Source organism: Mobula birostris, chromosome 4 (genome assembly GCF_030028105.1).
Source record: "Mobula birostris isolate sMobBir1 chromosome 4, sMobBir1.hap1, whole genome shotgun sequence".
Classification (NCBI taxonomy): domain Eukaryota; kingdom Metazoa; phylum Chordata; class Chondrichthyes; order Myliobatiformes; family Myliobatidae; genus Mobula; species Mobula birostris.
Genome location: NC_092373.1, coordinates 164,054,614 through 164,198,792, shown reverse-complemented (window position 1 = coordinate 164,198,792; position 144,179 = coordinate 164,054,614). Strand labels below are relative to the sequence as shown.

General features: G+C 41.8%; 1 protein-coding gene across 1 annotated transcript; it reads right to left on the bottom strand.

The window, feature by feature from the left end:
* Positions 1-35,837: 35,837 nt before the first annotated feature.
* On the bottom strand, positions 35,838-112,901 carry papss1 (3'-phosphoadenosine 5'-phosphosulfate synthase 1). The gene is made up of 12 exons (XM_072254771.1): positions 112,746-112,901; positions 97,721-97,835; positions 89,715-89,950; positions 86,716-86,854; positions 85,196-85,314; positions 70,777-70,890; positions 69,006-69,117; positions 65,234-65,439; positions 62,373-62,508; positions 50,493-50,761; positions 38,697-38,926; positions 35,838-36,962 (listed from the first exon to the last, which is right to left on the bottom strand). The coding sequence occupies exons 1-12, from the start codon at positions 112,794-112,796 to the stop codon at positions 36,824-36,826; spliced, it is 1,866 nt and encodes a 621-aa protein (XP_072110872.1). The 5' UTR covers positions 112,797-112,901; the 3' UTR covers positions 35,838-36,823.
* Between the last annotated feature and the right edge of the window lie 31,278 nt (positions 112,902-144,179).

Here is a 144,179-nt window from a genome sequence, read left to right as displayed (position 1 = left end):
TATTTGCAAACAAGCTTTGAAATAGATTGCAAAATCATGTTTTCACTTGGGTTCAATGCTACAAAAATCTTTGCTTTGTGACATATGAAATTCCCTGGCAAGGACAGCATTTATTTCCCAATTTTTATTGTTCTTGAGCTAGGGAGGTTATCAGTAACTCACACTTGTGCCAGACCAAGTAAAGATGGGAGACCTCCTTCTATGAAGAAATGTCATGACACAGACAGGAGTTTATGACTGTTAAGTTTTTTCAAGAGCATCAATATTTCATTTTAAGAGCTACTTAGTTAAGTGAATTTAAATTCTCCAGATGCCATGGTGGAATTCAAAAACATGTTTATGGATCATTTGGTCCAAGACTCTGGATTGTGTATCTGGAATATAAACACAAAGCTCCATAACCGTTTCAATTCAAAGTTCAAAGTTCAAAGTACATTTATAATCAAAGTATGCATACATTATACAACCTTAAGATTAGTCTCCTTGCAGATAGCCACAAGACGAAGAAACCCAAAAGAATCCATTGTAGTAAAGACCATCAAACACCCAATGTGCAGAGAGAAAAAAAAACAAATCATGCAAGCAATGAAAGTAAGCAAATAGCATTCAGAACGAAAGTGCATCTATGAATGACAAATCCCAGAGCAGCTGAAGCCAGCCACAACCTCAGCCTCAGTTCAACACAGAGCTGAGTAAATGTCATGGAGCAGCAAACACAACTGGCCCGACTTTTACCTCTTGTTCTGACACCCTACCTTTTCAATCCATCTTGCCTGGCGTTTAAATCATGCAAACATTGGATCGTTCCTCACACTCGGACTCAGGTCCTGAAACATCGATACACTCTGGGGTTGGACCCTGCCGCCACATTTCAGTCCATACCCAACCTTTCCAAATTGACTTGGCACTCAGGTTGATCCAACCTTGTTCTTAGTCTAGGTGGGCGGGCCTTGAATCTGCCTCTCCTCCACTCATCCTGACTTTGCCTCAAATATGCCTCAACCTCACTCCAACTTTGCCTTGAACATACTTCGACCTTGGCTCGACTTTATTTCGCACACACACGCTTTGACTCTTGACTCAGCCTTGTCTTTGCTTCCCTCTCCGTTGTTTGTAGTGGTCATTTACCATAAATTTTACAAGAAACAGTGTTATTAATAGAGTATTTAGTTGTACTCTTTGTTTTCTTTCCTGCCAGTAAGCCATTGCCGGGCTTCACCAGCGTCATCTTAAACCAGTTACAGTGGCTGATGAGAACAAAGTGAAAAAGCTTGCCTTCTCTTGGATCATTTGATAGACTTGACTGCCCTACACAAGATTTACTTTATTTTCTTTTATTTTATTTTATTTAGAAATTCAGCAAAGTAACAGGCTCATCTGGCCCAAGAAGACCCCACTGCCCAAATACACCCATTGTACCACTAACCAACTAGTACATCTTTGGAATGTGAAAGAAACCAAGCGTCCTCCTGGATTTGGTATGGATTTATGCTCTCGTAGTTGGTACCTGGATACCACCTTCTCACTTGGCCATCTATTGATCACAGATGAGTGTCACTATGAATTGTTCACCATACTGCTGGACGTGGCATTCAGACTGGGAGTATGTTTGATATCAGTGGCTAGGCCTTTTAGTGCCTCATTGTAAATGGCATCTCAGACAATTTATTTGTTTATAATAAGATTATAAGACATAGGAGCAGAATTAGACCACTCAGCCTGTCTATTCTGCTCCATCATTTCATGATGGCTGATTTCTTATGCCATTCAACCCTGTTCTCTTGCCTTCTCCCCATAACCTTTGACACCCTGACTAACCAAGAACCTATCAACATCTGCTTTCAATAGACTCAATGAATTGGTCTCCACAGCCACCCATGGCAATGAATTCCACAGATTCACCACCCTTTGGCTAAAGAAATTCCTTCTCATCTCTGTTCTAAATGGACATCCCTTTGTTCTGAGGCTGTGCCCTCTAGATCTGGACTCACCCACTATAGGAAGCATCCTCTTCACATCCACTTGTCTAGGCTTTTCAATGAGATCCAACACCCCCACCCCCCATTCTTCTAAACTCCAGTAAGTACAGGCCCAGAGCCATCAACTGCATCTCATACGTTAACCCTTTAATTCCTGGAGTCATTCTCGTGAACCTTCTCTGGACCCTCTCCAATGCCAGCACAACTTTTCTTAGATAAGGGACCTAAAACTGCTCATAATACTCCAAATACGATCTGACCAATCCCTTATAAACCCTCAGCATCACAACCTTGCTCTTTATTTCTAGTCCTCTCGAAATAAATGCTAACATTGCATTTACTTTCCTTACCACTGACTCAATTTGCAAGTTAACCTTTAGGGAATCCTTCACAAGGAATCTCAAGTCCCTTTGCACATCTGATTTTTGAACTTTCTCCCCAGTTAAAAAATAATGAATGCCTTTATTCCTTATACTAAAGTGCATGACTGTACATTTCCCTACCCTATGTTTCATGTGCTACTTCTTTGCCCATTCTGTCAATCCAAGTCCTTCTGCAGAATCCCTGCTGCCACTCTGCCTACCTTTGTATTGTCTGCAAATTTGGCCACAAAGCCATCAATTTCATCATCCAAATCATTGACATCATTGAAATCACTGAATGTGAAAAGAACCAGTCCCAACACCATCCCCCTGCGGAACACCACTTCTCATGGGCAGCCAACCAGAACAGGTCCCCTTTATTCCAACTCTTTACCTCCTGCCAATCAGTCAATCTTCCATCCGTGCTAGTACTTCTGCAATACCATTGACTCTAATCTTGTTAAGCAGCCTCATGTGTGGCACCTTGTCAAAGGTCTTATGAAAATCCAAGTTAGCAACATCCACTGACTCTCATTTGACTATCCTACCTGTTATTTTCTCAAAGAATTCTAACAGATTCTTGAAAGATCATTACTAATGCCTCCACAATCTCTTCAGCTACCTCGTCATAACACTGGGGGTAGTCCATCTGGTCTAGGTGACTTATCTATCTTCAGACCTTTCATCTTCCCAAGCACCTTCTCCTTAGTAATAGTAACTGCACTCACTTACGTCCCCTGACACTCTCAAATTTCTGGCTTTCTACTGGTGTCTTTCACTGTGAAGACTGACAAAGTGCTTATTAAGTTTATCTGCCATTTCTTTGTCCCCTGTTACACCCTCTCCATTGCCATTTTCCAGCCTCTCTTTTACTTTTTATATATCTGAAAATACATTTTCCTTTTACATTATCTTTGGCTTCCTTTGTTACCAACTGTTGCCTTATCATCCCTTTAGAATACTTCTTCATCTTTGGGATCTATCTATCCTGTGCCTTCCAAATTGCCCTCAAACACTCCAGCCATTGCTGTTTTGCCATCATCCCTGCTAGTGTCCCCCTTCCAATCAACTTTGGCCTGCTCCTCTCTCGTGCCTCTGTAATTCCCTTTAATCCACTTCAGAGTGCAGGGTGAATTCTATCATCTAATGATTTCTGCCTCCCAAGGGTTCCTTCACTTTTAGCTCGCTAATCAAATCTGATTCATTACACAAACACCCAATCCAGTATTGCCTCTCTCCCTGTGGTCTCAATCGCAAGCTGCTTTAAAAAGCCATCATGTTGGCATTCTACAAATTCCCTTTCTTGGGATCCACCACCAACCTGATTTTCTCAATCAATCTGCCTTTTGAAACACCCCATGACTATCGTAGCATTTCCCTTAACACATGCCTTTTCTATTTATATCCCTCATCCTGGCCACTGCTTGGGGTCTGCGAATAGCTCCCATCAGGGTCTTTTTCCCCTTGCAAGGATTCCACATCTTCTGACCCTGTCACCTCCTTCTAAGGATTTGATTTCATTTTCTTGCCAACAGAGCCACCCCACCCCCTCTGCCTACCTGCCTGACCTTTTGATGCAAGGTGTAGCATTGTATGTTAAACTTCCAACTATGATCTTCTTTCAGCCACATCTCACTGATACCCACAGCGTCATTCCTGCCAATTTCTAACTGTGCTTCAAGATCATCTATCTTATTCAGTATACTGCATACATTCAAATATAACACCTTCAGTTCTGTATTCATTACCTTTTTGATGTTGCCCCCATGTTACACTTCAACTCATCCCACTGACTGCAATTTTGCCGTGTCATCTGCTTGTCCTTCCTCAGTCTCACTCCAAAATGCATTGACTTGTATACCAACTGTCACATCCTCAGCCCTATCACTCTGATTCCCATCCTCCTGCCAACTTAGTTTAAACCCTCCCAGCAGCTGTAGCAAACCTGCCCGCAAGAGTATTGGTCCCCCTTGGGTTCAGTTGTAACACACCCTTTTTGCACAGATCAAATCTTCCCCAGAAGAGATCTCAGTGCTCCAGAAATCAGCAATCCTGCCCTTCGCACAAGTTCCACTTTACTTACAAGTAAGTTTATGGGCAGTAGTTGACTTTAGTGAAAAAAAGTGTAAATGAAAACAGAAATGCTGAAAGAACTCTTGTCAGTTGAACCTCATTGGAAAGTGAAACTAATTAAGGTTTTGATGAGGGGTCTTCAAAGTCAAAAAGTTCAAAGTAAATTTATGATCAAAAGTACATATATGCCACCATATACAACCCTGAGATTAATTTTCTTGAATCCATTGATAAGAAAATAAAGAATTACAATAGAATTCATGAAAAACTACATAAACAAAGTCTGCCAACCAACCAATGTGCAAAAGACAATGCATTGTGCGAATTAAAATGAAAAGAAAACTGAGGAAATGAATTTGTAGTGCCCTTGAAAGCGAGTCTGTAAGTTGAGGAATCTGTTCAGAGTTCAGGTGAGTGCAGTTATCCACGTTAGTTCAGGTGAGTGCAGTTACCCACGTTAGTTCAGGTGAGTGCAGTTATCCATGTTAGTTCAGGCTGAAGGGTAATAGCTATTCCTGAGCCTGGTGGTGTGTGATTTAAGGCTTCTACACCTCCTGGCTGATGGCAGCAGGAAGAAGAGCGCATGGCCTGGATAGGGGAGGTCCTTGATAACAGATGCTACTTTCTTTTGGCAGTGCTCCTTGTAAACGTGCTCAATAGTGGGAAGGGCTGTGCCTGTGATGGACTGGACTGCATTTTTATAGACTTTTCATTCCTGGCCATTGGTGTTTCCTTGCCTAGTCATGATGCATCCAGAAATGATACTCTTCACTGTGCATCTGTACAAGTTTGTCAAAGTTTTAGATGACATGCCAAAGCTACAAAAACTTATAAGAAAGTAGAGGTGGTGCTGTGCCTTCCTTGTGATGGTACATGCTGGTCCCAGAACAGATCTTCTGATTTGTTAACGTTAAGGAATTTGAAGTGACTGACCCTTTCCACCACTGATCGCTTAATGAGAACTGGCTTATGGACTTGCAGCTTTTTCCTCCTGGTCCTAGAGTGTTGACAGATTTCTCTTTCAAGTTCAAGTTTACTGTCATTCAACCGTACACATCTATACCGCTAAATGAAAGAATGTTTCTCTGGACTATAGTATACAACGCAGTGCAACTCACACACAACACACAAGTCATATTACCAACATAAGTTAATTATAAGGTGTATTAATGACACAAGCTAAAATGGAAACAGTAAATGTAAATGTAAACGCTGATACTGCTTCCTCTGTGATGAGGGCTGGGAGGTGGCAGAGAGTTCATTCGTCTCACAGCTTGGGAAATGAAGCTGCTCCCCATCCTAACAGTCCTTGCCCTAATGCTGTAGTACATCCAGGCTGATGGTAGGGGGTCAAAGAGATTGGTGAACAGATGCGAGGGATCACTGGCGATACTAATGGCCCTGCTCCTGATAAATACCTCTAATGGGTGGAAGAGAGACCACAAGTTCTCTTAGACAGCATTTGCATTTTTCGATCCAATCCAGCATCTGCAGTTTTATTTGTTTTCCATAGTCCCATCAGAGTCAGAAGCAGCTTTAATAGCACTAACATATGTCGCAAAATTTGTTTTGTGGCAGCAATACATTGCAATATATAACAACTTTAAAAATCTATTAATTACAATAAGAAGTACTGAATATATTTAAAAATTAAATTAAATAGGTAGTGCAAAAGAAGAGGAAGGGAAAAAAATAGTGAGGCAGTATTCACTGCTTCATTGTCATTTGGAAATCTGATGGCGGAGGGGAAGAACACCGAATATGTGTGTTTGGGCTCCTGTACTTCCTCCTTGATGGAACCAATGATAAGAGGACATGTCCTAGGTGATGGGGTCCTTAATGATGGATGCCTCCTTTTTGAGGCAATGCCTTTTGAAGAAGTTCCCTCTCATGTTCCCAATAAATATTTCACCTTTCACCCTTAACTCATGACCTCTTGTTCTAGTCTCATCCAACTACAGTGGATAAAGCTTGCTTTCATTTATCCTATCTATGCCCCTCATAAGTTTGTGCACCCTTATCAAATCTCCTCTCATTTTCCTACACTCTCTTGAAAGATGTTCTGAATTCTGTGTCTGAGATAGAGATCACAGGGTCAGCAGATGCTGCAGGGATTTGCACAGGTGTAGTTTTATTCTCCCTTTCAGACTGTGCATGAAAGGCATTGAGTTCATCTGGGAGAGAAGCATCACAGCCATTCATGGTGTTACTGTAAGTTTCGCTTTGTATGAAGTAATGGCCTACAAACCCTGACAGAGCTGATAGGCATCTGACTCCAGTTCTAACCTCAATTTAATTTTTGCTCTTAAAATAGCCTTCCATAAGTTGCACCTGGACTTTGGGTATAGTTCTGGATCACCGGTCTTAAATGCCCCAGATCTAGCCCTCAGCAGACAATGATTCTCCTGGTTCATCTATGGCTTTTGACTTAGGTGTGAATGGTCTGTTCTCAAAGGCACACACTTATCCATAAAGGTCTTGATGAAGTTGATGAACATTGTGGCGTATTCATTCAGATTCAAAGATGAATTCCTAAGTGCAGTCCAGTCATCTGATTCAAAGTTGTCCTGTAAGCGCTCTTCCACTTCCCTTGACCATACCTTCTTAGTTCTCATCACTGGTCTCTGCCTATATGCTGGGACTAGAAGTTCAGCCAGGTGATCGAACTTTCCAAAGTGTGGTCATGGGATGGCACAGTAAGCTTTCTTGATGGTGGTGTAGCAGTGGTTAAGTGTGTTGGGCTTCTTCACAGGTGGTAGTTGTTCAGAGACTTCTTCAAGCTGGCCTGGTGGAAATTCCTGCAATGATAGAGAAGGCATTAGGGTACACTCTTTAGTACCTGCTGATTACAGTGCTCATATCCTCCAGTGCCTGCTTGACATTGCCCTGAGAAGGAATGTACACCACTACCAGGATGATGGTGAAAAACTCCCTTGGCAGATAAAATGGACAACATTTGACCGCTACATGTTCCAAGTCAGGTGAACAGGACTGGGACAGAACCGCCACGTCTGTTCACCAGAATGAGTTAATGATAAAACATACTCTACCTCCTCTACCTTTAGAAGACTGAGCTGTCCTCTCTTTATCACTCAATATCAATGGGAGTAATTGTGTAAGTGCATCGATACAAATCACAAACTAGTCTTTTATATAACTGCAACATCTAGTAAGCCTCAAGTACTAATTCTAGTGCACTCATACAAACCATTTAATAGACCTGTTGACATCATTGATGTTAAAGCCAAGAGATTTCAATGTTTCAAGCTCCTGGCATGTACAGAATCAACATCCTCTCCTGGTCCACAGATAAAATGGCAGCAAAAGCAATACCATTGGCTCTACTTCCTCGGGAGGCTAAAGAAATTTGTCAAGCCCCCATTGACCTTCACCATTGATTCATTACAGCTTTTTTTCCCTCAGGATTAGGGAATCAAGGACTAGATGACATAGGTTTAGGGTGAGAATAGTGAGATTTCATAGGAACCTGAGGGGCAATATTTTAATCCAGAGGGTGATCCATATGTTTAGTTGAGGTAGGTGCATTACCAGCTACATGGATAGGGAAGGTTTAGAAGGATATGAGTTAAATGCAAGTTAACGGGACTACCTTAGGTGAGAATCTTGGTCAGCATGGACCATTTAGGCTGAAAAGTATATTTCTATGCTGTATGACTCTATAACTCTAAAATATTAAGCAATGTAACTAGCCATAACTACAGGTACTGAGTGTTGGTATTTTCCATTGATACTAAATTGTCAGGATAATGTCCCAGCTACATTAGGAGATGGGTAATCCTGACTCTCCGATGGCTGAAGCCCCATATGAGTATTTTAGTGATTTTGAAATAGATGCAATAAAAGTTACCAAGACTGCCAGATTGTTGTGTAAGGCCAACATACTCACCAATGTAGAACAAGGAACCCATCGTGACCTGTATGTGACTCCATCTAAACCAGCAAAATGATTTTCTAAAGACAAGAGGTTCTGCAGATGCTGGAAGTCTGCAGCAACACACATAAAATGCCGGAGGAACTCAGCAGGCCTATGGAGGAGAATATATATTGAGCTGAGACCCTTCATCAGGACTGGAAAGAAAGGGGCGGCAGCCAGAATAAGAAGGTGTGAGGAGAGGAAGGAGTATAAGCTGGCAAGTGATAAGTGAGGACTCGTGGGGGTGGGGGGGGGGGAAGGTGAGCGAATGGAAGAAGGGGGTCAAAGTAAGAAGCTGTAGGGATTAGGTGGAAGAGGTAAAGGAATGAAGGATCTAACAGAAGAAGGCAGTGAACCATAGAGGAAAGAGAAGGAGGAATGGAACCAGAGGAGGATGACGGGGAGGAGAGGAGAGGAGAAAAGGTGAGAGAATAACTGGAATGAAGAATGGAAAAAAGAGAGAAGGTGGGGGGGGGGGGGGAGAAAAAAATTAGAGAAATTGATGTTCATGCAATCACATTGGATCCTACCCAGACAGAATATGAGGTGTTGCTCCTCCAACAGTTTGGCTTTAGTTTGAGTTTGACTTGATCATGGCAGTAGAGGAGGCCATGGACAGACACGTCAGAATGGTGATGCAAAGTCAAAATGATATGGGTAACCATTGGAAGATACTGCCTTTTGTGGCAGACAGTGCTAAGGTACTTGGCAAAGTGATCTCTAATCTGCATTGGGCCTCACCAACGTAGAGGAGGCCATATCGAGGGCAATGGATACAATAGATGACTCTGACAGACTCAGGAGGGAAGTTTCTCCTCACCCGGAAGACCATCTTTCAAGGAACACCTGGGAAAAATATTTTCTTAATTGCCAACTGAAGATGTCTTGCTAACTATTCAATGCAGGCAGCCTTGTCATTATCAAGCAATGCTGAGGAGGGGAGAAGTGGCAAATGGTAAAATGAGTGAATTCCAGATCTGTGGTCTTACTAATGTTGTGATGAAGAGCATCCGGCTTTGACATGTGAGCTGTTAATCTTGAAGAAACACAGGTTTTCCTGAGGCATTTAGCGCTAGAGGCAGGAATGACAGGCAGTGAGACTATAGAATGATTTAATCATGAGGTGAAAGTTTTAGAACTGATTTATGAGTGGATTTGGGCCAATGTAAATCAAAGGTTTTAAGGGGTGGTTAGTGAATTAGATTCTGTGGGACATGATATATGCACAATCAATTTAACCCACAAGTCACATACCATCTAAACTTTGGAATATATCATTAATCAGGGGATTACTGACAGCAGTAATTTCAAAATTTCTTACTATCTGACTCCGGACATGATTAATCAACGTGCTACATCAGAACTTTTGCAGAAGGCATATTTCAGTACAAATGTCTGTGGTTTAAGTGGATCCTGCTACCCTGGGGAATAAGTGCTGAGGCCCAGTGAGAGTGTTAATTAATTGAAACCATGAGTAGTGAGGTTCTCAGCATAGTGGCCTTTGCAATGGAGCAATATCTGCGTATGCTCCTTGTGAGTGATTTAAACTGGGTACAGATTGACACCAGACAAGACATGAGAGGATTTGAGCAGGGATAATGGTGGATTCAGAACTGAATGTGCAGATAAGAAGTATACATTTTAGTGACGCTTTTTGGGGCAGGGATAGAGGGAGGGATGTTTCTTGCACAGACTTCAAGCGAATTGCAGCAGGGGCATGTATCTGTCACAGAAAGAAAGTAGGAGGAGATGCTGTAACACTGAGTCAAGGATAGAGTATGCAGACTTTGACACGTGGCTGGAGAAGATCTGCTTCCTTTCTGCCACACATTACTTATCTTACTGAAAGCAGCTTCTAACTATTTTTATAGGTTCTGAGAGCTTAGGAACACAGTGAAGGCAATTCTGCGCAATGGCAAACTCCCTCATGGCTAATTCAGCTGATTGTGTCAAGCCACTCTGTCTGCAAGCTGTAAGGTTTTATAGGGAGGTTTAATACAGAGTACAGGACTCCAAACTGTGACAATAAATTCAGCCCTGCTGACCTACTTATTGGAGCAAAGGTTTATTATACTGAGGGAAACCTTCTCAGGTCCAATTAGATTTGAGCCATAAATGCTGCCTTTTGCAAGTCATACAATCATCCCATAAAGTGAATGAGTAAAAGACAAAAGCAACAATCCAACCATAATTGCTGGCTGTTTTGGACGATAGACCATACAACTTGGGAAAATCTGATGGTGGAGGGGAAGAAGCTGTTCATAATACCTTGAATGTGGGTCTTCAGGCTCCTGTACCTCTTCCTTAATGGTAGCAATGAGATGAGGGCATGTACTGGATGGTGAGAGTCCTTAGTGATGAGGCCTACTGAAGATGTCCTCGATGACTGTAAGGCTTATGCACATGATTGAGCTGGCTGAATTTACAACCCTCTGCAGCTTTTTCTGATCCTGTGCATTGGCACCTTTATGCCAGATTGTGATGCAGCCATTCAGAATGCTTATAGCTGAGATAGAAGCTGTCCTTGGGCCTGAGGGTCCCTGCCTTTTTATTCCCTGGAAAGTATCTGAGAAATAACCCTATATATGTGCTTAAAACGTATATATGTGAGAGCAGAGCTCATGCAGATGGTCACAGTTTTTATCCCATGATAATGGAGTCTACATCTAAGGGGCATATATTTAAGGTGAGAAGAAATGGATTTAAAGTGGACCTGAGGGAGAAGTTTTTCCATATAGAGGATGATTGGCATAGGAACAAGCAGACAGAGAAGATGGTAAAGGCCCTTAACATTTAAGAGACATTTTGACAGGTACATGACTCAGAAAAAAATAGAATGTTATGTGCCAAAGTGCGATTAGCTCAGTAGATTTCTTGTTGGCATGGATGATTTGGGCTGAAAGGCCTGCACTGATACTATTTAACTCTATAAATCTATGACTCTATGAAATGCTCCTCTTTTGGTTGTGAACCTGTAGCTCATTAGCAAAGATCAAGAAAAGAAATTGGCAGCATACGTTTATCCCACAGATGTTGAATCATTCCAAGTCCCTTGGTGACATACCAAAGGGATAGGAAATTATGAGGATTTTCCAGGCAGAACATCCTGTTTTCAAGAGGATATGAAAAGCCTACAGCAGATTTGCTATGTCACGGGTCCACTGACCCATACTCATTCCCAAGCAAAGCTGCTGCCAATGTGAACTTCCCGCCGTCTCCCCAAGACAGCATGAGCTTCCTCTGGCTGCTTAGGGCTCCTCGCATTTCCCAAAGACGTAGGTTGTTGGTAGGAGAGCCAGGGCATGGGGTGAAGATGGGACAGAATTGATGGGCGGTGATGGAGAAAAGATTACACAGAAACAGGGGGGACTGGGATTGATAGAAAAATGTTCTGAGAAATGGTTTAGATTTAAGCGGGTGCTTGGCTTCCTTCAGTAGAATAAAATATGAAAGATAAATGCTTTGATCCCTGCATTTGTCCATTGAATTAGTTCTGGTTATCTACACTGATATGCTGGCACTTATCCTCCTGTAAGTGTCTGCAGATACGGAGCTGTCAAAGAAAAGCAGAAGCCCTGCAACTGATAGCTGAGCTCTGCTCTCAGTCCCTGTCAATCACTGCCCCACATTGGAGAGGAGAACCACGAGACTCTCCTGGCACTTAAGACCCAGAACCTGGTCCAGAATCACATAGCCAGTGAGACCCGTCACAACATCCATAAGCCATAATCCAGTGCAGATCTCACAGCTATAAAGAAGGGCAGTATAGAATAAGATATTATTTTTTATCAATTTTTATTTATCTGAGATTATTTCAATTGTTTTTAATTTCAATATAAGCAATGTTTAAGTGGTCGTGAACTTAACGGGCATTGAAAAGTATTGACAGCTTTGAAGGAAACTAAAATGGGGTTGAAGGCTTTACCTATCAACGAAGAGAAGTATTGTGAATGGGGCTTCTATGACCTACCCACATACTGCAGCCATGTCATACAAGAACATGCTGCCACCCTGCACGGTGTTCACCACTTCGATGAACTCACTCAATGAATATCCACTACCCTCTGAGTTTCCAACACAGTTCAAAAGATTTTAAATACTTGTCCATTTTAATATATGTAGTTGTTGACTGATAGATAAATTGCAATGACTTGACCAATCACAGTACTTTTCTTTTCAGTCTCTATTTTGGCTAACAGGATAAAACTGTTAGCCAAAATAAAATGAGGCTTACTGTGGCTAAGTGCTTACATGGCATTCGTTTCTTAACTGCCAGCAACTCATCGTAAGCAAACAGAACATATCAAAAGAAATTTATGTTTGTTGTCATGGATTCCAATCAAAATAACAATCACATCACATGAAGCCAAGTCTTTGTTGCAAACCTCCAGTTAAAGGATTAGAGAAAACAGATTGTTTGAATTGGAGAAGGCCCCACAGCCTAATGATATCTGAGTGGAAGATGCCAGCTTTGTCAGTAAGCATAATATATGTACCATTTTTCTTTGTCAGAGAAATCTGGTGAAGATTTAATACAAACATTATAGCAAATGCTTTAAATTCACAGTGAAGCACATCATTGGGACTAGATTTTAGCTTAGCACTATCCATTTATTTTAAAAACCCTTTACAGTAACTTGCAACATAGAAACCTGATGCCTTAATAGAGATATCATTTACAATATGCATTATAAATGTATACTGTATATTATTATTAGAGCCGATTCCAGGATTTGAAAACTTAGATCTAATATATTAAATCATTAATGTGCACAATTCCTATCAATGATTGTCATTCTAAATCTACGTCGACCAGTTGCATCAGCCATGCACATCAGAATCAGCTTCAAGCAAAAATGCTAATCACGTTACATGACTCTGGCGTTTGATGTCATGGCTTTGATCATAACAAACCATGTCTGTGGCCCTACTGCCTTTTGAGTTCTCTGCACTCCACCAAATCCGGCCACTATCACATTCCCAGTGGTCGGATTTCACCATTGACAATCCTGCCCACCTCCCTATCATTCCTGAACCTCCCTCCCTCCCTTCTTTCCTTGAGGTTCTTTGCAAAAATTGCATCTTGATCCCTCTATATGTAGGCTAGTGCCAAAGTTTGTGCCTGTGAAATGCCTTGAGGCATTTTATTACTATGAGCACCACATAGGTGTCTTGTATTGTATCAGTCACTATCCAGAAAATTCTAAGTATTTTCTTTGTCTTCAGTTCGTTGTTTCCTGCTCACTGGTGTGCGACTTCTTCAGAAAAGTGTTTGTATGTTAAATGCTCAGACTTATTTGCCCTTTTGCAATTTATTTATAAATTCATTTGAATCTACTTCCCTGGGGCTTAGACCAGGGAGTTATTCTTACATCCCCAGCCTACAGTGCTCTCACATATCCCAGCTCCAGGTGGTTCACTGTCAACCGATGTTGACAATTTAGAGTTGGACACCTTGGGATGCCCCCTTACCATTTTTTGTTTAGTCACACCAACAACCATGTAGAAAGTAGAGTAATCAAGGTAGAGTAGTGACCAGTGCCCTTGATTATAAACTCAGCCACACACTATTCAACATTGCTCTCCTGAAAACAACGCTCTCTCTCTCCTCTTTGCCTACTTTCAAAGACAATGTCTTCTTCTATCTCCCAGACCCATCTTACCCATTCTGTCTGCTCCTCATTCTTTATTCCAGCTTTTCTAATCTCAGGCCAGATTTTGCACATTCCCCTCACTAGCTCTCTCTTTGCCCTTCCACTCTGAGAAACAACAGGGCTCATTCATTCATTTTATGTTACAGATGAAAAAGAAATACAAGTTGTTGTGTGGCAAAAAATATAGTAAAGATAAAATTACACACTGCTACACACATCATGCAACCTCTTTTTGCCTTCGTCCTTCTAATTTCCTACACACCTCCAACTTCTCTGTTAACTAAAATGGGTTTGATTTCTAACAATTCCAGTGAAAGGTTGTCAACCTGAAATATTAACTCCATTTCTTTCTCCACAGGTGCTGCCTGGTCTGTTGAGTATTTCCAGCACTTCCTGTTTTTGATTTAGTCTGACTTTGTCAATATTTTATGGATGTTGCATCACTAAAGTCATGAGGAGAACTTTCAAATTCATCTTCATGGATAAGCTAAAATGCACCTTTTCTCTTTGCCTTGTAGAGTTGGTTAGCAGAGCAAATGAAAAACTCGAATGAAGAAATCAAAAACAAAGAGGGAGCAAATCAAGCTTCTTGTCAGTAGAATGGGTCTCTATGCTCTGGCATTCAGGAGACTCAGAGGTTAAGGGTTGCAGATTGAAGTCTGGTAAATGAAATTATTCATGGACCTGGTTTTGCTGGGATTGACAACAGTTCCACACATAACCGATGGCATTTCTCATTAGTAGTGGCAGCATTAGTCAATGCTCAAGTCTTGAACTTAATAGTCAGTCACTCTTTGGTTTACTTCCACTGTTGGACTCCCACAAGTGCCCTACTGAGATTTTTTTAATATTTATCCATTTATGCTTTAGAGTCAGCTCTCAGATCCCGAGTCCAGTTCAGATCATCACACCACTTGCAAGCCCATTGATTTGAATGGAGATTGTTGGGCAAAGAACAGAACCTGTAAAATCCGGGTAAATTCTACCTTTTAATTACTTGTGCTTGGTTTAATGTTTTTGAAGTATTTTGTAGTATTATTTTTTTTAAATTTTTTTTCTTATGTTACCGATTTCATGTTAAAAACTTATAGATAAGTCAGGAGCGTTCAGGAATGCAGATGAGCCTTGACAAAATTTGATAGATGACAAAGCTGAGAACAGGGAGCTGACATTTCACCACTAATCAAAGGTTTTACCTGATTAGTCTCAGTATCAGCTGCTACAGGATCAGGCTGCTTGTATTTGGGAACATATGGAGAAGATGTGTTTGATAGAACAGGGATTCATGAGTGGCAGGTGTGACAACAGGCTAAACTTTCACCACAACATTTTGACATGACCCTCAGTGACTTTACTACAAATAATGCTAAAGATGTAGCTAATCACATGGGGGGGTGGGGTGGAATTGATGCAATAGATTCAATAATCAACATTCCACACTAGTGATGGAATAATCAGGAAGAGGAACTAAATTACAAAAGGCAACTTTTTAATCCGCCCAGGAGGATGTAATTATGCAAGTGAATTAGAAACCAGATTTGGGATTTGGCCACCTCTGCAATAAGCAGGTTCCAATTGTAACAGAATAATATCCATGACAAGGATCCTCCAGAATTCATAAAGCAATGGGACTGATTATAGCAGCCCAGAAAGGACATGACCCACTTGAACAGCAGGAGAAGCTTGAATTCCTTAAAGATGCGTATGTTTTGCCATGTGTGTAATCCAGCAACATCAATGCCCTTAGTGAAACCAAATCAGTCCCTGAGTTCTGTTGCTGGTCTGTATAGTTGGCAGCCTGCCACCCTACTGAAGACATCTGCCACCTGCACTGAAAGAGATCTAGTGCAGAAAGCTGTCTAAGGCTTGCAGTGATGTGTTTTGGGGACTGGAAATGGCATTGAAACGTAATAGCTATCACCATCAATGGCATCAACAAGATCAGACTCGTGCAGAATCTGTTTCCAATTCAGGCCTTAACTCCTGACAAAGGTCATATATAATGTTTGTTGCAATGATGCAGGACTGCTGGTAATACTGGTTACTTGTCAAAGATAATCAGAGATGAGATGCCTTCACAGGAGAATATCTTTTCATATTTTGCCTGTCTTGTCTCATCATCTCATGGAAAAACTAACACCGGACATGCTGACTTTGTTAGCGCAGGAGTTCTTTATACTTGGCACAGGGCATCAATTTCAATAAGTTTTAACTACACATGGTTACCTTTGCAGTTTGGTCTAGTTCATGGGACTAAAACATTTATTTCAAAGTACTTTGTATCCAGTTTTGAAACGTATCCACCATGGGAAACACAGCACAAGCACCCACAAGCAGCTTTGAAAAAAATGATTGACTTTGGGTCAAAACGCCAGGGAGAAACGTCCTGCTTATCTTCAGATAATGAAGTACACCCATCTAAGTTTGACAGTCGACAGTGGAATACAGGGGGTAATCTATGATCAGATGTTTAAAATGGGAAAAGAACCAATTTTTGAGGAATAGATCTCACGATGGTCTGAACACATCAGCGATGTAACCTGGGATCATTGGGTGCTTTGGGTCTTTTGACATTAGACACTCTCACCCAGGCGACCAGCCATGGTTGATCAAGCCATGACTTGTGTTCAGGTAGCATGTACTGCAGATCCCCGTGGACTTGCTCTCTCCATCCAGAGCCATCTTGAGGCTTTCTCTGCTACCTCAGTGATGTTGCGGATGGCTCTCTGCCTCGTACCAGCAATGCCCAATGCACTGAGGGCTCTGTGTGGAGACTGCCCAGAGAAGCCCCGGCAGCCCCATTTCAACTGGCACTTTGCTTCCCATCTCTGCCTCCAACTATCGCTGACCAGTTCCTCGTATCTGGCAAGCCTCCCCTCATGGGCTTCCTCCAGAAGCTCCTCCCACAGCACTGTCAGCTCCAGCAGTTTTACTGCCTCTGAGACCAGGAGGTCTCAAGCTGGTCTTCATGATGTGCAGTGGGAACTTTAGCTGCTTTTCCTGGTCAGTCATGAGTCGCCACTCACCAGCGGGTACCAGAATCCCTGTGGGTGACTTTGCTCTTGCTTCTGGTTGCTCTCCAGCTCTCACAAAGGTGACGGTTCGATTGCGGGTTTGAGCTCGTTCACTGTTACTGATTCATAAGAAGATTGCTTCCGTGAGGGTGTTCAATACCTGGTCATGTCTCCAGCAGTATTGGACCTCTCCAAGTGCTTTTGGACAGCAGCTCAGGACGTGCTCCAAGGTTCCTCTCCTGGAACACAACAGACAGTCTGGGGCATCAACCTTCCCCTAGCAATACAGGCTGGATGGACTGGTCAAGATGTCATATACCGCCTGGACAAGGAACTTGATTTGGTGTGGCTCTGCCCATTAGAGATCAGTCCATGTCACTCTCCTTTCCATGGCCTGCTCCCACCTGGTCCAAGCTCCCTGCTGCTCCATGCCCACTGCTTTGGTGGGTCTCTCTTCATCCATGGCTGCTCTCACTTCCTCCTGGATAACCCTGCACTTCTCTCTCCCCTTAACCGTGTCATAACTTGGGTGTGGGAAGCTTCTCAGGCCAGCTCTTCCTTGGGAGACCACCCCCACCAGGATATTGTGGTACAGCCAAGATTCAACATGCTGCATGGTCTTTTCTGCTCTCTACTTCCTCCTGGTCTTCACGATGACCCAAGCCTGGGCCACCTTTCGGTTCCTATACTGTATCATCCATAGTTTTTCAATACTAAGTCAGAAGTATCAATAATTAAGTGCAAACTTAACTCCCAATGCTTGTTGCTACCTCTTGGGCGGACACAGATATAGAAGGATATTGCAATGCAGTTGACTGGCTGATAAATGAAATCATGAGGTGAAAATGAGCAACAACACATGGAGACAACAGATGGACAAAGATTGTCTTTGTAACTGTACTGTGTTTAGTCAGAATTCTATGTTTAAGAAGCGTTTAGGCAGCTACAGAAATATGCAAGAAATAGAAGGATATGAAAATGCAGGTACATGGGAATAGTGTAGATGAGCAAAAATTGTCAGCCTAGATCTTTTGGCTGGAGGACCCGTTTTTGTGCTGCACTTCTCTTTGACATGGTTATGTAAAAGACAGCTTTGTGTTTTCTTAAGTAATTCATTTTACAGAACGTAGGCATTAGTTACTGCGTATCCTTGATTTCCTAGTGTGGTGTAGGTGAGTGGCCTTCCTGAACCTGCCACTATCCTTCTGATGATTATAGATGGGGAGATCAAAAGTTCACCTGTGAGCATTATGAGAGATCTCTTCAAGAGTCTGATAACTGTGGGAATTAAACTGTTCTTGAGCCTGCTGGTGTGTTCTTTCAGTATCTTGAAAAGAGAGAATGGCCAGGATGGGAGGAGTCCTTGGAACTGTAAGTTTCAGGTAACTTAATTTTTCTGTCAGTTTGTGCCATTGGCTCAGCTTGCATGCCTGCGTTTTATTTTCCTTTCTTTCCTCTGGGAGTGGGGGATGTGTCCAGCCTAACCTGCTGGGCATATCTTCATGGTCTACATTTTACAACTTTCTTTTGTCTAATTTGTCACTCCCTAACTGCTCCCATTCACTCATTGACCAGATAACCTGTTTATAACATATTCCCAAGGTTTTGCTAGCTTGATCCTGTGAAAGCCTTATCCCACTTCCCCACCTCCCTGTAGTTTAGCAAGATTCTTTTCTCTCCTTCTCAGTTCTGACAAGGGTGTTTGGAAAGGTTGGCTGTTGGTGATTTTGATGGATGTGTACTTGACCTAGGTTGTTTTGGATTGAACTTAGAGTGATTTTTCATTATACAAGGAGGTTCATGGAGATTTGGAATAACAGTCCAACAAACCATTGAAGATGGAGATTAAAAAAACTGAGATTTTTGAGTTTTTGTTAGGTCAGAGGATTCTATCTCTTTCTATCTCCTTGCAGTACAGAATATTTATTATAAATTACTGTAATTGCACATTGCACATTTAGACGGAGATGTAATATAAAGATTTTTATTCCTCACTTGTATGAAAGATGCAAGTAATAAAGTCAATTCAGAATATTTCAGAATATTTACCAATTACCATGTCCACTTTGATATCCATATACATATACAATCAATTCCAGTTAATTCAGACATTGGGACACATTGGGACCCTACATTTCGGCCCAATTTAGTGGCTGCCCCAATTAGCCGAGGTTTTGTAGAAATTGTTAAAAAGATATAAACAAGACAAACTACCATTTAACTGAGTAATAAATTATGTAATTAAATGAAATACAGAACAAGTTAAAACAAGTATTATAAACCTATATAAGTTCTGGATAGTTATCGATGGATAAATTCAAAATGTGTACCTGCCATGTTCTTTTGATTAACTATAAATCAACAATATCTGCGCAGACACCTAGCGCAGATAATGGACTGCCTTCGTATAATCCTTTCTACGATTGCATCCTCCAAGTTTTCATTTTTATTATAACAGGAAAGATAATTGTTGATACCTTCAAATTCTTCATTGTTCCTAACTTGTTGAAGTAGTGAAATAGTTTCATTTTCACTCCTGGCTGTTTATGGCACCTCCAAGCCCAAATGTTGAGTTCTGGATTGTCCTACTGCTTATTTCTCGCCAACTATCAATGACAAAAATTGTTTCTTGAATACCAACATACGCAACTGGAACTATTTCAAAACTGTTCGCACTAAGCACAGTGTCGTATCCAACAGCCACACAAGTGCACACAACTGACACTAGTTAGAATGGTTGGCAGCAGCCTACAGTCCCAAGTAACCAAAGAAAGCACCAGCTATTGTCTCAATTTGTTTTTATACTTTCAGAGTTGTCCCAAATAAGCTGCTGTCTCGATTAACTGATGGCCCAATTAACTGGAATCCACTATATTTATATATATTAATATGTATATATAATCAAGTAGTTTAGTTCTCATTTCAGGGACATTTGACTGAGTCCAGATCTCTAATTTTCAGAGATGCCAAAAGCCTTGTTTTATGCTGCTACCATACAATTGGAGAACAAAGTTTTAAAATTAAGACCCCATCAAGTTTGGAACATCAATCTTGAATAGATTTGTTACAGACTCCAGCACAGTTCAATGACATCTTTATGCAGCTGGAAGGTGTTAATTGACACAGTATTAATTGCCTTCACATGTGCCCTGTCCCATAAATTCTCTGTTGTCTGGGAATTGTTTTCAAACTACAGGTAGAAATGGGAATAATGCCTTTGGAACTAAGAAGGATGCAACTGATGGCAAACTACTGGGCTAACTTGCAGGGGCACAATGATTCTCACCCTACTAAAGGAGTGTTGCAGGAGTGCTGGGAAAATGGGAGGTTTCAGAGGGATACCTTTAGTCGGGTAGGGAATGATATCACAAAAGTATGTGGAGTGTTTGATCTGAGGATAAGTCCTTCAGTAGTTTATCCGGTTGTAGCTCCATGGAAGCTTGTATGGCCTGATATAGACTGGCATTTGTTAGAGGTAAGAAGGAAAGAAAGATATAAAACAGATTTGGTAAATGCATTTAACTGTCATGTGATGGAAAAGTATAGTGATTATACTCACGTTTATACGGATGGTACGAAGGAACCTGAAACAAGAGTGACAGGGTTTGGGGTGGTAATACCAGCAAAAGAAATTGGAATCAGCAGAAGAACATCTAAGAAGTTAGGGGTGTTTACAGTGGAGATGCTGGCAGTGTTGGTTGCGTTGCAATGGGTGCAGAAAGCCAGACAAGCCAAAGCATTGATATGTTCAGATTCATCCTCAGTTCTAGCAAGTTTAAGGTCTTTTCACACAAACAGTCAGCAAGATGTACTTTATGAAGTCCTTCAGTTAGTTACAAGGATTGCAAATCAGGGAGGTCAGGTAAAATTTCTATGGGTTCCAGCACATGTAGGGGTGAAGGGGAATGAGAGGGTGGATGAGTTGGCAAAGAGGGCGTTAAAGAAAGAAAATGTGGAAATGCACATTAGTATCAGTAAAGCAGAGGTTAAGTGTGTAATCTGGGAAAATGTCAACTGAATGTGGCAAGAAAGATGGGACAGGGAGGGGAAAGGGAGGCATTTATATCAAATACAAAAGAGTGTTGCAGTTACTAGGGTAGGTAATGGAAACAGAAGAGAGGAAATTGTGTGGACTAGGTTAAGGCTGGGGCATTGTGCATTAAACAAAACATTGAAAATGATAGGGAAACACCAGACAGGATTGTGTGAGGAATGTCAGGAAGAGGAGTCAGTAGAACATGTAGTTCTGAGTTGCAGGAAGTATGGGATACAGAGAGAGATGATGAGAAATAAATTAAGGGAGTTGGGGATGCAGGAATTCACATTAAAAGGGTTGCTGGGCAAAGTGAGAGAGCACAAGTCCGGGTATTTTTAGCGTTTTTAAGGGGTACAGGGGTTTTTTCTAGAATATGACGAATAAACAGGAATAGGATACTAGGATGGGCAAAGATGGGAGGGTGAAGTGTAGGTTTGTGTGTGTGTGTGTGTGTGTGTGCGCGCGCGTGCGCGCGCACGCGTGCGCGATTGGGTGAAGGGATTTAGAATGTATGTCTAGTGCACATTCTGGAGCAGAGGGTGGCGGTAATGCACCATTAAGCTGGATGCCAACCGCCGTAAAACAAGATACAGACAGAATTATTTTCAATTTGGGGGAAGGGGGTGCTAATAGGATATCTATGATTACTTTGTATTATACATTGACTAGAACTGTCTTAGATTATGGCCGTGTTGCATGTGAGTCTGCTGAACCCTCACTTTTGAAATCGCGGGATGTTCCCCTTATTCAAGCCCAGGCTTTAAGTCTGTGCTTTGGTGCCTGTTAGAGTCTTCTTCTGTTTCTGCTGTTCATTGTATTTGTGAAGATTGCAGATGCTATGAATTACTGGGCACACCTCAGTGGTCATGAAGATAATCATCCAACTAAGAACATGTTGAAAGATTGTTGGCAGCATCAAGATCACAAGATTTGTAGTTTTGGGTGGGAAGGAAATGATCAGACCAAGAACATGGCTCTGTCAAATATAACCTATACTCCTAGTGTAGCTTTATCCATTATTCCTTCCTGCTATTTCCTTTATCTAGGGTAGATTATGCTCTTTGGGAGAGGCTGTCAGAACATGCCTGTTGTGTATCTGAAGAGGTAGTGGTGACTTCTGCTCCTTTGTCTTGTGATCTTGCAATCCTGTGACTCTACTTATGCGGTATCAATATTATGGAATGGTTCCAGTGTTGACAGATATCTCTGAAGACCCAGGGTCTCATAACACTGATGCAGGAATCTATGTCCCAGAATTTCAGGTATCATTTAGAAAAAGGTTATCTAATAAACTATCAGTTTATACTATTGAAATGGTGGCATTGCAGTGGATGGCAGACGTACAGCCTATCTGTGGTGTTGGCTGTTCTGATTCCTTCTCTGTTACTACGTCATCTTAAGGTGGGTGTGTCCAATAGTCATCCAGACGCTTTGTTGGAAGTTAGACATAGATTATTACAGCTGCAGTGTTTAAGATCGGATGTCTGCTTTTTGTAGATCCCAACTCATGTCGGGGTGGAAGGAAGTGAAGTAGTCGATAGGCTAGCTAAACAATCTGTGAAGGCCAATGCTGCTGATATTGGTATTCCACTAAGTAAAGGGGAGGCAAAAGTTTAAATTAAGGACCATGATCTCTCAATTTGGCAGGGTCTGTAGGACACACGATTAAGGGGGAGATATTTGAATGGAATTCGGAAAAAAAGGTTACTTCACTTTGGAGGAGAGAAGGGTCCAGAAATTATAATTATTTGGCTTAGGCTTGACCATACTGGTTTAAATGCCACATTTTTTAGACTTGGTAAACATACTTCAGGTGAAAATATAAAACATCAACTTCCAGAGACAATCTCACATGTATTCTGAGAATATTGGGCATATGAGTGGGAGAGAAAGTAGACCGTGAGAAACTACATTGTTACTTTGGATAGTTTGGTAGGGTATAGTCAAGAAGCATAAGGAAATACTTAAGTTCTTGAAACTTGTTGCGTTGTTTAATACAATTTAAACAAATTAATGCGTGTCTGAGATGCTGGTGTGTGGGACAGGGCTTCAGGTTCCTGGAACATTGGATCTCTCCTGGGCAAGGTATGACCTGCTCAAAAGTGATGGGTTGCACCTGAACCCAAGGGGAACCAATATTCTCGCAGGCAGATTTGTTGGAGCTGTTGGAGAGGGTTTAAACTGATTTGGTAGGCGGCGTGGGAACCAGAGTGAAGGAACTCATGACAGGACAGATGGGTAAAAAAAAAGCAAAGGTAACATGCAGTCAGACTGTCAGGAAGGGCAGGCAGATGATAGGACACAATTGCAGCTAGCAGGGTGAGAATCAGTGCTTTGGGGATGCAAATACAGTACTGAAAGCATTATATCTCAATACACAGAGAGTAAGAAATAAGTTGGATGATCTACTACATGTTGTCAGGTACAATGTTGTAGCCATCACTGAATCATGGCTAAAGGATGGTTATAGTTGGGAGCTAAATGTCCAAGATTACACTCTGTATCAGAGGGATAGGATGGTAGGCAGAGGGGGTGGTGTGGCTCTGCTGGTAAAGAATGGCATCAAATCAGTAGAAAGATGTGACATAGGATCAGAAGATGTTGATCCTTGTGGGTTGAGTTGAGAAACTGCAAAGGTAAAAGGACCCTGATAGCATTTATATACAGGCCTCCCAGCAATAGCTGGGATGTGTACCACAGATTACAATAGGAAATAGAAAAGGCATGTCAAAAGAGGAATGTTATGATGGTCATGAGAGATTACGACATGCAGGTAGTTTGGGAAAATTAGGTTGGAAATGGATCTCCAGAGAGTGAGTTTGTTAAATGCCTACGAGGTGGCTTTTTAGAACAACTTGTTGCTGAGCATTCAAGGGGATTAGCTATTTTGATGAACTGGAGGCAATTAGGGAGTTTAAGATAAAGGAACCCTTGGGAGACAGTGATCACAATGCAACTCACAGGTGGATAGGGTAGATAGGGTAGTTAAGAAAGCTTATGGGGTGTTAGCTTTCATAAGTCGAGGGATAGAGTTTAAGAGTCGCGATGTAATGATGCAGCTCTATAAAACTCTGGTTAGGCCACACTTGGAGTACTGTGTCCAGTTCTGATCACCTCACTATAGGAAGGATGTGGAAGCATTGGAAAGGGCAGAGAGGAGATTTACCAGGATGCTGCCTGGTTTAGAAAGTATACATTATGGTCAGAGATTAAGGGAGCTAGGGCTTTACTCTTTGGAGAGAAGGAGGATGAGAGGAGACATGATAGAGGTGTACAAAATAATAAGAGGAATAGATAGAGTAGATAGCCAGCACCTCTTCCCCAGAGCACCACTGCTCAATACAAGAGGACATGGCTTTAAGGTAAGGAGTGGGAAGTTCAAGGGGGATATTAGAGGAAGGTTTTTTTACTCGGAGAGTGGTTGGTGTGTGGAATGCACTGCCTGAGTCAGTGGTGGAGGCAGATACGCTAGTGAAGTTTGAGAGACTACTAGACAGGTATATGGAGGAATTTAAAGTGGGAGCTTATATGGGAGGCAGGGTTTGAGGGTCAGCACAACATTGTGGGCTGTAGGGTCTGTACTGTGCTGTACTATTTTATGTTCTATGTTCTATCTTTCAAAAATCATTGAGCACTGGCATAGTACCAGGTGACTGGAAAACTGCAAATGTCACTCGACTCTTCAAGAAAGAAGGAAGGCAGCAGAAAGGAAATTATAGACCAGTTAGGCTGGCCTCAGTGGTTGGGAAGATGTTGGTGTCAATTGTTAAGGATGAGTTTATGGAGTACTTCGTGACACGGGACATGATAGGACAAAGTCAGCATGGTTTCCTTAAGGGAAAATCTTGCCTGATGAACCCGATGGAATTCTTTGAAATTACATGTAGGATGGGTAAAGGGGATGCAGTGGATGTTGTACATTTGGACTTTCAGAAGGCCTTTGACAAGGTGTCACACATGAGGCTACTTACCACGTTAAGAGGTAAGACAGGAACAATACTGGCATGGTTAGAGCATTGGCTGATTGGTAGGAGGCAGCGAGTGGGAATAAAAGGATCTTTTCTAGTTGGCTGCCAATGACTAGTGGTGTTACATGGGGGTTGGTGTTGGGACTGCTGCTTTTTATGCTGTATAACAATGATTTAGATGATGGGGTAGATGGCTTTGTTGCCAAGTTTGCAGATGATACTAAGATCAGTGAAGGGCAGGTGGTGTTGAGGAAACAGGTAGGCTGCAGAAGGACTTAGACAGATTAGGAGAATGGACAAGAAAGTGGCAAATGAAATGTAATGTTGGAAAGTACATGGTCATGTACTGTACTTTGGTAGTAGAAATGAATGTGCAGACTATTTTCTAACTGGGGAGAAAATCCAAAAATCTGAGACGCAAAGGAACTTGGGAGTCCTTGGGGAGAACAACCTAAAGGTTAACTTACAGGTAGAGTTGGTGGTGAGGAAGGCAAATGCAATGTTAGCATTCATTTCAAGAGGTTTTGAGTACAAGAACAGGGATGTGATGCTGAGGCTTTATGAGGGACTGGTAAGGCCTCACCTTGAGTATTGTGAACAGTTTTGGGCTCCTCATCGAAGAAAAGATGTGCTGGCATTGGAGAGGGTTCAGAGGAGATTCACAAGGATGATTCTGGGAATAAAAGGTTTTTCATACAAGGAACGTTTGATAGCTCTGGGTCTGTATTCACTGGAATTTAGAAGGATGGAGAGGGGGTTCTCAGTGAAACCTTTCAAATGTTGAAAGGCCTGGACAGAATAGATGTGGAAAGGATATTTTCTATGGTGGGGGGTGTCTAGGACAAGAGGGCACAGCCTCAGGATAGAGGGGGTCCATTTAAAACAGAGATGTGGAGAAATTTCTTTGGCCAGAGTGTGGTGTATTTGTGGAATTTGTTACCACAGGGATCCATGGAGGCTAGGTCATTGGGTGTGTTGAAGACAGATTGGTAGGTTCTTGTTTGGACACTGCTTCAAAGATTACGAGGAGAAGGCCAGGGAGTGGTGCTGAGGATTGAATGGCTGTGCAGACCCAACAGGCTAAATAAACTTAAGTCAGTAGCATTGCATGTTTATATGAATATTTATCTATTTTATTATTATTATCCTTATTATTAATATTGTTTCTTCTTAGAGGTAGTGGTGTTAGGATCACTCTGCTGAATCTTCCTCACATTCCAGTTCAGTAGGTGGCGGTAAAGCACATTTTAAGTTGGCTTGCCAACTACCAATAAAAAGCAATAGAAGAAAAAGATTGCTTTCAATTTTCTTATTTTGCTGCTGCTGTTTTAAACTTTAAAACTCTTCATCAGTTATGCTCACCTGAGTCGACTGCCAGTTAACGTCTCCATCATCTGTCTGAAAGGGGTTAGAAATCCCCGAGATACAGATGGTTCTACAAGGTAGGGTGGTGGTGCACAGATTGTTGTCTTATAGTTATCCAAAGACTTAAGTTCAACATCCACAATGCAGACTGTGGAATTTAGTCAATAATCTGTAATTTTAGGTAAAATGAGTTATTAGTATTGACAATCAATATCAAATGGATTGAAACTAGGCAGTCCTGTGGTACAGCCTTGTGGCTCCAGCATCCCAGGTGCTGTGCATGTGGAGTGCTGATTTTTGTTGTAGTGTTTGATTTCCTTTGGATACTCTAGTGTCCACACACACCACAAAGGCATGCAGACTAATAGATTAATCAGCCACTGTAAATTGTGCCAAATGTATGGTAGAATTTAGAGGGAGTTAATTGGAATAAAATGGGTTTAGTGTAAATAAATATTTGAAGGTCGATGTGGACTCAGTGTGCCCTTTGCTCCATTTGTGTTTTGGTCACCAGACTGTTCTGTTCTAATTGTACTCTTGTAAAAATTGTGTACAACTTGTTTTATTGTGAATGCTGCTTATCTGATGTTATGTGCTGCACGGAAGTTTTTCATTGCACCTGTGCATACTTGTGTATATGACAATAAATTCCAACTTTGTTTTGGCGCTGTATAACTGTAAACTATTGTATTGTTTGCCTAACGTGCTTAAGGAGAGGAAATCTGCCAACTTTTCGTGCTCTGCTCTGAAGTGTGACTCCAGATGTGACAGCAAAGGGATTGATTGCACTTTAAAATGGCTGCCATTACCTTCAAGTGGCAGTAAATGCAGGTCTTGCCAGCCTCACCCAGGTGAACAAATTGAAAATGTGTTCATAGTATTTGAATAGCTTATGATATCTAACTATAGCTTAGGATGTCTAACTAGTTACACAACAAGCAGAGACTAAATCCAATATGCAGAAATTTATTCATTTAAAACATATTCTACAGTCAAAAGACTCTCGAGCACACATACAAAATACTGGATGACCGCAGCAAGTCAGGCAGCATCCACAGAGGGGAATAAGCAACTGATATTTTGGGCCAAGACCCTTCATCAGCAAGTACTAATAAAGGGTCTTGGCCCAGAACATTGGCCGTTTGCTCTCCTCCACATACGTGACAGCAAAGTGGTTGATTTTGTGTGTTGCTCAAGATTTCCAGCATCTGTAGAATCTCGTGTTTTTGGTTTGCTGGAGGAACTCAATGGGTTGTGCAGCTGCTTGCAGGGGGTGGGGGGAGGGGGGAGAAATTATCAATAGTTCAGGTCAAAACCCTGCTTTAGGACTCGTGGGTTTCAACCCAAAGCACTGATACTTCCTTTCCTCTCAGCAGGTGCTGCTCGACCTGCTGAATTCCTCTAGCTGATTGTTGCGGCAATAGCATTTTCACCTTGATTGATTTTCTATGAAAATGTCTCAGGGCTTTTTTTTGAATATAGAGATCAATACTGACACTTCTTAGAAGCCCAACCTTATAATACTGTATACTATGGAATAAAATGTGGTGGGATTTCAAAGGCACCTCTGTGCAGTTCAATCTCATTAGCAGACGAACCTAAATAGGACTGGTTCCTCCTCTTAAACAGACACAAGATTGAAAACTACTTCCTTTCACTCCAATTCCACCTTGCACACATATCAGATCTGTCCTTCAGCCAACACTTTAACCTCGACTGTTCTTTCATGCCTCCTGTGACTTCTCAGTATCCTCAGCATCCCTTTCTCACCATTCCTGCACAGACCCATCGCCTTTACTTACTTCCTCCACCACTTAATTCCTCCCTTAAGATCCCTTCACTACTCCCCGCTTCCTTCTTTCATTTCCTCTTCTCTCTATACTTCCCCTCTCCCTCAGTAAATTTCCCCCTTCAGCAAACCCCGCCTCCTTTAGTGTTCACAAATGTCCGCTCAGTACTGGAGAAACCAAATGCAGATTATGAGGCCAGAAAAGCATGAAGAATTAAAGGGGCAGACAAATGTAAAAAGAAGTCACTCTATTACATTCAGTGAAGATAGTCTCTGGGATAGATATTGAAACAAGTTGTGTACCTTAATACTTAGTGTCTTGTTATCGAGCCATACAGCACAGAAAGAGGCCCTTTGGCCCATCTAGTCCATGTCAAAGCCATTTAAACTACTTATTTCCATTGACATGCACTGGGACCATAGCCCTCTATACCCCTAGCATCCATGTACCTATCCAAACTTCTCTTAAAAGTTGAAGTCGAACTTGCATGCACCACTTGTGCTGGCAGCTCATTCAACACTCTCGAGACCCCCTCAGTGAAGAAGTTTCCCCTCATGCTCCCCTTAAACTTCTCACCTCTCACCCTTAACCCATATCATCTAGTTGGAGTCTTGCCCACCGCAATAGAAAAGGCCTTATTTACCCTACCTTTACCCCTCATAGTTTTGTATACCTCTATAAAATCTCCACATATTCCTACATTCCAAGGAATAAAGTCCTAACCTATTCAATCTTTTCTTACAACTCAGATCCAACCGATCTGACAATGTTCTCGTAAATTTTCTCTGTACTATTTCAACCTGGTTTATATCTTTCGTGGAGGTAGGTGACCAAAACAGCACACAATACTCCAAGTTGGGACTTACCAACGTCTTATACAACTACAAATATATCATCACATCTCTTGTACTCAATACTTTGATTTACGAAGGCTAATGTGCCAAAAGCATTCTTTATGACCCTATCTATGATGCCACTTTTAACAAATTATGGACCTGTATTCACAGGTCCTTCCACTCTCCATCTTAGGCAATGCATTGGAAATTGTGGAAATACTTGTACATTCTGAATTTCTTATTTATGAATCCCCCCCCCATTGGGCTCATATGGAAACTTGGCTCGTTGCTGGCCCCCGTTTAACAGCCACGGGACTCAGTGATGAGAAGGCCAGCTTTCATAACCTATAGGTGCTTAGGGTCAGTATAATTTGGAGTTCAAGCAAACATTGTGATGTTCTAATTAAAGAAACCTCGATTTGAGCAAATGCTGTGTAAAAACTGACCACACATAATTGTTGGTCAGCAAGTAACGAATCGTACACTGCATAAAATTGTAAATAAAGTATATTTTCAAATTACAGCTTTAATTAACAGTTAGTAGGAAAAAGAAGGGAAGAAAATAAAAGGTCTCATTACAGTTACACCAGTCTAAATGTGTATATAGTTGGAATTCATCTTGAAGTTGGTCTATTTATTCATGCTCTGGAAACATGGTCTGCGTGAAAGCACACACCACATTCTAAACGTCGCTCAAAATCCATCTTGAACAAACGGGCACTCTCTTGGGAGTATTGGCCCTTGCTCCTCGGAGCCATTCATCTGCAAAAAAAAAACCTTGTGCGTCGGGGAACGCTCCTTCCCACAGAATCCTCAGCCATCTTCCCTCCTGTCCTCTCCGCAGCTCCTGCCAAAAAGCTCACGAACCCCATCAGTGTCCGGCACAAATCTCTCTCTGCCCAGCTTTCTGTAGATCCTCCCCCCAATTCCACCATCCTGATTGCCTGACACAAGTTGCAGCATAGCCCTTTCCTTTAGCTGAAAACTCAAACACCCTGAAAGCAGAACCCCATGCTTTTACAGAACTACTAAAATGAAATACGTACAGCATAGCAGTAAAAATCTTAACCAGGACATTACAGATGTAACAGTTGAAAATCAGGCAGGAGCCACAGTTGTTCAGAATACATCCCTTTACTATAAAGGATTAAATTTGCTACTAGCTTGGGCTGAAGTATTGATAGATTAATTTAAGAACTAGGTAATTTCAAATTAACTGTTAGATACAACTTTGCACTGGACAAATGTCTAGTTTTAATTCTTAGAAGCCACCTCTGATGTGGTGGAACTCACCATTACCTCCCATGTGTTAGCATAGCCCACAGCCTTTGATAGATGGAGGAAAAAGGTATCTGAAAGATCAACACCCAAGATCAGGCACAAAACTCATGGTCTTTTGTCAGCAGTAATCCCTGACCTTCCATGTATCCCTGAGACTTGGACGATTTGCAGCAGGCACCTCAAGGCACTGGATAAACAATGTAACTACTATCTTCACAAAATCCTGCAACCTGGAAGGATCAACATACCATTGATCTTGCTCAAGCCAATGTTCCAAGCGGCAGGGCTGTAACTGCTGCGTCAGTATCACTGGCGGACTACAGCACTCACATGCCTGATACCAGACCTCTGAAACAAGCATTCTACTTTCAAGGCATGTCATGGGAAGAGATTCAAGGACATGCTCAAAGCCTTCTTCAAAAAAATACAGTATTCTGCATCCTCACCCTCTCAAACTCTGGAAAACTCTTGCCCTCACAAATACTCAGGGAAGTACAGAAGTGCTCGAACACATACATTGAGAGGACACAGAAGTGTCAGGAGCACTTTACCTTACAAATTATCCACCCACCCCATTTGTGGAAGAGTCAGTGGTTTTCTCATTGGTCTTAACCTACAAAACAGGAGTGAAAGCAAAACATTCTCCAGATTAAAGACATACTGAACGCTAAAAAGAGGGCGTTTAGAGATGGAAATAGGGAGGAGCTGAGGGCAATGCAGAGGGACCCGAAAGCCAGGATCAGGGAGGATAAAGACAGGTACAGGAGGAAGCTTGAGTGGAAACTCCAGCAGAACAACATGAGAGAGGTCTGGAGAAGGATGAGGACCATCACTGGGTTCCGGCAAACTAGTAACAGAGGAGCTGAAGGCAGTGTGGATAGGGCCAACGAACTTAACCTGTTCGTTAACAGATTTGACGTTGTGGCCCCAGCCCATCCCCCGCATGAGCCATCTGTTGTCGGCCACCAACCAACACATATTCCACTCTCCCCTCCTACCCCTCCTCACAGTCCCCCACCCTGCTCTCATGACTGTACCCCTACCCCACACGAAACCACCACCGTGGGCTTCACAGCCGAACAGGTGAGAAGACAGTTGAAATGTCTCAACCCAAGCAAGGCTGCAGGCCTGGATGGTGTCAGTACCGGGGTGCTCAAAGCCTGTGCCCCTCAGCTATGTGGAGTACTTCGCCATGTCTTCAACCTGAGCCTGAGTCTCCAGAGGGTTCCAGTGCTGTGGAAGACATCCTGCCTCGTCCCTGTGCCGAAGATGCCGTGCCCCAGTGACCTCAATGACTACAGACCAGTGGCATTAACCTCCCACATTATGAAGACCCTGGAGAGACTTGTTCTGGAGCTGCTCCGGCCTATAGTTAGGCCACACTTAGATCCCCTCCAGTTCACCTACCAGCCCCGACTAGGAGTTGAGGATGCCATCGTCTACCTGCTGAACCGTGTCTACGCCCACCTGGACAAGCCAGCGAACACTGTGAGGGTCATGTTTCTTGACTTCTCCAGTGCGTTCAACACCATCCACCCTGTTCTGCTGGGGGAGAAGTTGACAGCGATGCAGGTGGATGCTTCCCTGGTATCATGGATTATTGATTACCTGACTGGCAGACCACAGTACATGTGCTTGCAACACTGTGTGTCAGACAGAGTGATCAGCAGCACTGGGCCCCACAGGGGACTGTCTTCTCTCTCTTTCTCTTCACCATTTACACCTCGGACTTCAACTACTGCACAGAGTCTTGTCATCTTCAGAAGTTTTCTGATGACTCTGCCATAGTTGGATGCACCAGCAAGGGAGATGAGGCCGAGTACAGGGCTACGGTAGGAAACTTTGTCACATGGTGTGAACAGAATTATCTGCAGCTTAATGTGAAAAGGACTAAGGAGCTGATGGTGGACCTGAGGAGGGCTAGGGCACCCGTGACGCCTGTTTCCATTCAGGGGGTCAGTGTGAACATGGTGGAGGATTACAAATACCTGGGGATACACATTGACAATAAACTGGACTGGTCAAAGAACACTGAGGCTGTCTACAAGAAGGGTCAGAGCCGTCTCTATTTCCTGAGGAGACTGAGGTCCTTTAACATCTGTCAGACGATGCTGAGGATGTTCTACAAGTCTGTGGTGGCCAGTGCTATCATGTTTGCTGTTGTGTGCTGGGGCAGCAGGCTGAGGGTAGCAGACACCAACAGAATCAACAAACTCATTCATAAGGCCAGTGATGTTGTGGGGATGGAACTGGACTCCCTGACTGTGGTGTCTGAAAAGAGGATGCTGTCCAAGTTGCATGCCATCTTGGACAATGTCTCCCATCCACCACATAATGTACTGGTTGGGCACAGGAGTACATTCAGCCAGTGACTCATTCCACCGAGATGCAACACAGAGCGTCATCGGAAGTCATTCCTGCCTGTGGCCATCAAACTTTACAACCCCTCCCTTGGAGAGTCAGACACCCTGAGCCAATAGGCTGGTCCTGGACTTATTTCCTGGCATAATTTACATATTATTTTTTAATTATTTATGGTTTTATATTGCTGTATTTATACTCTATTCTTGGTTGGTGCAACTGTAATGAAAACCAATTTCCCTCAGGATCAATAAAGTATGACTACGACTATGACTAGATTGTTAAGGAGGAAGATTTAACAGTGTCTTCTGACAGTTCTAATCAAAAGGACAGGATGGCACGGGATCAACTCCTTGGTATGATGCAATTTGCTTACCTTTCTGAATATAAACCATAACTTACAGATCAGAACCATGTCACAGAACGAAGTCCTGCCCTCTGATAAAGGTCTTCTTTTAGTATTGGGCATCTACAGTACACTGGGCTGATCGGGGTGGCACAATAGTGCAATGCTTTACACCATCAGCTGCAATTTGGGGTTTGATTCGCAATGCTGTCTACAGAGTTTGTACCTTCTCCTCATGATTACATGTGTTTACTCCAAGTCCACCAATTTCATCCCATGTTCAAAAGACAGCCAGTAAGGGTTATTGAGCTGTAGGCACGCTATGTTGGTGCGAACATGTGGTGACAATTGTGGGCTGGCCAGCACAATCCTTGCTGATTTGATTTGGCACAAACCACGTACTTCACTCCGTTTCTATGTACATGTGACAAATAAAGCTAATCTTTTATCTAAGCAACACACATCAAAGTTGCTGGTGAACACAGCAGGCCAGGCAGCATCTCTAGGATGAGGTGCAGTGACAAAGGGTCTCGGCCTGAAACGTCCACTGTACCTCTTCCTGGAGATGCTGCCTGGCCTGCTGCATTCACCAGCAACTTTGATGTGTGTTGCTTGAATTTCCAGCATCTGCAGAATTCCTGTTGTTTGCGTTTTAATCTTTTATCTTTTTATTTAATCTGAATATTGCAGTCCGTAGTGGAGGGAGTGAATAGTTGTCAGTTGGGGAGTGGTGCGATGCTTTACCCTAGAATTATTACAATTTTGCTCATACATTCTCATCTGTCGAAGTGGTATTTGTAATTTGTAATAGTTCCAAATGCATATGGGGAATATGTCAGAATTGCAAAATTTCCTGATGCATGTTGAACCGACAAATGATGTAAATCTATTTATGTGGTTACTTTTTCATTTGTCTTAAAGCATCTGCAACTTGCACTCAAATGTGAATAAAATCAGATTACAAAGTTCACATGGGTTTAACCACCTTAAACCCTAGCTTCCATTGAATTAGAGAATTCTGCCATTGTAAATATTGCTTCAATCCACAAGCTCAAAATGCTTTGCATCTTATTTTACAAAACACGAGGTTCTGATTCATATTAAAACTCTCACACTTTCTACTCTTACCTATGCTAAGTGCTTCATCATTTTCTCCTACGCAAGTTAACAGAAAAGATGCCAATTCATCCGTATCAGAGATCAGAGTCCTTCCTGTGAGACCAAGAGCTTACTTGCAGCTGAATGCAAAACAGATGCCAACATTAGAGCTTAGCTCTAATGAAGTCTGATAACCAAAGGATTCAAATTCAAATCTGCAAAACATCTCTTGTCAAGTATGTCTAAATCCTAGTCAAACTCATGCCCTGTTTACAGTGGTCAATTCTGCAGCTGCTCAGCAGTAAATTGTCAATTCCAACCCTATGATCTAATGGGAATAAACTACATCTAGATTTTACCAAATCAAATCATCCCAAACTGAAAGAAACAGCTTTTTTGCTATAGCAAAATCTTTCATAAATTACAATATCACTGTATATTATGGCCTTCATCATATCCTGGAGGACTTTATTGCTGCTGAGTACATTTATTGTACTGATTGTTCATTGCAAGGATGTAATATTTGTGGTAAAGTGACCCAGTATAGGCTGAATTATTTCATTACAACTTATTGCAGACTATTTTAATACAAAGGCGGATACTTTAAGTCAAATTTTATATTTGGACTATATAAATACTGGATTCAGTTTTAAAATAGCATTGTTTCCTATTAATACTCTACTTTGAATTGAGAGATGAAGGGTACAATGACCCTAGATCAAGATGAGGGGTTACTTAATACAAAACTAATCATGGATTTTACTATTCTCATAAAGGTGGAGGAGGGAAAGCATGAAGATCAGAGGAAGCTGAACCTTCAGGAGAGTACTGTTGAAAGTCTTTTGAAATATGATATAAAGGCAGATTAGTTTAACATGTCAAGTATATCTACTATGAAAACTTGTGGCTATCAAATCAATGTAGTGCTGCAAATACAATAGCTGATCAGAAGCACAGCTTTGAACAGGAAGTCACTTCTAGGTAACTGAAAACCCATGAGCTCAAATAGACTGGAGATGGTGATAAAGCTGGGGTTGACTCAGCTGATTAGATCTACTAAATAGAGAGGATGATGCCTATTTACAGATTGGTGAGTGCACAGCTGATCACGGAGAAGGCAAGAGGCTACCTTCTCTAATCCATTTGGAAACAGTTTAAATAAAACTGACAATATAATTTTCAGTAAGAAACTTCTCCATGGATTCTGATATAAAGACCTATTGTGATGGTTGCATTTGACACAGAATCCCATTACATTACACACATCAAATGGAATTTGATTAAATGTCTTTGATTTCTGTTTACAAAAGTGTCTAGTTCTGGCTACATTTTGGTACATAATTCTCAGTCAGTATGGCTCAAAGCATGTCTGAAGCCTTGGAAAGTCAAACAGACTCTGTGCACAGAGAAATAAATCATGAGATAATACACTGCCGAAGGCGTGGTCATTTTTGTTTATGGATAACTCCTCAAATACTTCTATAGCAGAAGAGAGTTTAAAGAATGGGATTGGCAGTGGCAACCCCTTGATTCAACAACAGTCTCAACGGCCATCATGAGATACTGATGGACCACAAATATCATTACAACCAAATGCTCATGTGAAAAACTAAACCTAAATGCAGCACACCCCTGGCTGAATGTGAAATAAGAGAAGAAAACATAAGAGTTTTATACACCACCTTGAAAATCTGAAGAGGAATTTTGGAATCAAAATTAAGCACTCTAACAATAGTTGAATTCAATGAAAGACCATCTTTATTACAGCGGCACATATCAAGCAAACCTCATCATGGCAATAACTGCACACATGACTGTGAACGATAGGTTTTCAAATTACATGACCAATTATGCAACATCGTTACACTTGATTTTACCATGCCCACTTTACAGCTAGGTTTATAGTTAGGTTTGGAAGTCCCATGGGTTTTCACCAGTCTACCTCATGTATTTGACACCTACAATTAATAAATCAGACATTAATTGGGTTTGGACATTTATTGGGTTTTACTGTAAGTCCCAAACTGATGGCCTAATGTGAAAGGCACCTGTAAAATGTCAAATCATTTACAATTCTGAGTTGTATATCCTTCACTGCAATAATCCACTCTCTACTGCAGTATCTACTAAAACCCGAAATGCTCATGAGAGGCATGACCTTAACTGTAGTGTGGCAACACACCAGCTGCTTTGCAATCAAAGAGCCCTTTTGGCTTTCATTACGCCTTTCAAATCAAAATTGTTAAAGAAATTTAAAAGATAAAAAAAACTTTATTCTGTATCTGGAGGAGAAGGGGTTGGAAGTTAAAAGACAGCCATGTCTACATATGATAAAACCCAGCAGAGAAATTAAAAAAAACATTAAACAAAAGCTAAGTAATCTCAATGAATAAACAGCGACATCTTTAAATTTGCTACAGTTGAAAGCTCAACCCATCGAATGCCCTTGACTTTTAATACTAGTCTGAACTGGAAATGTCAACACGAGATAAAGGTAATAGAAACAGAAAACATGGCAAGTCAAAGAAAGGAAGAACAGTGGGAGGAGCAACTCTATAGGTCCTGATATGTAATAAAGCTCATAAGACTTGTGCAGACAGTAATGTGGCTTCAGGAAGAACACTGGTTCCTAAGAAACATCAATAAAATTGCTGGAACTCTTGCTCTGTGTGTGGTCCCCTGCTATCAATTATGGAACTGTTGTGTTACATTTCTGCTGTTCCCATCTACATCTTTTCCAAGGACTTATAGTATTCAGTGAGGACTGCCCATGCCTTCGAAGCCATGAATCCTTCTGGTGGGTTCACTCCTTCTTGTGCTAATTTACGCATGCGCGTTCCAGAAATAAAGTCAAAGTCTTCATGGCTTTAAATTAGAAAATGTGAAGATTAAAGGAAGAAAAGTATATTGTACACAAAATACATAACATTTATTTCTGCCATATTTATTTGTTTCAAACTAAAAATCAATAAACAATTTATATAGTGAGCTGGGTAAGACTATAAAGCTTTCACAGCATGCAGTGAAAATAGCAGCATCATTTTAGTTAATTCACTGCAGCCCTTTTACAAATAATCTTGGTGAGATCACTTCCCTCTTGAAATGTTTTTTTTTCTATAAAAGGTTTTCTTTTTCTGAGGGTTTGTCATCCTCTAATATTTTTTTAAAAATCCTCTTTCTCCCCTTGTGGTCTATCCTGGTTTGCAGCTGAGATGGTGGGTGGGCAATCTGTTTCCAGATCTCTGCCAATACATCACTGAAGACTGTCTGCTAGGAGGCATGAAACAGCAACTCAGTTGCCTTGCCTCTGACCCAATGAAGTACCATGCTTTCACATCACCTCTAAAATGTAATGCAGGGTTGAGAAGGTCAACCGGTATTTCGATACTGTGTGTCATTGTGCTTTGGTGCTTTGCATTTAATAGTTCATTCATTTTAACCGCTTGTGCACTGCTTCTCAAGGGGAGTTACTTTCAAGAGCACCAAAATTGTCCTCTATTACATGTCATGTGATAATGAATGTGCATAATATTTGTCTTCCAAATTTTGGTTACATTGAATTGAATGGAGTAAAGTGAGGTTCAATGTGAAATTTACCATTTATCACGTACAAACAAGAATGACTTTCTACCTCTGAAACCTGCATTGGTGCTCAAAGGGCCTAGTGCAGACTCCTGGGATTGCCCACTGCACATCCCCATACTCTGAAAAATAAGCTTTCATAACATTTTGTTTCTGATTACTTTTCTATCCCTGCTGTTACACTCTCATTTGGTTCTGTGCTTCAATTTTGTTGACGTCTATTATGTGGAACTTTATCAATTGCTTTTGGGAAGATACCATATCAATTACATTTACTACATCAGTTGTCTCTCACACTTGATCACAAAACTATATCAAGTGAGTTACACGTGATTTAACTAAAGCAAATGTAGGCTTTCTCTAATCAACTCACCTCTGTTCAAGTTTCTATTTATTCTGATTGGTTCTACAATTTCCATTGTTGCTCTAAACTACCATTCAATTAGACTGCAACCAAAATTCATCTTCGTTTTGTTTAATGCCTTTGATCCACATACTTTGATATCCCTTTGTACAAAAATCTAATCACCTTCATATCAAAAGCTACATCTGCTTAGCTAAATGCTTCTATCATCACATCATTGCAAACAGCTAATATGTATCACAAGATATGGTATACTTTTTTTTTTGGAGTGATATAGGAAGCTCTAAATATTATACTAGGTTTGGGGTTCACCATTATCAAGTTCACCTATTTGAGTAGATTTTAGTGACTAGAAAACAATTAAGACACTGAGATTCTGCAAACTGTTCCAGTTGCAAATTCATCTATACATTATAATAAGCAACTTAAATTTCTTCCATTCTATTTGGTGTTCACTGCCTTCAGCTGTTCAGGGGAACTGATTAGATTTTGTCTTTTTAAAAAAATATATATTTTTTTCCTTTGTTCTTTTACCAGTTAGATCTCCTATACCACAAACCATTCTGGAACAGCAACTTCCAATTTCTCTGCATCCTAGTTTTACGAGGTTTATTTACAGCTTTCACATATTTAACCACGTAATTTATACTTACTGTTCAGGGTCATAGTAGTCCATACATTTCTTCTGCTTGTTATATGCAGCCACACGGAATGGGACAATTTCCAGGGACAACAGGCCTGGGGCCATAGTCAGTACTTTTGCCCCATGTGTTGGCTCATACAAGTCCTTCTTGGTCTCAGGATGAGGCATGCCTGCAGGGTCTCGGCCTACAATGTAGAAATTGGCTCCTGCAATCATGCGTGCCCTGCAGTGCCACTGGACCTATGAACAACATATTAAAAAAAAACACAAAATTGGATGACACAACCTACTCATTTTCCTTTTGTTACTGAGCCACTCTTGTTAGGCTGTTTTAGGTAACTTTTTTTATTCTTTCTTACTTCTCTTCTAATATTTGTATATCTGTGCATTTCCAATGCCCTGTAACACTATAATTTCCTTTGGGATCAATAACGTACCTGCCATGTGTTGATTTTGCCTTCCAGTTCTCAGGTATCTACAATTTAATCTCATGCTAGAAAATATCATTTGTTGATGACTTCCATCAAATGTGTGCACTGTGGGTTGTAAGATTCTGCTGTGTGCACACTAGGCCTCAATTTTTTTTCTTGAAGAGTGGAGTGACATTTCAATTTTCTATTTCTCTAGAACCATTCCAGAATCCTGAGTTACAGTGCATATGGACCAGGTGATTTATCTATCTTCAGACCTTTCATCTTCCCAAGCATCTTCGCATTAGTAATAGCAACAACACTCACTTCTGTCCTGACATTCTCTAATTTCTGGAATACTGCTAGTGTCTTCCAGTGAAGAATGATGCAAAATAATTATTGTTCCTCCGCCATTTCCTCATTCTCCATTACTACCTCTCCAGCATCATTTTCCAGAGGTCCGATATCGACTTTCACCTCTCTTTTGCTCTTCATGTATTTGAAATAAATACTTTTGATATCCTCTTTATATTTCTGGCTAGCATCCCTTCATAGTTTCTTTACTCTCTTTAAAGCTTTCTTATTGTCTTCTGTTGGTTTTTAAAAGCTTCCTAATCCTCTAACTCTTGCTATATGGTATGCCCTCCTGTGTTTTCATGCTGTTTTTGACCTTCCTTGTCAACTACAGTTGCCTCATCCTCCCTTTAGAATACTTCATCTTTGGAGTGTATCTATTTTGCACCTTCTGAATTGTCACCAGAAACTCGAGACATTGTTGTTTTGCCATCATCCCTGATAGTGTCACCTTCCAATCAATCTTGGCCAGCTCCTCCCTCATGCCCCTGTAATTCCTTTTACTCCACTGCAATACTGATACATCTGACTTTACCTTCTCCCTCAGACTGCAGGATGAATTCTATCATAATATGATCATTGCTTCCTAAGGGTTCCTTTAGCTTAAGCTCCCTAATCAAAATTGGTTCACTACACAACACCCAATCCAGAATTGCTTTTCCCCTAGTGGGCTGAACCATAAGCTGCTCTAAAAAGCTGTCTCATAGGCATTCTACAAATTCCCTCTCTTGGAATCCAGCACCAACCTGATTTTCTCCAATCTACCTGTATACTGAAATCCCACATGACTATCGTAGCACTGCCCCTTTCACACACCTTTTCTACCTCCTGTTGTAATTGGTACCTAAATCCTGACTACTGTTCTGAAGCCTGTATACAAAAGGGAAGGAGGACTCTACCGTGGCTGACAAGTGAAGTCAGAGCCAAAGTAGAATCAAAAGAGAGGGCATACAAGGAAACCAGAGCTAGTGGGAAGACAGAGCATTGGGGAACTTTTAAAAACTTGCAGAAGGAAACTAAGGAGGTCATTCGGAAGAGAAAAGATGAATTATGAGACGAAGCTGGCGACTAATAACAAAGAAGATACGAAAAGCTTTTTTAAGTACAAACGTTTGTATATAAAGGGTAAAAGGGAGTCGAGGGTAGATATAGGACCAATACGAAAAGACACTGGAAATATTATAATAAGAGATGCAGAGATGGCAGAGGATCTGAATGCATATTTTGCATCAGTCTTCACAGTGGAAGACATCTGCAGTATACCGGACATTCAAGAGTGTCAGGGAAGTGAGGTTTGTGCAGTGAAAATTATGACTGAGAAGGTGCTCAGGAAGCTTAATGGTCTGAGGGTGGATAAATCTCCTGGACCTGATGGAATGCACCCTCAGGTTCTGAAGGATGTAGCTGGAGAGATTGTGGTGGCATTCATGATGATCTTTCAAGAATCCATAGATTCTGGCATTGTACTGGATGACTGGAAAATTGCAAATGTTACTCTGCTATTTAAGAAGGGTGGGAGGCAGCAGAAAGGAAACTATAGACCTGCTAGCCTGACTTCATTAAGAAATTGTTGGAATCGATTGTTAGGGACGTGATTACGGAGTACCTGGAGGCACAGGCCAAGACAGGCCAAAGCCAGCATGGTTTCCTGGAAGGAAGATCCTGCCTGACAAAGCTACTGCAATTCTTTGAGGAAATTACAAGCAGGGTAGACAAAGGAGATGCAGTAGATGGGGTGTACTTGGATTTTCAGAAGGCCTTTGACAAGGTGCCGCACATGAGGCTGCTTAGTAAGATAAGAGCCCATGGAATTACGGGGAAGTTACTAGCATGGGTGGAGCATTGGCTGGTCAGCAGAAAACAGGGAGTGCAAATAAAGGGATCCTATTCTGGCTGGCTGCCGGTTACCAGTGGAATTCCACAGGGGTCGGTGTTGAGACCGCTGCTTCTTACGATGTATGTCAATGATTTAGACTATGGTATTAACGCATTTGTGGCTAAATTTGCCGATGATACAAAGATAGGTGGAGGAGCAGTTAGTGTTCAGGAAGCAGAAATCCTGCAGAGAGACATAGATAGTTTAGGGGAATGGGTAAAGAAGTGACAAATGAAATACAATGTTGGTCATGCACTTTGGTGGAAGAAATAAACGGGCAGACTATTATTTAGACGGGGAGAGAACTCAAAATGCAGAAATGCAAAGGGATGTGGGAGTCCTTGTGCAAGATACCCTAATGGTTAACCTCCAGGTTGAATCGGTTGTGAAGAAGGCGAATGCAATGTTGCTATTTATTTCTAGAGGTTTAGAATATAAGAGTAGGGATGATGCTGAGGCTCTATAAGCCACTCGTGAGACCACACTTGGAGTAATGTGTGCTGTTTTGGGCTCCTTCTTTTATAAAGGATATACTGACACTGGAGAGGGTTCAAAGAAGATTCACAAGAATGATTCCAGGAATGAAAGGGTTACCGTATGAGGAACGTCTGACAGCTCTTGGACTGTATTCCCTGGAGTTCGGGGGGGGGGGGGGAAATCTCATAGAAACATTCCAAATGTTAAAAGGCCTGAACAGATTAGATATGGCAAAGTTATTTCCCATGGTAGAGGATTCTAGGACAAGAGGGCATGACTTCAAGATTAAAGGATGTCCTTTTAGAACTGAGATGCAGAGAAATTACTTTAGTCAGAGGGTGGTTAATCTGTGGAATTTGTTGCCACCAGGTTCCCCCTCAGGTTCAGATGCAAATCCTCCATTTTCTACAAGTTATACCTTCCCCAGAAAAGATCCCAATAATCCAGAAATCCTGCCCATTACACCAATTATTCAGCCAAGCATTCGTCTGCCAAGTTATCCTATTCTTACCCTCACAGGCATGTGGCACAGACAGCAATCCAGAAATCATTACCCTGGAGGTCTTGCTTTTCAGCTTTCTACCCAACTCCCTACATTCTCTTCAGAACCTCCACCCCATTTCCTACTTATGTTGTCAGTACCAATATGTACTATGACTTCTGGCTGTTCAACCTCCCCCCTTTAGAATACTGTGGGCCTTATTCATGACATCCCAGACCCTGGTACTTGGGAGGGAAAATACTACTGGGTGTCTATCACATCCACAGAACCTTCTGTCTGCTGCCCTAACTATGGAATCCCCTATCACTATTGCACTCTTCTCCCACTTTCTTCTGAACCACAGAGACCGACACAGGACCAGAGATCAAGTCACTGTGGTTTCCCCCGTTAGATTGCTTCCCTCAACAGAATCCAAAGAAGAATACTTATTCTTGAAGGGAACGGCTACAGAGGTACTCCACATTGATTGTCTATTCCCTTTCTCCCTCCTGAAAGTTACCCAGCTACTGCTTCCTACAACTTAGGGGTGAATACCTCCTTGTAACTCCCATCCATCACCTCCACTGCTCACAGAGGGAACATACCACTAACACTAACCACTGACTCATTTTCAGCACACTAGCTATGTACTAACAGGAAAAAAAACTTACTAGAAACGTACTTAGAACTATTGAACCCAGGACATGCCATCTCCTCATTGCTACCATTGCCCAAGGAGGAGTTACAGGAACATGAAGAGACACACTCAACATTTCCAAGAACAGCTTCTTCCCCTCCACCACTGGATTTCTGAATGGACAATGAACTCCTGTACACTACCGCAGCTTGGGAAAAACAAAGGCTGTTTGTTAACTGATGTCTGAAACCAAAGAATTGTGGAAGAAAATGCGTGTTTGTTTTCCAATCTGTATGAGAAAACAGGATGTTATGAAGATAGTTCTGCTGAGTAAATGATAGTAGGACGTACAATACTCAGTTGTGTTCCCCAGTTAAAAGCCCCACTTCTCTCCCACTCACTGGCTAAAATGCAGTTATCAATAAAAAATGTTTATGGGTACACTGTTTCTTACATTACACAAAAATGATACAATTTTTTTAAAGTAACATGCTTTGAAATGGGGTAATGAAAAGAGGCATAAAACTTCAAGCCTGCTCTTTTTACAGATCTAGAATTTGAAATGGGCACATGTATACTCAATCCTGTAGGTTATGATCAATGGTCTGTGTAATATATAAACAATGGTTTCTAAAGCTTCAGTAATTATAACTACTATGTGCAATTTTGTACCCATCCCCAAAAACCATTAAGGATACACTCTCAGGAACTATGAAGTTAACTTCCTACATTGTTGCTCTCTAGGTGTGAAATATCCTGTTCTCAATATGCCGTTTTGTTACTACAAATGTCAAGCACACCAAATCAATTTTCCATCTGTACAAAGTAGCAATACAGGATGTGGCAACTGTCATATCCACAACTTTGGCAGCACAATGACGGCTCTACCACAAACTGTTCTGGAAGTGGGATATTACGGGTGGATTCAATAACAAAATCAGCACATTGGCTTAATTAGTCAAAAATGTTGTGCATGGTTATATCAACAACACCAACATTCTAAGCTCAATCAAATAGTAAATCACACTTGAACCAATTGTGTGAGGGCTGGCAGCCTCAAATCTACTAGAATTTTACAGCTACACTATTAATTCTAGCATTTCCTTACATCAGGAAAATCATGACAATGATATTAATTTGGGAAAGTACAAATAAGTGTGTACTTAATACTTTGTACACAGTGAACTACCAAATGAAAATACTGATGACAACACCTATCTTTTCCAACAGGTGTCCAGTAATTCATATACAGATCTCCCCACCGGCTCATTAGAAAATTTTAAAGTCACTTATGTTAAAGATCATTCTATAATACCAAATGCATTGGGCAAATTTGTTTTTTTGCTGGACATCCTTTATACAAAAGGGTGAAGAATGAACATCCTGTAATGCAGATATGTCCAACAAATCTCCATAAGGATATAAATACGAACACGAGGAGGCTAATTGTTCCCTTAAAACTGCACCACTGGGCATTACACCTACATGCTGACATCATACATTTCCCATTCTAGGACACCCCAGATTCCTTCATACAAAACAGTAAGACATAGAAGTTGAATTAGGCCATTCGGCCCATCAAGTATGTGCTGACATTTGATAATGACTGACTTATTTTCCCTCTCATTATTCAGGTAGATTGAGATTTTAAAGGCAGAGCTTCGTGGCAATTCCTCTGAGTTGAGGAGCTACCTATCAGCAAGAGGGGTTCATTAGAAAGGGCTAATAAAAATAATGCAGGTGCAAGCAGAGCAGCAATTCTTTTGACTGTGCCAGTGTTTAGAATGGCTTTGGCTCATCAGGGTTGGGCAAGGTATAGTATCTTGTAAGTTATTCTCTTTCTGTTCTTATTTGTTCATTCCTCAGCTGTTAGGACATAGTAATTTAGTGAGAATGGTTCCGGGGCAGTGTTTTGCACTGTGTGGGGAAGTGGGAAGTCTGGGAGACCTGCTGGTTGGCAGGTGAATGCATGGCTGAGGAACTCATGAAGGGGATCAGATTTATGGATCATTGGGGTCTCTTCTGGGAAAAGCACGACATGTATAAAAGGAACAGGTTACACCTGAACCCAAGGGGTTTCAATAACCTTGTGAGCAGGTTAGCTAGAGTTGTTCAGGACGATTTAAACTAATTTGGCAGGGGAATGGGAACTGGAGTGATAATGCTGAAGATGAGATAGTTGGTTTACAAACAGAAGCAATATGTAGTGAGGAGAGGCTATTGATAGGGAAAAATTGCAGTCAACAGGATGAGTTGCAACACAAAAGGTGGCCAAAATCAAAGAGGGTGAATACAGAACTCAAGGTGTTATATTTCAATGCATGCAGTATACAGAATAAGGTAGATGAATGTGTACCACAGTTACAGATCGGCATGTATGATGCTGTAGGCATCACTGAATCATGGCTGAAAGAAAATTACAGCTGGTAGCTTAATGTCCAGGGAGATACATTGGCTTTGACAGGGACAGGAATGAGAGGGGACAGCAGTGCTCTGTTGGTAAAAACACTAAATCAAATCATTTGAAAGAGGTGACAAAGGGTTGGAAGGTGTTGAATCATTATGGATAGAGCTAAGGAACAGCAAGGGTAAAAAGACTCTGATGGGAGTTGTATACAGATCCCCAAATAGTAGTAAGGATGAGGTCGACAAATTACAATGGGAGATAGAAAATGCATGCTAAGAGGGCAGTGTTACAATATGCAGGTAGACTGGGAAATTCAGGTTGGTGCTGGATTCCAAGAGGGGTTATTTCTAGAATGCTCACGAAATAGCTTTTTAGAGCAGCTTGAGATTGAGCCCACTACAGGATCAGCTACTCTGGATTGGGTGTCATGCAATGATCCAGAGTTGATTAGAGAGCTTAAGGTAAAAGAATGCTGAGAGGCACGTGATATTATGATCAAATTCACCCTGAAATATCGGAAGGAGAAGCTAAAATCAGATGCATCAGTATTACAGTGGAGTAAAGGTAATTGATAGAGGAGTTGGCCAGCAATGGCAGGGATGATGGCAGAACGGCAATAGCTGGAATTTCTGCAAGCAATTCGGAAGGCACAGGATTTATACATCCTAAAGAGGAAGGAGTATTCTAAAGGCAAGATGACACAACTGTGGCTAACAAGAGAAGTCAAAGCCAACATAAATAGAGCAAAAATTAGTGGGAAGTTTTAAAAAGCAACAAAAGGCAACTAAAAAGTCATTAAGGCAAAGATAGAATATGAAAGTAAACTAGCCAATAATATTAAAGAGAATACCAAAAGTTTCTTCAAATAAAGTGTAAAAGTGAGGTGAGAGTTGATAAGATTACAGGAAAACAATGCTGGAGAGGTAATGATGGGGGACAAGGAAATGTGGATGAACTGAATAAATATTTTGCATCAGTCTTCACTGTGGAAGACAGCACGACTATTGTGAAAGTTCCAGGTATCAGCAGTCATGAAGTGTGTGAAGCTACCATTACTAGAGAGAAGGTCTGAAAGAAGTATTGTGGAGGCATTAATAAAGATCTTTTAAGAATCACTAGATTCTGGAAAGGTTCCAGAAGTCTGGAAAATTACAAATGTTACCTCATCTTTCAAGAAAGGAGAGGCAGAAGAAAGGAAATTATAGGCCAATTAGTCTGACTTCAGTGGTTGGAAAGATGCTGGAGTCAATTGTTAAGGATGACGTCCCAGGGTACTTGGGGGCACGTGATAAAACAGGCTGCAGTCAGCAAGGTTGACTGACAAATTGGTTTGAAGTCTTGTAAGAAATAACAAGCAGGATAGACAAAGGAGAATTGGTTGATGTTGTGTACTTGGATTTTCAGAAGACCTTCAACAAGGCCCAGACATGAGGCTGTAGAACAGGCTATGAGCCCATGATATCACAGGAAAGACTCTAGCATGAATATAGCAGTGGCTGGTTGGGCAAAGAAGTGGCAGATGGAATACTGTTTCAGGAAGTGCATGGTCATGCTCTTTGGTAGAAGAAATTGCTTACCTATTTTCTAAACAGAGACAAAATATTAAAAAAAAAGAGCTGTAAAGGGGCCTTGGGAGTCCTCCTGTAGGATTCCCTGAAGATTAATTTGCAGGTTGAGTCTGTGGTAAGGAAGGCAAATGCAACGTTAGCATTCATTTCAAGGGAGCTAGAATATAAAAGCAAGGATGTAACGTTGAGACTTTATTAAGCACCGGTGAAGTCTCACCTGGATATTGTGAGCAGTTTTGAGCCCCTCATCTTATAAAGGATGTGCTGAAACTGGAGAGAGTTCAAAGGAGGTTCAAGAAAATCATTCCAGCATTGAATGGCATGTCATATGAAGAGTATTTGATGGCTCTGGACCTGTATTCACTAGAATTCAAAAGAATGAGGGGTGACCTAATTGAAACCTATCGAACGATGAAAGGCCTTGACCGAGTAGATGTAGAGAGGATGTTTCCTATGGTGGGAGAGTCTAAGGCCAGAGGACATAGCCTCAGAATAGAGGAGTGTTCTTTAATAATGGATATGAGGAGGAATTTCTTTAGCCAGAAAGTGATGAATCTGTGGAATTCTATGTTACAGGCAGCTGTGGAGGCCAAGTATATTTAAGGCAGAGGTTGATGGATTCTTGATTGGTCAGGGCATGAAGAGATACAGGGGAAGGCAGAAAATTGGGGCAGAGAAGAAAATTTGACCAGCCACGATGAAATGGCAAAGCAGACTAAATAGGCCAAATGGCTTAATTCTGCTCCTACACCTAATGCGAGTTTTTGAAGAGGTGACCAGGGTAATTGATGAAGGAAGAGCTGTGGATGTCTACATAGATTTTAGTAAGGTGTTTAACAAGGTCCCTCATGGAAGGCTCATCCAGGAGATGCATGGGATCCATGGTGAATTGAACGTTTAGATTCTGAACTGAAGATAGTAGTGGTTGAAAAGACTAGCTGGAGCTGTCATTAGTGGTGTTCTGCAGGGATTTGTATTGGGATCTCTGCTGTTTGTGATGTAAACAAGTGACCTGGATGAAAATGTAAATGGGTAGGTTACTAAGTTTGCAGAAAATATGACGACTGATGGCGTAGAAGGCTGGCAAAGAATACAAAGGGATGACAATCAGTTGCATATATGGGCAAAGGAATGGCAAACGGAATATAACCCAACCAAATATTAAGTGTTGCACCTTGGTAGGTCAAATGTAAACTGACAGCATACTACTAAGGGCAAGACAGTATACTACTAAGGGCAAGATCCTTAACAGTGTTGATGAGCAGAAGAACCTTGCGTCCAAGTTCATAGCTCCCTGAAAATGGCTACACACGTTAACAGGGTTGGTAAGAAGCCTCATGACATACTTGCCTTTATTAGTCGAGTCACTGAGTTTTCAAATGTCAAAAGTTACATTGCAGAGCTTCATACAACTCTAGTTAGGCTACATCTGAAGTATTGCATACAATCCTGATGAGGTTTATAAGATTACAAGAGGCAGAGATAGAGAATATCTTTTTCCAAGGTTAAAATGTCTAATACCAGAAGGCATGCACTTAAAGTGAGAGGGGATAATTTCAAAGATGTGAGGGATATGTTTTTACACAGGAAGTGTGGGTGCCTGGAGTGGTGGTACAGACTTTTTAAGAGATGTTTAGATAGGCATATGAATGTGCAGAAGATAGAAGAGCACGAACATTCTGTAGGCAGAACAGATTAGTTTTGTTTGCCATTTGATTACTAATTTACCTGGTTAGACACAACATTGAAGGCCAAATGGCCTGTTCCTGTGCTGTACTGTTGTATGTTCTATGATTTAGATGTTGCTAAGCATCTATTTATAATCTCATAAATCAAAGAGATTATCTCAATTAGCAAATGCCTTTGAATTGAAACAGTATTGCAAAATAGCAATTAAAAAGAAAATATTATTTCTATTGCTTAACCATTATTGGTTCCTTTCACTACACACAAGGCCCTCTTTTCTTTGATAATCATTTACTGGGTATTTTTGAGTTCATTTGAAGTTGATTGCTCAGAACAATATCAAATATTGCAATCCAAGTGTTAAATGACTGGCAATGAAGCCCAACAAATTTTAAAAACCATTCGACAATATTTTGGCAGAGGTTACCTTGGGATTTGATCATTGACTGAGTGCCCAAAATAAACAGCAGAATTTCAATGGCACATACCTGATTACATTCATGTTCTCGTGCATGGTCAAAAATTAATGATACAATCAGTGAGATCTTTGAACCCTTCTTTTTCTAGAAACTTCTAATTATTGGTGTCATAACATCAACTAATCTAGCGAATGAATTCTCAATGATCCAGATTGCTTTCCCAAAGTACACTCACTAAATTAGATTCAACTTGTTTAAACTTTGAAAGTGTACCTGATGCAAATAAGTGGAATTTCAGGACAACACTGTTGACCACATAACTCATCAGAGACCGTTATGCAAATAACAGCAGCAGGTGGTGAGAAATTAGCTTGATAAGTGCTGATCAGCTTTCCTTCCACTCCATACTAACATTGCACATTGCTTTGATGTGGCCAGTTTCACCTTAATTATTGTTCCTCTTTTTAACAATGCCTGACATGGAACCATAGCAAATATCTAATCAGCCAATCATGTGGCAGCAACTTAATGCAGAAAGACATGCAGAGATGATCAAGAGATTCAGTTGTTATTCAGACCAAACATCAGAATGAGGAAAAAATGTGATCTAGGTGACTTTTATCGTGGAATATTTGTTGGTGCCAGATGGGGTGGTTTAGTACTCAAATTACTGATTGCCTGGGATTTTCCTGCATCAGTCTCTAGAATAAAATCTACAGTGAATGATACAAAAAATAAAACACATCCAGTGAGTGGCAGTTCTGGGTCAAAAGTGCTTTGTTAATAAGAGAGGTCAAAGCAGAATGACCAGACTGGTTCAAGCTGACAGAACTCAAATAACTATGTGTTACAAGAATGGTGTGCAGGTTACCATACTGGGCTCCACTCCTGTATGTAAGAAGTGGCTGTGAGTATATAACAAAAGGAAGCCCACTGTCTCTGTGCAGGTCAAACGAGAATGGCCACTCTCACATCAGCACAAAATCTATAATCCTGATAATAACTCTTCAAAGCACACATCCAAGGTATCTGCCTCTACCACCATTTCAGGCAGCATTCTCCAGTACCCTCCTGTTCACAGATATATTTTATCTTTCCACATTTTGAGAATTATTAGTGCTTTAACAAGCGTAATTTGTTTCTTTTAACCCTTTAGGGCCACAGAGAAAAATATTGTCTAATTTGATCACTCTTTCAAAGATCCAATCCAGCACAATAGGACTGCTGTGCTGTGGGATTCTATGATGATTGTATGTATATATATATAAAAATCCTTGTGTTTTTAGTAACCTGTTTGGGACCGAGAATTTACTGGCATATATTATACAATGCATGTCAATTCAAGTGACCAGTCAATTTGAAGAAAGGTACTGAATATCAAAAACCAAAAGGCAAGACATTAATTTGATTTTATAACATCTTCTGCAGTAAAAAAGATTAATCAATTAAAAACCCGAGATACAGGAGAGGGTGAAGAAGGAGAAGAATCACCTCAGTTGGTCCAGCATACATCATAGGAGAAGGAAAGATTGCAACAACAGTAGATTCTTGTTTAAGAACTCCCTCCTCCAACACAGCAGCATGTTGCTTCATTCGCCATATTAAAGGCACATCATCATCTTTTGTCCAGCCGCCTAATGGATGAAGGAGGAGAACTGGACGTCTGTAGCCACGGTCAATCAATCGCTGAAAGGTATCCTGCATCAGTAGAGCATGCCCATTGTGCACTGGGTTACGTAGCTGAAATGCAAAGACAGCATCTGGAGGGTGGAAACAATTAGGGCATATTTATCTAACTAGAAAAGCTCTATTTTAGAAATATTTTAATTACCATTACTGCCACTCCTTGGAAAAAATATCTCCAAGGTGGTCCACAACCCAAAGCAATTGGTTAAGCTTTCTGTACAATATGTAGTGCACATCATGCACAAAAATCTTGAGTTTCCTATTTAACTACACTTTAAAAAACACACACACACAGAAGAGTATCAGTGCAGAAGATTACATCATTTTAAGGACAAGCTGCATTCAGTTTCTGCAGCCTTCTGCAATAATTTTTAAAGCACTGTATTAGAAACCTGACCCATCTAGAAGACCAACCATGACCACAGGGTTGAATAATCAGGCACTAAGAATGCCCAGCAATTACATTTTTTTGTGGACTTGGAAGTGGTTGTAAAAATTCAGCTGGATCTTTTGAACACAAGTCTCTAAGATTATGTCCTGGATTATTTCAATTTCGTTAAAAAAAATATAAGCAACTGCTAACAACACTGCATCTAGTTAGGAAGTGGTTATTACACTTTACTAAACAAGTAATTTGGTATGGATGATGGATTACCTCTTTCAGATTAAATAGTTTCTGAAGAACTCATTTTCATCTGTATTAGGCAGTTAGGGAATATTGCACAGTGAGAAATCACAGAGAGAGTTGGAGACAGTTTACTGTGGACTTTACACACCAGGTTTAAAAAGTGATCGGTACCTGTCGGGCCTTGTCTGCAGAGCAAGAGATTGCTTAAGTTATTAGTAACTTAGCATGGGCCAATAAAAAGAAGTGAGGTGTAAGCAGAGTGGCTATTATGTGAGTGGACTAGTGTTAGAATGGTCAGGCTTCAGCAAGAACAAGTGGAGGTCAAGGGTGCTGAGTCATTTGGAATCATTTAGTTGATTGCAGAACTTAACCTTAGTTAGTAAGAGCCAAAGGTATAACAAGTGTAGATAGGATGGGAGTTAAGGCAGTGGAAGCTCCTCCTGTATAATATTTACATGCAGGATACCCAACAGTCTCCCTGATGACTACATCTGCAGGAAGTGCACCCAACCTCTGCTCCTGACTGACAAGGTCAAGGAACCAGAGCTGGAGCTGGATGTGCTCAGGACTATCTAGCAGGCTGAAAACCTCAGATGAGGCTTTTACTGAGGTAATCAAACTCAGAATGCAGGCTTCTGATAGAACATGGGTGACCACAAGAAGGAAGGAGAGTAAGCAGTTAGTGCAGGGATCCCTTGTGGCCATTCTCCTCAGCAACAAGTATACTCCCTTGGATAATGCTGGGGGGTGGGGGTGGGGGTGGGTGGGAGATAACCTAATAGGTTGCAGTAGCAACCAGATCAGTTGCTAGCTCTGCAGCTTGGCAGGGAAGGGTAAAGTCAGGGAGAGTGATAGGAACATGAGGCTCGATGGGAGAATGAACAGGAGATTCTGTGGCCGTGAAAGAGAAGCAAGGATGGTGTGATACCTCCCAGATGCTAGGGTCCAGGATGCCTTAAGAGTGGCTGCAGAATATTCTTAAAAGGGAGGGTGAGCAGCTAAAGGTCATGGTGCACATTGGCACTAATGTTAGAATGCTAACATTCTATTTGCCTTCCTCACCACCGACTCAACCTGCATAGGGAGAAAGGAGAAGAGGTACTGCGCCGTGTGTATATGGAGTAAGGGAAGAGAATAAAGAGCAGGACCTCCAAGGTAGTAATCTCTGGATTACTCCCAGTCCGCGTACTCAGCAGAGCAGGAATACCATAACAGTACCAATGAGTAAGCGGCTGACGAACTGGTGGCGGAGAGCAGGGTTCAGGTTCTCGGATGATCCGAACCTTTTCTGGGGCAGGGCTGACCTGTACAAGGAGGACAGGAATGGATGACTAATATCCCAGGGTTTCAATATTTTAGAAAGGGTAGAGGAGGAGGTTAAAGAGGTGGTGGAGTTGCACTACAATTTAGGCACAATATCACAGCTGCACTCAGAGTGGCAGATGGAACTCATCAGCCTGGTAAGGCAGTCCATCCAAGAGAGGGAAAACTCTGATTTCAAACCTCCGCTGCCTTGCGGCCATAACCATTCATGGGAAAGACTTCGGAAGTTAACCCTGAGGACAAATCCGGAGCTGGGGTCCCTAGGCAGTCCGACGTTGTCTTCAACCTTGTTCTGGCAACTCCTGCAACATCCCCGGTGCCAAGCTGTGTCGGCCCTTGCCCTTCCCTTGGACAACATCGGTGTCGTGGAAAGGGGAGACCTGCTGCATGGACAACTGCGGGTCTTCCATACAACCTTGCCCAGGCCTGTGCCCTGGCGAATCCAGGCGCAGATCCATGGTCTCGCGAGACTAACGGATACCACACACACTCAGAGGGGGCATTTGCTTGGATGCACAAGATGTGGGTGAGGTCCTTGATGAGTACTTTATATCAGAGTTTACCAAGGAGAAGGATGTGAAGAACAGGAAGATCAGTGCCAAGCGTATTCTCATGCTCGGGCATTTCACGGTAAAGGAGGAGGTTGTGTTAGGTAGGCAAGTCCCTAGTGCCTGATGGGATATACCCCAGGTTATTGAGAGAAGCAAGAGATTGCTGGGACCTTGACCAATATCTTCAAATTCTTCTAGCCATAGGCGAGGTCCTGGAGGACTGGCAAGTAACTAATGTTGTTCCATTATTCAAGAAGGGAACCAGAAATATCCTGGAGACTACAGACTACGAGTCTCACTTCAGTGGTAGGGAAGTTACCAGAGAGAATTCTTAGGGATAGGATTTATGAGCACTTGTAAAACCATGGCCTAATTAGGGAGAGCCAGCATGGCTTTGTGTGGGGCAAGTCATGTCTTACTAACCTGATTAAGTATTTTGACGAAGTTATGAGGGTAATTGATAAAGGTAGAGCTGTGGACGTTGTCTACATAGATTTTAGAAAGGTGTATAACAAGGTCCCTTAAAGGAGGCTCATCCAGAAGATTCATGTGATTCATGGTGAATAGGCTGTTTGGATTCAGAATTGGCTTGCCCCTAGAAGGCAGAGGGTAGTGGAAGGGACTTATTCTAGCTGGTGGTCTGTCAGTAGTGGTGCTCTGCAGGAATCTGTACAGGGATATCTGCTGTTTGTGACATATCTAAATGACCTGGATGGAAATGTAGTTCAGTGGGATAATAAGTTTGCAGATGATATGAAGACTGGTGGTGTTGTGGATAGCGTAAAAGCTGGCAAAGAATACAAAAGGATATAGATCAATTGCACATATGGGAGGAGAAATGAAAAAGGAATTTAACCCAACCCAATGCGAAGTGTTGCACCTTGGTAGGTCAAATGCAAAGAGACAGTACACTGTTAAGGGCAAGATCCTTAAGTGTTGATGAGCAGAGGCATCTTGGGGCCCAAGTTTGTAGCTCCCTGAAAGTGGTGCTTAAGAAGGCATATGGTATGCTTGCCTTCATTAGTTGAGGCACTGAGTTCAAAAGTCAAGAAGTTATGTTGTGGCTTTATAAAACTCTAGTTGGGCTGCATCTAGAGTACTGCATACAGTTCTGGTAGCCCTTATTATAGGAAGGATGTCAAGGATTTTGAGAGAGTGCAGAAGAGGTTTACCTGGATTAGAGGACATGTGCTATGAAAAGAAGTTGGATAAACTTCTGTTGTTTTGTCTGGAGTTACTGTGGCTGAGGGGAGATCTAATAGAGGTTTGTAAGGACAAGAGACCTAGACAGAGTAAACAGACAATACCTTTTTCCAAGGGTTGAAATGTCTAATACATGCATTTAAGGTGAGAGGCGGTAATTTCAAATGAGTTGTCAGGGGCAAGTTTGTTTGCTGGAAAGTGCTGCCTGGGGTGGTAGTAGAGGTAGAAACATTAAAGATGTTTACATAGGCACATGAATGTGAGGAAAATGGAAGAATATAGGCAGCCATTATTTCTTTTAAATTGAGAGTTGTTTGTTTTAAATTCAGTTGTAACTTAGATATCATTCTAAATAACTGAGATGTTATCTTAAATTTAGTTGTTGTTTTCAGTAATTGAATTGCCAGTATACTACACATCAAGATACTGAAGAAATTGTTTAACTGTTCATTTCTGTGAGCCAGAAATATTGAGTTACAATCTGAAGAAAAAACAATCCCCATTCATTTCATATTATACCATTAAAAAGAACACCTTGCATGTTGTTACTCTTTAGGTTATTTTAGAGGGAATTTTAAGAGTCAATGACATGGACAGAGTCTGACATCATATACTTCAGATACTGCTGGGGGAACAACCTACCGGGGGAAACCACAGCAACATGATCTCTGGGACTGACCCTGTCTCTGTGGCTCAGAAGGGTAGTAGGGTGGGGTGGGGAGTGAAGAGTGCAGTAGTGACAAGGGATTCCATAATTAGAGGAGCAGAAAGCAAATTCTGTGGATGAGAAAGACACTGGGATTGTATGTTGCCTCCCATGTGCCAAGGCCAAGGATGACTTGCATCAGGTCCACAGAATTCTAAAGGGGGAAGGTGAACAGCTGGAAGTTGTTGTACATATTGGTACCAACGACGCAAGTAGGAGGTCTTGAAGAGAGAATATAGGGAGTTAGGTTGAAACCTGAAAGGATTGTAGAGGCATTAGTAATTATCTTTCAAGAATCACTAGATTATGGAAAGATTCCAGGGGGCTGGAAAATTGCAAATATCACTCCAAGAAGGGAGGGAGGCAGAAATTAGCCTAACTTCAGTGGTTGGAAAGATGTTGGAATCTATCATTAAGGGTGAGGTTTCGGGGTACTTGGAGGCACATGACAAAATAGGCCAAAGTCAGCATGGTTTCCTTAAGGGAAAATCTTGCCTGACAAATCAGTGGGAATTCTTTGAGGAAATAACAGGCAGGATAGACAAAAAAAGAGTTATTGGATGTCTATGTTCCGTGCCTATTCTGGTATCTGTCCCCCACTTTTCCTTCGCTACATCGACGACTGCATTGGCGCTGCTCCTGCACGCATGCAGAACTCGTTGACTTTATTAACTTTGCCTCCAACTTTCACCCTGCCCTCAAATTTACCTGGTCCATTTCCGACACCTCCCTCCCCTTTCTAGATCTTTCTGTCTCTGTCTCTGGAGACAGCTTATCCACTGATGTCTACTATAAGCCTACTGACTCTCACAGCTATCTGGACTATTCCTCTTCTCACCCTGTCTCTTGCAAAAACGCCATCCCCTTCTCGCAATTCCTCCGTCTCCGCCGCATCTGCTCTCAGGATGAGGCTTTTCATTCTAGGACGAGGGAGATGTCTTCATTTTTTAAAGAAAGGGGCTTCCCTTCCTCCACTATCAACTCTGCTCTTAAACGCATCTCCCCCATTTCACGTACATCTGCTCTCACTCCATCCTCCCGCCACCCCACTAGGAATAGGGTTCCCCTGGTCCTCAGCTACCACCCCACCAGCCTCCGGGTCCAACATATTATTCTCCGTAACTTCCGCCACCTCCAACGGGATCCCACCACTAAGCACATCTTTCCCTCCCCACCTCTCTCTGCATTCCGCAGGGATCGCTCCCTACACAACTCCCTTGTCCATTCGTCCCCCCCCATCCCTCCCCACTGATCTCCCTCCTGGCACTTATCCGTGTAAGCGGAACAAGTGCTACACATGCCCTTACACTTCCTCCCTTACCACCATTCAGGGCCCCAAACAGTCCTTCCAGGTGAGGCAACACTTCACCTGTGAGTCGACTGGGGTGATATACTGCGTCCGGTGCTCCCGATGTGGCCTTTTATATATTGGCGAGACCCAACGCAGACTGGGAGACCGCTTTGCTGAACATCTACGCTCTGTCCGCCAGAGAAAGCAGGATCTCCCAGTGGCCACACATTTTAATTCCACATCCCATTCCCATTCTGACATGTCTATCCACGACCTCCTCTACTGTAAAGATGAAGCCACACTCAGGTTGGAGGAACAACACCTTATATTCCGTCTGGGTAGCCTCCAACCTGATGGCATGGACATTGACTTCTCTAACTTCCGCTAATGCCCCACCTCCCCCGTGTACCCCATCCGTTATATGTTTTTATACACAGATTCTTTCTCTCACTCTCCTTTTTCTCCCTCTGTCCCTCTGAATATACCTCTTGCCCATCCTCTGGGTCCCCCCACCCCTTGTCTTTCTTCCCGGACTTCCTGTCCCATGATCCTCTCGTATCCCCTTTTGCCAATCACCTGTTCAGCTCTTGGTTCCATCCCTCCCCCTCCTGTCTTCTCCTATCATTTTGGATCTCCCCCTCCCCCTCCAACTTTCAAATCCCTTACTCACTCTTCCTTCAGTTAGTCCTGACGAAGGGTCTCGGCCTGAAACGTCGACTGCACCTCTTCCTAGAGATGCTGCCTGGCCTGCTGCGTTCACCAGCAACTTTGATGTGTGTTACTTGAATTTCCAGCATCTGCAGAGTTCCTGTTGTTTGAGTTATTGGATGTCGTTTATTTGGATTTTCAAGAGGTCTTTGACAAGGTGCCATTCGTGAGGCTGCTTAACAATACAAGAGCCAGTGGGATTACAGGAAAGATATTAGCATGGATAGAAGATTGGCTGACTGGCAGGGGGCAAACAGTGGAAATAAAGGAGGTCTTTTCTGGTTGGCTCCTGGTGAATAGCGGAGTGCCACAGTGGTGTTCCTTTTTGGAATTACTCCTTTTCATGCTATATCTCAATGATTTGATCACCTTGTGGCCAAGTTTGCGGTGAAGGGCAGGTAGTGTTGAGGAAGCAGGGAGTCTGCAGAAGGACTTAGATTGGAGAACGGTCAAAGAAGTGGCAAATGGAATACAGGTGTCCCACGCTTTTCGAACATTCACTTTACGAAACTTCATTGTTACAAAAGACCTACATTAGTTACCTGTTTTCGCTAACAGAAGGTGTTTTCACTGTTACAAAAAAAGGCAGCGCCCAAGCAGCGCTCTCCCCCGGATTCGGAACGGCATTCTAGCCGGCATTGCTTAAACATGTGCCTGTGAGCAGCTGTTTGCAAGATGAGTTCTAAGGTATTAGAAAAGCCTAAAAGAGCTTGTAAGGGTGTTACACTTAGCGTAAAACTAGACATAATTAAGCGTTTCGATCGTGGTGAACGAAGTAAGGACAAAGTGAGTTTGGCTTGTGGAAGTTGACGAAGATGATATTGAAGAGGTTTTGGCATCCCATGACCAAGAACTGATAAATGAAGAGCTGATGCAATTGGAAGAGGAAAGGATAACAATCGAAACCGAATGCAGTAGTGAACGGACTAAAGTGACTGCGTGAGATTTTCGCTGCAATGATAAAATACGACTTTAATTTTGAAAGAGTACGTCGGTTTAGGGCATATGTGCAAGATGGTTTGAGTGCCTACAAAGAACTGTGTGATAGGAAAAATGCGCGAGCCTAGCAGTCAAGCAAGCCTTCCACATCAGCCACAGCAGATGACGAACCTCGACCTTCGACATCGAGGCAGGCAGTCATAGGAGAAGATGAGCTGCTTGCCCTAATGGAAACAGACGACGATGAGATGACACCCCAGTGTCCCACCACCCCAACCCCCAGGCCGCAGATACCGATTCGCGGAGAATGCAGCGGTAGCCGGACAGCACATCTTTAAGAAATAAGCCGAAATAAACATGTTAATTAATTAGGTGCCACCCAGCATGTAAATGTCGGCCCAGATCAGAAGCGATGCAATCGGCAATCACCTATCGCCTCTGATCTGGGCCAACATTTATGTGCCGGGCGGCATCTAATTAATTAGCATGTTTATTTCGGTTTTTTTCTTAAAGATGTGCTGTGTGCCTCCCGGATACTGCTGTACCACCGCGTTCTCCGCTAATCAGTATCGGGTCGCTACCCAGAGGATGGGGGCCACGGCACCACCCCAACCTCCGGCGACTCAGCCTAACACACCATCATCAGTGTACTCTGCGCTGTCTTCCCGATTCCCGTAAGTGATACTACACTGTACATACATTATTTCTACTTTATATCGGCTGTGTATTTTTAACGTGTTATTTGGTATGATTTGGCAGCTTCATAGCTTATAGTTTACTGGAGAGAGTGTTTTTGCCAAGAGCGCTTGCGTGAGATTTTCTGCCGAGAGCGCTTGCGCCGTGTTTTTGCCAACGGTGCTTGCGTGAGATTTTCACTACGGTGGACAGTGTAGGCAATGATTGTGGAAAAGTATTTCTACCTTATATAGGTTGTGTATTTATCATACCATTCTTGCTTTTACTATATGTTACTGTTATTTTAGGTTTTATGTGTTATTTGGCATGATTTGGTAGGTTATTTTTGGGTCTGCGAACGCTCACAAAATTTTCCCATATAAATAAATGGTAATTGCTTCTTCGCTTTACGACATTCCAGCTTACGAACCATTTCATAGGAACACTCTACCTTCGGATGGCGGGAGAAACCTGTACAGTGTAGGGAAGTAGAAGGTCATGTACTTTGGAAGAAGGAATAAAGGCAGAACTATTTTCTAAATGGGGAGAAAATTCAAAAATCAGATGTGCAAAGGAACTTGGGAGTTCTCATGCAGAATTCCTTAAAGGTTAACTTGCAGCTTAAGTCGGTAGTGAGGAAGGCAAATGCAATATTAGCATCTATTTCAAGAGGGCGAGAGTACAAAAGCAAGGATGTAATGCTGAGGCTGTAAGGCATTGATCAGACTGCATGGAATACAGGTGAGCAGTTTTGTGCCCCTTATTTGTGAAAAGATATGCTGTCTTCAGAGTCGGTCCAGAGGAGGTTCATGAGAATAATCCCAGGAATGAAAGGATTAATTTATGAGGAGCATTTGATGTCTCTGAGCTTGTACTTGCTGGAGAGGGAAAATGAGAAGCTGAAAGGTCTGAAGGTAGATAAGTCACCTGGACCAGATGAACTACACCACAGGGTTCTGAAAGAGATGGTTAAAGAGATCGTGGAGGTATTAGTAATGATCTTTCAAGAATCAATAGTTTCTGGCATGGTTCCAGAGGACTGGATAATTGCAAATGTCACTCCACTCTTCAAGAAGGGAGGGAGGGAAGCAGAAGAAAGGAAATTATAGGCCAGTTAGCCTGACTTCAGTGGTTGGGAAAATGCTGGAGTCGATTGTGAGGTGTCGGGGTACCCGGAGGCACATGATAAAATAGGCCAAAGACAGCAAGATTTTCTTAAGGGAAAATCTTGCCTGACAAATTTTTTGGAATTCCATGAAGAAATAACGAACAGAATAGACAAAGGAGAATCAGTAGATATCGTGTCCTTGGATTTTCAGAAGCCCTTGCACAGGGCTGTTTAACAAGATAAGAGCCCATGGTATTACAGGAAAGATACTAGTATGGATAGAGCATTATCTGATTGCCAGGAGGCAAAGAGTGGGAAGAAAGGGAGCCTTTTCTAATTGGTTGCCAATGACTGGTGATGTTCCTCAGGGTTGGTGTTGGGACCACCGTTTTTTACATTATTTGCCAATGGTCCGGATGAAGGAATTGATGGCTTTGTGGCCAAGCCTGCGGACAGTTTTAAGATGCGCAGAGGGGCAGGTAGTGTTGAAGGAGGGAGGCTGCAGAAGGACTTAGGGGAATGGGCAAAGAAGTGGCAGATGGATTACAGTGTAGGAAAGTGCATGGTTGTGCACTTCGGTAGATGAAATAAAAGCGTAGATTATTTTCTAAATGGGGGAAAAAATTCAAAAATCTAAGATGCAAAAGGACTTAGGGAATTCTGCACAGAAACTCCCAAAGGTTAACTTGTAGTTTGAGTCGGTGATGAGAAACAAATCATTATTAGTATTCATTTCGGGAGGACTTGAATATAAAAGCAAGGATGCAGTGCTGTGACTTTATAAAGCACTGGTGAAGCCTCACTTTTGTGTTTTTGAGCAGTTTTGGGTTCATTATCTCAGAAAAGATGTGCTGACCTTGGAGAGGGTGCAGAGGAAGTTCACCAAAATGAAAGGGTTAGCTTATGAGGAGTGTTTGTTGACTCCGGGACTGTACTCACTGGAACTAAAAGAATGAGAAGAATCTCATTGAAACCTATCAAATATTGAGAAGGCCTAGATAGACTGGATGTGGGCAAGTCTAGGTCCGGAGGGCACAACTTCATAATAGAGTGTCTTTCATTTAGAACAGAGGTAGAGGAATTTCTTTAGCTATGGGTGGTGAATCTGTGAAATTCATGGCCACAGGCAACTGTGGAGGCCAGATCGTTAGGTGTAATTAAGGCAAAGGTTGAGAGGTTCTTGATTAGTCAGGACGTGAAAGGTTACGGGGAAAAGGTAGGCAAAGGGGGTCAAGAGGGAAATGGATCAGCCATGGTGAAATGGCAGAGCACACTTAATAGGCCAAATAACCTAATTCTTCTCCTATGTTTTATGCTTTTACAGCAAACAACTCTAAATAAAATACTAAATGATACTAAGGTGTGGAACAAGTAATTTGGTAGACAATAATGAATTAAAATGGAAGTTGGATTTCTGTACTGTTGTGGAGATCGACTCTGAGCACTTGTATCTTAGAAAGCTATTTCAGAGCAAAATCAAACAGTGAAAAAAAAATCAGAAAACTGCAAAAATTATTTCAAATTTCCTGGTCTCAACCTTCCTGCAGTTGAGAAGATGGTTTAGGACACCAAGGGCGATGATTTGTTGAAGATTTGAAGGAATTGGTTGGGTACACAGTTCTGCTTCTCCCTGCCTTCCCTTTAAGGCTACCCAACTCAAAAACAATTAATTGTCAACTTACATTCTGAGAGTATGTTAGTTGCCAGTTCCTTATCCCCTCTCTATAATTCTGGTGAACCCAAGGATTGGCTTTGTGGTTCTGCCCCCATTCCCATCAGCTCACACGCTCTTGTTTTTGTGTGCTAAAATTCTGTTTCATTTCACAACCATTGCTATGCTACACTTACTGGTGACTTGAAGTACAAAATAGCAGTTCAGATTGACTGAGTTATGTTTTGCTTCCACCTTGTGGAGAAATGACTGACTCCACTTGATAATCTGCAAGAAAGACACTTTGATATCAGTAGTTATCTTGGTAGAAGAATCAATTTGGGATGAAGCAAACTGGAGTTTTAGTGTTTTCTTTAATGTTTATCCTCAAAGCATGGAAAACACCTGTTCTTTTTTTGAACTGCTATAATTCTCCTACTGGAGAGATGATACTACAATCAAGAGTAGCATTCAGCATCTTGTTTGAACTCAATGGGTCAGACAACATCTGTGGAGGGAAATGAACAATCAGCGCTTTTGAGTTCAGACCCCACTTTTGGACTCAAAAATAAAGGGGAGACGGACAGTATAGCAGTTGTATGCCAAATGCCAGCAGGTTGAGCCAAGTAGATACAGTAATTCCCATAATCTGGCATGGAATTAGAATGGCAAGCCTGAACAGAGAAGGCTTTCTTAGAAATCCTAACTTTTAACATCAAAAACCTAACATAAGGAACTGGCTGTTTCCCAGACTTAATGTTCTTCACGTAACACCCAATAAAAGAAAAAGCCTCTTTGGCATTTGATTGCTAACAACTATACTATAAATATTGACTAGATTCATGAATTTAAACTATCACGTGTATGGAAACAGTCAGACAACAAGATAAACTGGTACTCACCAGCATTCATTGCTTTAAATTTTTGCTTTAGTTCACGTGGGGTTAGGCGATATTGATCAAGTCCATCATTCCAATAAACACGATCAAGAACTTGCAAATCTCCACCTACTAACCAATTGCCACTCTGCATTACCATCTGTTGGTTTCAGAGTAGAGAAACAATAGTTACATTAAAAAAAACTAATGTGAAATTAAAAAATAAGCAGATGAAAATCAAGAACTGCTCATGCTGGAAACTAATAAAAACAGACCACCCTGGAAACACACAGGTAACAGCTATACACTCAAACAAACCTCTACAGATATACTCCTGAAAGTATCCTGACTGGTTGATTATGGTCTGGTATGGCAATTTGAATGCACAAGAAGCTGTAGAGAGTAGTTCACTTGATCCAATAAATCACAAGTAGATCCCGCCCCATTGTTGATAGTATCTACAGAAGGTGCTGCATCAAAAAGCAGTGTCTATCAAAGGTCTCCACTATCTAGGCCATGCCATCAACTCACAGTTACCAACAGGCAGGAGGTACAAGTCCCACACCAGCTTCAAGAACAGCTACTTCCTAATCACTATTTCCACTTTGATCATTTTGCACTAAAATTGGGTTATTTTAGTGCACAGTGATCAAAGATACTTTGCACTAAAATAAGATACTGCAGAAGCTGGAAATCTTTAGCAACACACAAAATGCTTGAGCAAGTCAAGCAGCATCTACTGAGGGGAATAAGCAGTCAATATTTTGGGCCTAGACCTTTCATCATTACAGGACTAATCCTGATAAAGGGTCTTGACATGAAACATTGACTGCCTATTCCCCACCATCGATGTTGCCTGAGTTGCTGAGTTGCTCCAGCATTGTGTGCATACATTAAGTATAAATTATGTTTTTCTTGGGAATGCTGCTTATATGTTGCTATATGCCTATGACATTGCTGGAAGCAAGTTTTCTGATTGTATCTATGTGAACATGTACTTGTGCATTTGACAAACTCAATTTTGGAAAACAAATAGAATTAACATTTCAAGTTATTTATTCTTGGCCAGAATTGGGAAGAGCAGAAAATACATTATTACTGTCTACAGTTTTGGTTGCCTTGTTATGGGAAAGACATCACTAAACTGGAAAGAAATAACTGAGCCAGAAAGAATGCAGAGAAAGTTTATGAGGATACTGCCATGGCTTAAGGGTCTGAGTTAGGGAGCTGTTGGCCAAGCTAGGATTTTATTTCTTTGAGTGTGGTAAGAGATAAGAGGGGTGACCTTATAGAGGTCATAAACACAAGAGATTTGCAGATGCTGGAAATCAAGAGTAATACACACAAAGTGCTAGAGGAACTCAGCAGGTCAGGCAGCATCTATGGAAAGGAATAAACAGTTGACGTTTTGGGCTGAAACTCTTCATGAAATGTTGACTGTAGTTAATGGAAATCTGAAATAACAACAGGCAATGCTCAAAACTCACTAAAGGTTAGTGAGCATTCAGAGGAGGACAAAGTGAATGTTTTAGATTACTGTGCATATATCCTTTAGGTACAACCTTTGTCTCTAATTTATCTCATTCCTAATTCTTCTCATTGATTTGGACCATCACTTGCTATAAGAAATATCTCACATCTTTCAAAACACAAATCACTCATTTGCTCTGCCTGTGCCTTATCCAGATTAATCCCTGGCTCTGAGCTGATTTCTATAATATATAGGCATCCGCTAGTCTCGTGAGACCACGGATTTGCACCTTGGAAAGTTTCCAGGGTGCAGGCCTGGGCGAAGGTTGTATGGAAGACCGGCAGTTGCCCATGCTGCACGTCTCCCCTCTCCATGCCATGATGTTGTCCAAGGGAAAGGCATTAGGGCTGATACAGCTTGGCACCAGTGTTGTTGCAGAGAAATGTGTGGTTAAGTGCCTTGCTCAAGGACACAACACGCTGCCTCAGCTGAGACTTGAACTAGCGACCTTCAGATCACTAGACTGGCTCCATAACCACTTGGCCATGTGCCAACACATAATAATAATCATCATCATAATAAGCCATCAATCTGAAATGTTAACTCTTGGTTCATCTCATAGATGCTATGCAGTGTACTGCTTCTGCATTCTCTGAAATATAGATCCAACTGTATACCTCTTCCTAATTAATTTTCTAATAACACAAGAATACTGAAAGCAATGACAAGTGACTGATTGGAATCTTTTAAACAAGTAATAAGAATATTTTAAATTATTTTCCAATGAATGAAAATCAAGACTAACCAAACAATGGGCATGCTAGACTCAATTTGGCCTCAGCTGATTTCCCACGAGTTTAAGGCAAGTTACAGTATCTATTTTAAAAATGAGCGCCTCGAATTCTTCCTTTGAGCAACTCTGAATTATTTTATTCTAAAGCTATACAGTATCATCCCAAAGTGTTCCACTTTATTTGTAACATTGCTTAGATCTCTGACCAAACATTTGGTCACCAGCCCTAATGTAACCTAGTGACAAACTTTATTTGATAATGCACCTATGAAGGGTCTTGCAAACTTTTCTACATTAGTTAATTTTGAATATGCCTATGACAGACACTTCATGGATTTGTAGACTCCTGTGGGTACATTGTGGAGTGTACAAGTCCCTGTGCTACATTCACATTTGTTAAAGACATTACATAAATACATACTGGTCTTATCAATGATGGGTAAGCAATGTTTCAATTGAATGCCCCCAATCAGTTATTTCAGATGTCAGTAAATTATTAACCAATTTCAAAGCTCCTACATTAAACATGCTATCTGTACTATCTTAATACTTATCTCACAGAAAACCTGAATGTCATATGGATTAAAGGGTATGGAAAACAAAGAAGGATTCTAACAAAACCTTGATATAAGGGTGCTCTTTGCATGTTGTTCCCCACTGACGTGCACAGCGCTCCTCTTTCCTGTGTTCATAGAATTCAGGGTTTCGAAGGATGGCCACTCTCCGTCCATCATACACCAATGCAAAGGCAGTGCAGCCATCCAGTCGCTCTTTATCTTCATCCGATGCTGTCAGGACAATGGGCACTGACAGGTTAATGAGACCCCCTGTCAAACAACAGAAAGCAAAAAGGCATGTTACTGGGTACAGACTTGGAAGGTTATTTTCAATTTATACATTATTAAGTAATGCTTTCTCCCCCAGTACATTCAATAAACACTAATACTTAGGCTGGCTTGTTCCATTTAAGCCTAATTGACATACCAACCCATCTTAACTTTGCTCACTTCTTGACCACTTCACCATCCCCACTATTAATCCCAGAACAAAATAAACATCTTTTGAGAGTCTTTTGGGAATTGGAATATTATTGTCACATGTACTGAGATACAGTGAAAAGCTTTTCTTGCATACCATTGAAACAGATCAGATCATTACAATGTATTAAGGCAGAACACAGCAAAACAACAATAATGCAGAATAATACATAACAGATACATAAGTGCAGTGCAGGTAAACAATAATGTGCAAGATCATAACCAGATGGGCTTTTGACTTCTGAGCCTAAATTATTGTACATTTTCTACCTCTCCACTGTTACCTTTTAATAGCAGGGTAGAAATTGTCCTTGAGCCTGGTGGTGCATGCTTTCAAGTTTTTCTGTCTTCTGTATGACATCAATGTGGTTAGACCAAGATAGGCTTTTGGCAACGTCCACACCTAGGAACTTGAAAGTCTCAACTTCAACAATGTTGATGCATACAGGAGGATATGCACCACCCCCTTTTAGAAGGCTTACAGTAATGTAAAAATTGTTGTCATGAGACCATCTTAATAAGGTCTCCGTCTCCTTCCTGTAGAGTGACTCATCATTATTTGATCTATAGCCCACTATATGGAACCTTCTGCAAACCTGCAGAATCTGGCCACGCAGTCATGAGCGTACATGGAGTAGAGTAGGGGGATGAGAACATAACCTTAGAGCACTTAGTGTGTAGAACAGTTGTTGCTGCCTAAGCATTTTTTCCACCCCAAGTTTCTGCAGGAGTGAGCTAAAACAACATTTTTAGTATCAACTGAGACCATCTATTTTTTGGAAAGCTACAATGATCTGCATTACAGATCACATCACTGCATAAAAAACATTTCATCCATCCAATCTGAAGTTTTAAATAATACAATCCAAAATGCATAATTCAGATATTAAAATCTGATCAATTCCCAAATTCTAATGTAAATTACCATATTAGTAAATTTTAGTAGGGCTTACTCAAAACAGAAAACTTGTAATTAAAAAAGGCAATTACAAGGAAATGATGGTAAAATGTGCCTACTGGAATACTCTTCCAGTTAGCCAATCCATACAGAGAATCACAATCTCAAAAGATAATTGGAGCAGTACCGAATAGAAACCTTTACAAATTACAATTAGCGGCCTCAATAGCCAATCTATGATCTCTTCGAAGTCTCCCTGAAGAGGAGCTAGATGCTCAATCTTGATCTTTTACACCCTTGGCTGTAAATGTGCTCTAAAAGCTGTAGGTATGTATTGGAAAACCGCAATCTACCTTACAATATCATTTAGAAAGGAAAGGCAACCAAATAAAGAAGGCACGGTAAACTCAAGAGATTGTGTAGGTGCTGGAAATCTGAAGCAACACATACAAAATGCTGGAAGAACTCAGCAAGTAACATCTATGGCAGGGACTAAACAGTTAACATTGAAGAGTTTTCACCTGATATCGGGACTAGACAACTCTAAGAAGGGAAGTACCAGCTGGTCAGTAGAGAAGCAGATCAGTAAGTTCGTAACATTCCTCACCCCACTATATAGTTGTCCTGCCATGCTTTGCAGGCAAGAACAGTACGAGTGGTATGGAATACAATGGGGTTCAAAGGAAGAGGGGAGAGCAGGCAATTTTTACTGAAGGGAAATTTTTACTCATGCTTTTCTAGACATTGGACAAAGTGTTTGTGGAGTGGTCAGGAGGAGGTGAGGTAGACTTGGACACCAGCAGCTCTCATATGGAAATTGATACAATGTATTTTGAGCATCATTACCAAGAGGTAATACTTCGATAAATATCAGCATAAATCAAGAGTCACAGCATTGACCTTTAGCCCATCTAGTCCAGACAGACCTGTTTTTATGCCTAGTTCCATCTACCTGCACCCAAACCATAGCATTCCCTACCTCTCCCATCCATGTGCCTAACCAAAATTCCCTTGTTGCAAGTGAACCTGCATCTACCATTTCCATTGGCAGCTTATTCCACAACTGAACCATCCTTTGAATAAAGAAGTCCCCGTTAAAAATTTCACATTTCGCCCTAAACCGATGACCTCCAATTCTATTCTCATCCAACCTCAGGGGAAAAAGCCTGTGTTTCCCCTCTCTATACCTCTACAAGACCTCACCTCTTCCTTCTCCACTCCAGGGAAGGAAGTCCTAACCTATTCAACCGTTCTCTATTATTTGGATCAAGTCCCAGGAAGAGGTAAAGATGCAATAAGACATTGCTGTTGACTCTCTTGTGATGACTGAATAAGTAAAATGGACCCAGGTGAGTGCAATCCCACTCAATTGAATGAAAGGGATAAATTGGAAGAGGTTGTTTCTGTCAACCATGTGAAAGGCTGAGGAAAAGTAGGCTACCGTTTTCAAAGTCACTCAGCAAAGCATTATCACATTGGAGCCATTTTTGCCACTGTGTCAGGGTGAACACAGGTTGGGAGAATTCAAATAGAAAGCTATTGGCACAAGTTTGGAAAGCCAAAAGGGAGGTTGAAGCTGCAATTAGGTACAAAAACATAGTGATGAACTGCAGATACTGAAATATGGAGTAACAAGCAAGCTATTAGAGGAACTCAGTGGATCAGACATCATCTGTGGAGGGACATGGTCTGTCAATGTTTTGATTCAGGATCAGGAGATAAACAACAATATTTGATGGGGCAGGGAATAATATTGGGTGTCAGGCACTGTAGTGGGCTAAGGTGAGGAAGCAAGTTGAGCTAATATAGGGGAATTGGGAAAGATACAAAATTAGAGGAAGTATTTAATTCTTGAGCAAGTAGCTGCAATAGCTGTCTCACTGAGTAAATTAAGGAAGCAGGACAGGACTTCAAGACAAAGGAGAGCAGTTTAAAGAAATTGTTTGCAAAATCAATAAAAGGAGCTTAGGGTTATCTTATTTTTTCAAAATCATCCTAGAAAAGTGTGGAGACTGATTAGATAAGAGCAAGGGCAACAAGACTCCAGGATGTATGACCAAATTTACAAATGCATCAAAAAAATTGTCTGTCATATTCATTGAACTTCCCATGGACAAAGAGGTGCAAATGGAGCTCATATCAAGGGAAGTTGTTTGAGACAGGGATACAGTGCAGTGATTTTTATTGAGAAATAGGATATTAAAGATGAAGGTGTGCATCTTTAAAGGGATATACTGAACCAAATGGGAAAGTCAGTTAAGTTTTGAAAGTGACTTGCATTTGCATTTATAGTAGTTGATGTTTCATTCAATTCCTACATTAACTTTCCCAGGTTTTCTCCCACAATAAAGCTTTAGAACTGCCAAAATGAGAATGCTCAAACTTATACTCAAGAAGATATTCATTGTCTTCATTGTGTTTATGACTTAACTCTCACAAAGGGATTGCAAGTTCTTACCATCCAGCAAGCAGCTAAAATGAAGGCACTGCAAGAATTCTCGCTCTCGCATGAAGCCATTGAGTGGGGTGGCCCAACCCTCAGCCAGAACCTGCACCCACTGCATGTCCACCTGGAACAAAAAGTTATATAGTCTTTCTTTTCAAAATCCCAATATTTGTGTAAAAGCAGCTGTAAAATCAAAGCTCTGCAAGTAGAATCTGAACATCCAAGAGATGATTCAAATATTTTAAAGCCAATGGATTACACTGCAAAGCAACTTTGGTCCATGTTCTGTTCACAAGAAACAAAAACAAGTCATCAAACCTGCCTCACCACTTAATATGTCCATCTACTCGTGCTATTTTTCCCCATATACCTCTATTCCTTGTATCTATCAAATATTTATCCACCTCCACTTTATATACTTCCAATGAGACAGCTTCTACCATCTTCTGGGGCAGAGAATTCCAGAGATTTATGACCCTCTGTCAGAAGACATTCTTTACATACCTCAGTTTTAAATTTCCAGTCCCTGATCTTGTGGTTAGGTCTCCTTGGTGAGGCTCTCCCACTAGCAAAAACATCCCAACATTTTCTACATCAAGCCCCTTTCAGTCTGGTATGTTTGAATAAATTCATAACTTATTTCTTCTAACTCTAAGGGTACAGCCCCAAACTGTTTAGTATCATTTGGTAGTACTACTGCCTCATCTCAGGAAATAACCTGGTGGATCTCTTTTGTACTGCCGCCAATGTTATAATTTTTTTTTTTAGGGACCAAAACTGTGCAGCACTCTTGGGAGACCTCTCCAACACTGTACGATTGCAACAAAAACTATTTCTAAACCTTAACCAGTTTGCAATAATGACCAAAAATGCTATTTGCTTTCCTAACTATTGTTGGGGCTTATCTGCTTGCATCTTGTGCTTCATGCACTAGAACACCTACGTCCCTTCATACTGCACTTTCTTGGTCTCTTCAATTAGATAGATAATAACCTGTTTGATTTAAAAATCAACCAAGGATTCGATTGTGCATTTCAGAAAAGAAACTGAGCAAACTTACCAAGCATGATTTAACCTTCCATAAAACCACGTTAACTAAATTATATTCAGCTTTCCTAAATGGTTAATATTTCTTCCTTGATGATCGACTCTAGTATCTTGCTAATAAAAGCCGTTAAACAATAACCTGTAGTTCTCCATCTTTCTCCTTTTTTTAACAAGGGTGTCACATCTGTGGGTTTCCATTTTCTGGTACCATCCTCCCACTAAGAGACAGAGTTATCTACGTCGTGATGATTATAGAGATAGAACTCTTGTTAGAATACTAAGAAAATTGATACACGATGGTATAACACAAAATGCTGGAGGAACTCAGTGGGTCAGACATCTGTGGATGGGAATGGGTAGTCAACAACTCAGCTCAAGAACCTACTTCAGGACTGGAAGGTAAAAGTAACAGAAAGCTGAAGAAAATGGAATCTGATAAGAGAGTACAGTGGACCATAGTATAAATGTCAGGAGGTGAGCAGAGGAACCAGAGAGGAATGTGAGGGTGATGGACAGATTGCGAAAGTAGGGAAGGTACAAGAGTAGGAGTATTGGGGCTGGTGGGTTAAAAGAAATAAAGGGAAGGGAAAACAGGCAAGTGTAGTCTGTGAATTTGATGGCGAGGTTGGAATTGGTGTGGAGAGCATTCAGGCAGGGATAAACCCATCACCTTACAACTGAGACAAGGGGGCCACCACTAATTGAATCTGTAAAAAGAAAAGGAGAATGCATCTACCTTGCTGATTTCCAGTGCTGGCAAGATTTCTGCATCAGCTCTAGCGAGATCCAGCTTGTTTTCTGGGACAAATAGTTCCTTTATTTCAGCGTAAGAGTCAACAGGAACAATGTCCTATTGGAAACAATAAACCCAAACAATATCAAGTTAGTCACAACTCTTGATATCTGGCATAACCCAAGGTAAATTTATACAGCATTAAGAAGCTAAAGCATTGGTTCTGTAATGCCATTCTGTGTTCATAAATCAGTAGGTGGTTAGAAAAAGAGAAACCAATGCTTATTAAACCAGCGGTCCCCAACCACTGGGTCACAAAGCTTGTGCTACCGGGCTGCAAGGAAACAATATGAGTCAGCTGCACCTTTCCTCATTCCCTGTCACGAACTGCGGAACTTGAACATAAGGTTGCTAAATGTCCCGTATTTGCCGGGACATCCTGTATATAGGGCTAAATTGGTTTGTCCCGTATTTCCCCCACTAAGGTAGAGTGTTCCTATGAAACCTTTCATGCTGAAATGGCGTGAAGCAAAGAAGCAATTACCATTAATTTATATGGGAAAAATTTTTGCGCGTTCCCAGACCCAAAAAATAACCTAACAAATCATACATAACACATAAAACCGAAAATAAATAACACTAACATATAGTAAAAGCAGGAATGATATGATAAATACACAGCCTATATAAAGTAGAAATAATGTATGTACAGTATAGTCGGGAAGATGAAGGCAAAACCGATTTGTGGGAGAAAAATCAGCACGTATGCGCATGCGCACATTGCATGCGTACATCACATATGCGCACACAGGTGCCTGTGCAAGGCTTCGTGGTCATGGTAGTCTTTCCTGGGGTAAAGTGTCCAGGGATTTGACTGCTACTTTTGTCCCTTATTTTGGAGTGAGAAAGTTGGCAACCCTAACTGTAAAAGAGATGTTGAGGTGAGTAGTTTAACCCTACTTGAACACCGCGCCCCCCCCCCCCCCCCCACCGGGTTGGCTGGTCCGCAAGAATATTGTCAATATTAAACTGGTCTGGTCCGCGGTGCAAAAAAGGTTGGGGACCCCTGTATTAAACCACTGTTACAAATATAGTACTTACAGACTCATGGAGCAAACAATATTTCATAAGGATCTTGGTGAAATAATGTTTCAATTTAGGAGCAAGGTGACTGCACAATGATGATTACAGCCCAAGTCACAGTCAGTCTCAAAGGTAAGGAGGAAAATCGGCATCACTTACAACTCAATTTCTTGGAGGTGTAACAGGTTTATGCATTTGTGGGGGGGGGGGGGGAAGGGAGGAGTTAGGGATGTGGCTGAGGGGCAAATCACAAAATTACATCACTCTGACTTGTCTACTTAAAAGTTCATCAAGCCAGCTGTGTACAATAGCATAAACACAGTAAATGCACAATTAACAACTTTTTTAAAAAAGTCACATCCCCAGAGAACATCCTGTTTTCCATGGATTAAGATAAGGTAATTAGTACAAGGTCAGAATTATGTCTTGCTATTGCAAGAGCTACATTGTATAAGCAACAAGGAGCATCTGAAAAATATTCTTATTATAGGAAGATTCCAATTGCTTAAGTAAAATTAAGTGATAAAAGTCTGCTAAGAAATCAACAGAAATGATATTTCAGTTGATGGCAACCAAAATAAGTGCAATTTTGGTAGAGCGAAGTAAAAACAGAAAATGCTCAGTAGGTCAGACAGATCATCCTTCATTACAACTCATGAAGAGAAAACAAATCAAGTTTAAATTGCAGGAAGGATGAGAGATAGAGGGATAAGACAAAGAGAATATCTGTCCTTTCATCAAAAATGGGAAAAGCCAAGGATATATTTATGGAAAGGGAAGGAGTCATTGGGAACAGATGGGAAGGTATGTGATAGGCGGGAGAGATAAAATGGAATGTGACATGGTGTTAGACATAATGGAATGAAAAGGGATTCAAAGTACATTTATCAAAGAATGTACAAGTTATACAACCTTGAGATTTGTTTGCTTACAGGCAGCCACAAAGCGAGAAACCTTCAAGAATCCCATTTAAAAAACAACACCCAATGCGCAGAGAAAGAGAAAAACACAAATCATGCAAACAACAAAAGCAAGCAAAAGCATTCCCAACCAGATTGAGTCCGTAGACCCAGAGTACAGAGCAGACCCACAGCCTCCGTCTCAGTTCATCAAACAGCAGGGCAAATTCAGTGAGCTTGCAGACACAAAGTACATAGAAGTCGGAACAGTCTCACAGCCTCAGGGAGAGGAATAAACGTCATGGAAGGTCAAATCGAATCGGCTCATCCCCTCATCTTTTCAGTCTACTTGGATCAGCATTTAAATTGTCCAAACACCGGGTTGTCCCCTGCACTATGACCCAGGCCCTGACATGGTGATATGCTCGGGGCCTGTACCCCGCCGCCCAGCCTGGGGCCGCTCTCGACCTTTTCAGATTGGCTCTGCGCTTAGGTTGATCCAATCTTGCTCCCAGTTTAGATGGACAGGCTTTGAAACTTCTCCACATTGCCTCCTCTCTGCTTTGCTTGCTCCAACTCTCTCTCTCTGATTCCAACCTGACATGCCACACTCAAACTTTGCATCGCTCCCACATAGCTCAACCCACAAGAAAGTCTCGCCTTCGCTCACCTCTTCACTGTTTGCAGTGATTAGTTTTCCACAGAAAAGGTGCTATTAGTAAAGTATTTAGTCGTATTACTTGTCTTATTAACCACCAGTAAGCTGTCACTCAATTTCAGTAGTGCCACCTTAAACTGGAAGTTCTCCCCACCATCAACACCTATTCCTGCTTTGTATTCACTAGCCCTCATTTGCTTCTGCTTTCCGTTTGATCTGTTTCTTTGTTGTATTGTGCAACTAATCTTATACCTTCATCCGTATTTTTAAAAAAATCTTACCTTTTCTCAGATCTAAATAAAAGATACGATTCTGAAATACTGACATTGCTTGATCTTCTAAAGCTGCTGCCTGACTTGCTAAGTATTTCCATCATTTTTCTTCCTGTCAAATTCCTACAGGTTCAGAGCATGGTGAATAGAAGATGATTATTGCAACATGAACTCTCCATCAAATTCTGAGACGACTGCTGAGTTTACAGCAGCCACTATAAATTTTCAGTCTGCTACATGATTCCAACTTGGAGAAATAAAGCCAGAAACTGACAATGTGGATAAATGTTTATGTACCATTCATTGCTCCAATGACTCAGACTTGGATTGAAACTTGTGAACTCATTGCATTATGAACGCAGTACAAAGCAGGCTTGCTGTCAGCAAGGACACAGATAATCCCCTAATGAATACTGTTAAACATGCTTCATATAATCTAAAAAGGCAGTACTCTGCTTTAATAGAAAAAAATAGCTTCCATTTAATCTGCTTTTTGGGTGGTAAACCACACTCTGGCATCTCTGACTGTGACTGTCTGAGGCCAGACAACATGACTTCCTCCATTCTGGAATCACAATGTTGTTTCTAGTTAACAAAATAAATATTTTGTCTCCTTGTGGGAAACAACAAAATTTGAAATTGTAAATGTAAAATGATCATGAGAAATGAAACAGGAAATTGAGAGGGGACTATGAGAATGCTGAACTCATCACACAAGATGTGATTAAGATGAACAATATATATGGACTGAAAGTGAAGCTGGACAGTTACATGGTAGGGAAAGGAATAGAGGTGGATGCTGACCCACAGGAGGGAGGGAGGGAGGCGATGAGTGAAAATTACAAACACAGCATGGACTGGGTGCACTGAATGATGTTTTCCTGTGCTGTTTATGCTACCCCACAATCAAAGACAACTTAAGGTGATTCCTCAAGGCAGCAGCATTCATCACTTAGGACCCTCACCAACCAGGACATGCCCTCTTCTCGTTGCCCTCATCAGGGAGGTGGTATAGGAGTCTAGAGAGCCACGCTTAATGATCCAGAAACACTTCTTCCCCTTGCCATCAGACTTCTGAACATCCAAGAACACTATTTTGTTACTCTATATAGCAATTTTCACTGTACTATTGCTGCAAAACAAAAATCATTAATTCAGTGATAATAAATCTGATTATGAATTCTACCTCAACAAGTGATCTCTTTCTTGCCCAGATTTGTATATGAAACTCTATTCCATTATGTCCCTATTTACCTTCCCTTCAATGCATTTACAGTATCTTGTTTACTTCGCATTCATTGTGATAGTTTACCACAACTTAGCACAGAAAAAGTGCTACTCACAAAGTATTTAGTCACATTGCTTGCCTTAATAACCACCAGTTAGCTGCTGCTTAATGTCAGTAGCGCCATCTTGAACCAAAGTTCTCCACTATCAACAGCTATTCACACCACTTGAGTAAGGAAATGCCTGAATTCCCTCTTCTCAATAGTCATAGAAACCTACAGCACCGAAATGAGCCCTTTAGCGCATCTAGTCTATGCCAGACCATTTGAACTGCCTAGTCCCATTGACCTGCACCCCATCCACAGCCTTCCATACTTCTCCCATTCCTAGCAAACCTCTCTTAAGCATTGAAATCGAAATTGCCAACACAACTTGCACTGGCAAACTCATTCCACACTCACCACCCTCTGAGTGACGAAGTTTCCCCTCATGCTCCCCTTAAACATTTTGCCTTTCACCCTTAACCCATGACCTCTAGTTGTAGCCTCCTCCACCTCAATGGAAAAAAATTGCTTGTATTTACCCTATCTATACCCTTCATCATCATTTGCTCAACTTTTGTTCTTTTCCATCCAATTTCCCTCAGGATCAATAAAGTATATCTATCTATCTACAAGGACAAAAGCTCTCATTTGTTTTGGTGACTGGTAGGGCCAGAGTGACTCCATAATGTAGAAAGTCCTTGGAGTCAAAGAAATAACAGTTTATAGTTTACCTCACAGGGAAGTAAACTCTTGTTCATTTAAGTAGAACATGGCATTTTCAAATTCCAACTGCTCCGAACTTGCTGACACAAGAGAGATTGCAGATGCTGGTAAACTTGGTGCAGCACAAAAAAATGCTGGAGGAATTCAGCAGGTCAGGCAGCATCTATGGAGCGAAATGAACAGTTAACATTTCAGGCTGAGACCCTTCATCAGGAGTGGAAAGAGGGCAAAAGCTGGAATAAAAGAGTGATTGAAGGGGGAAGAGGAGAAACAGAGTTCCCCTTGTCCTCACCTGCAACCACAAAAGACTGGCATCCAACACATCGTTCTTCACAACATCCGGCATTTCCAACACAATCCTACCACCAGGCACATTTTGCCTTTCCCTTCCTCCCTTCTTTGCTTTCTGCAGGGATAGCTCTCTCCATGACTCCCTTGCCTGCTTATCCCTCCCCACCAATCACCTTCCAGGCTCTTATCACTGCAAACACACTAAATGTTATACCTGTCCCTACACCTCCACCCTCACTCCCATTCAGGGCCCCAAACAGTTCTTCCAGGTGAGGCAACACTTCATATGCAAATCCAATAGGGTCGTTCATTATATCTGGTGCTCCCGCAGATTGAGGGATTGCTTCGTTCAGCATCTTTGCTTCGTTCACTGTAACAGCCAGGATCTCCCAGTGGCCAGTCATTTTAACTGCATTTCCCATTCGCACACCGATGTCTTTCCACAGCATTCTCTACTGCCAAGTGGAGGCCAGACACAGATTGGAGAAGGAACACTTCATATTCCGTCTTGGTAATCTCCAACGTGAAAGCTTCAATTTCTCTTACAGCAATCACTCCCCTTTATTCCCCCCCCCCCACTGTTCCCCCTTATCCCCTTTTACCTCTGCTCTTTCCTCTCCTCCATCCTCACAACCTGCCCTGCACCTTTAGTCCCTCTGGTGCCCCAACTCCTTCCTCTTATTCCACAGTCTACTGTCTTCTGTTAGGTTTCTTCAGGCCTTTGCTCTCTCACAAATTAACTCCTGGCTTCTCACATCATTCACTCCCCACCCCCGACCTTTCTACCTTCCCTCTTGGATCCATCTGTCACCTCATTATACTCTCACTCCCACCACTCTAATGCTGGTTCTTCCTCTCTTCCTTTCCAGTCCAGATGAAGTCTTTGCCTAAAACACCGACTGTTCATTTTGCTCCACAGATGCTGCCAAACCTGCTGAGTTCCTCCATTGTATTGTGTATTGCACTAAACCTGCTGTTTGCTTAAACATATCGTTCATAAAAGCACTTTTGACCACATAGTAGCATCTTCTTTTAATACAACAACTGGGACTAAAATGGAGAATGAATTGCAGGAAAGCTTCTGCAAAAAGTGAAATGAAAATTTTTTTTACATTAAGCCTCTCAACAACTTAAAAATAAATGCACTATCACTTCCCAACTGCTCCTGCAAGCTCAGTATCTTAAGCAGTGATCTAAATAAGATGCTTAAAATGAAGTATTACATGAAAGAAAATAGAACTTTCTCTGAGAGGAATCCATAACTAAAGGAGGTGTACACATTTTCATTCATGGTGGAAACCTGAAAAATACAGTACCGTTCAAAAGTCTCAGGCATATATATTATATATATATATATAGTTAGGTTCTGCAGTTCTGTAGTAATCTAATATATTGCACTGTACTGCTGCCACAAAAAAACAAATTTCATGACCTATGTGAGTGATGACAAACCCAATTCTGAAATGTGTCTCTACTGCAGACAGAGAGGGAAGGGAGCAGGGAGAGAGGAATCATGGTTGGGAAAAGCCGAGGGAGCACGAGGCACCAGAGAGACATTCGGTAATGATCAATAAACCAAATGTTTGAAATCCAATGACCTTGCCTAGTGTCTCAGGGCTGGGCATGTCTGCACCTGTGCCACCGACCTCCCCCCCACACCTGGCACTCCTCCTGTCGCCCACCCCATGCCCCTCCTGCGGCATTCCACCCTCACCATTCCTAATATCCTTCACTCCTGCCAGATTTATAAACTCGCTCTTTGCTTCATGTTTATAAATACTGTACTGCGCAAAAGTCTTAGGCACCCTAGCTATACATATGTGCCTAAGACTTTTACACAATACTGTATTTCCCCCAATTTTTATGATTACCATATCAATTTAATACATTTTAAAATATTAATTAATTTAATAATATATTGAAAATAAATGCTCAATATATCTATTTGCTATGTTTATTAAGTAATACAGATAGAAACCAGAATAGTTAAACAACAGATCAGCTGCAATCTCATAGAATGGAAAAACTGGATTAAAGGGCTGAATCTAGTGTTTGCCAGCTTCCTACTGCTGACCTGGGCAATGAAGCTGAGGTTAGTATATATCCTCAAGGTACATGGTGTTACTCAGCTCTTTCCAGCACACAAGTAGATGCCCTCTCCAGCCTGCAATTGCATTCCTGTCTGTGTTTCCCAACCTTATGATGACCCACAGACAAATAATTACAGAAAATTATTCTTTGTGACTTTGATTTTTTTTTCTGTATAATGCATGCAACTGTACTACAGTATCAACGAAAACTGTACACAAAGTAGGACTTGAACCTACATCTTCCTCATGATGCCAAGGCTGTGAAAGTCACTAGCATCTCAGGAAAGTAGTCAAACACTGTTTCATTCATTGCTCATCAACCAACAAATATTGCCATGAATGACATACTGAGAGTTAAAGTTTTCCTTAAAGTGAAAAGGTCCACTTGAGATTTTACTTCCTCAAAAAGCAACTGGTTGAAAAAGTCAGTTATTTTTAGGGTAATATGCAGCACTTCTTTACAGACCATAAGACACAAGAGCAAAATCAGGCTATTCGTCCCAACAAGTCTGCTCCACCATTCCATCATGTCTGTTTTTTTTAAAGATTATGAGGACACTCAGTCCTTGTTTATTGTCATTTAGAAATGCATAATTAAAAAATGATACAATGTTTCTCCAGAATGATATCACAAGAACAAAGGACAAACCAAGACTAAAACTTAAAAAACCACATAATTATAACATAGAGTTACAACAGTGCAAAGCCATAGCATAATTTGATAAAGAGCAGTCCATGGGCACAGTAAAAAAAATAGTCACGAAGTCCCGATAGCCTCATCATCATGCAGGCAGCAGAAGGGAGAGACTCTCCCTGCCATGAAACTCCAAGCGCCGCAAACTTGCCAATGCAGCACCATTGGAAGCACCCGACTGCAGCGGACTCTGAGTCCCTCCGAAAACTTTGAGCCTCCGACCAGCCCCTCCGAGCACCATCCTCTGCCGAGCGCTTTGACCCCACCCCGGCTGCCAAGCAACAAGCAAAGCTGAGGACTCGGGGCCTTCCCCTCCGGAGATTCTGGACTACACAGTAGCAGCGGCAGCAAAGCAGGCATTTCAGAAGTTTCACCAGATGTTCCTCCGTGCTCTCACGTCCGTCTCCATCAAATCAGGATTGTGCATGGCACCCTACTTGACACATAACAGACATCACCACCGGAGTGGCCACTGCGAGCAGCGTCGCGCCACCATCTTCTCCTCCCTCCCATTTTGCACCCATCTTGACCCCATTCTCCCACCATCTCCCTGTAACCTTTGATGCCCTAACTAATCAAGAACCTATCAACCTCCACTTTAAAGATACCCAATAATTTGGTCTCTGCAGCAACATGTGGCAAGAATTCCACAGATTCACCACCCTCTGGCTAAAGAAACCCTCATCTCCGTTCTGAATGGACGTCCCTCTGTTCTGAGGCTGTGTCCTCTGGTCTGAGACTCCCCCACGAAAAGAAACATCCTCTTCACATCCGCTCTATCCAGGCCTCTCAATATTCACTAGGTTTCATTCATCTAAACTCCAGCAAGCACAGGTCCAAAGCAGTCAAACACTCCTCCTACATTAACCCTTTCATTCCTGGAATGGTCCTCTGGACCTTCTCTGTTGTCAGCACATCTTTTCTTAGATAAGGAGCCCAAAACTGCTCTCAATACACCTAGAGTGGTTTGACCAATGTCTTTTAAAACTACAATATTATGTCCTTGCTTTCATATACACCCTATCCCCATCATATGCGAGGGATACGTTCCCCACAGTCGACGCATAGTATGGAAAACGCATTATGTGAATAATTATTTAAATGGAGAAAATAGGGATGCATTCTGGAGGGCTTCCTAAATATGTTTTATCTGTAATTTATTCACATTTTCATACCAATACAGCACAAAAGCAGTACAAGGCAACATTCGTATTATATTTCATCAATTTAAGGTAATATTCAACATAATAAATCATAGAGAGGGTCCTGAAAGCCAGGATCAGGGAGGCTAAAGACAGGTATAGGAGGAAGCTTGAGTGGAAACTCCAGCAGAACAACATGAGAGAGGTCTGAAGTGGGATGAGGACCATCACTGGGTTCCGGCAAACCAAGCGTAAGGCAGTGTGGACAGGGCCAACGAACTTAACCTGCTCTTTAACAGATTTGACATTGTGGCCCCTGCCCATCCCCCACAATTCATCTGTTGTCGGCCCCCAACCAACACATATTCCACTCTCCCCTCCTACCCCTCCTCACAGTCCCCCACCGTGCTCTCATGACTATACCCCTTCCCCACACGAAACCACCACGGTGGGCTTCACAGCTGAACAGGTGAGAAGACAGTTAAAACGTCTCACCCTAAGCAAGGCTGCAGGACTGGATGGTGTCAGTACCGGGGTGCTCAAAGCCTGTGCCCCTCAGCTACGTGGAGTACTTCGCCATGTCTTCAACCTGAGCCTGAGGCTCCAGAGGGTTCCTGTACTGCGGAAGATGTCCTGCCTCGTCCCTGTGCCGAAGATGCCACGCCCCAGCGGCCTCAATGACTACAGACCGGTGGCATTGACCTCCCACATCATGAAGACCCTGGAGAGCCTTGTTCTGGAGCTGCTCCAGCCTATGGTTAGGCCACACTTAGATCCCCTCCAGTTCACCTACCAGCCCCGACTAGGAGTTGAGGATGCCAACGCCTACCTGCTGAACCGTGTCCACGCACACCTGGACAAGCCAGCGAGCACTGTGAGGGTCATGTTTCTTGACTTCTCCAGTGCGTTCAACACCATCTGCCCTGCTCTGCTGGGGGAGAAGCTGACAGCGATGCAGGTGGATGCTTTCCTGGTGTCATGGATTATTGATTACCTGACTGGCAGACCACAGTACGTGTGCTTGCAACACTGTGTGTCCGACAGAGTGATCAGCAGCACTGGGGCCCCACAGGGACTGTCTTGTCTCCCTTTCTCTTCACCACTTACACCTTGGACTTCAACTACTGCACAGTCTTGTCATCTTCAGAAGTTTTCTGATGACTCTGCCGTAGTTGGATGCATCAGCAAGGGAGATGAGGCTGAGTACAGGGTTACAGTAGGAAACTTTGTCACGTGGTGTGAGCAGAATTATCTGCAGCTTAATGTGAAAAAGACTAAGGAGCTGGTGGTAGACCTGAGGAGAGCTAAGGCACCGGTGACCCCTGTTTCCATCCAGGGGGTCAGTGTGGACATGGTGGAAGATTACAAATACCTGGGGATACGAATTGACAATAAACTGGACTGGTCAAAGAACACTGAGGCTGTCGACAAGAAGGGTCAGAGCCGTATCTATTTCCTAAGGAGACTAAGGTCCTTTAACATCTGTCGGATGATGCTGAGGATGTTCTATAAGTCTGTGGTGGCCAGTGCTATCATGTTTGCTGTTGTGTGCTGGGGCAGCAGGCTGAGGGTAGCAGACACCAACAGAACCAACAAACTCATTCGTAAGGCCAGTGATGTTGTTGGGATGGAACTGGACTCTCTGACGGTGGTGTCTGAAAAGAGGATGCTGTCCAAGTTGCATGCCATCTTGGACAATGTCTCCCATCCACTACATAATGTACTGGTTGGGCACAGGAGTACATTCAGCCAGAGACTCATTCCACCGAGATGCAACACAGAGCGTCATAGGAAGTCATTCCTGCCTGTGGCCATCAAACTTTACAACTCCTCCCTTGGAGGGTCAGACACCCTGAGCCAATAGGCTGGTCCTGGACTTATTTCCTGGCATAATTTACATATTACTATTTAATTATTTATGGTTTTATTACTATTTAATTATTTATGGTGCAACTGTAATGAAAACCATTTTCCCTCGGGATCAATAAAGTAAGACTATGACTAAGAAAGTTACCATACTAGGGTGTACAGTACTCACCAACAGTGGCAGGCGTGTAGGCTCCGGGAAATGAGTGGTTGTGCAGTGATGTTGGGCAGCTTTACACAGATGAGGTGGATGGTTGTGGGTCATCAGGATCATCAAGGACAGCAAGGGGTGAAGGAAGACTCACAGAACTCTCTGGCAAGTTAGTGGAACTCTCAGAACTGCCCATAGCAGGAAATGCGACAAGTGTGGAGTGCTCAGGTGGAGGTGGACTTGGTGTGGATGACACCGGTTTGAAGAGAGTGGTGAGGGTTGTTTGCTTGGCAGCATTTTGTTTTCAGCATAAATTCGCTTGTAGGGAAGAAGGATTGACTGCAGAGAACGACTGAAATGCTGACTCCATTCTAAACTTGGGTCCATGTCCATCACCATTTGTGCTAAGTGTTCCGCAGCCTTAAAAAATTCTGCCATCGTTGTTATCACCTTCAGTCTGAGTTAAATGCAGAAGGTCATCCACACTTATTTCTTCATCATGAGAATCCAGGAGTTCTACCACGTTAGCAGTCTCGAGATCTGAGAATCCTTCCCCACCAATTTTACAGCCCAGGGCCACACAATCCTAGACAGCTGCAGTGAAGGCAGGAAACCCCTCGAGGGTGTGCACACACTCCGCCAAAATTGATTTCCATGCTCCATTGAGAGTGGAAGACCTGAGCTCTTTCCAGGATTCGTCAGTGTTGTTGATGGCATGTCTGATGTTGAAGGATTTCCACCATTCCCTCACCGTTGGTAAACTCCCGGTATTTTCAAAATTGTCTGTTGCTTGCAGCATCTGAGAGATGGTTCGCCGTAAAAAATACTCCTTGAACGTGGATATCACGCCTTGGTCGAGTGGCTGAATCAGCGACGTTGTGTTAGGCAGCAGGCAACGCACTGTTATGTTAGGATGAATGCTGTCTGAATGCTTAGGATGGGCTGGCACATTATCAAGCAACAAAAGAACTTTAAAGGCAAGATTCTGTTCCCGGCAGTAGCGTTCAGCCTCAACAGCAAAATGATTAGCAAACCAATCTTCAAATACTTGATCAGTGACCCATGCTTTCTTGTTAGCTGCCCAGTGGACAGGAAGCATATTCTTACTCAAACCCTTAACAGCACGGGGGTTTAGTGAATGGTAAACTACGAGAGGCTTCATCTTACAGTCCCCTTCAGCATTGGAACACATATGCAGAGTCAACCTATCCTTTGCTGCCTTGAAACCTGATGCAGTCTTTTCATCCTTACTTATGTAAGTGTGTTTCAGCATACGCTTCTAAAAAAGCCCGGTCTCATCTGCATTAAACACCAGCTTTGGTGTGATGCCTAACTCAGCTATCAAAGCCCGCAACAGCACAGGGTAGCGTTCAGCAGCTTCGTGGTCAGCACTGGCTTGTTCACCACACACAGCTGAAGTTGTGAAGCCTGTGACGATTAACAAACTTAGAAAACTATCCCCTACTTGCATTAAAGCTAACAATATCACTTGACACTTCCTCACTAGCCTCTGAACAAAGGCGACCATAAATTTCCAAAGCTTTCACACGAAGATGATCAGAGCTAAGTGTTGTTTTTCTCTTTGTTTCATACTCAATGTACAAACTCAACATTTTCTCCATTTTTGTCATAATCCGGTGATGCACTTTGGTAACAATCTTTGAAGACACTTGAGATGAATCAATCACTGCACTTTTTATTTTCTCAGCATTCTTCTTTATGTTCCTGATTGTGGACTCACCCAGGCCAAAGTAGCGTCTCAGAGCTGTGTTACCTTCACCTGACACGGCCCTATTTATAACTTCCAACTTTTTTTTCTAAGTGTTAAAGCAGTTCTCTGCCGCTTGGCTAATGGCCTAGGACTTGACATAGGTCGCATGGTTAAATATTTCAAGTACAAAATCATTGCACCATAGGTAATAACAACAAGGTTAAGAGCGCAAGATCGCACATCCACACGCTGCCACTACCAACGGAATGAGACTGTGAGGCATGCACACGTGGCTTGTTTTGGCGGGAAAATGGTGTGTCTCGTCCCACACAATACTGGTCGGCCAACAGCCTCGCAGACTCCACTGCAAACGCACTCATAACTGTGAGTTTTGGACGTATTTAAGGAGAAGTTAGTAGAAATAGGTTTGACGCACAACTGTGACGCATATAACGGGGATGGAGTGTACTAGTCTTCTCCAAATAAAAGCTAACATTGCATTTATCTTCCTTAACACCGACTCAACTGCAAGTTAACCTTTAGCGAATCCTGCACAAGGATTCCCAAGTCCCTTTGCACCGATTCTTAAATTTTCCTGTGTAGAAATTTTATTTCTTCTACCAAAGTGCATGACCATACACTTCCCTACACTATATCCCATTTGCCACTTCTTTGCCCATTCTCCCAATCCATTTAAGTTCTTCCGCTGACACCCTGCTTCCTCACCACTACCTGCTCCTTCACCCATCTTCATATAATCTGAAAACCTGGCTATTAGTCACCAGCAGTCAACCAGAAGAGGTCTCCTTTACTCCCACTCTTTGCCTCTGTCAGTCAGCGATCTTTTAACCGTGATATCCTTTCAGTAATAACATGGCCTCTTATCTGTTTAGCAGCCTCATGTGCAGCACTTTGTCAAAGACCTGCTGAAAATTGATATTACAAATCCTATTCAACATCTCCTAATTTATATTTCTCTTTGAAGTGCTACTGCTATGGAAAATATGCCAGCCCCTTTAATGCAGTAAGCTTCCACAAACATGACAAAGACCAGATACCTTTAATGCAATTGGTAAGTATTGACCAAGACTTAAAACATACCCTCCATGCCATTCTAATATTGTTTAATGGAAACCAAGGAATCAACCTGAGAAAGCAGGCAAGTTCTCACCAGTATGTCCCTGTTCAAAAGTCAGTAGCTCCAGCAGCACAGGGCACACTTAATAGTGTGCAGGAATGTCCGTGCAGAATTTTATGATCAAATTGTTGGAATGACGCTCCAATTGAGAACTTTCCAACAGCAACAACAGATGATAGAAAGCAATATGCACAGCTAGTTTCTCATGTCTATTTATAATTGCTCTGTTGACTTCTACAGGCAAATCATGAACTTGCTAGAAAAACGCCTAAAGCCGTCAGCTTCACAGATGAGGCACTAAAAATAAAATTGTCTCAGACTGAGGTTTGGTTGTATATGTACTGGTTTCATGTTTACCTTAGAATCCAACTAACCAAGTCCTACTAAACCAAATCTTAAACATTGTTATCGAAACTTGTGGCTGAATCCATACCCTCTCCTGAAGAAGTTCAATCACTTGCTGGACACATTCATTGACAGAACAGACATCAGTCTTCAGAACCAGCTCAGGAGCTTCTGGTTTCTCGTACTCCGAATCAATACCAGTGAACCCTGCAAGAAACCAACTTCAGATCACCATTCAAAGTCAGTGACTAACTTTGCAATTTAATAAAGAATCCAGCAGCTTTGAGACAGTTGTATTAAGAAAGTACTATGGACTTCTCAGACTAGGATCTTGAAAACTGGTCTTCAAGTTAGTCATCTACAGTCTGAACAACAGGACTAAAGGTTACCGATTGCTCAAATCGCAACCATCAGTTTCCCATTTCAACCCACTCTGTGGGTAACCAGGCAGTCATAGGGAGATGGGACAGGGGTGGGGGAAGAAGTTATAGTGAGGGAGAGTTAACTTTATAAAGATAACTTGCATCACTAAACAATATTCTGCAGAACTATGGGGAATAAGTGGCACTAATTAGAGTTGTTTTTAAGTGAAGGAGGCTGAATCCTTAGCTTGGGAATGATGGGGTAGAATCCATACCAAATAACCTCATGCAATCTAAACAAAATATTATCTAGTCTCTGGATATCATTATTCCAAAGGTCTCCTTCAAGAGAACTGAGGGAAAATGGACTATTGCTATTAGGTTTGTTACTATAATATTTCATCTCATTTTGCACTACCTTCAGAATGTAATATGATCACTGCAATCCTACAGGAGACATTCACCAAATTTTGCTTAACTATTTTCCCATGGAAGTGGCTTGTTTATACATAAAACAATAACAGTCTGAACAAAGCCTTACAATTACAGAGAAAGCGTAGTGCAGATAGACAAAAAGGTGAAAGGATAGAGCGCAAGGTCAAGAATCCACTTATCGTACCAGACAACTGTTCAGTAACCTTATAACAACAGAACAGGAGCTGTCCTTGAGACTGGTGGTATGTGCTTTCATCTTTTTGTCTGATGGGAGGGGGGGAGGAAGAAAGAAAATGTCCATGTTGGGTGGGGTATTGATTACATTGACTGCTTTATTGAAGCTGATAGAAGGGGCTAGACAGAATCCGTAGAGGGAAGACTGTTTGCCTTTTTGTAAAGTCCCTTCACATCCCTGCTCTCACAGACATAGTGGAGCATCAACAAATATCTCAAAAAAAACAGACCAGCTCTCTGATTTGCCGATCTGTGTCTATAATTCTCTGCAGTTTCTTGCAGTCATGGGCAGAGCAGTTGCCATAGTAAGTCATGATGTAGAGATGGTTTATCAACAAAATTTGGTGAAGGAATGTGTGGATGTAGAAAAGGGTGAATGACGATCATTAGCTAAGTTTCCAATTCAATATTCTATTTAACAGTCATTTGAAGGATATACAAATGAAATTATATTCACGCCCACAAGTACAGAGAATTTATTTTCCTAAAACAAAGTTAAAACAAATAACCAAAGTACAATCACACATCACTACTCACAGGCTTCTTTTTCTGTTCCCCGTTTTTGTATGGTACATACCTTTTATCTCTCCAGCTCTGGCCTTTTTGTAAAGTCCCTTTACATCCCTGCTCTCACAGACATACAGCGGAGCATCCACAAATATTTCAAAAAAAGGTAGACCAGCACTCTCGTGTATGCTTCTGCTATTTTTCCGATCCTGGCAAATAGAAGGTTAAGATTTAAAAGACAGGGATCAAACATTCATTCCCAGAACTACATCATTTGACATGCAGTTTTAAAATATTAAAAACTATCAAGTAAAACAGAGGTTTTTCTATTTATGTCCCATCAAAGATACTTTATATTTTTAATCATACTTTGCGTTTCCCTGGGTTCATAAATTATTATTGTGTATATTATTATTCTGTACTTTATTATTAGTTAAGTCTGCACATTGTTAAGTGTGCTTTTAAATGTTGCTGCTGAAACAAAAGAACTTCCGACTCGGGATCAATAAAGTATTCATTCAATAAAGTACACATATACACTAAGACACCTGATAATGCCATTCTAGCAGTCATTGAAGGATATACAAAGCAAACTAACATGATAAGCTCCCACCAAATTTGATCCATTTTACTTCATTTACATACTCAGTTGAGGAGAGAAGGGAGGAGGCAGGCAGAATCTCCCCTACCTCACTCCCAAGTTGGGGAAGGAGAATGGTGGGAAGCTATTTGTTTAGATTTCATATTCTGTGGGAGAGGGAGCAAATTCGTAAATGGGGTAGTTGCTGGATATTGAAACTTTCTGCACAGCAGCTTATGATGAGCTGCAATTTGAATAAGAATTTGCAACACCAAGATACAGTTCAAACAATGAAGTACCGAAATCAATCATGAACATTGGTTTTCTGTATTGAATATGCCAATGGAATTCAGAACAACTTTCTGAAGATTCCATCCAGCTTCCATAAACTGCAACTATAGGTGAGCACCCACATTTCAGGGTTTGTGTCCCAAGAAAACTGTCCATATGGTGATTTTCTATAATGCAAAGCTGTGCCACCGGTATATGCATTAAGAAACACAAGTTGAAAATAAATCTTGTGTTGATTTACACTGCCCCCAGATAAATTTGAGAAACACACATGATAGAGGAACTCAACAGGTCAGGCAGCATCAACAAAGGGCAATCAACAACCCACAACTGTATGGCTAGGCATAGCTGAAAGACCATCTATAAAATTGCTGATGATACAACCACTGTTGGTAGAATCTCAGATGGAGACGACAGAGCATAGAGGAGTGAGATATGCCAACTAGTGGAGTGGTGTCACAGCAACAACCTTGCACTCAACGCAAGACAAAATAGCCAATTGTGGGCTTCAGGAAGGTAAGATGAAGAAACACATACCAATCCTCAGAAAGATCAGAAGTGGAGAGAGTGAGTAGTTTCAAGATATCCGAGGACCTAACCTGGTCTCAACATATCAATGTAGCTATAAAGAAGGCAAGCCAGCAACTATACTTCATTAGGAGCTTGAAGAGATTTGGTACGTCAACAAATACACTCAAAAACTTCTAAAGATGTCCCGTGGAGATCATTCTGACAGACTGCATCACTGTCTGGTATGGAGGTGGGGTGGGGGGGGGCACTGCACCGGACTGAAAGAAGCTGCAGCGGTTTGTAAATTTAGTCGGCTCAATCTTGGGTACTAGCCTACAAAGTACCCAGGATATCTTCAGGGAGCAGTGTCTCTAAAGGCAGTGTCCATTATTAAAGACCTCCAGCACCCAGGGCATGCCCTTTTCTCACTGTTACCATCAGGTAGGAAGTACAGGAGACTGAAGGCACACATTCAGCAATTCAGGAACAGCTTCTTCCCATCTGCCACCCAATTCCTAAGTTCATATTGAACCCACGAACATGACCTCACTTTTTTAATAGATATTATTTCTGTTTTTGCATGATTTTTAATCTATCCAATATATGTATACTGTTAATTGATTTACTTATTATTTTTCCTCTTCTACATTATGTATTGCATTGAACTGCTGCTGCTAAGTGAACAAATTTCACGACATATGTTGGTGGTGATAATTCTTATTCTGAACCGAAAACATTTTGGGTCAAGACACTACAACAGGACTGGAAAGGAAGGGGGATAAAACTAGAATAGTAAGGTAGGGAAAGAGAAGGAGTACAAGCTGGCGGGTGATAGGTGAACTGAGGTGACTGGGAAGGCGTATGGGTGAAGATGGGAGGATGAAGTGAGATGCTGAGAGGTGATAGGTGGGAGGTAACAGGATTATGATGGAGGAATCTTATGGAAGAGTGCACTATGGGAGAAAGGGTAGGAGGTGGGGCATCAGAGAGAGAAGGTGGACAGACGTGGAGAAGGGAAGGAGTAAGAGGGAAACGAGAATGGGGAATGAAAAAGAGGAGCCCCCCCTCCCCTTTACTATCACCTCTCAACTTCTCACTTTGCCCCTTTTCCCACACCCACCCTCATCTGGCTTCATCTGCTACCTGCCAGATTGGACTCTCTCCACTCCCCCACTTTCTTATTATGGCTGCTTCCCCCCTCCTTTCTACTCCTGATGAGTGGTCTTGGCCTGAAACAGCGAGTGTTTATTCCCCTCTATAGGTGCTTTAAAAATTCTTCTGAGCTTCTCCAGCATTATGTGTAGTGCCTCGGATTGCCAGCATCCATAGAATTTCATGTGTATATGACAGCAAACTTTTTTTCCATAGTTCAAAATTTTGGATAGCGATTTGCAAATTCTGACTAGGGGATTTTTTATAATCTGAAAGGCTATAACACAGTTATATCTATATATCTGATTTGCATTTGAAAGGTATACAATGGCATTTTCGATGTTAAAATATTAACATTGGAGAAAGAGTAAACTATCACAAAAGGTAATTCTCCAAGCAAAACTTTAGATGCATATTGAAACTGATGAGGAAAATATAAATGGTACTGCAAATAATAAACAGGATGAAGCAGTTGAAGATTAAATTAATGATAACTATAAAGAAAAAATCTGAAAGACATAAAAATGGAGAAGTACCTTTGTATATGGAGAAATAAAACTGGCAAGACACACAAGTCCAGCATCTGCAAACAGTCTAGCTACTTCAGCAATACGTCGAATGTTCTCTTCACGATCTCCTGGGCTAAAGCCCAAGTTTTTGTTTAGACCTTGTCGAATATTGTCACCGTCCAACGTATAGCAGGGTATCCCATGGCAAACTAAATATTCTTCCAGTGCCATGCTGACTGTTGTCTTACCAGCGCCAGACAAGCCTATCAAATAAAACAAAAATAAAAAAATACATACTTTATAAAAATAACTTGTTATAAATAGATTGCAAAATATATTCTCATTCATTTCTGATGTTTTCCCAGTGTTCATGACTAACTCACCTGAATAGAAAATTGATAATACTATAAGCAGCTCGCAGGTCAAGTAGCGCCTGCAGAGTAAAGCACTTTCACATAAATAACTCATAAAAAGTAATTGCATTGCAGTGTTAACTATTTCTTTGTCCAGCACTTCATGTTTTTATTAGACATTTCTAACAGTCACTGAATTATGCTTTTGATTAGACACTATAACACTGGATGGTTGTTGATGCGCATTTACTCAAGAAGGACTGCAAGGAGAAGCCACAAAACTACAGGACAGTAATGCCAACATCAGCTCTGAGAAAGTTACTGGTGCAGATTCTGAGAGTCAGGATTTGTCTGCATTTGTAAAGGCAAGGACCGATTAAGGATAGTTAGCATGGCTTTGTGAACAAGAAATTATGCTGCACAAATCTATTTTTTTTAAATATATAAAAGAGTCAAGCAAGAGGATTGATATGGCAAGATGGTAGACATCTATATCAACTTTATTAAGGTCCAGAAGTGAAAGGGTGTTTTACAGATAGGAGGCCTGTGACCAGCAATATGCTGCAGGGGGCGATGTTGGGTCCACTGTTTTCTTATCTATATTAAACATTCATATGAGAATGCAGCTGACATGGTACGTTTGAGGATGACACCAAAATTAGTCACATAGTGGACAGTGAATGAGTTAACTAAGATTATAACAGGATCTAAGTCAATCAGAAAAGTAAGCCAGGAATTTAACACAGGCAAGTGCAAAGCGTATTTTGGGAAGTTAAACCATCCAGGACTTGCACAGTAAATGGTAGAAAAGACCTAGAGGTACAAAATATACAATTTCCTGAAAGTGTCATCACAGATGGACAATACTGAAAAAGCAACTGGTTATGCTTGCCTTAATCAATCAGGGCATTTACCCCCAAATTTTTAATGTCATGTTACAACTGCACTAGACCTCAATTGTTATATTATGTGCAATTTTTGTCAGCTTGCTATAGGAAGGATGTCATTAAACTGGAAAGAGTGCACAAAAGATTGACAAGGATGTTACTGGGGCAGGAGGGCTTGAATAGGCTGAAATATTTCCCCTGGAGAACAGTAGGTTGAGGGGTGACCTTACAGAGCCATACAAAATTCTAAGAGGCTTAGATAAACTGAACAGTCTGTCTTTTTCCCCAGTAGGGGAGTCTCCAGAGGGTATAGGTTTAAAGCAAGAGTTTTAAAGGGGAGATGAGTGGCAACTTTTTCCACACAGAGGATACTGGATATATGAAACAAGCTGTCAGAAATGGGTACAATTACATTTAAAAGACATTTGGACTAGTACATGGACAGGAACAGTTAAGTGTAGGCAAATGGGACAAGCACGGGTAGGCAACTGGTTTGGCATAAACAATTTAGGATGAAGGCCCATTTTCATATTATGGGACTGACTTACTAAATATTGATGGCCATAATTAGCTAACAACTTCACTATCATTGTGTAATACAGCTACTAGAACACCTTAAAGTAAGAAAAAGATCTGACAGACTTTGCTCCATTTTTCCTGACAGTTACAATTTTCCTGATGATTTATTGTTGAGATATAATTCAGTTTGCCATCCAAGAGAATGAGTTAGCAAATTTGAAAACAGCTTGATATGTTTTTTTAACAAATGCTGTTCGAAAAATAAAACACACCAGAATATGACTACCTTTCTTTCAACTGTGCCAAGTGGACCACTTTTATATTAACTCAGCTGAAAGTGCTCCAGCATGGTAATCAAAGGCCCACCTGATTCATCCTCAGCTTTATTGGAGGACAGCATCAGCAACCTTTTGAGCCCTAAAGGTAAAGTGCTACTAATAAGCAAAGGTTGATATCCTGTCTAAATGTGCTTTATAGTATAAAAATAGCAAGATCTCCATTCCCTTTTTCTAGTTCGAAGATGTAGCTGGAACTCCCATGAGCTCCAAGCTATACCCATCTTTCTCATTAATGAAACAGGTCTTGTTCTATTCCTAACCAGTCTCCCTCCTTTAGCATTTTATCCAATGCACTCATAATTGTATTGGTGTTACTTCCTGCACTCACACATTACTTTGTGCTGCCACTTTCCATCCCGTTCTCACCCTCACATGATTCACCTTTGACCCTTCCCTTCAGCATCCTATTTTCAATTCAGCAGATACACAAGCCACAACTCATCCAAGCTTTGATCTTCAGTTTCTAGTCTCTAATGTTGGAAGAATTTAAATGGAATTAGCAAGTTCTGATGTAGGAAACTGACATTCCAGACTCTGGAGATGCTGCCTGGCCTGTTGCATTCCACTGGCATTTTGTGTGTGTTGCTTCAATTTCCAGCATCTACAGATTTTCTCGTGTTTGTGTACAATTGGTTGTTATGAGTTCAGGCAGTTTATTGTGACTTGGATGAAGATCAGACCACATTTTATGAGTAATTAATGCAGAAAACCAGGTAATTGCAAAGGGTTCACAAACTTTTTCTTGCAACTGATGTTCCACTGTTTTAATTAACTTCGATATTCTATACAGGTGGCCCTCATTTTCCGAATGTTCGCTTTACGACACCTCGCTGTTACATCTTTTACATCTGTTACATCTTTTACAGTTTCAAAATAACAAAAAAGAAAAAGGGCCCAGAGCAAAAGTTTGAGCACCCTGCATGGCAGTACTTAGTAACACCCCCTTTTGGCAAGTATCACAGCTTGTAAATGCTTTTTGTAGCCAGCTAAGAGTCTTTCAATTCTTGTTCGGGGGATTTTCGCCTATTCTTCCTTGCAAAAGGCTTCTAGTTCTGTGAGATTCTTGGGTCGTCTTGTATGCACTGCTTTTTTGAGGTCTAACCACAGATTCTCAATGATGTTTAGGTCAGGGGACTGTGAGGGCCATGTCAAAATCTTCAGCTTGCACCTCTTGAGCTAGTCCATTGTGGATTTTGAGGTGTGTTTAGGTTCACTATCCTGTTGTAGAAGCCATCCTCTTTTCATCTTCGGCTTTTTTTTAAAGACGGTGTGAAGTTTGCTTCTAGAATTTGCTGGTATCTAATTGAATTCATTCTTCCCTCTACCAGGAAACATTCCCCATGCCACTGGTGGCAACACAAGCCCAAAGCATGATCGATCCACCCCCGTGCTTAACAGTTGGAGAGGGGTTCTTTTCCATGAAATTCTGCACCCTTTTATCTCCAAACATACCTTTGTTCATTGCAGCCAAAATGTTCTATTTTAACTTCATCAGTCCACAGGACTTGTTTCCAAAATGCATCAGGCTTGTTTAGATGTTCCTTTGAACCTTTTGAATATAACTTTTTGGCTGCATCCAGAAAGATCTCCCCTCCCCCCTTTCTTTCTCCCGAGACCTCCCATCCCACGATCCTCCTCCTTCTCCAGCTCTGTATCCCTTTTGCCAATCAACTTTTCAGCTCTTAGCTTCATCCCCCCCCCCGTCTTCTCCTATCATTTCAGATCTCCCCCTCCCACTTTCAAATCTCTTACTTTCTCTTCTTTCAGTTAGTCCTGACGAAGGGTCTCAGCCCGAAACATCGACTGTACTTCTTCCTGTGGATGCTGCCCAGCCTGCTGCATTCCACAACCAATTGTACTACTACTTGTCAATACTGAGTACACCATTTAAACGATCATAGTGCAGGTTCCAGAAAGTATGTGAACCTCTGGGGTAATGCTTTCTACAAAACCAATTTGGAGTCAAGTGTTACTTACACCCCTCCCAAGAGCAAATAGTTGACATTTTGGGTGAAGACCCTTCATCAGAACTGACACCACTGCAGTCAGGTGTTCCAATCAATGAGATGAGATGGGAGGTGTAGGTTGGAGAGGTGCCCTGTCCAATAAACAAGGACACACAAAGTCAAGTTATAGACAGAGTCTATTCTTCTCAAGAAAGATCTGTTTATGTGCACCATGCCTTGATCAAAACGACTTTCAGAAGACGAGAAGAATTGTAGCGATGAAGCTGGAAGTGGCTGCAAAAAGCATTTCTAAAGACCTGAGTGTTCATCAGTCCAAAGTAAGAGATATTGTCTGCAAATGGAGAAAACTCAGTACTGTTGCTACTCCTCCTAGGAGTGGGCATCCTGCAAAGGTCACACCAAGAGCACAATGTGCAATACTGAAGGTGATGTAACAGAACCCAAGGGTAACAGCTAAAGACCTGCAGAAATCTCTGGAACTTCCTAAACTCTCTGTTCATATTTCCACTTCAAGAAAAACACTGAACAACAATGGCAGTGATGGAAAGACACCAGAGAAGAAACCACAGCTCTCCAAAAAAAAAAAACATTGCTGCATGTCTCAAGTTTGTAAAAGACCACCTGGATGTTCTACAACATTCTGGGACAATGTTCTGTGGATAGATGAGACAAAAGTTGAACTTTTTTGACAGAAACGGAGATTGCTCTGTTTGGAGGAAAAAGGACACTGCACACCAACACCAAAACCTCATTCCAACTGTGAAGCATAGTGGAAGGAGCATCATGGTTTGGGGTTGCTTAGTTGCCTCAGGGCCTGGACAACTCGCAATCATTGAGGGAACAATGATTTCAATATCTTATCAAGACATTTTACAGCAGAAATGTCAGGGTAGCAGTCCATCATCTGAAGCTTAATAGAAGTTGGATGATGCAAAAGACAAGAGTAAATCAACAGAAGAATGGTTTTAAAAAGAAGAAAACTTATGTTTTGGAATGGCAAAGTCAGAGTTCAGATCTTAACCCAATTGAGATGCTGTGGCATGACCTGAAGAAGGTATCCCAGAAATACAGGTTTCCCCTGCCATCGGAAGGTACAGCGTTCCTATGAAATGGTTCGTAAGCCGAAATGTTGTAAAGTGAAGAAACAATTACCATTTATTTATATGGAAAAAATTTGTGAGCGTTCGCAGACCCAAAAATAACCTACCAAATCATGCCAAATAACACATAAAACCTAACATAACAGTAACATATAGTAAAAGCAGGAATGATATTATAAATACACAGCCTATATAAAATAGAAATACTTTTCCACAATCATTACTGCACTGTTCTCCGTAGCAAAAATCTCGTGCAAGCACTGTTGGCAAAAACACGGCGCAAGTGCTCTCCAGTAACCTTTAAGCTATGAAGCTGTCAAATCATACCAAATAACACATAAAAATACACACAACACACATCAAAGTTGCTGGTGAACGCAGCAGGCCAGGCAGCATCTCTAGGAAGAGGTACAGCCCACATTTCAGGCTGAGTCCCTTCGTCAGGACTAACTGAAGGAAGAGTTAGTAAGAGATTTGAAAGTGGGAGGGGGAGGGGGAGATCCAAAATGATAGGAGAATACAGGAGGGGGAGGGATGGAGCCAAGAGCTGGACAGGTGATTAGCAAAGGGGATATGAGAGGATCATGGGACAGGAGGCCCAGGGTAAAAATACACAGCCTATATAAAGTAGGAATAATGTATGTACAGTGTAGTATCACTTACCAGAATTCGTTCAGCGATGGTGGTGTGTTAGGCTGAGTCGTCGCAGGTTGGGTGGTGCAGTGGCCCCCACCCTCCAGGCCGCCGACCCATACCGAACCGCAAAGCATGCAGGGGTGCAGCGGTAGCCGGGAGGCACACAGCACATCTTTAAGAAAAAAGACGATATAAACATGCTAATTAATTTCATGTTGGGCGGCACCTAATTAATTAGCATGTTTATTTCGACTTTTTTCTTAAAGATGTGCTGTGTGCCTCCCGGCTACCGCTGCATTCTCCGCGAATCGTGGGCTGGTGGGACACTGGGGTGTCATCTTGTCGTCTGTTTTCATTAGAGCAGGCAGCTCATCTTCTCCTATGACTGCCTGCCTCGATGTCGAAGGTCAAGGTTCGTCGTCTGCTGTGGCTGATGCAGAAGACTTGCTTGACTGCTGAGCCTCCCACATTTTTCTATCATACAGTTCTTTGTAAGGACTCAAACCATCCTGCAAATATCCCCTAAACCTACATTCCTTTTCAAAATTAAAGCCGTACTTTATCATTGCAGCGAAAATCTCACGCAGTTGCTTCACGTTCAGTTCCTGGACGACTTCACTTTCGGTCCGTTCGCTACTGTATTCAGTTTCAATTGTTATCCTTTCCTCTTCCAATTGCATCAGCTCTTCATCTATCAGTTCTTCGTCATGGGATGCCAAAACCTCTTCAACATCATGTTCGTCAGCTTCCACAAGCCAAACTCACCTAGTCCTTACTTCGTTCACCACAATCGAAATGCTTAATTATGTCTAGTTTTACGCTAAGTGTAACACCCTTACGAGCTCTTTTAGGCTTTTCCAATACCTTAGAACTCATCTTGCAAACGGCTGCTCACAGGCACGTGTTTAAGCAATGCCGACAAGAATGCAGTTCCGAATCCAGGGGAGAGCGGCTGCTTGGGGCGCACGCTGCCTTTTATCACGCGCTGATTTTCCCCACACGCTGCTTTTTTTTCGTAACAGTGAAAACACCTTCTTAAAGCGCAAACAGGGTACTAATGTAGGTCTTTCGTAACAGTGAGGTTTCATAAAGCGAACGTTTGAAAAGCGGGGTCACCTGTATTGCTAAACTGAAACAGTTTTGTATGGAGGAATAGTCTAAATTTCCTCCTCACCATTGTCCTAGTCTGATCAGCAGCTTCAGGAAAAGTTTGGTGGAGGTTATTGCTGCTAAAGGAAGTTCTACCAGTTACCAAATAAAACTTTTTCTAGCCTGGAATACGAATGATTAAACAATGTTCAAAAAGACATGAAAAGTACAATTGTTTGTGTGTTATTAGTTTGTCTCTTGTGTTTGTCCACCAAACTTTTCTTGCAACTGTATCTTTTACAGTAAGGAGCTGTCAAAAGCCTTCAATTATCCATTCAAAATCTGCTCATCATAGCAGGGAACATAGGAAATGGGGAATTCTTGGTTCTGTAGCTCAATGGATTTAAAGCGTATGATCACGTAGCAGGGAGAAAGGAAGACGCTTCAGGGATGGTACTTAATACTGTCAGGCTCAAAATGATCTGAGTGACGAACTGTATTGCCACATCCCTGGATTACTAATATTGTAATAAAGCCACAATTCTACCATATCCCTTGCAGAGAAGAACACAGTACTAGCAACAAATCAGGAGTCAAATAATTCATTTTTTCCAGAATTCTTATCTATAAAATAAAAGGAGACCATTCAGCTGATCAAGTCTATGTCAGTTCTCAGAGTTTTACTATCAGTCCCATTTCCACACTTATTTCACTATAACCAACATTAACACCAACTCCACCCTGATTCTCCTGCTATTCATTGTCTTGGAGTTCTAGAAGGGAAACCAGAGAAAACTACACAATCTAAGGAAGACAGTGTTAATTCCAAGCACATCACAGCAGTGATCAGGATCAAACCCAGATCACTGGAGCTGTGAACTCACAGATGTGACAATATTCCAGTAGTACTGAAAATGGTACACAAGAAAAAAATAACGCAACATGAATTAACAGGACTGCGACTTCGACTGAGCATGAATGTTGAGATAAACAGTTGAGCAAGTTGAAGCTTAGTTAGGGTGTCAGTAGGAGAGTAGCAAGAAAAATTCACAGATTCTTCACTGCATTGAGTGCTATACCAGGAGGAGGTGGGCAACACAGGAGAGTTTAAGGGAACATTTAAAAACAGAACAAGGAACATTACCTGTAAGCCAGACAGTACACCCACGAAAGCCACCTCTGGTTCCTACAACTTGTCCACGCTTGTTCCTGCTAACATGGTGAGCTTGGAAGGTCACATTGGTTGCCCTCTGTTTACCCTGTAAGACATGTCAATGAGGAGTGAATGGCAAATACAGTGCAATTACAAGTTACTTCATGAAGAGAGAAAAAGAATAACACAACATTGCATTTATAGCTATGTGACCAATGAAGGTCCATAAATAAAATATCTATGTAAGAATCTAGAGACAACTTCTCTAAAGAGTGCCTAGAATGCAGAACTTGCTACCTTATGGAACAGTCAAGGCAAAGAGCACAGATCATTAATGAGAAAGTTAAGGGAGAAAAAAATTGAATGTTATTTTGATATAATTAGATAGAGCAGGAAAAACCTGAATTAAAATTGGAGGTTCCAAGAGCTTAAATATGCTTCAAGACATTGTGGTCACAGTGGCCTGCTTGTATGATAAGCTCTGTCTATACAATTTTATTTCACCTGCATATGACATGATTCGGCCTCCAGATTCAATATTGCCTTTTGAATTCTGAATATTTTGCCCTCACGACTATGCTGCCACACACAGCTCCAACCTGATCAAAATCGCAGATGACACGACGTTGATCCGCCTTATTTCTAGTGGTGACAAGACAGCCTACAGAGGAGAGGATGACACCCTGACACAGTGGTGGCATGATAACAACCTCTCCCTCAATGCCCAAAAAACAGAAGAGCTGATTGTGGATTACAGGAGGAACGGAGACAGGCTCACCCCAATCAGTATCAATGGGTTTTGCAGTTGAGAGGATGAGTTGTTTCAAGTTACTTAGTATACATATCATCAATGATCTCACCTGGACCGTATACACTGGCTTTGTGGCCAAAAAAAAAAACAACAGCGTCTCTTCCACCTCAGTTGACTGAAGAACTTTGGCAAGGGCCCCCAAGTCCTCAAGATTTCTACAGGAGAATCATTGAGAGTATCCTGACTGGCCATATCACCGCCTGGTATGGGAACCACACCAACCTCGATTGCTGGGCACTGCAGTGAGTGGTACAGACAGCTCAGCGCATCCGTGGATGTGAACTTCCCTCCACTGAGGACATATATAGCAGAAGGCACAGAAAGGTGGCCTGGAAGATCATCAGTGACACCAGTCACCCCAGCCATAAACTATTCAGCTGCTTCCATCTGGCAAACGGGCCCGCAGCATTAAAGCCAGGATCAACAGGCTATGGGTCAGCTTCCTTCTACAAGCCGTTAGACTTTTAAATTGATGTCTGTACATTGCAACGGAGACATAACACAAGGATTTTTACTCCCTCGTTGTGGGATGGTTGTAAGATTTAAATAAATTCAATAAACTCAATTCAATCTTGTCCTTCAAAGTTATCTCGAATAAGTTCTTCAGGGAGTTCTTGGTTTTAGGCAGTCCTTGGGTTTTATTTCCAAGAAATTATCTTGAAACAACAATTAATACCTTTTTCTAAGTTAAAGTTGAAAGTTTGCAATGACCACTACATCAGTGCAGCTATCAAGATGTCCGCATGGAAGTAGCAAAAATCACAAAATTCTGTCTCTGGACTTTTCAATCTGTTACTTAGAGCAACAAGCCAAAAAAATTACAATTTACATGGGGGGGCGGGGGGGGGGAAGGAAACTTCACTACATTAAAGTTGCCAAGGGAAACCAATGATAAAACAAGAGAACAATAGTGAGTGGGGAATAATCTCTAACTTCGATTGATCCCACTGCAAAAGGATTAGCAACCTTCATGATGCAAATATGGTTTGAGACACAACTCCCTGTTGTTCCTATTTATATTGAAAGACTACATGAATGATAGTCACCCATTCAATAATTCTGCAATATATGTGTAACTTGCTGATGCAAGTTTGTGGGGTGGAGATGGAATAAATTCTATATTCACTATGAATAATCAAGATCTGTGGAACGTTGCCAATGCAACTGTATAGCATAAGTTGAACTGATGAAAGCACTGTTAATCAGTGGGAGGAAGAATTTGAAAAGAATGTGCATAGGTCCTCTGCAGTGAAGACTCAGGCCAAAGAAATGACTACTATACAAAACAAACCTGCATCTTCAGTTTTGTAACTTCAGTAAACTAAAATTAAATTCACAAACTCTATTGAGATTCACATAGAAATAGTTCACCAAAGCATCACTCAGGTGGAGATTTATTACGCTCTTAGCTCCCAATGGAATTTTGTAAATACCCAAGATATTATTTTTAACATAGGGGTACCAAAAATCTGTGAATCCCTCGTGTCCTTTCCTGCTGTTGTTGTTGACAGCCCATTAATCAGGTGCCAGGCACCTGCAGAAATGTGAACAAACAACTCTGTGCTTAATTCCATAATATTTGAAGCTTTGGTGGGATCGTAAAAGCCGGCTGGTGTCCATGAGTGGTTTAGGGTCTCAAAATTGATCTTAGTGCTTACTTGCAACTAGTTAGCTTGCAAACTTTTTGCTGAATTTGAGTGCAGTTAGACACCTTCAGCAAGAGTGGTAAACTCATGGCAAACTAAAATGGACAAACATTCCTGTTCCAATATGCCAAAGGAAACTGAACATTTCAGGTGGGTTGAAAATTGAAAATAAAACTGGAGAATTTATTTATACAATCCCAAGATTTTCTCCTTGATCCTTCCCATGTAATAAAATTATGAATCATTTTACAAATAACAAAATGGCTCTGGTGTAGACAGGTCCATCCTCAGCAAGCACTTACAGAATTTTTGAAAGCTCAGACTATAATACATTTCCATCCCCAAACAAAATGCTTTGATCATCTTTTCCAGCAAAACTTCAGAGGAAAAAAAAACCTTATTAATGCTCTTTTAAAATGCAAACAAACTCAACTTGTTGCTTCACCCTGTCCTCCCAAACAGGCATCTTTGCTGAGTTAATTGTTGGTTAAACATTATACTACAAGACAGTTCATGATAGTCCCACAACAACAAACAAGAAGAAGATGCCACAAGCAAAACAGATGACTATATCAATAGTCACATGTGATTTCTAGATTATATAAAAAAGTTGAATCAGGGAAAACAATATCAACTATAAGGAAGCTGAAGACACATGTGTAATTCACCTCAAGAGCCTGATAATATGTGTTCTGCCGAAATTCACAGTTAAATATATTTTAAAGAATAGCTTGTGAAGAAACTGCAAAAAAAGGAATTGCTCACCTATGCAGAGACAAGGATGTGTGAAACAAAGGCAAATATGTATTAGTAAAGTGGTCAATAGTGATTAATCTTTTACCGTCTGTAATTTCATGTGACATTTCATGCCACATTACTTATAATGCTTACATTTTTTTATTATTTTCATGGTATGTTTGTTTTAATACATTTTGAAAGAATTCTGGGTTGCGCTGCTCTGTGAGTCTTTACTGGTTTTCACTTCACACGGATAGCTTTAAGGCAGGTGCACGAGAAAGCTACTTACATAGCAATTTTCAAGCTGCAAGCTTTGGTCTGAGAGCCATGGAAGTGTTCATTCTCTCCCTTTAATATTGCAACAGATTGCAATAAAACAAATGGAAAAGTTTAAAAACTCAGAAGTGGAAAGTAAATTTATTGAAGTACATACGTCACCATATGCAACACTGAGATTTGTTTTCTTGCAGGCATACTCAGCAAACCCAAGAGCCACAATAGAATCCATGAAAGACTGTACCAAACAGGGCAAACAACCAATGTGCAAAAGACAACTGTGCAACCACAAAAGAAAAAATAAATAATAATAAATAAATAATCGATATTGTTCTACAAGTCTGTGGTGGCCAGTGCTATCATGTTTGCTGTTGTGTGCTGGGGGCAGCAGGCTGAGGGTAGCAGGCATCAACAGAATCAACAAACTCATTCGTAAGGCCAGTGATGTTGTGGGGATAGAGCTGGACTCTCTCACAGTGTCTGAAAAGAGGATGCTGTCTCAGTTGCATGCCATCTTGGTCAATGTCTCCCATCCACTACATAATGTACTGGGTGGGCACAGGAGTACATTCAGCCAGAGACTCATTCCTCCGAGATGCAGCACAGAGCATCATAGGAAGTCATTCCTGCCTGTGGCCATCAAACTTTACAACTCCTCCCTTGGAGGGTCAGACACCCTGAGCTGATAGGCTGGTCCTGGACTTATTTCATAATTTACTGGCATAATTTATGTGTTACTATGTAACTACTTATTACTATTTTCTATTACTATTTATTATTTCTATGACTATTACTATTTACTAATAGCAATATTACTATTACTATTTATTACTTATGGTGCAACTGTAACAAAAACCAATTTCCCCCAGGATCAATAAAGTATGACTATGACTATAAAGAACATGAGAGGAGTCCTTGAAAGTGAGAGTCCATAGGTTGTGGGAACAGTTCAGTGATGAGTGAATGAAGTTATCTCCACTGGAATATACTATTCCTAGAAAATGGAAATGTCTACAGTCATACAGCACAGAAACAGGCCCTTGGTCCCAAATAGCCCTACTGACCAAGACACCCTTTTAAGCTCGTCACATTTGTCTAATACATTACAATCAATCACAATCTAAATACCTTTCCTACCCACTTTCTCAAGTGCCTTTTAAGTTAAACCCCATGTTTAAATAGAAATTGAAATTAATTTAAAAATTTAGATCCCACAAGTACATTTGTTATATTAAAATTTGTCAGAAATTCTTAAACTGAGTTATTAAGAATGATTAATTTTCATACAAAAATGATTTCTGTCCACTATTAGCAATAAAAATACCAATACTGAAAGCAAGCTTGGGTGAATGAAGAAATAACAAAGGTATGCAGACCATGTTCAAACCCTACTGTATATACCTTATATTCCTATTGAGAAGTGTATATTGCAAATTGTGTGTAAAATGGCTGTAGTAATTATACCTTCCTACTAATACTGGTTCTCCTGGCAACAAAGCAGATTAGAATTAAAACAAAACAAATTTACAAAGAATTTTCCATTTTAAGCAAGGCATACCACACACCTTTAGTGCATTTTCATTTGGGCTGGGCAGTTTAGTTTACCTCTTCAATAGCCCTAAAATACTTTCCTCTCCTCTAAATAGACTGATTAGGTACAATGGATTATTTGGTCCCAACAACCTTGTTTCTCTTGTTCTTGTTTCTCTGCTTTAAACATTAGGTTTCAGAAGGGTTATCGACCTCAAAAGTTCCAACTCCTCCACAGACACCACCTGCCTTGCAAGTATCTCCAGTCTGTTCTGAATTAGAAATGGAGCAAATTATGAGCCTCAATATCATAGCAAATGTTTCTGAACTGCCCTGCATTCAATATTGTCAGGCTCACTTTTATACCCATCTTAAAATACCAACTCTCATGGCTCTCATTTGCTCTATTTCTCTTACATCATCTCTTTTGCCTAAATTCTTGGTTCTTTCTTACTCATTTCCATCTTCTTCTGTTATGATGTTATTCCTTCCTGCCTCTGAATCTCTGCAGCTTTCTCTCTTTTATGCCCATCAGCATTTCATTCTCTTTCTATTCTGCTTTGCCTTTGTTCTACCTCTCTGATCACGATTTCTCTTTCAGACAATGACTTAGATACAAGATAACTGCGCCTCCTTTTCCTGTATCAAATAACCAGCTTTTCCTGTGTGTCAGGACTGACCAATTCTAATGCGAGATCATTCACGTGCAATATTAAATCATTTTCTTTATCTTTGCCCATTTAATGTGTACTTTCAACACCTGCATGTTTCTCAAGTTCTGCTTCTATTGTTCCATCACTTGCTGTTTCCACTTTCTCTAGGTCCCAGCTACCTTACACTGTGTGTACTCCCCTGTACTCTACTGCATAGAATCATACAGTTATAAAGCTTCAGCCCAACTGGAGAAAGCTGACCACAGCATCCTCCCTGCTAGTCCCAGTTACCTCTGTTTGGACTGTAACCCTCCAAGCCCTTCTCCTCCATGTACCTATCCAAATGCCTTTTAAATGTTGCAGATGTATCCACGACGACTTCCTATAGCAACTGATTCCAGCTACTCAATACCCTCATTAAAGGTTTCTTTTAAATTGCTCCCCTGTAATATCTGCTTTGGACTCCCCTATGACTGCCCACTTTACCCACACCCCTCATGATCTCAGAAAATTCTCTAAGATAGCGATTAGCGAAACACTTTACAATATCAGTGACACAGGTTCAATTCCCGCCACTGCCTATAAGGAGTTTGTACGTTTTCCCCGTAACTGCGTCGGTTTCCACTGGGTTCTCCAATTTCCTCCCACAGTCCAAAGGTGTACCGGTTGGCAGGTTAATTGGTCATTGTAAATTATCTCGTGATTAGGCTAGGGTTAAATCTGGGACTGCTGGGTGACATGGCACAAAGGGCCGGAAGTGCCTATTCTGCGTTGTATCTCAATAAATACCAGAGACAAGTTGCAGTGGTAACATCTCTGGCACCGAGACAGGACCCTCAGCTCAGAAGGGAAGGAGGGAAAAGAGGAGAGCAGTAGTGATAGGGGGTTCGATAGTTAGGGGGACAGATAAGAGGTTCTGTGGAAGAGATCGAGAATCCCGGATGGTCTGTTGCCTCCCTGATGCCAGGGTCCACGATATCTCCGATCGAGTTCTCGGTATTCTCAAGAGGGAGGATGTCATGGTCCATGTAGGGACCAATGACATGGGTAGGAAGAGTGAGGAGGTCCTGAAAGGCGAGTTTAGGGAGTTAGGCGCCAAGTTAAAGGACAGGATCTCCAGGATAGCAATCTCAGGATTGCTATCAGTGCCACGTGCAGGCGGGTTTAGAAATAGTAAGATAGCACAGATCAACACGTGGCTGAAGACATGGTGCAGGAGGGAGGGCTTCAGATTTATAGATAATTGGGCAGTTTTCCAGGGAAGGTGGAAACTGTTCCAGCGGGACGGTCGACATCTGAACTGGAGGGGGACAAATATTCTTGCAGGTAGGTTTGCTAGAGAGGATCCAGTGGATTTAAACTAGATACGAGGGGGGAGAGGAACCAGAGTGTAGGAACAAATGTAGGGGAGAAGGAAGAAAAAGGAGATAGTAAAGTTGTTTGCACCGTTAGTGATAAACAGAGAGTAAGAGGTGGAAAATTTCTTAAATGCATTTATTTTAATGCTAGGAGCATTATAAGAAAGGTGGATGAGCTTAAAGCATGGATTGATACCTGGAAGTATGATGTGGTAGCTATTAGTGAAACATGGTTACAGGAGGGGTGTGATTAGCAACTAAATATTCCTGGATTTCATTGCTTCAGGTGTGATACAGTTGGAGGGACAAGAAGGAGAGGTGTTGCATTGCTTGTCAGAGAAAATATTACAGCAGTGCTTTGGCAGGATAGATTAGAGGGCTCAGTTAGGGAGGCTATTTGGGTGGAATTGAGGAACGGGAAAGGTGTAGTAACACTTCTAGGGGTCTATTATAGACCACCAAATAGGAAGCGAGAATTGGAGGAGCAAATTCGTAAGGAGATAGCAGATATTTGTAGTAAGCACAAGGTTGTGATTGTGGGAGATTTTAATTTTCCACACATAGACTGGGAAACCCATACTGTAAAAGGGCTGGATGGTTTGGAGTTTGTAAAATGTGTGCAGGATAGTTTTTTGCAGCAATACATAGAGGTACCAACTAGAGAAGGGGCAGTGTTGGACCTCCTGTTAGGGAATGAGATAGGTCAGGTGACGGAGGTTTGTGTTGGGGAGCACTTCGGGTCCAGTGATCACAATGCCATTAGTTTCAATATAATTATGGAGAAGGATAGGTCTGGACCCAGGGTTGAGATTTTTGATTGGAGAAAGGCTAACTTTGAGAAGATACAAAAGGATTTGGAAGGAGTGGATAGGGAAAATTTGTTTTATGGGAAGGATGCAATAGAGAAATGGAGGTCATTTAAAGGTGAAATTTTGAGGGTACAGAATCTTTATGTTCCTGTTAGGATGAAAGGAAAGGTTAAAAGTTTGAGACAGCCATGGTTTTCAAGGGATATTGGAAACTTGGTTCAGAAAAATAGAGATATCTACAATAAATATAGGCAGCATGGAGTAAATGAGGTGCTTGAGGAATATAAAGAATGTAAAAAGTATCTTAAGAAAGAAATTAGAAAAGCTAAAAGAAGATATGAGGTTGCTTTAGCAAGTAAGGTGAAAATAAATCCAAAGGGTTTCTACAGTTATATTAATAGCAAAAGGATAGTGAGGGATAAAATTGGTCCCTTAGAGAAACAGAGTGGACAGCTGTGTGTGAAGCCAAAAGAGATGGGGGAGATTCTGAACAATTTCTTTTCTTAGGAGAAGGATATTGAATTGTGTAAGGTAAGAGAAACAGGTAATGAAGTTATGGAAACTATGATGATTAAAGAAGATTACTGGCACTTTTAAAGAATATAAAAGTGGATAGGTCTCCAGGTCCTTACAGGATATTCCCTAGGACCTTGAGGGAAATTAGTGTGGAAATAGCAGGGTCTCTGACAGTAATATTTCAAATGTCATTAGAAACGGGGATGGTGCCGGAGGATTGGCATATTGCTCAGGTTGTTCCATTGTTTAAAAAGGGTTCTAAGAGTAAAACTAGCAATTATCGGCCTGTGAGTTTGACGTCAGTGGTGGATAAATTGATGGAAAGTATTCTTAGAGATGGTATATATAATTATCTGGATAGACAGGTTCTGATTACGAACAGTCAACATGGATTTGTGCGTGGAAGGTCATGTTTGACAAATCTTATTGAATTTTTTGAAGAGGTTACTAGGAATGTTGATGAAGGTAAAGCAAGTGGACGTTGTCTATATGGACTTCAGTAAGGCTTTTGACAAGGTTCCACATGGAAGGTTAGTTAAGAAGGTTTAATCGTTAGGTATTAATATTGAAGTAGTAAAATGAATTCAGCAGTGGCTGGATGGGAGACGCCAGAGAGTAGTTGTGGATAACTGTTTGTCAGATTGGAGTCCGGTGACTAGTGGTGTGCCTCAGGGATCTGTACTGGGTCTAATGTTGTTTGTCATATACATTAATGATCTGGATGATGAGGTGGTAAATTAGATTAGTATGTATGCAGATGATACTAAGATAGGTGGAGTTATGGATAATGAAGTAGGTTTTCAAAGCTTGCAGAAAGATTTAGGCCAGTTAGAAGAGTGGGCTGAAAGATGGCAGATGGGAGTTTAATGCTGATAAATGTGAGGTGCTACATTTTGGTAGGACTAATCAAAATAGGACATACATGGTAAATAGTATGGCATTGAAGAATACAGTAGAACAGAGGGATTTAGGAATAATGGTGCACAGTTCCCTGAAGGTGGAATCTCACGTGGATAGGGTGCTGAAGAAAGCTTTGACAAAGGGGCTCTAACAGTAATATTTCAAATGTCACTAGAAACGGGGATGGTGCCGGAGGATTGGTGTATTGCTCAGGTTGTTCCATTGTTTAAAAAGGGTTCTAAGAGTAAACCTAGCAATTATCAGCTTGTGAGTTTGACTAAGTGGTGGATAAATTGATAAATCAGAGCACTGAGTATAGGAGTTGGGATGTACCCTTAAGGTTAACTTCCAGGTTGAGTCAATGGTGAAGGCGGCAAATACAATGTTGGCATTCATTTCTAGAGGAATAGAGTATAGGAGCAGGGATGTGATGCTGAGGCTCTATAAGGCACTGGTGAGACCTCACTTGGAGAACTGTGGGCAGTTTTGGTCTCCTTATTTAAGAAAGGATTGCTGACGTTGTAGAGGGTACAGAGAAGATTCACTAGAATGATTCCGGGAATGAGAGGGTTAACATATGAGGAACATTTGTCCACTCTTGGACTGTATTCCTTGGAGTTTAGAAGAATAAGGGGAGACCTCATAGAAACATTTCGAATGTTGAAAGTCATGGACAGAGTGGATGTGGCAAAGTTGTTTCCCATGATGGGGGAGTCTAGTACAAGAGGGCATAACTTAAGGATTGAAGGGCGCCCATTCAGAACAGAGATGTGAAGAAATTTTTTTAGCGAGAGGGTGATGAATCTATGGAATTTTTTGCCACGGGTGGCAGTGGAGGCCAAGTCATTGGCCAAGGCAGAGATTGATAGGTATCTGAGTAGCCAGGGCATCAAAGGTTATGGTGAGAAGGCGGGGGAGTGGGACTAAATGGAAGAATGGATCAGCTCATGATAAAATAGCGCAGCAGACTCGATGGGCCAAATGGCCGACCTCTGCTCCTTTGTCTTATGTCTTATGGTAATGTTGAAATTGTACAAGGCATTGGTAAGGCCAAATTTGGAGTACTGTGTACAGTTCTGGTCACTGAATTATAGGAAGGATGTCAACAAAACAGAGAGAGTGCAGAGGAGATTTACTAGAATGTTACCTGGGTTTCATCACCTAAGTTACAGAGAAAGGTTGAACAAGTTGGGTCTTTATTCTTTGGAGCGTAGAAGGTTGAGGGGGGATTTGATAGAGGTATTTAAAATTATGAGGGGGATAGATAGAGTTGACGTGGATAGGCTTTTTCCATTGAGAGTAGGGGAGATTCAAACAAGAGGATGTAAGTTGAGAGTTAAAGGGCAAAAGTTTAGGGGTAACATGAGGGGGAAATTCTCTACTCAGAGAGTGGTAGCTGTGTGGAATGAGCTTCCAGCAGAAGTGGTTGAGGCAGGTTCAATGTTGTTATTTAAAGTAAAATTCGATAGCCATATGGGCAGGAAAGGAATGGAGAGTTATGGACTGAGTGCAGGTAGATGGGACTAGGTGAGAGTAAGCGTTCGGCACGGACTAGAAGGGCCGAGATGGCCTGTTTCCGTGCTGTAATTGTTATATGGTTATAAATAAGGCCACTCTTGTATTTCTAGGGTCCAAGGAATAATGATCCAAGTGGCCAACCTCTCCCTATAGCTCAAGCTCCCTAGCCCAGGCAGCATCTGCACTCACTCCACAACAGTTGTCAGTGCCGTGCCATTCACTGTACAAGTCCTTCACTAGGGTAATGGTCCAAAGTGCATCACCTGAAACTTATCCAAGCTGAAATCCATTTGCCATTCCTCAGCCTATCTCCCAAACTGATCAAGATCTCTTTGCAATTCACTGTAACCTCCTTCATCTCTCTAATTTAATTTCATCAGCAAACTTTGTTAACTTGTGCCATGATATTCACATCCAAATCATTTACATAAATAGTGAAAACAGAGTCCCCAATGCCATCCCATGGAGAACTGCACTACTCACAGGCCTCCAGAAGGACGAATACCTTTCAGCCTTCACCCTGTGCCTCAGACCATCGAGTGAATTCAGAATCCACCTCTCTAGCTCCCCTGAATCCCATACAACCTAACCTTACTGATCAGTCTGCTACACAGGACCTTGTAAAGGGCCCCACTAAAGTCCATATAGATCCACTATCTTACCTACATCCATCCTGTAGTTACTTCTTCAAAAAGCTCTGAAAGACTTGACTGACATGACTTTCCACACACAAAACCATGATGACTATTCCTGATCAGGCCTTGACTATCTAAATGATGGTAGATCTTATCCCTCTAAATTCCTTTCATCAGCTTCCCTACAAATGAAGTCAGGCTCACTGGCCTGCCCTTGTTATCTTCTTGAACAAGGGAACAACATTGGCCGCCCTCCAGTCTTCTGTAACTTTACCAGTGGTTGACAACAAAGCAAATATCTCTACAAATGCATCTACAATTTTTCCCTGGCCTCCCGTAAGGTTCAGGCATACACATGGTCAGGCCCCGGGATACATCCACCTTAATGCACTTCAAAGGTGCAGATACCTCCTTCCTTGTAACATGCTCTGCTCTCCTTGTAATTTGCATTGCTCTACTCTCTCTACACCCATGACTGTGTGGCTAGGGACAGCTCAAATGACATTTATAAGTTTGCTGATAATTCATCCATTGTTGGCAGAATTTCAGATGGTGGTGAAAGGGTGTACAGGAGCGAGATACATCAGTTGTTCGACTGTTGTCACAGCAACAACCTTGCACTCAACGTCAGCAAGACCAAGGAGCTGATTGTGGACTTCAAGGGCGAGATGCGGGAACACAAACCAATCCTCGTAGAGGGATCAGAAGTGGAAAGAGTGAACAATTTCAAGTTCCTGTGTGTCAATATCTCTGAGGACCTAACCTGGACACAACATATTGAGGCAACTATAAAGGAAGCAAGACAGTGGTTATATTTCCATTAGGTGGATGAAGAGATTTGGTTTGTCAACTAAAACACTCAAAAGCTTCCACAAATGTACTGTGAAGAGCTAAATCAGGTATGAGGGGTGGGGAGAGGCGACAGCACAGGATCGAACTAAGTTGCTGAAACTTGCAAGATTAGTCTGCTCCATCATGGATTACAGGCTCCGTTTCATCCAAGAGATCCCCAAGGAACGATGCCTAGGAAAGGTGGCATTGGAGGGAGGAGAAGATGGTGGCGCGATACAGCTTGCAGTGGCCACTCCGGGTGAATGATATCTGTTATCTGTCAAGTAGGGTGCCGCGCACAATCCTAATTTGATGCAGACAGATGTGAGAGCATGGAGGAACATCTAGTGAAACTTCTGAAATGCCTGTTTCACTGCCGCTGCTACTCTGTGATCCAGAATCTCCGGAGGGGAAGGCCCCGAGTCCTCGGCTTTGCTTGTTGCTCGGCAGCCGGGGCGGGGTCAAAGCGCTCGGCAGAGATAGTGCTCAGTGCTTGGTGTCGGAGGGCTGGTCGGAGACTCGAAGTTTTTGGACAGACTCGGAGTCAGCTGCTTTCAATGCATCAGCAAGTTTGCAACGCTTGGAGGTTCATGGCAGGGACAGTTTCTCCCTTCTACTGTCTGCGTGAGATGATGGGACTATCGGGACTTGAGACTTTTTTTTTTACCGTGCCCATGGTCTGCTCTTTATCAAATTACGGTATGCTTTGCACTGTTGTAACTATATAATTATGTGGTTTTGTCAGTTTTAGCCTTGGTTTGTCTTGTGTTTCTGTGATATCTTTCTGGAGGAACATTGTATCATTTTTTAATACATGCATTTCGAAATGACAATAAACGAGGATTGAGTGTCCTCATAACATAATCTAATTATTAAGGACCCCGACCACCCAGGACATGCCCTCTTCTCATTGTTACCGGTGGGAAGGAGGTACTGAAGCCTAAAGAATCACCCAAGTAATTCAGGAACAGCTTCACCCACCCTACCATCCGATTCCTAAAAGGACATTGAACCCATGAATATTACCTCACTACAACACACATCAAAGTTGCTGGTGGACGCAGCAGGCCAGGCAGCATCTCCAGGAAGAGGTACAGTCGACGTTTCAGGCCGAGACCCTTCGTCAGGACTAACTGAAGAAAGAGCTAGTAAGAGATTTGAAAGTGGGAAGGGGAGGGGGAGATCCAAAATGATAGAAGACAGGAGGGGGAGGGATGGAGCCAAGAGCTGGACAGGTGATTGGCAAAGGGGATACGAGAGGATCATGGGACAGGAGGTCCGGGGAGAAAGATGGGGGGGGGGGGGGGGAGAACCAGAGGATGGGCAAGGGGTATAGTCAGAGGGACAGAGGGAGAAAAAGGAGAGTGAGAGAAAGAATGTGTGTATAAAAATAAATAACAGATGGGGTACGAGGGGGAGGTGGGGCATTAGCGGAAGTTAGAGAAGTCGATGTTCATGCCATCAGGTTGGAGGCTACCCAGACGGAATATAAGGTGTTGTTCCTCCAACCTGAGTGTGGCTTCGTCTTTACAGTAGAGGAGGCCGTGGATAGACATGTCAGAATGGGAATGGGATGTGGAATTAAAACATGTGGCCACTGGGAGATCCTGCTTTCTCTGGCGGAGAGAGCGTAGATGTTCAGCAAAGCGGTCTCCCAGTCTGCGTCGGGTCTCGCCAATATATAAAAGGCCACATCGGGAGCACCGGACGCAGTATATCACTACCTCACTACTTTTATTTTGCACTACTTTTTTTAACTTCGCTATTTCACTGACATATATATACTTAAAGTAATTCAATTTTTTCCTCTATATTTATCATGTATTCATTGTACTGCTGCTATAAAGTTAATAAATTTTATAACATATGCCAGTGATATGGAAACTTACTTATTACCCCCAGCTCTTTGATATCCATGATATTCTCCTTAGTAAACACCAGGGAGAAATATACATTTAAAATATCAGGCATCTCCTGGAGCTCCATACATAGGAAGCCCTAATGGTCTTTAAGAGGACTTATCCTCTCCCTAGTCACCCTTTTACTGTTAAAATAACCGAAAAACCTCTTCAGGTTTATTAAACTGTGTTTGCATTAATGACTAACACACATAAAACCGTGCTGGGGACAGCCTGCAAGCGTCACCATACCTTCGGGCTCCAACAGAGCCAGGATGATCTTTAACCTGACTGCCAAATCCATCTCATACTTTCTTTTTGCCCATCCGATTTCCTTCTCAAACCTGCTCTTACAGGAGTCGAGTGATTCATTTGTAGGCAACTGTCTAAAATATTTCCCTCCTTTGAAGGTAAAGAAAAAATTCTATACTGAGACAACCTTGGTCTTCACACACACCAACCCCCATCCTTTTCTGTACTTGTTCTCTCAGCTTTTCAATTCTGAAAAAAAGACCATTAATTGACTGGATTGTTAATTAAACTCCCTCCAGCAGATGATGCATCATTTCTGAGTATTCCACGCATCAATTTGTGTTTAAGATTGCCAACAACTGCTGCCTTCAGCATTTCACAGTGCAAACATGTTTAGTTTGGGTGTCATAATTTTCCTGCTGTTTAATTCATATTTTACGATTTCTGATTGTGTCTTCCTTCCCCCTTCGCTCCCTCTCACTTCCAATCCCTCCTCCCCTACCCTCGCCCCGCCACTCTCCCCTCTTCTCCCTTTACCCCACCCACCCACTCGCTCCCTCCTCTCCTTCTCCTTCTCCTTACTAACAGCACCATCCGACTCGCATCCGCACTTCCCGCCGCCTTCCAGTCTGCCCGGTCACTCACCCAGTTCGGATCGTTGTTGAGCTTCGCTTTCTTCACCTGCTTCTCCTCCATGGCGAGAACCCGAACCGGGAGACAGAGACACACGCCAACCGCACAGCTCCGCTGCTTTCGCCGGCCGAGCAGCGCTGGGGGACGCGACACGCGTCAGGGGCGGAGCGCGGCCGAGATCTCGCGATTGTAGAGCCGGCATCACCTCAGCGAAGGAGCGAGCGCAGTCGTCCTGCCCCGGTGTATGAGCGGAGTGCGGAGAAAAGAAAAACAATGGCATTATTACCTAATTAGTACAGATGGGTAGTTTGATGGCTGACACCGGACGCAATGAACCAATGCATCTGTTCAATAATTTCTCTCTCTCTCTCTGTCGTTGAACATCTCAAATCGCGTCGTCAGAGAGGCCAGACTTCAGCTCACTTCATTTGATAATGGGAAAAGGCTGAGTGATACACTTCCTCATTACTGCGGTGGAATAGCGGCCTAGGCTTTTGTAAATAACGAATATAAAATCTGATTCCTGAGCAAACTTGCCAACGGAACCAGAGTTGATATCACAGTTTATGCAAATATTTGTGATTTTGTCCTCCGCTACTTTCTGGAGAATAGACCTCACCAGTTCCCCACCACCACCACCACCCTCCTCCAGTTGACTCACACTTAATAACTTATGTTTTGGCTCTTCCAACTTTCTTCAGACCAAGGGTGTAGCTATGGGTACTCATATGGCTCCCAGCTATGCCTGCCTCTTCATTGGTTATGTGGAACAATCTATGCTCCAAACCTGCTCACCGACTTTTCCTTCCCTACACTGACGACTACATTGGTGCTGCTTCCTGCACCCATGCTGAGCTTGTCAATTTCATCGACTGCTTCTAACTTCCACCAGGCCCTCAAATTCACTTGGTCCATCTCGGACACTTCTCTCCCCTTTCTCGATCTCTCAGTCTCCATCTCTGGAGACAGACCGTCCACTGACATCTTCAATAAGCCTACTGACTCTCATAACTACCTTGACTATACCTCTTCTCACCCGGCCCCATGCAAAAATGCTATTCCCTATTCCCAGTTCCTCTATCTCCGCCGCATCTGCTCCCAGGATGAGGCTTTCCATTCCAGGACATCTCAAATGTCCTCTTTCTTTAAGGATCGTGGTTTCCCTTCTGCCGTCATCAATGATGCCCTCACCTGCATCTCCACCATTTCCCACACTTCGGCCCTCACCCCACCCTCCCGTCACCACAACAGGGACAGAGTTCCCCTTGTCCTCTACCACCCCCACCAGCCTCTGGATCCAACACGTTATCCTCCACAACTTCCGCCACCTTCAATAGGACCCCATCACTAAGCACATCTTTCCCTTTCTACCCCTCTCCGCTTTCTGCAGGGATCGTTCTCTCCGCGACTCCCTGGTCCACATGTCGCTCCCCACAGATCTCCCACGCAGCACTTAACCCTGCAAGCGTAAGTGCTACACCTGTCTCTACACCTCCTCTCTCACCACTATTCAGGGCCCCAAACAGTCCTTCCAAGTGAGGCAACGCTTCACTTGTGAGACCCAACGCAGATTGGGGGACCACTTCGTCGAGCACCTCCGCTCTGTCCATGACAACAGTCAGGATCTTCCGGTTGCCACCCACTTCAACTCTGCTTCACATTCCCATTTGGATATGTCCATACATGGCCTCCTCTACTGCCATGATGAGGCCAAATTCAGGCTGGAGGAGCAACACCTCATATACCATCTGGGTAGTCTCCAGCCCCTGGGCATGAACCTTGAATTCTCCAACTTCTGGTAATTCCCTCCCCCTCTCTTCCCCCATTCCAGTTTCACTTTGCCCCCTCCTCCAGCTGCCTATCACCTCCTTCTACTACCCATTGTGCTTTCCCCTATTCCTTCTTCACCTTTCCTGCCTATCACCTCCCTGCTTCCCCTCCCCCACCCCTTGATCTTTCCCCTTACTGGTTTTTCACCTGGCACCTACTTGCCTTCTCCTTCCCACCCTCCCCCCACCTTCTTTATAGGGCCCCTGCCCCCTCCCTCTTCAGTCCTGATGAAGGGTCTTGGCCCAAAACGTTGACTGTTTGTTTCCATGGATGCTGCCCTACCTGCTGAGTTCCTCCAGCGTGTTGTGCGTGTTGCTTTGACCTCAGCATCTGCAGAGTATTTTGTGTTTGTGATTTTTCATTTTGATCTGTGTAATACTGTAGTTTGCTTATATTAAATAGCTTATTTTGTCAGTTCAGAATCTATCATGTTGTTACGGACATAAGTCAAAGCCATTAAGACTGGGCAGTCAGTTTCCTTTTTATAGGACGACACAAGTCATTTTTATAGTAGGTAGACACCAAGAGCAAAATAAAAATGCTCGAAATACCCAGCAAATTTGGCAGCAGCTGCAGAGAGAAAACAGATTTAACATTATAGATTGATGGTCATTTATCTAGAAGACATGCTATTGAAGCTGTTGAATTTCGTGTTGTACAGCACAGTACAGGCCCTTCTTTTAACCTAATCAAAAATCTCATATTTCTCTATCTAAAGCATCCATCCTTAAGGACCCCCACCACCTTGGACATGCCCTCTTCTCATTGCTACCATCAACGAGGAGATGCAAGAGCCTGAAGACACACTCAATGTTTCAGGAACAGCTTCTACCCCTCAGCCATCACATTTCTGATTGGGCAATGAACCCATGTGTGCTATCTCACTATTTTTGTCCACTTTTTGCACTAATTTAATTATACAGTGCCTATACAAAGTATTCCATGTTTTCGAAATTTTTATTTTTATTGTTTTACAACATTGAATCACAGTGGATTTAATTTGGCATTTTGACACTGATCAACAGAAAAAGACCCTTCTGTGTCAAAATAAAAACAGATCTCTACAAAGTTATCTAACTTAATTACAAATATAAAACACAAGATGGCTGATTGCATAAGTATTTCACCCCCTTCAAGTCAGTATTTAGTAGATGCACCTTTGGCGGCATTTGCAGCCTTGAGTCTGTGTGGATAGGTCTCTATATGTTTTGCACCTCTGGACACTAATTTTTCTCCATTCTTTTTTACAAAACTTCTCAAACTCTGTCAGATTGCATGGGGATCATGAGTGAACAGCCCTTTTCAAGTACAACCACAAATTCTCAATTGGATTGTGGTCCGGACTGACTTGGTCACACCAGGACATTAACTTTGTTGTTTTGAAGACATTCCTGTGTAGCTCTCACTTTACACTTCTGATCATTGTCTTGCTGGAAAACAAATCTTTTCCCAAGTCACAGGTCTCTTGCAGATTGCATCAGGTTTTCCTCCAATATTCCCTATAATTTACTACATTCATTTTACCATCTGCCATCACAAGCCTTCCAGGGCTTGCTACAGTGAAGCATACCCACACCACGATGCAGCCACCACCATGCTTCACAGTAGGGGTGGTGCGTTTTTGATGATGTGTGATGTTTGGCTTATACCAAACATAGCATTTAGTCTGATGGGCAGAAAGATCAATTTTGGTTTAATCAGACCATAGAACTTTCTTTTAGCTGACTTCAGAGTCTCCCACGTGTCTTCTGGGAAACTCTGGCCAAGATTTCATGTGAGTTTTTTTCAACAGTGGCTTTCTCTTTGCTACTCCCCAATAAAGCTGCGTCTCGTAATGCACCCGGGCTACAGTTGTATGCGCAATCTCTCCCATCTCAGCTACTGAAGCTTGGAACTCCTCCAGAGTTGTCATAGGTCTCTTGGCGGCCTCCCTCACTAGTCCCTTTCTTGCCCTGTCACTCAGTTCTTGAGGATGGCCTGCTCTAAGCAGATTTACAGTTGTGGCATAGTCTTCCCATTTTTCTTGATGATTGACTTAATCGTACTCCAAGGGATATTCAATGGCTTGGAAATTTTCTTGTTTCCATCTCTCGACTTGTGCTTTTCAAAAACCTTTTCACAGAGTTGCTTGGAGTGTTCTTTTGTCTTTGTGGTGTAGTTTTTGCCAGGATATTGACTCACCAGTAGTTGGACCTTCCAGATACGGGTGTATTTTTAATACAAGCAATTGAAACACCTTGTCTGCACATTTAACTAATTATGTGACTTCTAAAACCAATTAGTGCACCAGTGATGATTTGGTGCGTCATATTAAAGGGGGAGGGCGCGTGAATATTTATGCAATCAATTATTTTGTGTTATATATATTTGTAATTAATTTAGATCACTTTGTGGAGATCTGTTTTCACTTTGACACGGAATCTTTTTCTGTTGATCAGTGTAAAAAAAGCCAAAGTAAATCCACTGTGATTCAATGTTGTAAAACAATAAAACATGAAAACTTCTGGGGGGGGGGCGGGGTGAATCCTTTTTACAGGCACTGTATATATTTCTTATAGTAATTTATAGATTTTTTATTATTATGTATTCATTATAATGCTGCTACAAAACAAATTTCATGACATATACCAGTGATATTAAACCAAATTCTGATTCTGTTTCCCTCCCACATAGCCTTCCAGTTTTCGTTTTTTCATGTGCTTACCTAAGAATCTCTTCAATATCATCTTATACTCCTTAAAACTCTGTTAAGTCACCTCTCATCCTCTGCTCCAAAGAGCCCTACCTTTCTCAGCCTATCCTCATAAGATGTGCTCTTTAATCCAGGCAGCCTCCAAATAAATTTCTTCTGCACCCTCTCTGATGCTAGCACACCCTTCCTATAAGGAAACGTCCAGAACTGAACACAATACTACTCTAACCAGAGTTTTATAGAGCTGCAACATTAACTTGCAGCTCTTGAACTTGATCCCCGACTAATGAAAGGCAACACACCATACACCTTCTTAACCAAAATTGAGTTGCAACTTTGAGGGGTCTGTGGCCGTGGACCCCAAGAACCCTCTGTAACTCCACACTACTAAGAATCCTGCTATTAAACCTGTACTCTGCCTTACAGTTCGACCTTTCAAAGTATATTCCAAAGTGAGTTGAGTAAGATGTAAAAAGTGCATCAGCAGGCCTAGCAACATCTATGGAAAGGAGTAAAGAGTTGACGTTTTGGGCCAAGACCCTGCATAAGACCCAGCCCTGATGTAGGGTCTCAGCCCGAAACATCAACTGTTTTACTCTTTTCCACAGACGCTGCTTGGCCTGTGGAGTTCTTCCAGCATTTTGTGTGTGTGGCTTAGATTTATGGCATCTGCAGATTTACTCTTGTTTGTAAAAAGTGCATAGTCTGATGACAAAATGTTGTGCCTAATGCTCATATTAAGTTTTATTGAAACAGTTTTTTTTTAAGGCACCCGTTAGTCTTGCGAGACCATGGATCTGCGGCTGGAAAGTCTTTACTCTCCAGGGCGCAGGCCTGGGCAAGGTTGTATGGAAGACCAGCAGTTGCCCATGCTCCAAGTCTCCCCTCTCCATGACACTAATGTTGTCCAAAGGAAGGGCATTTAGACCCATACAACTTGGCACCAGTGTCGTCGCAGAGCAATGTGTGATTAAGTGCCTTGCTCAAGGACATAACACATTGCCTTGGCTGGGGCTCGAACTCACGACCTTCAAGTCGCTAGTCCAATGCCTTAACCACTTGGCCATTGAAACAGTATAAGAGTTTATAGGTAGTCAAAATGGAATGGAGAATTAAAGTGACAGGCAACTGAGAAGCACAGTGGTTGTCTCTCTTTATAAATTCTGTATATTTTCATCATTCTTTTCAATTTCAGATTTCCAGCAACTCCTGTTATTTCACAGTTTCTGTGTTTTGACTCTCTACTCATTCATCTCCTACTGGGGATCTATTCCAAATAGATCAAACAAGAGAAAATCTGCAGATGCTGGAAACCCAAGCAGCGCACGCTTAATGCTAGAGGAACTCAGCAGGTCAGGCAGCATCTATAGAGAGTAGCACAGTCTACGTTTTGGAGTCAGAGTTAGAAGGTGGAGGGAGAGGAGGAAGAAACACAAGGTGATAGGTGAAATGGGGGGGGAAGTGATGAAGTAAAGAGCTGGGAAGTTGATTAGTGAAAGAGATACAAGGCTGGAGAAGGAAGAATCTGACAGGAGAGGACAGAAGTCATGGGAGAATGAAAAGGGGGAGAAGCACCAGAGGGAGGTGATGGGCAAGTAAGGAGATAAAGTGACAGAGGGAAATGGGAGTGGGGTATGGTGAGGACGGGGGGCACTACCGGAAGTTTGGAAATCGATGTTCATGCAATCAGGTTGAAAGCTACCCAGATGGAGCACTTGTTCCACTTGCAAGGATAAGTGCTAGGAGGGATACCAGTGGGGAGGGACAAATGGACAAGGGAGTCATGTAGGGAGCGATCCCTGCAGAAAGCAGAAAATGTGGGGGGGAGGGGAGGGAAAGTTGTGCTTGGTGGTGGGGTCCCATTGGAGATGGTGGAAGTTACAGAGAATCATGTGCTGGACGCAGAGGCTGGTGGAGTGATTGGTAAAGACAAGAGGAACCCTCTCCTTGGTGAGGTGGTGGAAAGATAGGGTGAGGGAAGATGTACATGAAATAGAAGAGATGTAGATGAGGGCAGCATTGGTGGTGGAGGAAGGGAAGCCCCTTTCTTTGAAGAAGGAGGACATTTCCTTAGTTTTGAAATGAAAAGCCTCATCCTAAGAGCAGATGCGGCAGAGATGGAAGAATTGAGAGAAGGATTTGGCATTTTTACAATTAACAGGCTGGGAAGAGGTGTAGTCCAGGTAGCTATGAGAGTCCATGGATTCATAATAGACATCAGTAGATAAGTTACAGTTCAATTGCAGTTCAAAAGTTGTTAGCACCCCCACTTAGCCTTTTTTTAATCATTTCCCCCTCTATGCTTTCATCCTGTAACGGATATTCCTTGTTCTCACCAAATCTTCTCTGCAACATAAAACGTGCTTGATTTCTAACCTTTGCCAGTTCCATTGAAGAATGCTGCCTGATTTGCAAGTATTTCCAACATTTTCTGCTTTTGTTCACTAACGCCAATTTACAAAATATTAAAAACTGAATTCAAATTTCCGCAGCATAGATTAAATCGACATTCACTGATTTATGAGTACAGTAAAACAAACTGCTACATCAATATACTCAATGGCAGAAGGGAACGGCAGCTTCATCCTATTACTTCCCAAAATCATTGTGTAATACTGTGTGAATACGCAACCACCAGAGGGCAATAGGAAAACATGTCAATACTAAAAGGAAATGTGGCAAAATGGTTCGAGCTCACTCCCACACAGAATGTGTGTTCGTGTTTACTCAGAAGTGCCAGCACAATTCCAGCAAATTTTCCCCAGGAATGGTTTCATTTACTCCCAGTGATGATTCCTAAATAGGATGAGATCCCAACTTACCCTCACTCGTATAAAGTGAAAAACATTAGCATCATCATGCTACGGTTGCAAGGACCACAATGAAAGAAAATACTTGCATTTATGCAATGCCTTCGACAGCTTAATCACTATTTTTTTCAAATGTATTAGATTGGACAGACACTTATCACTATGCTGGATAACCATCAATATTCCACCAGCACTGTTACTTTAAATGTTCTTTCTTAATTCTATTATCTCTCCTTCAGCCTTACAACTCTGCAAGATCTTTTGATTCCTTCAGCATGGTAATTTCTGCAACATTCCCTCCTTTTGCTCCATTTATGACAGCATACTACTGTTTAAAGAATGACTAATGCAATCCCAGGCTAACGTTATCAAATCCTGCACATATCAACTCTTGCCTGAGGAGTGACTTGGATCTGCTCCAATTTGCCTACCATCACAACAGGTCAAAAGCAGATGCCATTTCATTGGCTCTTCACTCAACACTGGAATATTCGGACAGTGAAGATTCATATATCAAGATGCTCTTCCTTGACTACAGCTCTGCATTCAACAATATCATCCCCTCAACTGATAAATAAGCTGCAAGACCTAAATCTCAATAACTCCTTGTGTAACTGGATCCTTGATTTCCTCCATTGCATACCTCAGCCAGTTTGGATCGGTAACAGCGTCTCCTCTGCAATCACCATCAGCACAGGTACACTACTCGGCTGAGCATTTACTCCCCTGCTCTACTTGCTTTATACTTATGTCAGTGAGGCTAAGTAAAGCTACAATGCCATATTTAAGTTTGCTGATGACACCTCTGCTGTTGGCAGAATCAAAGGTGGTGGTGAATCAGCATGTAAGAGGAAGATTTAAAATCTGCCTGAATGGTGCAACCACACAACCTCTCATCTAATGTCAGAAAAACAAAAGCGCTGGTTATTGACAACAGCAGGAAGAAATCAGAAGACCATGAGTCAGTCCTCATCGGGGGATCAGTAGTGGAGAGGATCAGCAACTTTAAATTCCTTGGCATTATCATTTCAGAGTATCTGTCCTGGGTCTAGCACATAAATGCTGTTACAGAGAAGGCATGACAGTGCCTCTACTTTCTTGCAAGTTTGCAAAGTTTTGGCATGTCATCTCAAACTTTCACAAACTTCTGTAGATGTGCAATGGAGAGTATACTGACCGGTTGCATTACAGCCTGGTATAGAAACACCAATGCCTTTGAACAGAAAAGCCTACAAAAAGTAGTGGATACAACCCAGTCTATCGCAGGTAAAGCCCTCCCCACCATTACACACATCTAGAAATTCTCCGTAACTTCCGCCACCTCCAACGGGATCCCACCACTAAGCACATCTTTCCCTCCCCCCACCCACTTTCCGCAGGGATCGCTCCCTAATCGACTCCCTTGTCCATTTGTCCCCCCCATCCCTCCCCACTGATCTCCCTCCTGGCACTTATCCTTGTAAGCGGAGCAAGTGCTACACATGTTACACTTCCTCCCTTACCACCATTCAGGGCCCCAGACAGTCCTTCCAGGTGAGGCGACACTTCACCTGTGAGTCAGCTGGGGTGATATACTGCGTCCGGTGCTCCCGATGTGGCCTTCTATATATTGGTGAGACCCGACGCAGACTGGAAGACTGCTTTGCTGAACGCCTACGCTCTGTCTGCCAGAGAAAGCAGGTTCTCCCACTGGCCACACATTTCAATTCCACATCCCATTCCCATTCTGACATGTCTATCCACGGCCTCCTCTACTGTAAAGATGAAGCCATACTCAGGTTGGAGGAACAACACCTTATATTCCGTCTGGGTAGCCTCCAACCTGATGGCATGAACATCGACCTCTCTAACTTCCGCTAATGCCCCACCTCCCCTTCGTACCCCATCCGTTATTTATTTTTATACACACATTCTTCCTCTCACTCTCCTTTTTCTCCCTCTGTCCCTCTGAATATACCCCTTGCCCATCCTCTGGGTTCCCCCCCTTTGTCTTTCTCCCCTGACCTCCTGTCCCATGATCCTCTCATACCCCCTTTGCCAATCACCTGTCCAGTTCATGGCTCCGTCCCTCCCCCTCCTGTCTTCTCCTATCATTTTGGATCTCCCCTCCCCCTCCCACTTTCAAATCTCTTACTCACTCTTCCTTCAGTTAGTCCTGACGAAGGGTCTCGGCCTGAAACGTCGACTGTACCTCTTCCTAGAGATGCTGCCTGGCCTGCTGCATTCACCAGCAACTTTTATGTGTGTTGCTTGAATTTCCAGCATCTGCAGAATTCCTGTTGTTGACATGGACAAGGAAATGCATTTCAAATATTTTCAGATGTTGGCAGGTAGATTTGACGATTTGTTCATCGTCTCCAACCATTTATTTCACATCAGTGTACGCACAGTATACTCAGAGACTGGCAATCACCATTCGAGTTTTAGCTTCAGGTGGAAGTCAACAGGCTGTAGCAGCTATCTGCAAACTGGCGTCAAGCACAGGGTCCTCCATAATTTCGGAGGTCTGTAAAGCTTTATGGAAAGCATTGCAGCCAGAGTTCCTTCCCTGCCCCTCAGTCGCCCCATGGGAAGCTATTGCAGCGTAGGAGGAAATGCGATGCTACCAAGCAGACCATCACAGTTGTTGCGGTCTGCATCACTCCGACGCCTAGTTACATTTTTGGTGAGGTGCGCATCAGTGTACAGCATAGGATACGGCGTAGGGTACGGTGTAGGGTACACAGCTACGCTGTACCTACTGCATCGATTTGACGCACAAGTATAAATTGGCCTTAAGGACGCACACACACTCACACACACACACACACAATGAGATTGTTAGTGGGCTGACTCACTTTGTCTGCCTTCTCCCTCTGGTTCTCTATAGTCAGCAGTGTGAACTCATATTTGCATTTTTCTTGGCAAATGCTGCGCATTCCTACATTTGCATTCTAGGAGGCAGGAATGACAGCAATACTGGCTACTCTTTTGCATTTTATGAGACACTCTGTAACTATGTGTCAACTTTGTGAAGTTCTTTGCAAAAAAAAAGAAATACACACACACACACACACACACACACACAGGATGATTGATAGGTTCTTGGTCGAAGGTGGAAGGAGATGAGTTATTAACTTCAAACTTTCTGCATAATCACTCAGAGTTGAACTGCACGTGCATGTAATGAGAGCTGTATAATTCATCTCCTTCTACCTTAAGCCACAAACTTATCAATCACCCCTGCTGTGGACCACTTCTACAAAGAAGGGATCCGTATGCTCCACGACCACTGGACTAAGTGTGTACATGTAGGAGGGGATGATGTTGAAAAATAAATGTGCAAGGTTTTCTAAAATTGACTCCTTCTACCTTAGGCCACAAACTTATCAATCACCCCGTGTGTGTGTATGTGTGTGTGTACTTTAACCTTATGGAATATCATTCATAAGAATAGCAACATTTCGGTTCACTCCCCAAGTGTTTCAATCTCCCTCCAAGCTCCAAAATTTTACCTATTAGAGATATTTAACTCATCCTTAGCGACAGGTGAGGTACCAAAGGATTGAAAGATAGCCAATGTTGTTCTGTTGTTTAAGAAAAGCTCTAAAAATAAAACAGGAAATTACTGGCTGGTGAGCCCAACATCAGTGGTGGGAATGTTATTGGAAGGTATTCTAAGGGCCTGGCAGGTGGTCTTCTGGCATCTGCACTGGACTTCAAGACAAGTGATGCCCGGTTCAAATCCAGCTGACATCTTGCACGCTTTCCATCTGTGCAGGGTTGAGCATCGAGCTAGCAACTCAGCCTTGTAAAAAACAGAGCAAACTGCTGAAGAAATGGTAAGGTCCTGAGTGACTGAATCTTTGAGTATTTCGATAAACATGGACTCATTAGGCATAGTCAGAATGACTTTGTGTGTGGCAGGTCATGTCTAAGCAATCTTACAGAATCCTTCGAGGAAGTTACCAGGACAGTGGATGAAGGCCAATGCAGTGGATGTTGTCTATATGGACTTTAGCAAGGCACTTGACAAGGTCCAGCATGGAAGTTGGTCAAGGAGGTTCTGTACTCGGCATTCAAAATGAAGTAGTAAATTGGATTGGATAATGGCTTTGTGGGAGAAGCAAGAGAGTGGTAGTAAATAGTTGCCTCTCTGACTGGAGGCCTGTGACTAGCAATGTGCCACAGGGACCGGTGCTGGGTCCTTTATTGTTTGTCACCTATATCAGCGATCTGAATGATCATGTGGTTAACTGGATCAGCAACTTTGCAGATGACACCAAGACAGGTTGTAGTGGACAACGAGGAAGACTATCATGGCTTGCAGTGGGATCGAGACTAGCTTGGAAAAATGGGCTGGAAAATGATAGATAGATGGAATTTAATGCAAACAAGAGTGAGGTGTTGCAATCCAGTAGTACCAATCAAGGTAGGTCTTACACAGTGAATGGTAGGACACTGAAGAGTACAGTCGAACAAAGAGATCTCAGACATAGGCCCATAATTCATTGAAAGTGGTATGACAGTTTGATAGGGTCGTTAAGGAAGTTTTTGGCATATTGGCCTTCATAAATCAAAGTACTGAGGACAGGAGACGAGATGTTAGGTTGAAGTTGTATAAGATGTTGCTAAGGCTTAATTCAGAGTGTTGTGTGCATTTTTGGTTACCTACTTACAGGAAAGATGTAAATTGTGTTGAAGGAGCACAGGGAAAATCTACAAGGATGTTACCAGCTCTGGAAAACCTGAATTGTAAGGAAAGATTGAATAGGTTAGGAATTTATTCCTTGGAATGTAGAAGATTGAGGGGTGTTTTGATAGAGGTATACAAAATTATGAGGGTATAGATAGGGTAAATGCAAGCAGGCTTTTTCCACTGAGGTTGGGCAGGAATACAATTAGTGGTCATGGGCTAATGGTGAAAGATAAAAAGCTTAAGGGGAATATGAGGAGAATCTTCTTCACTCAGAGGGTCATGAGATTGTGGAAGAAGCTACCAGTGCAACTGGTGTATGTAAGTTTGATTTCAACATTTAAGAGAAGTTTGGATAGATACATGGATAGTCAGAGTATGGAGGACCATATTCCTGGTGCAGGTTGATGGGAATAGGTGGTTTAAATAGTTTGACATGGACTAGACGGGCTGAAGGGCCTGTTTCTGTGCTGTACTTTTCTATGATTCTATGACTCTAAATACATGACAGACTTTGCACCCACTCACTCACTCTCGCTCAAGTGAGCTCCCGCTTGGTCATACCTCAAGCACATCATTTTTCGAACTCAAACCATTCATATTTTAGTTACTTTCTCTCAAAGGTTCAACATTCAGCAAAACATCTTAAAATACACATTTACAACCACTTTCCAGAATCTTAGACCTTAAGGCTTTGAAACAAAGAAAGGTGGAAATTATTGGTCATAAACGAACAACATTCAATCACCCCCACATCAACAAAATTGCAACATCTTCTGAGCTTTCTCACACACAGATCTCTGATCTATAGAATTCCGTTTATGTGACCAGTTTGTCTTACAGTCTTGGGCAATGTTTTCTATTTTAGAGCAACTCATTCTTTTAGAACCATCCTAGCATCTTCTGTTCTAATTGGAATTATTCTGACTTGTTCACAATCTCGCTTGTGTTCAGCCCATGCCCCTGGTTTTCTTGCTTTAATCTGTATACACCATCCTGGTTCCAGTCCATGCTCATCAGGGCTGCTGTGGCCATGTTGTTGGTTCTGTGAATGTTAGGAGTTTGCTGACTCTAACTCGCCCATGTAATCAGACCTGTCCCTGAATCTATGACAACACTTGCCTTACTAAGTGCATTTGTCCATAGGACAGTACCTTAATTATTTGGGCATACCCAGAAATCTACTGGAAAGCACACTCCCTTTATCTCAAGTACCTAGGCTCACCTTTTTCTGCCCTCATTGTTTCCTCCTCTACACCTGTAAGATAAATATCCTCTCCAGTCCTAGCAAGGGTAGATCAGTATGGATACTGGAGCTTCTGTGTCCACTAGCATATCACATTGTTCTCCCCTTTAAGGCTTTTGTGCACATCCATGGGTGACCATTACTGGCAATGGGAGCTGCTGATAGCTGTTTGTCTTTATTAGTTCTATAATCTGGTCAGTGGTTCAAGGTAAGTACAGAAGATTCTTCTGTATTTTCTACCTGTCTTGGTGGGTGACTGTCACGTCTTCTTTCCTTCCTGTAGCTTTGCCTCTGACCATGGTCTGAGAGGCCACAGCTGTAACAAACCATTGCTTTTATCCTTCTATGTCTATTCTGGGAGTCCTTTGTTAGGTGCCCTGGTTGCTAGCGCATAAATCAAGTCCTCTGTGTCCTGCAGCAGCTATATCCACTTCAGTCACATTACGACTTCTCTTTCCTCTCTGTTGAACTATTTCCCCAGCCCATTAAACTATTGTGGAGTAGCTGGATCCCACAGTTATCCCCAAATCTAAAACTTCCTGGGGGGCTGAGCATTTTCAGGAAGACTGGATCATCTGTCTCCGGATCACACAGTCCTGAGTATACCTCATAGTCCCAGTATTATCGCATGAACCCATGCAGGTTCATTGGCCTTCTGAATAAATGGCATTTTCATTCCCCAGTTACTCCCTCCTCCTCCAAGTCACTGCCACACTTCTTCCTTGAAGTTCCAATGTATTTCCTCATCGTTGGCTTTCCCATTTGTTGGGAATATTCCATCCTCTAACCCTGGGGTCATACTGTCCCACATATTTCTCTGGCATTCCCAAAATCATTCCTTTTTGAACTTCCTCTGGGCCCTCTCCAATGCTAACGCATTTTTCTTACTTAAGAGGCCCAAAACTGCTCACAACACTCTGTGCGGTCTGACTAATGAAGACCAATAAAGCCTTAGTAATATATTTTTGCTCTTATATTATATATCGTGAGACCATGGATTTGCGCCTTGGAAGGTTTCCAGGCGCAGGCCTGGGCAAGGTTGTATGGAAGACCAGCAGTTGCCCATGCTGCAAGTCTCCCCTCTCCATGCCACCGATGTTGTCCAAGGGAAGGGCACTAGGGCCGATACAGCTTGGCACCAGTGTCGTCACAGAGCAATGTGTGGTTAAGTGCCTTGCTCAAGGACACAACACACTTCCTCAGCTGAGGCTCAAACTAGCGACCTTCAGATCACTAGACCGATGCCTTAACCACTTGGCCAATTTCCTCTTGAAATGAAGGCTAGCATTGCATTTTCCTTCCTTACCATCAACTCAGCCTGGAAGTTAACCTGTAAGGAATCATGCATTTGGACTTCCAAACCCCTTTGAACCTCTGATTTTTGAAGTTTCTTTCTGTTTAGAAAATAGACTACAACTTCCTTTTTCTTTTTTTTTGTAATTTATTTTTTGTTGAAGTTCATCATCAAACATTTCCATAAGATGTATTTCAGATACTGTACATATATATCATATAGTCATATTTGTCACAAATTTCCACATAATATTTATCTGAGGTATACACTTATAGAAGGGAGAGGAAAGAAACAACGATCAAAAGAAGAAAACTATGTACAAAGTAAGGAGTGATCTTTTTTTTACAACATATTCATTGACTTGTGAGAATAAAATCAGGCCTATGAGGTGTTACGTAGTTAAACCATTTTCCCAGTATGAATCAAGTTGTTCCAACTTATGATTAACAGATGCTGTTACCTTCTCCATTTTGTAAATGTCCATTGTAATTTCCATCCATACATTTAAAGTTGGGCTCTCCTGTGATAACCATTTCCTGTTAAGGGTCTTTTTACTAGCCACCAGCAGTATGTTCATTAAATATTTATCTCTTTTCAACCATTCTTGAGGTATATACCCAAAATATATGGTCTTACTCTCTAAAGATATTTCACATTTAAAGATGTCTTATTGGGCATTATGTAGCCCACTCCAATAGTCTTTGATAATGGGGCATTCCCAGAAAATATGATAATGGTTTGCATTTTGATTTCTACAATTTCTCCAGCAAACAGGGAGGTTACTATCATAATGGGATTTCTGAGAGGGTGTAATAAAATATCTTATCAAGTTTTTCCATCCAAACTCCCTCTATTTCTGTGAACTGGTACACTTACATTGATATCTCTATATTATTGTCCATTCTTCCTTAGATATTATTATCTTTCCTCCCTTCTATTTTGTTTTAATGTATGAAGTTGAATGTGTTTTAAGATTTGACAAACCCTTATACACACCTGAAATTATTCTACTACCGTTGTCTGAATTATATGCTTTTCTAAATAGCTCTATCAAACATGTACTTGCCTTGGTTACATTTTTAACCGTACTATTAACATATTGTTGCATCTGTAAATATTGATAAAAGTCTTGTTTTTCTAATAAGTGTTTCTCTTTGAGCATTTCAAAACTGAACAGTGTGCCTTCTTTCATTATATTGCAAATAGCTGTTATTCCTTTAGCTGTCCAGTCCTTAAATCTAGCATCCAGTTTGTTTGGTGTAAAATTGAGTCGTATGCACACCATTTAAGAATTGCAATGTCTCTCTCTAGTTTATATTCTTTTATAATAGTTTTCCATATTTTAAGAGTCCATTTCACCCATTGGTTACCAATAGTATTTATGTAACTTTGTTAGGTTGTTATCAGCCAAAATTGCCTGTATGGGGATGGAAAGTATCCTCTCCTCAAAGTTTTTCCATTGAGCGTCATATGATGGGTTGCATCAGCACATCACAGCTCTCAACTGTGTTGCAAAATAATAATCTCTAAGAGAAGGTAGGCCCCATTTCCCCCCCCCCCCTTTTCCTTGGCTAATTGCAAAGTTTTGAGACAAACTCTAGGCCTTTTACCTTGCCATATATATCTTGATAGCATCTTGTTCCATTCATTGAATTGATTTTAGTTAATCTCTCTTGGTAGGGTCCGAAAGAGATATAGTAGTCTGGGCAGTATATACATTTCAATAGATTCAATCCTTGAACTGAGACCAAGAAAAGGAATTAGGTTCCATCTTGTTATATCTTCCTTAATTTTTTTTATTTATAGGCCGATAATTGCATTCTGATAATTCTGCCAAATCTTTTGGCATAATGATGCCCAAATATTTGACTGACTCTGTTTGCCATGCCCAAGGATATCTACTTTCAATTTCCCTTGGTGGGCTATAGTTATATGAAAGTAGTTGGGTTTTATCTATGTTGATCTTGTATCCTGATAATTGGCCATATTGTTCAAAGGATTGCAACAATTTAGGTAAAGAGTCTGTTGGTTGCCCTAGATAGATCAAACTGCCATCCGCGTAACAGGCCAATTTATGCTCTGTCCCTTTAATAGTAATTCCCCTGATATCTTCATTTTTTCTGATGTGTTGAGCTAATGGTTCCAGATATAATGTGAAGAATAGCGGTGACCATGCACAACCCTGTCTCGTGCCCCTTTCGAGGGTAAGTCTATTAGATAAATATCCATTGATTTTAATCCTAGCAGTGGGATTGTCATATAGTGCCTGTATAGTTTTAATAATTGTGTCATGTAGACCAAGTCTATGTAAAACTCTGTAAAGAAAATTCCAATTAATCAGTCAAATGCCTTTTCAGCATCCACGCTTATCATTATTGCTTCAATTTTGTTTTTTTATATGATCCATAATGTGAAGTGTCCTTCATATATTGTCTTGTGTTTGGCGTTGTTGTATAAAACCTGTCTGATCATCATGTATCAGTGTGTGTAGAAACTCTTCTAATCGTTTGGCCATGATGGAGGTAAATAATCTATAATCCACATTAAGAACAGATATTGGTCTAAATGACCCACATTCCATTTTATCCTTGCCTTCTTTCGGTACAGCTGAGATTATCACCTCCTTCCAGATGGGTGGCATTTGCACCTTTCTTAGAGCCCAGTTCAGTGTGGGGAGCAAAACAGGAATTAACTCATTTCTAAATTCCTTATACCACTCTGCCGTATGTCCATCTGATCCTGGTGACTTGCTTAATTTAAGCCTACCAATTGCAGTTTTTAGTTCAGCTTCAGTTACATCAGCAGTCATCGTTCTATTTTGTTCTTTGCTTAAAGTGGGTAACTGGAAAGAATTCAGGAAGGTGACAACCTGGGCTATGCTTCCCCCTGGAGCTTTGGAATATAGAGTTTTGTAAAACATTTCAAAAGCTTTTTGAATTTCACCTAGCTTATTTTTTTTTATCACTTTTGTTCTTGGATCCCTAATTCTATGAATTGTATTTTCTGCTGTCTTTTTTTCAGTTTCCACACTAGTATTTTTGTAGATTTAGATCCACTTTCATAGTTTCAGAAACATTTATTTTTTTCTAATTTCTTGTGTAGCCAACCTATTAATTTCATTCCTAATTTTTTTTAATTTCCTCTAGTGTATCCTGTGCCAAACTCAATTTGTGTTTTTTTCTAGTTCCTTCAGCTTATTTTGTAATTTCTCTAATGTTTTATTCCTTTTTTTTCTTATATGAAGATATCGCTATAATTTTCCCTCTTAACACAGCCTTCATAGTATCCCATAGAATGGGAGGTGAAACCTCTCCATTATCATTGAATTCTAAGTAAAGACCAAATTCTTTTTTAATTTGTTCCTTAAAATAGGAATCATTGAGTAGACTTGAATTTAGTTTCCAAATAGTATTCTTCGGTTGTAGGTCAAAATCAACAGATAAATATATAGCAACACACATCAAAGTTGCTGGTGAAAGCAGCAGGCCAGGCAGCATCTCTAGGAAGAGGCTGGTGAACGCAGCAGGCCAGGCAGCATAAATATAGACAGGTGCATGATCACTTACATCTATTGTCCCAATTCCACAGGTGTTTATTTTGTCTTTATCTTTTCCAAATGTTATGAAATAGTCTATCCTTGTATATACAGAATGGGTGGGGAGGGGCGCAGAATAATGAGTGTAATCCCTTCTGTTGGGGAAAAGATCCCTCCATATATCAATTAAACCAACATCCTCAAAAAGAATGTTAACTTTCTTATGTAAGAACTTTGTTTCATAAGTTTTTCTATTGGAAGAGTCTAACTTTGATTGTAATTGTAAATTTAATTCTCCCCCACATATCAAGAGACGTTCTGTTTTCATTACCATAATGTTAGTAATTTTCTGAAAGAAACTAATATCACTTCCTGGGGATGCGTAAATATTCAATAAAGTAACTGGATTTCCATCTATGTTCCCCCTTACCAGAATATATCTGCCCTCCTTATCTCCTATTTCGAATACTTTTTCAAAATTTAGCTTGCTTGAGATGAGAATAGCAACTCCCCTTCTATGTCCTGATTTATATGAGGAGAAAAACAAATCAGTGAAGCCCATTCTCTTTAATTTTCCATGCTAATCCTGTAAATATACTACATGGGCTTGTTCTTTTTTCATTTTTGATAGAATTTTACTTCGTTTGATTAGATTTAACAGCCCATTGACATTAAAAGAAATGAATTTTACTTTGTCCTTAGTATATCATTGACATTTGCAGAATACAACTTAATGGATCTACTCCCTGAACAAATAAGAACCAAGAAAAGTGAATAATAAAAAAAAGGTAACAAAGGTGTGATTCCAAGGCTGGGGTCTCTAGATGACCCTGGGTTGAGCTAGAGGAAACGTCAAGCCGTGGGGGATAGCCCCTCCTACCTGTGAGTTGAGGGCCCCCGCTGCAGTACCTATAAAAGTAAGTTAAAAAATCTATGTCCATTACACAGAAGTGATTTCCTTGTGTATTCCTCCCATATATATATTCTCATTTAGGTAAGAAAAAGGTGAGTGAATGAATAAAAAAAATTGAGTAATATAAAATCCACATTATAATACGTATTTCTTGAGACAGGTATATCACCGTCTATTTTTGCTTCCATTTAGTTTCTCAGCACTTTTAAAGTTAGCCAAACCTCATGGCTCTTCTGGAGGAGGTGAGGGCTGTCTTCAGAGAACTCACAGTCTCTTTCTAATATCCTTCTTTCGTCTTCCTCCTATCCCCTGCTTTCTCGGTTCTCTTACTATTTCCCCAGCAGATCCGGATAACTACTTAGCCAGACTTTCCCTTGGTTTGACCACGCTAACAGGCAGTCCTCTGTTGTTCATGTCTGTGGTCGCCTCTTCCACTGTCTGATATAGCTGTATCCCTCCTTTGTAAAATACTCTCAGTTTAGCAGGGTACAGGGTTTGGAATTTAATCTTTTCTTGCTTTAATATTCGTTTTGCTTCGGAATATTCCTTCCATTTCTGTAGAACCACCAGGGGGTAATCATGATTGAAATATATTAACTTCCCGTTCCAAAACACCCTCTTCTGACCCCAGGCCCTTTGTAGAATCTCCACCTTTCCTTTATTTCTCCTGTTCATTATTTCCTCAAAGAATTCCAACTGATTTGTCATCGCCTTAAGAAAACTAAACTTACTTTGGCCCATTTTCTCATGTTCTTCCAAGTAACCTGAAAGCTCATCCTTAATAATAGGCTCCAACATCTTTCTAATCACTGATGTCAGGCTAACTGGATTATAATTTTCTTTCTTCTGCCACCCTCCCTTCTTAAAGAGTGTAGTGAAATTTGCAATTTTCCAGTCCTCCAGAACTATTCCAGAATCTAGTGATTCTTCTCCCTCTCAAACTGCAGGATGAATTCTATCATATTATGATCACTGCTTCCCAATGGTCCTTTTACCTTTATCTTCCTAATCAAATCTGGTTCATTACACAACATCTAATCAAGATTTGCCTTTCCCCTCATGGATTCAACCACAAGCTACTCTAAAATGCCATCTTGTAGGCATTCTACAAATTCCCTCTCTTGGGATCCAGCAGCAACGGAATTTTTCGAATCTACCGATATATTGAAATCCCCCATGACTATCACAAATATTATCCTTTTTATGTGCCTTTTCAATCTCCCATCATAATTTGTAGCCCACATCCTGGCTACTGTTTGGAGGTCTGTATATAACTCTCAACTGGGTCTCTTTACCCTTGCAGTTTCTTAACTCCACTCCAAGGATGCAATGTCTTGTCATGGTCCCATCTGGCAATTCCCCATCTTGCTATTACCTCCTTAATTGGACCTTAATCCCGTCGTCTGATTTCCAATCATTCCCAGTTCCACTAATTACAGCTCACTTGGTTCCCATTAGCGAACACAGGATAAAACTCGGGCGGCACAGCCATGCTTTGCCAGTTCGTTGGTTGACGTCAGGGTGAAGAAACCTCGTTTCCTGATTCCTTGGGACTGTCAGTTCTAAGCTCCGCATCATTTCCTGGATACTCTACGTAAACCTTGTCTCCGTGTAAAGACTCTCCTGGATACCTGCTCCCCGTTTGTGGCAGTGCTAATGCCTCATAACTCTGCATCCGCGCCTGTGTCCGGCACTTGGGTTAGCCCTCAACCTTGTCCGTGTAATAGAACAAACTGGCCAAGAATGAACCCAGCGGACATGGACCCCGTGCGACAGGCCCTCGCCAGCCAGGGCTACCTACTGGGCGCCCACGACTAACTGCTCAGAAATGGTCATGGAAAACCTTTGTGCACTGTCCACGAATGTGAGGAAGGTCAGTGAGCAGGCTGACCGGGTATCTGCTTCCCTTATTCTGTCCCTTTCAAGAACCCCGTCTGACCAAACTGCACAGCCTGGGATGGCTACACACTTTGGATAGGCAACACAATCCCCTCAAGAGCCGTACGTACCTGAACTGGAAACCTAAGCTAGGGACCTGGGGAAGTGCCGGGCCTTCTTATTACAATGCTCTTTGGTCTTTGAGCAACAGCCATGTACGTACACCTCGGACAGATCGAAGATTGCATACATCATGGGGCTGTTACGAGGGGATGCCTTGTCATGGGCCACTGTGATCTGGGACAACCGACCAGAGGTCTGTTCCTCCTTCCTCTCCTTCGTCTTCAAAATGAGGAAGGTCTTTGAACAGCCCATTCACAGTAAGGACACCACTAAGCGCTTGCTAACTCTCTGTCAGGGTTCGCGAAGCGTAGTAAAATACTCCATTGAGTTCTGAACATTAGCGGCCGAGTCTGGATGGAATGATGAGGCACTATGGGAAGTGTTCTGACAGGGCCTCTCAGATAAGATAAAAGATGAACTGACAGCGAGGGATGATGCGGACAGCCTGGACTCTCTGATCTCTCCAGCCACCAGGCTTGATTATCGACTTCAAGAGCATCTGAGAGAAAAGACCAGTCGCCCCGCTCCTCGGGTCTGCCCATGTCTCACCTTACCATCTTCAGCCAGCCTCCCTTCCCCAGCCACTCCAAGTATTGCTCCTGCTCCGACTGTCCCCACTACCCTGGGGGAGGAACCAGTGCAGCCAGGACAGAACCGTCTTTCCCCTGCCAAACGACTTCGGAGGAGGAGAGCTGGGGATTGTTACTATTGCGGCCAGCCAGGAGGTTTCCGGGATACCTGTCTTCTGCAGCCAAAAGGGAGGGCTCACCAGTAGAAAGGGGGACCCTGGTGAGCCGGACGACACTCTCTTCAGTCCCCCAGACCCGGATGCAGATCCTGGCTACCGTAAATTATCAACAACAGTCCCTGTCCCTATCCGCCTTAGTGGATTCTGGTGCCGAGGGAAATCTGCTGGACGAGGACATAGCCTCCTGGGCCAGAATACCTCGGGAGCTGTTAAGTACCCCTCTGGAGGCCTGGGCACTGGCCGGAAAACTGCTGGCTCAGGTTTCTCACTGTACGCCACCCCTGACCTTCATTCTGTCCGGAAACCATTGAGAGGAGGTACGATTTAATTTCATCCATTCTCCTCAAGCTCCTGTAGTTCTAGGATATCCCTGGCTGAACCACCACAAACCCTACATCGACTGGTTTACTGAGAGGATAGCCAGATGGAGCACGTTTTGCCACGCCACCTGTCTGCGGCCGGCTCCATCCCCTAGGAAGGCTACCGCGACCCCGCCTGACTTGGAACCCCTCAACTTGTCCGGTGTCCCCGCAGAATACCATGACCTGGGACAGGTATTCAGCGAACAACGTTCTCTTTCCCTGCCTCCGCACCGCCCGTATGACTGCGCTATCGACCTTCTCCCTGGGGCCTTGTTACCCACCGAGTGTAACGATATATAAACATCTTTATAACTTATCCTGACCAGAGAGAGAGGCAATGGAGAAATACATTAGTGAGTCCCTTCCAGCGGGCATTATTTGACGTTTATCCTCCCCAGTGGGCACCGGTTTCTCCTTTGTAGAGAAGAAGGATGGGTGGCATCGTCCCTGTATTGATTACCGAGGCCTAAACAATGTAACAGTTAAAAATAAGTACCCGTTACGCCTCATTAACTCGGCATTTGAACCACTTCACGGAGCCACCATCTTCTCGAAGTTGGACCTTCGTAGCACCTACCATCTAGTCAGGATGAGGGAGGGAGACGAGTGGAAGATGACCTTTAATGCACCTTTGGGCCACTTCAAATACTTGGTCATGCCGTTTGGCCTCACCAATGCCCCCGCCGTCTTTCAAGCCCTAATTAATGATGTGCTGTGGGACTTCATTAATTGCTTCATGTTCGTCTACCTGGATGATATCTTAATATTTTCTAGCAGCCCCCAGAAACACATTCACCATGTCCGTCTAGTCCTCCAGAGACTGTAAGAGAACAAGTTATTTGTGAAGGCGGAGGAGTGTGAATTCCACGTCCCTTCGGTCAGCTTCCTGGGCTACATCATCGAGAGCGGGCAGGTGAGGGCAGATCCTGAGAAGATCCAGGCGGTGGAAGAATGGCCCAGACCCACAACCTGCAAGCAACTTCAGTGGTTTTTAGGGTTTGCAAACTTTGATCGCCAATTTATCAGGGATTACAGTTGGGTGGTGGCACACCTTGCCCAATTTACCTCGCCTACCACACCTTTTTGTTGGGACTCCGAGGCTGATTCGGCATTCACTGACCTGAAGAGGTGGCTCACAACCGCACCCATCCTGGTCCAACTGGACCCCTCCTGTCAATTCATTGTTGAAGTTGAAGCTTCCAACTCAGGAGTAGGAGCAGCCCTGTCCCAACGATCAAGTCTGGACAAAAAACTTCATCCCTGTGCCTTCTTTTCTCGCCAATTGTCCCCCACCGAGTGGAACTACGACATGGGGAATCAGGAACTACTGGTGGTCGAGCAAGCATTGGAGGAGTGGAGGCACTGGCTGGAGGGGGAGGAACACCCGTTTATTGTTTGGACTGATCATAAGAACCTGGGATATATTCAGACTGCCAAACGTTTGAACTCCTGCCAGGCCCGTTGGGCATTTTTTTTTTGGACGGTTCAAGTTTTCCCTCACATACCATCCAGGGTCCAAGAATGGGAAGCCGAATGCACTCTCCCACCAGTACAACTTCAAGGAGGACACTTCCAGTCCAGAGACTATCCTCTCACCATCCTTTTTGGTGGCAACCCTCACTTGGGAGAATGAATCCATAGTAAAGGAAGCTCAACGGGATGACCCTGACCCTGGCAATGGACTCACTGATCGCCTTTTTGTGCCTGATTCCATCAGCAGGGGCATATCTACAGAAAATAGCACCTATGGCAAGCACTGAAATTGCACCCCTGTCCAAACATCTGACACCAATCTTTTAGATAACTTCGCCATAATATCAGCTCAAAAATATAAGTCAAGCTCGTTAATCTTTTAATTAACAAATTATGGCACTACATGAAAATTATAACTGCACCTTCCTTGCTTTCACTGATGCAAATTGGTCTCTGATGTGATCAAAATTGTTTTTTTCAGTTTCTTCTCTTTCTACACTCAGCAGAGCAAGATCACAGAATCTGCCTTGACCCATGGAAGCTCTCAAATACAAAGGCATTAGTTTTAACTTGCTGAATGATCTCTCACAGCTGGCGATGGAAACTGCGATGGTTAGCATTACCTGAATAGTAATGCGAAGATTGGGGAAGACGCTCTCATCTCCATACTGATCAATAAATTCAGGAAGCTCTTCAGGTCTTGATATTTTCATGGTGACCCGCCTTGATAGCAACAATCTGCAATCCAAAATTTCTTCATGTCGCTGCTGTCCAAGAACATCAGAACTGTACAATTCGCCCAAATTTTCGCACTTCTTCTTTAGGTCGTTACTGTCGGCACCGTAACATAGTCCCTCAACATCGAGAAGGAACCCAAACTTGGTGTCAATGTTGTGCAAACGAGCGAACCTTTCATCCATTTTTCTGAGAAGACAGTCGAGTGTTCCCTTCATGACTCTTTCCGTTTCCTCTTTAGCTGTTAACCCAGCATCTCTCAAGTTCTCATCAGCCATTCGTCTCTTTTGTCTCTGATGTCTTTCAACTTCAGTATTCCTTTCTTTCTTTCTTTTCAAACCTTTTTTTTGCATTATAATCAGTTAAATTAACATATCAATAATAACAATACCAAGAGAACAGGATTACAATAATAGCAATCATATATACAAACATGAGTTTCAAATATCGTATCCAAACATGTCCTCCCGATCTCTTGATAGATGAAACCGAGAAAAAAGTTCAAAAGATTTGTTCAAGAAAAAAAACAAAAAAAAAAACAAACCCCCCCCTAAACTAAATGGAAAACAAAACAGAAAAAAATCTGGGCTGCCATAATTTGTCAATTATAATTATTCTGTCCTTGACTCTGTTCCTCCTTCCATAAACAATTAAATATTAGGAAAAAGGATTTAAAGAGAAAATCAACTTAAGTCCTATGTATGGAAATATTAAAAGACTCCCAAGTTTCCTTGAATTTAATCGAGGAATTAATCGTGCTACTCCTGATTTTTTTCTAGGTTTAAACAAGCTATAGTTTGAGAAAACCATTGAAGTGTAGTAGGGGGATCAAAATCTTTCACTTTAAATAAAATGGATCCTCTGGCCATCAGCGTAACAAATCCTATCAAACGGCAGGCTGAAGATGATAAATAATTAGAATCAATCATTGGTAATCCAAAAATTGCAGTAATAGGATGAAGTTGTAAATCAACATGTAAAACTGCTGAAACAATATCAAAGATGGCTTTCCAGTATTTTTTCAAAAGAGGGCAGGACCAAAACATTTGGATTAAAAAAGCAACCTCAGAGTAACATCTGGCACACATGGGGTTTATATGGGTATAAAAACAGGCTAGTTTGTCTTTTGACATATATGTTCTATGAACCACTTTAAATCATATTGAAGTATGTCTAGCACACATTGAAGAAGTATTAACTAATTTAAGAATCTTCTCCCATTCATCTATGGATATATTTGCTTGAAGTTCTCGTTCCCATTCATTCTTTATTTTATCAGATACCCCTGCAGGGATTTTCATGATCAAGTCACAGATAGTTGTCATTACACTCTTTTGTAAGGGATTTCAACTTAAATTTTTTTCCGTAATATCAATTTGATGTGACACCAGAAAGGTAGGCAAAGTAACATGCAAAAAATTTCTAATCTGTAGATATCTAAAAAAGTGCAATCTAGGTAAATTGTATTTATTAGATAACTGTCCAAAAGACATAAAACAGTTATCTGTAAATAAATCACGAAGACAGTTTATTTCTTTCATTGTCCAAAAAAGAAAGGCTTGATCAATTCTGGATGGTTGAAAAAAAAATTAAATAAAATAGGGCTGGAAAGGGTAAATTTATTCAAACCAAAAAATTTATGAAATTGGAACCATATTCGTATTGTATATTTAATTATTGGGTTAGTAATTTGTTTGTTCAATTTAGAAAATGCAAAGGGGAGCAAAGCCCCTAAAATAGACGCCAATGAAGATCCTTGCACAGACTCACGTTCAAGATTCAACCACCTTGGACTTTGGGTTTTATCTAACTCTTGGATCCAAAAGGTTAAATTTCAGGTATGAATTGCCCAATAGTAAAATCTAAAGTATGGCATCGCCAAACCACCATCCTTTTTGGATTTCTGTAAATATTTCTTACTCAACCTGGGATTTTTACTCTGCCATATATATGAAGAAATTTTAGAATCAATAATATCACAAAAGGATTTAGGAATAAAAATTGGTATTACCTGAAGTAAATGAACAAACGTAGGTCGAGCTATCATCTTAATAGCATTGATGCGACCAACTAATGATAATGCCATCGGAGACGTTTTAGTTAATAATTGTTTAATACGATCAATTAAAGGTAAAAAATTAGCCTTGAATAGGTCTTGATGTTTCTTAATAACTTTAACCCCTAAATACATAAAATATTCTGTAGCCAATCTAAATGGAAAATTTCTGTAAATTAAAGTTTGCGTATTTAATGGGAATAACTCACTCTTATCAAAATTTAATTTATGACCAGAAAAGCTACTAAATTGAGCAAGTAGTGACATTACTGAAGGAAGGGATTTCTCTGGAATAGAAATATATAATAACAAGTCATCTGCATATAGTAATACCTTATGTGTTTCATTGACCTGAATAATGATAAATATATTTGGTGAGTCTCGAAAAGCAATTGCCAAGGGTTCTAAAGCAATGTCAAATGGTAAAGAGCTTAAAGGACGGCCCTGCCTAGTACCACAAAAAAGCCTAAAAAAGGGAGATCTCTGACTATTTGTAACTACAGAGGCCAAGGGTGTATGATATATCAATTTAATCCAGGATATAAACTTCAGACTAAAATTAAATTTCTCAAGTGTATTAAACAAATATTTCCATTCAATCCTGTCAAATGCCTTCTCAGCATCCAATGAAATAATACATTCCGGAATTTTAGGTAAGGAAGTATATATAATATTCAATAATCTCTTAACATTAAAGTATGAGTAACAATTTTTAATAAATCCTGTCTGATCTTTTGAAACAATTTTGGGCAACATGTTTTCCAATCTAATTGCCATTAATTTAGAAAGAATTTTAAAATCTACATTCAACAGAGATATTGGTCTGTATGAAGCACATACAGTAGGGTCTTTATCTTTTTTAAGAATTAAGGAAATGGATGCTTCATAAAAGGATTGTGGTAATTTACCTATCAATAAGGCACCTTTAAAAATTCTACTTAACCAAGGAGAGAGAGAGTCGGAAAAACATTTAAAAAATTCTACTGTAAATCCATCCATACCAGGAGCTTTACCGGAGTTCATTAAAGAAATTGCTTTCTGTATTTCTTCCCCTGTAATCAGTGTATCTAATAGTAAACATTCATCAGATGATAGTTCGGGGATATTCAATTTCGCTAAGAATTCATGCATTGCAGTGGTATCGTCAGGGAAAGAGGTATAGAATTCTTGAAAAGATTTATTAGTCTCATCATGGTCAACCGTAAAATTGCCATCCTGTTTACAAACTTCAATAATCTGATGTTTAACCGAACCAGCTTTCAATTATTTAGCCAATAATTTCCCCGATTTATCACCATGTATATAAAATTGAGATTCAGTTTTAAGTAACTGGTTTTCAATAGGAGATGTTAATAACAAACTATGTTGCATCTGAAGTTCAGCTCTCTTTTTATAAAGCTCCAAATTGGGAGTAATTGAATATTCTTTATCAATTTCTTTAATCTTATCAACCATTATACAGATTTCATTATTGATTCACTTTTTTAATTCAGCAGAGTATGAAATAATTTGTCCACGAATATATGCTTTAAAAGCTTCCCATAATGTCCTGCTGGAAATTCATTCAGTAGAGTTCGTTGAAAAGAAAAAGGTGACCTGTTCTTTAATGAAACTAACAAACTTTAAGCCTTGAAGTAAGATTGAGTTGAACCGCCTTTGTCTAGTTCTAAAACTTACATCAGCTAATTTAATTGATAATTTCAAAGGTGCATGATCAGAAATAGCAATTGCATCATAGTCACAAGCAGTGATAGATGGTACTAATTGGGAGTCAAAGAAAAAATAATCAATTCTAGATTAATTATGATATACATGAGAGAAAAAAGTGAATTTTTTATCATTAGGGTATAAGAGCCGCCAAATATCTAATATTCCAGAGTCCACTAGTTCATTACACAACATCTAATCTAGATTTGCCTTTCCCCTCGTGGGCTCAACCACAAGCTACTCTAAAATGCCATCTCATAGGCATTCTACAAATTCCCTCTCTTGGGATCCAGCACCAACGTAATTTTTCGAATCTACCAATATATTGAAATCCCCCATGACTGTTGCAACTATTGCCCTTTTTACATGCCTTTTCAATCTCCCATCATAATTTGTAGCCCACATCCTGGCTACTGTTCAGAGGTCTGTATATGACTCTCATCTGGGTCTCTTTACCTTTGCGGATTCTTAACTCTACCCCAAGGATGCAACGTCTTGTCATGGTCCCGTCTGGCAATTCCCCATCTTGCTATTACCTCCTTACTTGGGCCTTAATCCCCTCGTCTGATTTCCAAGCATTCCCAGTTCCACTAAGTACAGTGCACTTGGTTCCCATTAGCGAACACAGGATAAAACTTGCGCAGCACAGCTATGCTTTGCCAGTTCGTTGGTTGACCCTAGCCGGGCCTGGGATATATTCGGGCCGCCAAACATTTGAATTCCCACCAGGCCCATTGGGCATTTTTTTTGGACGGTTCAAGTTTTCCCTCACATACCGTCCAGGGTCCAAGAATGGGAAGCCGGATGCACTCTCCCGCCAATACAACTCCAAGGAGGACACTTCCAGCCCAGAGACTATCCTCCCACCACCCTGTGTGGTGGCAACCCTCACTTGGGAGATTGAATCCATAGTAAAAGAAGCTCAACGGGATGACCCTGACCCTGGCAATGGACCCACTGATCACCTTTTTGTGCCTGAATCCGTCAGCAGGGGCGTATCTATGGAAAATAGCACCTATGGCAAGCACTGAAATTGCGCCCCTGTCCAAACATCTGACACCAATCTTTTCGATAACTTTACCATAGTATCAGCTCAAAAATACAAGTCAAGCTCGTTAATCTTTTAATTAACAAATTATGGCACTACATGAAAATTATAACTGCACCTTCCTTGCTTTCACTGATGCAAATTGGTCTTCAATGTGATCAAAGTCAGCTTTTTCAGTTTCTTCTCTTTCTACACTCAGCAGAGTAAGATCACAGAGTCTGCCTTGACCCATGGAGGCTCACATATATGAAAGCATTAGTTATAACTTGCTGAATGATCTCTTACAGCTGGCAATAGTGCGCATTCGCCGGTCATGCATGCAGCCTGTTACAGCTGTTCCGACTAGTTTTCTCACTTTTCTCTTCTTACTTTCTTAACTTACGTTATTTGTTGTATTTTTTTCATGGTAACATGTTGAAGCTTCACCCTCTCTAACATGCTGGTGGAGAGAGTTTTATTTGGGTTTTTAGCGCTGGAAATAGTTACATTCGGACACGTCTCATTAGCGGGGCAGCAGTATGGTCGCATTGTTAATTTCAGGGACCAGCTGATTGCACTTATGCCGGCTGGTTTAGCGAACAGAGCGGCGGACACCCCAGCTGAAATCTGGAGGAAAACACACAGAGGATGCAGAGGAGGATCAAAAAGGCGAGGAAGGAGGACCGGGTCAAGACAACAGAGACTTATGGAGAAGAGGAGTTCTCCACTTGGACTGCACTTGGACATATCCGACCAACACTTTTCCATGGAGGGCTTCCATACCACTTGGGCTGACTGGAAGTGCACTGAGAGTAGTAAGTGTAAAGGAGTTGGGGCTGTGCTGTTCTGGTTAGTAACGGATGGTGCAATCCTGGTCATATTACGATCGAGGAACGTGCTTGTAGCCCAGATATTGAACTTTTTGCTGTTGGACTCCGGCCATATTCCACCGAGATACAACACTGGGCGTCAACGGAGGTTGTTCCTGCCTGTGGCCATCGAACTTTGCAGCTCCTGCCGTGGAGAGTCAGACACCCTGAGCCAATAGGCTGGTCCTGGACTTATTTCCATCTGGCATAGTTTGCATATTGTTGTTTGATTGTTTGTGGTTTTTGTATTTCTATATTTATGCTTTATTCTTGGTTGGTGCAGCTGTAACAAAACTCAATTTCCCTCGGGATCAATAAAGTATGTCTAATGGAAACTGCAATAGTTAGCATTATCTGAATAGCAATGCGAAGATTGGGGAAGATGCTGTCATCTCCATACTGATCAATAAATTCAGGAAGCTCTTCAGGTCTTGATATTTTCATGTTGACCCGCCTACATAGCAACATTCTGCAATCCAAAATTTCTTCATGTCGCTACTGTCCAAGAACATCAGAGCTGTACAATTCGCCCAAATTGTCGCACTTCTTCTTTAGGTCGTTACTGTCGGTGCCATAACACAGTCCCTCGACATCGAGAAGGAACCCAAACTTGGCGTCAGTGTCACGCAAACAAGCAAACCTTTCTCCCATTTCTCTGTGAAGACAGTCGAGTGTTCCCTTCATGACTCTTTCCATTTCCTCCTTAGCTGTTAACCCAGCGTCTCTCGAGTTCTCATCAGCCATTCGTTTCTTTTGTCTCTGACGTCTTTCAACTTCAATATTCCATTCTTGACAGAGACCAACTCCTTCTTTGATTGACTCACTGACCAACACTTCTCTTTCATCATAAAAATGATCTTGGAGGGCTTTCAAATCCAGGGCAGCATCATGGAAGTTCATGCTAGGATACTGCAGCCTCTTTTGAATACAGTCAATGTGAATGAGTGTTCTGTTCCAAAATCCTAGCAAAATCAGAAAATCATAACTCAACATCCTGTTGTACAGCTGCCTTGCATCACTTCTTGTTTCACTGGTCTCGTTTTCATTGTCTATCATGTCCTAGAGAACTTGAAGTATCTCCTCAATGTACTTCACTGCTTCTGTCCTTGCACTCCACCTGGTTTTGGACTCTGACTTAACAACCACGGGCACGGCGTTTTTGAGTTTTTCCCATCGCTATGTTGAATGAGAGAAAAACACACAGAGAGCTTTGATGGTTCCAAAAAACATGACCATCATTGTATCCTGCTTGGCTGAATGTCCACCCACCAAGTTGAGTGAGTGATTGTGGCAATTCACAAACACTGCCAGGTTGTTGTTCTCACTTATTCTTTGATGAACACCACCTCTGTGTCCAGCCATCACAGCAGCGTTGTCATAGCGCTGTGACCAACAATCTTGTAGCTCCATTTCATCCTTCTCTCGCTGTTTCAAGATGTCTTCAACCAAGTCTCAGCCTCCTTCTGGCTTATC

What these genes read in the sequence shown, in the direction of transcription:
- papss1 (XM_072254771.1), bottom strand. Translation starts at nt 112,796, where the DNA reads ATGGAGGAGAAGCAGGTGAAGAAAGCGAAGCTCAACAACGATCCGAAC. An exon ending in TTTTAGCTGCTTGCTGGATG is followed by an intron (nt 65,440 to 69,005) that starts GTAAGAACTTGC and finishes GTTGTTTGACAG; the next exon opens with GGGGTCTCATTAACCTGTCA. An exon ending in AAGAGCACCCTTATATCAAG is followed by an intron (nt 62,509 to 65,233) that starts GTTTTGTTAGAA and finishes TGAAACCAACAG; the next exon opens with ATGGTAATGCAGAGTGGCAA.